The sequence below is a fragment of the Spermophilus citellus genome, assembly GCF_964194105.1.
Source record: "Spermophilus citellus genome assembly, chromosome: 5".
NCBI classification, from domain to species: Eukaryota; Metazoa; Chordata; class Mammalia; order Rodentia; family Sciuridae; genus Spermophilus; species Spermophilus citellus.
This window is the reverse complement of record NC_138186.1, coordinates 37,979,415-38,123,593: the sequence shown is the minus strand read 5'-3', so window position 1 is coordinate 38,123,593 and position 144,179 is coordinate 37,979,415. Positions and strand designations below refer to the sequence as shown.

At 42.9% G+C, this 144,179-nt stretch overlaps 1 protein-coding gene and 1 long non-coding RNA gene across 6 annotated transcripts; one reads left to right on the top strand and one right to left on the bottom strand.

Moving 5' to 3' along the window:
- Nucleotides 1-37,647: 37,647 nt before the first annotated feature.
- On the bottom strand, nt 37,648-70,207 carry ZKSCAN8 (zinc finger with KRAB and SCAN domains 8; the record flags this gene model as incomplete). Of its 4 annotated transcripts, XM_081295366.1 has the most annotated exons (7): nt 37,648-41,624; nt 42,266-42,389; nt 42,875-42,966; nt 45,213-45,336; nt 45,905-46,412; nt 49,633-49,675; nt 50,857-51,019. In XM_081295366.1, 5 exons carry the CDS (start codon nt 46,322-46,324, stop codon nt 40,666-40,668), a joined length of 1,719 nt encoding a protein of 572 aa, XP_081151492.1. In that variant the 3' UTR covers nt 37,648-40,665. The 4 variants fall into 4 exon arrangements, with proteins under 4 accessions (XP_081151492.1, XP_081151493.1, XP_081151495.1 ...); XM_081295367.1 differs by lacking the exons at nt 42,266-42,389; nt 42,875-42,966; nt 45,213-45,336; ... (1 more) ...; nt 49,633-49,675; nt 50,857-51,019 and adding exons at nt 61,993-62,364; nt 68,750-68,888; nt 69,824-70,207 and having other exon boundaries at nt 37,648-41,246; XM_081295369.1 differs by lacking the exons at nt 42,266-42,389; nt 42,875-42,966; nt 45,213-45,336; ... (1 more) ...; nt 49,633-49,675; nt 50,857-51,019 and adding exons at nt 62,097-62,364; nt 68,750-68,888; nt 69,824-70,207 and having other exon boundaries at nt 37,648-40,954.
- On the top strand, nt 51,096-99,148 carry LOC308649643. Of its 2 annotated transcripts, none has more exons than XR_014022134.1 (4): nt 51,096-51,156; nt 52,463-52,499; nt 55,756-55,911; nt 98,517-99,148. It is a non-coding gene; the product is annotated as an uncharacterized lncRNA (long non-coding RNA). The 2 variants fall into 2 exon arrangements; XR_014022135.1 differs by having other exon boundaries at nt 98,493-99,148.
- The last annotated feature ends 45,031 nt before the right edge of the window (nt 99,149-144,179 follow it).

Sequence of the window (144,179 nt, the reverse complement as noted above, 5' to 3'; positions counted from 1 at the left end):
ATTTTGTTGCATATGGATTTCCAGTTTTCCCAACACCATTTGTTGAAGATGCTATCCTTCCTCCATTGCATGCTTTTAGCCCCTTTATCAAATATAAGATAGTTGTAACTTTGTGGATTAGTCTCTGTGTCCTCTATTCTATACCATTGGTCCACCCGCCTGTTTTGGTACCAGTACCATGATGTTTTTGTCACTATTGCTCTGTAATATAGTTTGAAATCTGGTATCGCTATACCGTCTGATTCACACTTCCTGTTTAGAATTGCTTTTGCTATTCTGGGTCTTTTATTTTTCCATATGAATTTCATGATTGCTTTATCTATTTCTACAAGAAATGCCATTGGGATTTTGATTGGCATTGCATTAAACCTATAGAGAACTTTTGGTAATATCGCCATTTTGATGATGTTAGTTCTGCCTATCCATGAACAGGGTATATTTTTCCATCTTCTAAGATCTTCTTGTACTTCTCTCTTTAGGGTTCTGTAGTTTTCATTGTATAAATCTTTCACCTCTTTTGTTAGGTTGATTCCCAAGTAGTTTATTTTTTTTTGAGGATATTGTGAATGGAGTGTTTTTCCTCATTTCCGTTTCAGAAGTTTTGTCGCTGATATACAGAAATGCCTTTGATTTATGCGTGTTGATTTTATATCCTGCCACTTTGCTGAATTCATTTATTAGTTCTAGTAGTTTCTTTGTAGACCCTTTTGGGTCTTCTAGGTATAGAATCATGTCATCTGCAAATAGTGATAATTTAAGTTCTTTTCCAATTTTTATGCCTTTAATTTCTTTCGTCTGTCTAATTGCTCTGGTCAGTGTTTTGAGAACTATATTGAATAGAAGTGGTGATAGAGGGCATCCCTGTCTTGTTCCAGATTTTAGAGGGAATGCCTTTAACTTTTGTCCATTCAGAATGATGCTAGCCTGAGGCTTAGCATAGATAGCTTTTACAATGTCAAGGTAAGTTCCTGTTATCCCTAGTTTTTCTAATGTTTTGAACATAAAAGTATGCTGTACTTTGTCAAATGCTTTCTCTGCGTCTATCGAGATGATCATATGATTCTTATCTTTAAGTCTATTGATGTGGTGAATAACATTTATTGATTTCCGTATATTGAACCATCCTTGCATCCCAGGGATGAATCCTACTTGATCATGGTGCACAATTTTTTTGATGTGTTTTTGTATTCGATTCGCCAAAATTTTATTGAGGATTTTTCCTTGAGTTCTTTATATGACCATTTTTCTGATGACTCTAGATCCTCCTGAATATTTAGGCTGTCCTGCATTGTTTGTACTCCTTTTCTTCCTTGCTTTTTGAAGGTGCTCATGTTACTTCTTGTTCTGTTTGACTGATGAGTTACTGTTTACTCCTATAAATTTATTAGATGCTTGGGAGGAAAGGTATTAGAAGGGAAGGGAAGAAGTCACTAAAGAGAATGAGAGTAAGCAGGTAGAATTCAAGGAAGGTGGGATAAGATAATTGAAAAGAAATGAAAAGAGAAAAGAAGAAAAAAAGGAAATAAAATAATAAAAAAATAATTAAAAAAATTAAAATTAAAATTAGAAGAAAAAAAATTTTTAAAAAATTGTAAAAAAAATTTTAAAAAACAACAAGTAAGAAAAATGAAAATGAAAGAAAAACCCAAATCAAAAAAAAAAGAGAAAAGAAAAAAAAACTAATAAATGCAGTCTTAGAGTTTGATTAACTTCTCTTCCAGTAGGTGGCGCTGTGCCCACCAGGCCAAGTTTCTCCTGTCAATACGCGGGAACCAATCACTGTGCAGCAGCTCCTCCCAGACTGGGCGAGTCTCCAATCCTGAGTGCCTAGGGCCTCCTCTTGTGTCTAGTCACTTCCCACTTTTCCTCTAGCCAGGCCCCTCTCACGGGTGCCGCTCACCACAATACTGCCTACACGCCAGGTCTGCTGCTCCCGGGAGCCCTGTTTTCATGAACGACTGGGCACACTCTTCCAGTTTGCCATTCCCTCAGACCCTAAGTTTGTAGAGCTTGGGGCTGAGAATCCTCAGCGAATTTTACTTGCCCTCCGGTAGCCACTCCCCCGGTAGCTGGTGCAAGAGACCTCAGCTGTCAGCCCTGGTGGGAGCAGTAGTTCCGCGCCGCAGGTCCTGCACCACCTCTGATTCCCTGGGTCTGGCTATCGTGCTCACGGGAGAGCTAGGAGGGGCCCTTATGGGAGAGCTGGGAGGGGCCCTTAAGATTTCCCCAATGTGTGGAGAGGGAAGGCTAGGGAATTACATACCTGTAGCCGCAGGTTTCAATGAAATTATCTCCTCCGCCACAGTCTGATGACGTCAGTTCTCTGCCATTGTGGTATCTCTTGCAAATGGTGACAGTTCGTTTCCCTTTGCCAGACGACCAATGCAACGGGTGGGTCCTTACTGTCTCTCCCAAGCCCCGTTTCAAACCTGTGGCCACTACCTATGAAGGCTCGGTAGGCATTTACCTCCGTAGGATGAGAAGGGCTGACCAGTTGTTTCAGCTGGATGGATTAGTGCTGAGTCACAGCTGTTTGTCTGCGGGAAGCAGGCGAACGGGAGCTTGAATTCAGCCGATCCGGGCTCAGAGTGTGTTCTGAGAGGCCCAGACAGTTCGCCCCAGATCCACGTCAGCTCAGCATTGCCTAGTGATCCTGAGCAAACAGATTTAGGTTGTTTACGACTCCCTATGCCTGCACAGCTGAAGAGGTCAGAGACTTGATCTCTCTGCGCCCACCGCCATGTTGGAATCCCCCTTTTTTGCCCAGCTCAGAAACAGCTCCTCCTAGCTCCTGCCTCCAGCCACCTAATGAGGTAGCGAGGTTAACATGAGAGGCCAGCAAGAGAGAGTCAAGTGGTTTTTTAAAATTTAAAAATGAGACAATTTCACGTTCACTTGAAATGAGAGTAGAAAGTGATTTGCTTCTAAACAAATTTTATCAATTTAAAATTTAGAGTGATAGGTTTTCTTACTTAGAATTTCAGCACAGGCTGGAAGAGGGGGCCATTAAAAAAGCATGTATTTCCCAGAAGATAAATGTTAAAAACAGAAAAACGTATAAAACCCTAAGTTTTGTCTAGCATCATTTTTTTTGAGAAGGGTTTGTTTGATATATATAGATGCTTCATATATATCAATAGATATTTACAATTGTTATGTCTTGATGTATGATTCCCGTAAGTAGTGTGAAATGACCTTCTTTATCACTTCTGACTAACTTGGGTTTGAAATCCACTTTATCTGATATGAGGATGGAAACCCCTGCTTGTTTATGTGGTCCATATGAGTGATATTTTTTTCCAATCCTTTTACCTTTAGTCTGTGGATATCTTTTCCTATGAGATGAGTCTCCTGAATTCAGCACATTGCTGAATTCTTTTAATCCAATCTACCAGGCTATGTCTTTTTATTGATGAATTTAGGTCATTAATATTCAGGGTTATTATTCAGGGTATGGCTTATATTTCTGTTTTTGTTTGTTTGTTTTGTTTTTAACTAGACTTCGTTTCTCCTTTGATTGGCTTTTCCTTTAGTGTAGGAACTTCCTTTGCTGATTTTTATTGTTGTTTTTCATATCCTCCTCTTGGAATATTTTGCCATAAATGTTCTGTAGTGCAGGATTTCTAGTAAATCCTTTTATCTTTTGTTTATCATGGAAGATTTTTATTTTGTCATCAAATGTGAAGTTTAATTTTTTGAATATAAGATTTTTGGTTGGTTCCATTTTTTTTCAGAGCTTGGTATATATATATATATATATATATATATTTTTTCTTCTCCCGGATCTCCTAGCTTTCAGTGTTTGGGTTGAAAAATCTTCTGATGTATGGATTAGTTTCCTCCTATATGTAATCTGAAATTTTCTCTTGAGGCTTTTAAAATTCTATCCTTATTCTGTATGCTAGGCATTTTCATTATAATGTGGCTTGGTGTGGATCTGTTGTAATTTTGTACATTTGGTGTCCTACAAGCCTCTTGTATTTTATTTTCTAATACATTGTTCAGGTTTGAAAATTCTTCTGATATTATTTCATTGAAGAGATTGTGCATTCCTTTAGTTTGTAACTCTGCCCTCTTCTATTCTGATAATTCTTACATTGGGTCTTTTCTTGTTATCACATAATTCTTGGAGGTTCTGTTCATGGTTTATTACCATCTTCACTGTGTGGTCAACTTTCTTTTCCTTCTTTTTATTTTTTCAACTTTATTTTCAAGATTATATATTTTGTCTTCATTACCTGAGGTTCTGTATTCCAAGTGATCTAGTCTGTTGGTGATGCTTTCTATTGAATTTTTAAATTTGGTTTATTGTTTCCTTCATTTCAAGGATTTCTGTTTTTTGTCTTCCCATAATCTCTCTTTCATGAATTAATCTTTTGCTACTTGTATTTGCTCTCTTATGTCTTTGTTGGAGTGACCAATTATTGCCTGTATTTATTTTCTTATTCATTGCTTTGCAGATCATTTTAATTATGTACATTGAAAACTCCTTCTCTAACATTTCATCTATGGTGCTATCAATGAAGTCTATTATTGAAGCATCTTGGTTTGTTTGGGGCACTTTCTTCTTTTATTTTTTTTTTATGTTGTCCATATGTCTTCCTCTCTATCAGTGCAGATCCAAGGTATTACAGTTTCTACCCTATAATCTTGTAGTGTCCATTCAGGTTAATAATACCTTGCCTTTACGGGGAAGATCAACACAGCATCCACTGCAAAAAAAAAAATGCAGCCTTAAGCCAAATAGCTCCTATTTAAACAATTAGAGTTTTGTCACAATAAACAGAAATGATGTGCTCATTTAAGATCTACATCATAAATAGTAGGATTGCACAAGGGTCTACAGTTTCTAATGGTGAACAAAGAGAGCCAGGGAGGTGGGTGGGGTGTAGAATGTGGGGTTTATAAGGTAGGAGTTAAGGATATAAAGGTATATTAGATCACAGGAAGAGTGAAAGAGGAATCAAGAGAAGTATGTTAGCAGGGATACTTCCAATGTAAACAAACCTACAGGGATGTTGGTGGTGGCTGTTGTCTCTAAATGGAAGAAGGCATGGCCCTAGTTTTTGTTGATGGCAGCATCAGACCTGTAGGTACCTTGATGTTAGGTTTCCAGGCCCTAGCTGGTGTCTTAACATGGAATCTGCCTAAACCAAATATGGTGGTGGTAGCAGCAGAGGTAACACAAGATGTTGGTGGAGGCATTCCAAGATGGAAGTGGTGGCTTTCATAGATGGGGCTGAGAGGGCACGTTATGCAGTAAAATTGGGCCGTCTGTTTGGAGATGCAATGCTGTGGTGTGCAGTGCTGCTGCCTCCAGGCCCTGTCTATTGTCCTAATGTGGAAGCTGACACATGCTGTGGGTGGTGGGGAGCTATCTGGGTGGCTGCAATGTCACAAGATGGAACTAGACCAGAGGAGCCATGTGTTCATAGATGAGAGGCCATGGCACAGTCACTGTCCTCCTCCACTCATGTACCAGTCAGTCTCCTCCTCCTCCTCAATGTGAGCCAGGGTCACTTTGCTTCTCTTCCTCTGCAAGGAAGGCCCAGGTCCTGGGTGTTATTTCCTGACATTTTTATTTATCCCATATATTTAATTTGGTGTTAATTCTCATTTGTTTAACTTCTCTTCTAATGAGCCTCATCCATTCAGGAGCTCTGGGGTTTAAGTTATTTTTAGTATTTCTTTAAGTATTTTCTGTAATGCTGGCTTACTAGTCAGACTTTATTTAAAAATTTATCTTGGAAAGATTTTATTTCTTCTTCAATTCTGAAGGATAGCTTTGCTGGATATAAAATCTTGGTTAACAGTCCCCCTCACCCAGGTATTTTTATTTTTAAATTTATTTATTTATTCTATTTGTTATACATGACAACAGAAAGTATTTCAATTCACAGTACACATAAGGAGCACAATTTTTCATGTCTCTGGTTGTACAAAAAGTAGAGTCACACAATTTGCATCTTTGTACATTTACTTATGGTAATGATGTCCACCTCATTCCACCATCTTTCTTACCCTGATGCCCCCTCCCTTACCCTCCCTTCCCTTTGACCTATCTAAAGTTCCTCTATTCCTCCCATGCTCCCCCCCCACCCCCATTATGAATAAGCATTCACATATCAGAGAAAACAGTTGGCCTTTAGATTTTTGGGATTGGCTAAATTCACTTAGCATAATATTCTCCAACTCCATCCATTTACCTGCAAATGCCAAGATTTTATTCTCTTTTAATGCTGATTAATATTCCATTGTGTATATATACCAGTTTTTTTATCCATTAATCTATTGAAGGACATCTAGGTTGGTTCCACAATTTAGCTACTGGGAATTGTGCTGCTATAAATATTGATGTGGCTGCATGACTGCAGTAAGCATTTTAATATATATACATGACAGCAGAATGCATTACAATTCATATGATTTATATAGAGCACAATTTTTCATATCTCTGATCATACACAAAGTAGAGTCACACCATTTGTGTACTTAGGGTAATGATGTTCACCTCATTCCACCATCTCTCCTACCCCAATTCCCTCTCCCTTCCCCTTTGTTCTATCTAGAGTTTGTATAATCTTCCCATGTTCCCCCCAACCCCATTATGATTCACCACCATTATATAAGAGAAAACATTTGGCATTTTTTTTGGGGGGATTAGCTTACTTCACTTAACATTATATTCTCCAACTCCATTCATCTACCTGGCAAATGCCATGATTTTATTCTCTTTTAATGCTGAATAGTACTCCATTGTGTATATATACCACATTTTCTTCATCCATTCTTCAACTGATGGGCATCTATATTGCTTCCACAGTTTAGTTATTGTGAATTGGGCTGCTGTAAACATTGATGTGGCTGGGTCCTTGTGGTATGCTGTTTTTAAGTCCTCTGGGTATAGACTGAGGAGTGGGATAGCTGGGTCAAATTGAGGTTTCATTTCCAGTGTTCCGAGGAACATCCATGTTGATTGCACTAATCTGGAGTCCCACAAGCAGTGTATGAGTGTGCCTTTTCTCCCACATCCTCACCAACTTTTATTTTTTTCATATTCTTAATAACTGCCTTTCTGACTGGAGTGAGAAAATCAGAGTAGTTTTGATTTGCATTTCTCTAATTGCTAGAGATGTTGAATATTTTTTCATATATTTGTTGATTGATTGTATATCATCTTCTGTGAAGTATCTGTTCAGTTCCATGGCTCATTTATTGATTGGGTTATTTTTTGGTGTTAAGTTTTTTGAGTTCTTTATATATCCTAGAGATTAGTGCTCTATCTGATGTGGGTGGTGGTAAAAATTTGCTCCCATTTTGTAGGCTCTCTTTTCACCTCACTGATTATTTCTTTTGCTGAGAAGAAGCTTTTCAGTTTGAATCCATTCCGTTTATTGATTCTTGATTTAAGGAAGTTGGGGCCTAATCTGACATGATGAAGTTTTGGCCTACTTTTTCTTCTATTAGACTCAGTGTCTCTGTTCTAATTCCTAGGGCCATGATCCACTTTGAGTTGAGTTTCATGCATGGTAAGAGATAGGAGCTTAATTTCATTTTGTTGCATATGGATTTCCAGTTCTCCTAGCACCATTTCTTGAAGAGGTTATCTTTTCTCAAATATATATTTTTGGCACCTTTGTCTAGTTTGAGATAACTGTATTTATGTGAGTTTGTCTCTGTGTCCTCTATTCCATACCACTGGTCTACAAGTCTAGTTTGGTGCCAATACCATGCTGTTTTGTCACTATTGCTCTGTAGTATAGTTTAAGATCTGGTACAGTGATGCCAGGGATGCAGAATAAGGTGTTAAGGAGGTAGGAGGTGAGAATATAGTTATTAGATCTTAGGGAGCTTGAAAGAGGAATCTAAATAAGTTGGCTAGTAGCAGGAGAAAAGAGAGAAAGTGATTTTGGGGAGACATAAAAATAAGTGGGAAGACAATAGAGTATAAACCCCCCCCAAATTTAAGAAAACAAAAAATGTAAAAACAGGAGATAAAAGAATACACAACACAACTATAATATACTATTCCAACATCCCAGTCCTCAGTAGCCTCATTCATGAAAAGTACTTGGTTTCACAAATATTGGGGATGTGAGGGTTGCAGAAGAAAGAGAAAAGAAGAAAAGAAAAAAAGTTATTAATTCTCAGGAAAATACAAGAAATGATTTTGTTGGAGTTCAGTATCTTTTCTGCTTCCCTTCTCATCCAATAGGTGGGGTTGTCTGTTGTTGATGGTATCTCCACCCTCAGAATGGTGAAGATTATTAGGTTGGGAGGGTTGGTCTTTGGGAAAGAGCTCCTGGAGGTGGGGTATGCCATAGTCTGGCTGCAGCAAAATAACTGGAGCGTGACGAACAACTTGTGTATATTGATACAGCAGGAGTGGAAGCCATTTATTGTAGGACTGGAGGGATATTTATACATTCCACAGAGCTTATCTAATTAACATAAACTAGATACAGCAGTCAACCAAGAAGAAATCTCCACACTTAATGGTTCGCTGGCATTACTTCATAAATCATTCCCTCTGGCATTTTGCCAGGCGCCATCCAGACTTGTTTATAGACTCTAACATTTCCCCCTTTTGTTTAATTTAAATAACGACCATAGTGGTTTTTACACAAACACCATAAATAACCTGCTACAAACAGAAAGGGAGGATACAAAATGCCACAATACCAAGCCAATTGATGGCTCCATGCAAGAAGCGCTTGAAAAAATTATACCAGCAATGACACCGTTAGCAAAGATACCTTGTTACAATTTGTTGTAGATTACAGTTTGTTTTCTCAGTCCAGGCAGTGTCTCAATAGATTAACTCACAGTCCAGGTAAGTCACAGTCCAGGTAAGTTCTGCAGGCAGCTAGCTTAAATCACAGTCCAGGTAAGTTCTGCAGGCAGCTAGCTTGATCTGAAGTCTCCTCTGGTTCTCAGCAACACTGCAAATTCTTCCACCTTTGTCTTCATTGGCACTGGGACAAAGGCAGGAACTCCGGCAATGCTGGCTAAAGAAAATCCTGTAGTATTCCACTAAGAAAACAACCTTCTGAACAATTTAGTACATTATCTCAAGGTTTTTTACATTTGAAATAGGCCTTAATGGCTCTCATTACTCATTAGCTTCCAGGTGTGGGAGAACCATTGTAGTTACTGGCCTTGGAAATGATCAAACTTCAGGGACATGGGCCATCTTCCATTTGCAGCATCCAGGGCAGCCTCAGATGGCCCCAGAGAGAGTCCGGGGAGTGTTCTGGACTCAAACTGCTTCTGGGCACAGGGAGCAAGAGCCTGGGAGACTGTGCCTTTGGGTCAGGTTTAGATTTGGGCTGGTGGCAGTGGAAGAGCCAGCTGCCACAGCTCGGAAAGTCCTTGCTGCGCCATGACCGGCTGGTGCACGCATTTGGCAGCCACCATTGCGCCGATTCATGTACCCTCCGGTAACGAAAAGTATTTAGTAATAGCCTTTTGCTGCAACTTTTTTCCTGATAATCTTTCTTCTTCTGAATTAGAGTTCCTGGGCTTCCATCAACACATGACCTAACTGCTCTTGGTTCCATTAGGGTGCCTCTTTCCCTTATCAATTTACTTTTTACTCCTTCCATATTTTCATCACAAAGACAATACAACATTTCAAGACAAAACAAGACACAAACATACTGTGTCAATCTTCTCCATTTTCTCAAAATGGCCATTTTTCCTTTTGCCTTATCTGTCTAGGGATGAGCAGATTTGCTCCCGTCCTATCTACAGATGGGCAGCTTTTTTTTTCATCACTTACCCCAGAGTGTCCTGGGGCTCCCCTTATGGGCCACCATCTGCCGCAGTCTGGCTGCAGCAAAATAACCGGGGGGTGACGAACAACTTGTGTACGTTGATACAGCAGGAGTGGAAGCCATTTATTGTAGGACCGGAGGGATATTTATACATTCCACAGAGCTTATCTAATTAACATAAACTAGATACAGCAGTCAACCAATAAGAAATCTCCACACTTAATGGTTCGCTGGCATTACTTCATAAATCATTCCCTCTGGCATTTTGCCAAGTGCCATCCAGACTTGTTTATAGACTCTAACAGGGGTATAGCAATTGATGGTCCCCAATGGGAGACTGCACCCCAGGGATCTCCTTTGGGGCCTGCTCATGTGATGTGGGAGCCTGGTCTTATCTCCTTATATCACCTGTAGACCTCACAATTCCTGGTCTCTAATTTAGTCTCTAAATTGTATCTAACTCACCTTCTTGCTTTCTACTTCCCAACCAGGAACCTCTATCTCTGGAGATCTTTTGCTGCACTCTGGGGGCTGCACATCTGCTTCAGAGAGCTGTTTTATATTGGGCAGTTCAGGGTCAGACTTTGCAAGCTATGAACTGGCTGCATAGCTGCAAACACTGTGCTGGGTTAGTGGCTGCAGAGAAGGGGGAGTTGGAAGCCTTGATATTGCTTCTAGGCCCCAGCAGGTGTCCCAAACTGGGAGTTGCCCCAACTAAAGCTTGTGACAAAGGTGTCCCAAGATGGAGGTGGCTGCTTTCAGAGATGGGGTGTCAGGTTGATTTGGGCTGGATGGTAGCATTGGACAGCCTGTTCAGAGATGCAGCTCTGTGGTGTGAAGTGTTGTGACTGGCAGCTGTCCCCAGGCGCAGACTTATGAATGTAGGGGACTATGGCAGTGGTTCCAGAGTCCCAAGATGAGAGCCTCACATTGATAGATGGGGGTCCACACAGGTGTGATGGTCAGAGGTCCTGCATGTGGACAGTGACACTTAGGTCTGGAGACCTGCACAGGCACAGCAGCTAGAATTCCTGTGGGGGAGCAGCTGTAAGGGGTCCTCTAATAACTCACAGAGAAACAGTATTTTCACAACTAGAATCCAAGGTCACAGAGCGACACAGAATGCGTCCTCCCTCTAGCCATCATCTTGGATCTCCCTACACCCAGGTCTTCAAAAAACTCCTTCCAAGTCCTTCTGGATTTTTAATGTGTATGCTAAGAAATCATACATTATTCCTATTGGTTTATCTCTACACATGACCTGACATTTTTCTCCTGAGTGTTTTAAGATTCTATTCTGTTATTTATATTAGGCATTTTAAATATAATGTATCATGGAGATGTTTTCTTTTTTATGTTGTCTATTTGGGATTCTGTATGCATCCTGTATGGGAATGTGTCCATCTCATTGTTAGGGTTTGAAAAAATTTCTTCTATTATTTCTCTCAAAAAGTTATTAATGCCAGTAGCTTGTATCTCAGTTCCTCCTTTGATTCCAATAACCCTTATGTTTGGCCTCTTAATTTCCCAGAATTCTTACGTATTCTCATAATGATTTAAAAATTTTCTCTATTGCTGATAAGTGTTCAAATTCATATAACTTGTATTCAAGACCTGAAATCCTGTTTTCTACATAGTTTATTTTATTGGAGAGATTTTCAACTAAATTTTTTTTTTATTTTGTATCTTTCATTTCCAGGATTTCTGTGTTTTTTTTTTCAGAATCTCTCTTTATTGAAATACATTTTTTTACATCCTGTATTTTCTTTCTTACTTCATTGCCTAGATAATTAATCATTTTAACAATATTTTGTAGTCACTCTCTGAAATTTTATCTCCTTCAACATCTGCAGATTTAGTTATTAGAGGGTTGCAAATTTTTGGAGGTGTCCTGTTGATCTGTTTTCTCATGTCTTTAGAGATACTGTTGGCATGTTTCCTCATGTTTTCAGAGGTCCTATGTTTGCACATCTGTTGAGATGGATTCTTCTTCCTCATTTATATTGGGTTCTGTTGGTGACTAGTTATCTCTTTATGAGTCCTGTGTTGAAGTTGTATTTTAACTTCAACACTTCTGATCAGCAAAATTAAAACATTAATTTTAACCCCCAATATCTCTTTGAAAAGAGAGTACTGTAAGTCACAGTGGTGGTTTATGAGCAAACCATATATTAACAGATTCTATAAATGTGATTACTAGTGATCTCTACAACTCTACTAATCAAAGAAGAATATGAGTGAGAAGTAATATAGAAGAGGCTGAACAGATTACACATTAATAATTGTATACTAAATAGAATTTGGATATGAGGTAAAAATAAACAGGAAAAAAAAGAAAAGGACCAAGGGAGAGAAGACAGAGGTTAAAATGGAGAGAGTAAAATTGATGTAGGAGAGGAGGCTGAAATAAAGATGCAAAAGAAGAAAGAGATTGTGGATAGCAAATACTAAGTATTAGTGAATGTCAATCAGTTAATGCAATAATTATCATACAGAGTTTCAGATTACTTCTTCCTGAAGTTTTTGAAATAGTGAACCCAGGTTTGCTTATCCACTGAGCAACACTTCCAACACTTTTTATATATTTTGGTTTTGAGAAAGGGTCTTGTTAATTTGCTGAGTCTGGCTCTTTAAACTTGCAATCTTCCTGCCTCAGACTCCCAAGCTGCTGGAATTACAGGCATGTGTCACCATGCCTGGCAGTTTTGTATCCTGTTTTTCAATTTTAGAAACATCTAACTTGGAGGAAGTTTCTATGATGCAAACCTTCTACACTGCAGTTTCCAGTTCTGACCCCAAATGCCAAACTTGTTAGGTGAGGCTATGTCTCCTTACCTGGCAATCTCTGGTGGAGGAGTGTATAAGTATGGACATCTTTCTCTCTCAAAATGGTTTGTTGTGTCTGGTGTGTGTGTGTAGAGGAGTAAATCTAGTTGTGTTGGACAGCTTCTTTACCTACTCTGTCTGCAGTCTGATCATGGTTCAATTGTAATCCTAGTTCCAAGAGTCTCTGTGTGCTGGGGAAATGTATGTGGGAGCATCACTCTATCTTCCAGTCATTTCTGTGCTTGAGAGAGGTGGATCTTTCCATGTGACCTTGATTTGTCCCAGTTGCTTACCCCATAATCCACACTCCTTGTCCCAGAGTACAGCCTTCCAATTTCAAAATGGAAGTGCCCTTTTTCCACTCTGTAGATTGATCAACTGGTCAAATTTCTCTCCAGATTGAGTTCAAGTATTTCTTTTATGCTCAGATTGGCTCTCATATGGGCACCACCAATTCAGTTAAAAGTAGAGTCCTAAGTTGTTATTTGTTCTTGGATATTCAAAAGTAAGCATACCAAATACAGGACAAAAAATAGTGTTTTCTGAAAAACAATGATAAATTGTAATAATTCCTATTCTGCTGACTCAGAAAGTCCAAACAAGTCTCTTTCTCTTGCTCTATTAGAGCTTTATGGTTATTATGTATTTGGGTTCATCTTGACAAACTCATACATGCATGGCAATCAGTTCCAAACAACAAGTCTCATAAAGTTGTTAATGCTTCCCCTCTCCAACCACCTGTTCCAGGAGGCTCCAGTTATCTTTGCCAAGGAGTGCTGGTTCTCTCTCTGGTCACCCCAGCTTTTCTGCTTTGATTGTAAATATGGTGGTCAGCATCAGTTTTTCTTAAGCTTGGTGAAAGAACGTCTTTGGACTTGTTGGGGAAGTATTTCCTTTTCCACTGAGCCACACTATGCCCAACACTGGGCATATTTAAAATTTTATTTCTATTCTAGAAATCAGTATTTTTGTTTTTCTCCTGGTTGCTAGAGTTGTCCTCCAGCTTTGCCCTACCATTTTCTTACCTCAGTTTGCCTCTACAGAACTGCTGCTTTAATTCACTCTTGGGAAGTTAATATGGTGCTCTAGGTTCCTCTGATCCATTATTTCTAAAAATCTCTCAAATCTTCTAAATACACTCACTGTTTTGTAACAAAACTTTGTCTATTCTGTTGCCAAAAAAGGCATGCTACATTTTCCCTCCATGAACAATTTTTCTATTCTGCTTTGTATCCTTCTGCCAGTTGTATATTTAAATAAATTTAGGCCATTAAATTCTACATTATCTGATGGTGAAAGAGCTATATCAGCTCTTTTGATGTTTGCATGATACATCTTTTTATTTTCAACATTTTCACATTCTTATGGTTAAAATGTGCCTCTTATAAGCAAGGCTATTTAAGAAAAGTCATCTACACAATTGTGTTTTAAATGAAGAATTTAGTCCACATATATTTAATATTAGTTTAATTGTATAATTAACTAAATGGTATTTCATAGCAAGAATTGTTTTCTCTTTAGAATTGTTTCATTTTCAAATTTTCTTCTCCATGAATTAACTTGGCAAATATATACTCTTTGGCTATTCTTGTAGTGGTTACCTTAAGATTACAACCTGCATTCTTGACTTATTTATAGTAATTGTTTATGTCACAACCTCATAGATAATGTAAGAACCTTAGGGATATTTAAATCCATTTTTATTCTTCTAATATACAATATTTTCTTCTGGTATACCATGGACACAATACCTTTATTTTTATGTGGTGCTGAGGATTGAACACAGTGCCTCACATGTGCTAGGTGAGTGCTCTACTTTCACTCTTTATATTAGCAATCCAAACCCTTTATATTATAGACTTTTACACTCTACAAGATATATTTGTTTTATATATGATCAAGATTTGTCTATTTTTACCCATCTATTTATTATTTTCTTTGTTTATGACTTCTCATATTTCCAACCCTCCAAGTAGGAATATTTTCCTTTTGTCTGCTGAGTTCTCTTGAATGCTTTCTTTTTGAGAGCTTGTCTGCAATGATTTCTCTTGCTTTTGTTTCTGTCTTTATTCTTGGAAGGCAAATTTTTGCTAATTACAGAATTCTGTGTTGGCGTTAATTGCTTTTTGCACAATGAAGATATCTCAGTGTTTTTTTGGATTTGACTTTTTTTATTGGCTGTCAATCTAATTGTTATTTCTTTGAAGACCACTTTTCCCCCATTGCTTTAAAGATATTTCTGTGCTTGATATTTAGCAATTTTACCATGCTTTATCCTCATATGATTTTTATTTGTTATTTAATTTTAGAAAGCTCTCAGCTATGATTTCTTCAAATATTGTGTCTTCTCCAATCTCCTCTCATTTCTCCTATAACCTCAATTACAAATATTTTGGATCTGTTTTTTCTTTCATCCCTTTCCTATATAGTCCATCCTTTTTGTCCCTTTGTGCTCCATTCTAGATATTTTCTTCAACTATTAAGTTCACTAATTTTTTCTTTAGCTGGGTTTTATCTGCTGCAGTATCCACTGAATTACTTATTATGTTTCAATTTCAGATTTTCCATCTGGTTCTCATTGCTTCTTGTGTTAAAATTCTTAATCTTCTCTTCTATATATTTGAGTGTTATATGCATATTTAAATATCTTTATGGCAACTAATTCTGGATCCCATTGGATGGGTTTCTATTAGCTGTTGCTTTTGTTGGTTTTGTTACTTTTATTTTCATGTGCTTAGTTTTAAATTTTCTTTTTGCAAAAATTGTTTATAGAAGTAAGTTGAGAGCCCAAATAATTCCTCATAGAGCAGACTTCCAGATAATTGATGCTTTAGCACCATGGGATTACTTAAATGTAATTATAGGGACTGAGAAAATTCAAAGTTGCTTCAGCACCCTGGGAGAGCCTAAGTCTGGTTTACCCTTATAATGCTGACTATGGGACCCATATACCAAAATTAGCTTATCAGTCCTGACCTTCTTCTTAGTCCCCAGATTCCAATTTTGGTATTTTTTTTCCCTCTGTGAACCTACCCATACCAAGTCCCTCTCCCAGGTTTAAAAGATAACCTAGAAGAAAAAGGGCTCCAAAGCCAGAGGTCACCTTTTTTGAACTTCATGCCCTTGTAGCATAGTAATCTTTAATCCTCCAGTTAGTTCTCTAATGCCTTTAGGTAATTTTTATTGTTCTTGTTTTTTGTGTTGGGGATTGAATCAAGAGTTTTATACATGCTAAACATGCAATAGACCATGGAGCTACACCCCTGACTGAGGTAATGTTTAAAGGCATTTTGCCTAGCTTTTCCACTTCTCAGTGGGGGAGTTTATCCATATTAGCTTGTCTGACATTGCCAGAAACAGAATTCTAGTAGAGTGTGTAGTAGAAAAAAGTGATTTCAATTTTAACATTTTAACTTCAGGGAATATTTATATATAATTCATTGGATTAAATTTCTTTATAAGGGAAAATAAGAATATACTATGATTCATATTTCCTAAGAAAATATGAACATGGAAGCTAGAACCAGTGTGACCTAACCTTCTGAGGTTGGAGCAGCTGATATCACTTCATAAGTTTTGACCAGGTAATTTCAGGTTCTTCAGCTCTTTAAGTCTTGTTAAAAATTCAGGTGAGAAAATACTGCTTTCTTAAATCCTTGATTTTTGGCAGCTCCTAGAGTAGAAGGAGAAGGAAACTGCCTATCATAAAAAGCTTTCACCTGGGACTCAGCTAGGCGTTGCTGCAGAATACTTCAGGACTAAGGGGCAAAGGTCAATCCAAGACAGTCCCTTCCTTTTTTCTTAAACCAGAGACCAGTCTGTGAGATACTTATACCCCAAAGTTATGTTCAAAAACAAAACAAACTGCTGCAAATGCATCTCTCCCTCACTTTTTTTCTCTTCCAGTTGCTCAGTGTCAAAACACGTAAGAGTCCTTGCTTCTTTTTCTTTCGAACCCCTTATCAAATCCATTGGCAAAATCCTCTTGGCACTACATTCAATGTATGTCCAGAATCATATTACATTTCACACCTCTGCTGTCACCCCTTTCCAAGTTACCATCATTTCCTGCTTAGATTATTTCAACAAATCTTAACTGTTCTTCAAGCTTCTATTTTTGCCCTGTATGGTCTCTTCTTAACAAAGTAGCTGGAGGAATACTTTAAAAACTGAAGACATATCACATTTTTTGCTCAAAATCCCATAATAGCTTATTTCATTCAGAAAAGCTCAAAGTCAGTAAGTTGACTTATAAATTCATTTCTACATGCCCTCTCCTCTTACCTCTCTGACCTCATTTCCTGCTGTCACTGGCCTTGCTGTTTTTCCAGTGTCAGCAACTTTGCACTTGCTGGTCTCTTTTTCTGGGATGATGTTCTTAGAAAGAAGGGTAAAAAGATTGTATTTCTGCTTGACTCACAGCATGGCTTGATATATAGTTTTAAAATTATATTTTAATTTAAAAAGTCAATTTGCCTCACTAGATCCTGAAAAATCAGGCATTATTTTTGAAGTTGAGATTACTTCATTCTTACCTTGAAGATTCACCTCACCCCAGGCTGCCAGAAGGTGATAGTGTGCCTGGCTGATTTCATTGTCCATTGCTCTCAAGAACCCATGTAGAAAAGGTGATATCATGGTCTGGATAAGATGCAGGTTTTTGAGTTCACAAGGGACAAGAACATTATATGACAGTGAAATAAACATTGTGCATACCTAGAATTTCACTTGTGTGTGTGTTTCCCAGAAAAATATTCTTAAAGGTGTTGACAGCAAGACTATTTTTAATAAAGTATTGATTAAAAATAAAAAATGGCCTTCTTTAGAGATATGAATAAATGACAACATTGTAGTCATTAAAGTAAGGAATCAATTAGACCTGCACATAGTAACATGAATAGCTCCCCAAAAGCAGAATAACACAGAACACAAAGACTGGTTTATAAAGTAAATATTTAGTGATGGCTGGGTTTGGATGAGGAAATGGGATTAGAATGAGGGTAAAAAGGAAAAAGCAAAATAAAATACATAAATATGAAATTAAGGGTTCACACAAACCAATTATTATGATGTGCCATGAAATAAGTTTATAATCAATCCATTCTGAGCACCTAAGGTCATCAACTGATGAAGTCTTGGAAGAGGGCAGAAGCCTACAGAAAAACCCCCTTTAGAATGAATTGATATCAACCCATAAATAGAACCCTGTGAATAGTCATTCAACAAACATATCTTGAGAGCCTTCACTGTATCAGTCATTATTCCATATGTTGAGTCAAATATGAACAAGGAAAATATGGTATGTTTTCCAGCATCACAGGGTCTCACACAGCCTACCCACTATTCTACATCTTTTTGTTTGTTTGTTTGATTTTAACATAGGGATAGTAAATTTTGTGAACGACTTGCCAAAACATAGATATTAAAATTAATGGACCATAGAAAATAAAAGAGAATGAGTGACACACATTTTGAGTCCCAGGAATCAAAGTCAAAATTATTCTCAGAAAATCATTTTAATTATTAAATCCAAAAAAAGAAGCCCAATATAACTAATAATGTAACATCCAAGTTTTTTTTGTGATTAGCCACAGACTTTCCTTACTCTACCTCTATGACAGGAAACTAAATGCTATTACACACACACACACACACACACACACACACACACACACACACATACACACACACAATCTCCATAGAGATCTGTCACAAAAATTTCTCAACTCTGCCCACAAAGTGGATACGACAGTCTTCTTCTAGTAAGTCTTGTCTTTAGTTTCATAAAATAATGTCAGTTAAAGTAATTATATGCACTTCTCATGTATAAGATTGAGCTTTTACATGTATGGGTTTTCTGGTGATAAGTGCTGGCTTCCAACTGAGGGCCATTCCCTTCCACATACTACGTTCATATGGTATTCTTCAGTGGGTGTCCAGAGTTGAACCACAACAGCTCCTTTACTCTATTCTTCACACTCACAGGGTTTTTTTTCTCCAGTGTAGATTCTTTGATGTTTGATGAAGTTGTCACAGAGCTTCAAGGCTTACCCACACTCATGACACAGATTAAGCTCCTGTCAAAAATAAACTTGTTTATGTTTAATGATACACAAACTGATTTTGAAAAGATCTTTTCAGTATCTGAAGCTTTTGACACATTCTTCACTCTCCCAGGATCCCTTTCCAGGCTGAGGATATTCATAGGGTTTTCTTCCAGTTGGATGTGCTGATGTTTAAGTCAGGGTTGCTGATATGTGGTAGGATTTATGTTATTAGGGAGGGATACTCTAAAACCAATGTTTTTTCCACTCATTTTACATTGAGAAATTGCTTCTTTTAATTACAGCTGAAGGTAAAATTAAGTGCAAGCTGAATAGAGAGTTTCTACTCAAGAGCACTGGAAGGACTGAATTTCAAAGTGAATTCTCCCAGGTGTGTTGGTTAAAGCTATCAGCAATACTCTTCTTAGTTTGAGGCTATGTCTCATGTGCTAACTCAAAGGGTGTTCCCCTTCACTTGGGTAAATTATTCAAACTTATTTAGGGTGGGGCTCCTGAAGAATATTTCTGTTTAGTCTTCAGGGCATCAACCTCTGTATTGGACTTCTGGAAAACTCTGTCTGGAAACAAACTTTTTCTTTAAGGTCAGAGGTCACCACCTGAAAGGGCAGGCAGATCGTGTAATCAGCACCCTTTTCCTGAAGTCAGAAAGGAGGATTCAAATATGTATGAGAGTAGCCTACAGAGAATCTATCCAAACACAGCTCTTTTAAAAAAAATATTTATTTTTGGTTATAGGTGGACACAATATCTTTATTTTATTTTTATATGGTGCTGAGGATTGAATCCAGTGCCTCACGCATGACAGGCGAGTGCTCTATCTCTGAGCCACAACCCCAGCCCCAAACCCAGCTCTTTATATGTGAAAGCTTTAATTGCTTTTTCATTAATCTCTGCCCTTATCTTTAGTATTTTCTTTCTTCTGCTTTCTTGGGTTTATTTTCCTGTTTTTTCTTCTTCTTTGCCTTCTTCTCTTTCTCTTCTTCTCTTTCTCCTTTAACATTCTCAAAATGGATATTTAGAGCATTATTTTTTTCAGTTTTGCTTTTCTAAATAAAGCACATGCACTTTTAATTGAAATAATGTAAATAAACAGTCAGAAAAAGTACCTGGAACAGAGTAGGTATCAATAAATAGTTGCTACTATTATTAGTAGTATTAATAAAACAGAAGAAGTAAAATGGATGGCACTAGGGAGGAAATCTCAATACTTATTCAAGATCTGTGAATGTAATAACACACAAAACAGCAGATGAATAAAAAGGTCATCCCATCAATAAGGTGTTTTTCATATACTCAAAGAGATTATAAAAATATCAAAACTGGAAAAGTATCACAAAATATCTGGTCTGTGTCCCTTACTTTTTATTCAAATTGAGACCCAGCTAGATGATTTTGCCTTAATTACCAGACTTCAGTGCTCAATTATCTTAATCAACTAATCTCTGAAAGGAGAGAAATTCACCATCTGTAGTAAGTTGCATGGTGTTCCCCCAAAAAATTATGTCCATGTTTAAACCCCTAGAACTTACAAATGTGACCTTATTTGAAAAAAGTTTTTTTTCACAGATAATTAAATATATTAAATTATATTAAATATATTAAATTAAATATATAATATCAAAACAGATTAATTTATGACCTGACCTTGAGATCATCCCTGCATTATTCAGCTACTGACAAGGGGCCTTATAAAAGAAGACAGAGAGGAAGCAAAGGCCAGTGTGAAGACAAAGGCTGAAGCTTGGGCAATGTGGCTACAATCCAAGGAATTTTTGGAAGCAGAAATAGGCCAGAAAGTATTTCCCCTAGAATTTTCAGAGGGAGTACAGCCCTGCTTACATTCTGATTTTGGACCTTCAGAAAAGTGTAACAATAAATTTCTATCATTAGGTCATAAAGTTTGTGGCAATTTTTAACAATATCCCTAGGGAACTAAAATACCATCTGAAGATATTTAACAAGGCAATACTCTGCTTTCTTGTTTTAACTCTCATACTATAAATAAATGTCCTTTTGAGGCAAAACTAATACATGGTATTAGTTTTGGGGTGGGTAATACTGCGGTTTAAATTGATCCCCAAGTATAGTGCCTAAGTGCTGTCTAGTTTACATATGTGCAAGACAGTAACATGTCTTGCAGATAAAATGTGTGTGTTAGATAATCTTTATTCATATATAAGTTGTAGTTATGTGGTATGAATACAATATTAGTGAATTAACAGCTTGGTATATCTAGAAAAGGGAAGAGCAAATTTGTTACTCTGCATATCAGGCCTAGAAAGTGCAAGTAATATGTATAGTGTGTGACAAAGCTATAAAAAAGTGGTTAAATTTGTGAATTCATAAGCTACCAACTTTCTTATTTCTTTAACATTTTTAAAGAAATAATAATGGGTAGCATTGATTTGAGGGTGCAGACCTTATTTGAAAAAGCCAAGAAAATTCGTGGTTCTTCTAATAAGGGTCAGGAAAAAAATATTAAGACCTTCTCAGTTAGGGCTGGCAGGTACGCCCATCAATAGTGTGGAAAATATCAGATTTGCAGGTGAGGCAGGTTCTGCATATTAGGCAGCAGTGGAAGACTTTTTATTTTTTTATTTTATTTTTATTTTTTATTAGTTGTTCAAAACATGACAAAGTTCTTGACATATCATATTTCATACATTTGATTCAAGCGGATTATGAACTCCCATTTTTACCCTATATACATAATGCAGATTCACATTGGTTACACATCCACTTTTTTACCTACTGCCATACTAGTGTATGTTGTATTCTGCTGCCTTTCCTAACCTCTACTATCCCCCCTCCCCTCCCCTTCCCTCCCCTCCCTTCCTGTCTTCTCTCCCTACCCTATCTACTGTAATTCATTTCTCTCTCTTGTTTTTTTCCCCTTTCCACTCACTTGCTCTTATATGTAATTTTGTGTAACAATGAGGGTCTCCTTCCTTTACCATGCAATTTCCCTTCCCTCTCTCTTTCCCTTCCCCCTCTCATCCCTGTTTAGTGGTGATCTTCTCATGCTCTTCCTCTCTATTCTGTTCTTAGTTGCTCTCCTTATATCAAAGAAGACATTTGGCATTTATTTTTTAGGGATTGGCTAGCTTCACTTAGCATAATCTGCTCTAGTGCCATCCATTTCCCTGCAAATTCCATGATTTTATCATCTTTTAGTGCAGAGTAATACTCCATTGTGTATAAATGCCACATTTTTTATCCATTCATCTATTGAAGGGCATCTAGGTTGGTTCCACAGTCTAGCTATTGTGAATTATGCTGCTATGAACATTGTTGTAGCTGTGTCCCTATAGCACACTCTTTTAAGGTCTTTATGGAATAGTCCAAGAAGGGGAATAGCTGGGTCAAATGGTGGTTCCATTCCCAGATTTCCAAGGAATCTCCATACTGCTTTCCAAATTGGCCGCACCAATTTGCAGTCCCACCAGCAATGTACAAGTGTACCCTTTTCCCCACATCCTCGCCAGCACTTGTTGTTGTTTGACTTCATAATGGCTGCCAATCTCACTGGAGTGAGATGGTATCTTAGGGTGGTTTTGACTTGCATTTCTCTGACTGTTAGAGATGGTGAACATTTTTTCGTGTACTTGTTGATTGGTTGTATGTCCTCCTCTGAGAAGTGTCTGTTCAGGTCCTTGGCCCATTTGTTGATTGGGTTATTTGTTTTCTTATTGTTTAATTTTTTGAGTTCTTTGTATACTCTGGATATTAGGGCTCTATCTGAAATGTGAGGAGTAAAAATTTGTTCTCATGATGTAGGCTCCCTATTTACCTCTCTTATGGTTTCTCTTGCTGAGAAAAAACTTTTTAGTTTAAGTAAGTCCCATTTGTTGATTCTTGTTATTAACTCTTGTGCTATGGGTGTCCTATTAACAAATTTGGAGCCCGACCCCACAGTCTGTAGATCGGAGCCAACTTTTTCTTCTATCAGATGCAGAGTCTCTGATTTGATATCAAGCTCTTTGATCCATTTTGAGTTAACTTTTGTGCATGGCGAGAGAAAGGGATTCAGTTTCATTTTGTTGCATATGGATTTCCAGTTTTCCCAGCACCATTTGTTGAAGATGCTATCCTTCCTCCATTGCATGCTTTTAGCCCCTTTATCAAATATAAGATAGTTGTAACTTTGTGGATTAGTCTCTGTGTCCTCTATTCTGTACCATTGGTCTACCCGCCTGTTTTGGTACCAGTACCATGCTGTTTTTGTTACTATTGCTCTGTAGTATAATTTGAAATCTGGTATTGCTATGCCACCTGATTCACACTTCCTGCTTAGAGTTGCTTTTGCTATTCTGGGTCTTTTATTTTTCCATATGAATTTCATGATTGCTTTATCTATTTCTACAAGAAATGCCGTTGGGATTTTGATTGGCATTGCATTAAACCCATAGAGAACTTTTGGTAATATCGCCATTTTGATGATGTTAGTTCTGCCTATCCATGAACAGGGTATATTTTTCCATCTTCTAAGATCTTCTTCTATTTCTCTCTTTAGAGTTCTGTAGTTTTCATTGTATAAATCTTTCACCTCTTTTGTTAGGTTGATTCCCAAGTATTTTATTTTATTTTTTTGAGGATATTGTGAATGGGGTGTTTTTCCTCATTTCCATTTCAGAAGTTTTGTCGCTGATATACAGAAATGCCTTTGATTTATGCGTGTTGATTTTATATCCTGCCACTTTGCTGAATTCATTTATTAGTTCAAGTACTTTCTTTGTAGATCCTTTTGGATCTTCTAGGTATAGAATCATGTCGTCCACAAATAGTGATAATTTAAGTTCTTCTTTTCCTATTTTTATGCCTTTAATTTCTTTCATCTGTCTAATTGCTCTGGTCAGTGTTTCGAGAACTATATTGAATAGAATTGGTGATAGAGGGCATCCCTGTCTTGTTCCAGATTTTAGAGGGAATGCCTTCAATTTTTCTCCATTCAGAATGATGCTAGCCTGAGGCTTAGCATAGATAGCTTTTACAATGTTGAGGTAAGTTCCTATTATCCCTAGTTTTTCTAATGTTTTGAACATAAAGGGATGCTGTACTTTGTCGAATGCTTTTTCTGCATCTATCGAGATGATCATATGGTTCTTATCTTTAAGTCTATTGATGTGGTGAATAACATTTATTGATTTCTGTATATTGAACCAGCCTTGCATCCCAGGGATGAATCCTACTTGATCATGGTGCACAATATTTTTGATGTGTTTTTGTATCCAATTCGCCAAAATTTTATTGAGGATTTTTGCATCTAGGTTCATTAGAGATATTGGTCTGTAGTTTTCTTTCTTTGAGATTTCTTTGTCTTATTTCGGAATCAGGGTGATGTTGGCCTCATAGAATGAATTTGGAAGAGCTCCCTCTTTTTCTATTTCCTGAAATAACTTGAAAAGTATTGCTATTAATTCTTCTTTAAAGGTTTTGTAAAACTCCACTGTATACCCATCTGGTCCTGGGCTTTTCTTGGTTGGTAGTCTTTTGATTGCTTCTTCTATTTCATCCATTGATATTGGTCTGTTCAAATTGTGTGTATCCTCCTGACTCAGTCTGGGCAAATCATATGACTTAAGAAATTTATCGATGTCTTCACTATCTTCTATTTTATTGGAGTATAGGTTTTCAAAATAATTCCTAATTATCTTCTGTATTTCTGTAGCATCTGATGTGATATTGCCTTTTTCATCCTGTATGTTAGTAATTTGAGTTCTCTCTCTTCTTCTCTTCATTAGCATGGCTAAGGGTCTGTCGATCTTATTTATTTTTTAGAAGAACCAACTTTTAGTTTTGTCAATTTTTTCAATTGTTTCTTTTGTTTCAATTTCATTGATTTCGCCTCTGATTTGAATTATTTCTTGCCTTCTGCTACATTTGCTGTTGTTTTGCTCTTCCTTTTCTATGGCTTTGAGATGAAGTGTGAGCTCATTTATTTGTTGGTTTTTTCTTTTTTTGAGGAATGACCTCCAGGCGATGAATTTCCGTCTTAAAACTGCTTTCATTGTGTCCCATAGATTCCGATATGTTGTGTCTGTATTTTCATTTGTCTCTAAGAATTTTTTGATTTCCTCCTTTATGTCTTCTGTAACCCATTGATCATTCAGTAACATATTGTTCATTTTCCATGAGATGTATGATTTTTCCTTCCTTCTTATATCATTGATTTCCAATTTCATTCCATTATGATCAGATGAAATGCATGGTATTATCTCCACCCCTTTATATTTACTGAGGGTTGCCCTATGGCATAATTTATGGTCTATTTTTGAGAAGGATCCATGTGCTACTGAGAAAAAAGTATATCGACTTTATGATGGTTGATATATTCTATATATGTTAGTTAAGTCTAGGTTATTGATTGTGGTATTGAGTTCTATTGTTTCTTTATTCAACTTTTGTTTGGAGGGTCTGTCCAATGGTGAGAGAGGAGTGTTGAAGTCACCCATAATTATTGTGTTGTGGTCTATTTGATTCTTGAACTTGAGGAGAGTTTGTTTTATGAATTCACCGCACCATTATTTGGTGCATAAATATTGATAATTGTAATGTCTTGTTGTTGAATGGTTCCTTTTAACAGTATATAATGTCCTTCCTTATCCCTCTTGATTAACTTAATCTTGAAGTCGATTTTATTCGATATGAGGATGGCCACCCCTGCTTGTTTATGAGGACCTTGTGCGTGGTATGTTTTTTCCCAACCTTTCACCTTCAGCCTGTGTATGTCTTTTCCAATCAAATGTGTCTCCTGGAGGCAGCATATTGTTGGATTTGTTTTTTTAATCCATGTTACCAGCCTATGTCATTTTATTGGTGAGTTTAAGCCATTTATGTTTAGAGTTACTATTGATATATGATTTGTACTTCCAGCCATGTTTGATTATTTATCTTTTTTTTTTTTTAATTTGGTTTGTTTCTCCATGATTAGCTTTCTCCCTGCTTTCTGGCTTACTGAGGTAATTCCCACTGTTGGTTTTGGTTATTGTTTTTCATTTCTTCCTCGTGTAGTGTTTTGCTTAAGATGCTTTGCAATGCTGGTTTTCTGGCTGCAAATTCTTTTAACTTTTGTTTATCATGAGAGATTTTTATTTTGTTGTCGTACCTGAAGCTTAATTTTGCTGGGCACAAAATTCTTGGTTGGCATCCATTGTCTTTCAGAGTTTGAAATATGTTTTTCCAGTATCTTCTTGCTTTCAGCATCTGTGATGAAAAATCCGTTATTAACCTTATTGGTTTACCCCTGAATGTAATCTGCCTCCTTTCTCTTGAAGCTTTTAATATTTTCTCTTTGTTCTGTATATTGGATATCTTCATAACAATGTGTCTTGGCATTGGTCTACTGTGATTTTTGTATGCTCGGTGTCCTGTATGCATCTACAATTTGTACATCCATTTCCTTTTTTATGTCTGGAAAGTTTTCTATAATTATTTCATTCAACAAGTTGTCCATTCCCTTGGTTTGAACCTCTATGCCTTCCTCTATCCTGATGACTCTTAAGTTTGGTTTTTTATGTTATCCCATATCTCTTGGATGTTTTTCTCATGATTTTTTACCAGCCTTCCTGAGTTGGCTAGACTCTTTTCAAGATGATATATTTTGTCTTCATTATCTGACGTTCTGGCTTCTACTTGCTCCACTCTGTTGGTGATACTCTCAATTGAGTTTTTAATTTGGGTTATAGTTTCCTTCATTTCTAAAATTATTGTTTGATTTTTTTAATCTCTATCTCCTGATAAAGATGCTTATTTGCTTCTTTTATTTGCTTGTGTATTTCATTTTCAATGAGTTCTTTCATTGTTTGAATTAGCTGTCTCATATCCTCTCTAAGATTCCATTCCATCTGTCTAAGGGATTCTTTGAGTTCTTTATTTGGCCATTTTTCTGATGCCTCTAGGTCCTCCTGTATATTTAGGCTGTTCTGCATTGTTTGTACTCCTTTTCTTCCTTGCTTTTTCATGCTGCTTATGTTACTTCTTGCTCTGTTTGACTGCTAAGTTACTGTTTACTCCTATAAATTTATTTGGTTTTGTGTGTCTCTGGGGTCTCTCTTTTGTGATGGGAGACTATGACTAGAGATGATGAGTTTTGTTGCACTTTAGTGTAGATTCATTCGTTTCCTAAACTGTGTACAGATTCTGATGGCATATAGCGGTCTGCGGTTTGGTCTTGGGACTTATATTTAGGTCGAATGATGTGATGGTATTGAGGTTAGTATCTCTTGGCAACCTTGGAAGGTTGCTCTACTGACAAGGGATATTAACAGGAGAATGGTCTGGAGTATTTGGGGGAAGTTAAGGTCTTGGTAGCACTATATAACACCTCGGAACATTGACCTATACATATTTAGTAAATTACACATAAACAGCTTTGTATTGCTTGGGAGGAAAGGTATTAGAAGGGAAGGGAAGAAGTCACTAAAGAGAATGAGAGTAAACAAATAGAATTCAAGGAAAGGGGAATAAGGAAATTGAAAAGAAATGAAAGGACAAAAGAAAAAAAATAGAGAATAAAAAAAGAAAAAAGAAAAAATAATCAAAAAAAGTGATAGTAAAAAATAAAAAAATACAAAAAATATTTTTAAAAATTAAAAAAGAAAAAAATTAAAATTAAAAATTAAAAAAATTAAAAAATACAGTCTTAGAGTTCGATTAACTTCTCTTCCAGTAGGTGGAGCTGTGCCCTCTGGGCCAAGCTTTTCCTCTCAGTGCGGGGGAACTAATCACTGTGCAGCAGCTCCTCCTCCCCGACTGGGCTGGTCTCCACTCCTGAGTGTCTCAGGCCATTTCTTGTGTCTAGTCACCTTGCCACTCACTGGCCCCGTTCACAGGTGACACTCACCACAGTACTGGCTACACGCCAGGTCTGCTGCTCAAGGGAGCCCTATCTTCTTGAACAACTGCGCACACTATCCCTGCTTGCCAATCCCTCAGCCCCTAAGGTTGTGGAGCTTGGGGCTGAGAGCCCTCCGGTAGCCATGCACCCAGGAGCTGGTCCAAGAGACCTCAGTTGTCTGCGCTGGTGGGAGTGGTAGCCCGGTGCTCCCACGCCGCGAGTCCCTCGCCACTCCTGAATCCCTTGGTCTGACTATCGCGCTCACAGGAGAGCTAGGAGGGGTCCTTGAGGTTTCTCCGCTGTGTGGAGGGGGGGCTAGGGGATTACACACCTGTAGCCGCTGATATCAATGAAGTTATCTCCTCCGCTGCTTTCTGATGACGTCAGTTCTCTGCCATGTTGGTATCCCATGCGAATGGCAGCATTTTGTTCCCTTTGCCAGGTGACCAAAGCAACGGGTGGGTCCTGACCGGCCCTCTCAAGCCCCGTCTCAATCCTGTTGCCATTGCCTATGAAGGCTCGGTTGGTATTTACCTCCACAGTATTCAGCAGGACCCAGACGGAGAAGCAGTTTCCGCCGGGTTCTTTAGCACTGAGCCAGAGCAGTTTGTCTGCGAGACGCAGGCGAACGGGAGCCTGAATTCGGGCGCTCCAGGCTCTGTGTGTGTTCTGATGGGAGTAGGCTATTCGCCCCAGATTCACGTTAGCTCAGCAATGCCTAGTGATCTTGAGCAAACGGCATTTAGACGATTTAAGACTCCCTATGCCCGCGCAGCTGGAGAGGTCAGAGACTTGATACCTCCGTGCCCACCGCCATGTTGGATCTCCCACAGTAGAAATATTTAATTATTTTCCTGTCTTACATTCTTTCATAGCACCTTTATTAAGAACCTCAAGTACTCAGTGCGTGCTGGTGCAGAAGGAGAGGCTGCTGCAGGTCAGGGGCACAGTTGCCACTGGCTCCTTCAAGCTCAACCACAAAAAACTGCCGCCAGCTAGCAGGGCGCCCTGCGCCTGGGCCTGCAGCGCAGAAGCCCAAGAAGCCGGCAATGGTGCTGTGCCACGCGGATGCCTGAACCGTCAAAGGCACCGCAGCCGACAAGCAAGTGTCCCAAAGGCTGCCTCCACCAAAAATAAGGGCAGCAGTGGGCGGCAGCAGAAAGGCCAAGAAGGCAGCAAGCCCAGCATTCCCAAGGTGCCCAAGGGCCGCAAGTGAGTGCCCTGGCCCCTAAGACTTTTTAAAATACCTGTTTAGTGTTATATAGGAAAAGGGTTACAATGAAGAGCTGTTTTCCAAAACTTATGGTAATTTTACAAGGATGCTGGCAAACAGACATGTACAATACAAATGACATTTTGATTAGTGAAAATGTAAATAGAGTGTCACAGGATTCTAATCTTGTATTCCTTTAGGAACAATAGTTTGATGTTCATTAATTCAGTGTTTACAGAAACTTTATAGAATACCACTACCCTGAATAATAAGAACTGACTGTATCTTACTAAAACCAGATCCACTAGAAGGGCATAGGGACTGAGTGTAACAGATAGGAAAATGATTTACTTTAAGCATAAGAAACTAGTAGTTCTCAGAAACTATTTCTCCTCCACTAAATGTGTAGCCCAGGAAGTGAATGATTAGCATAGATTTGGAATCTCTAAGTCTCAAAAATGTTAGAGGTATGGGAGAAAGCTAATGTTAAGATGGGATACTGCCAAGGGGAACCTATAGCTGAGGTAACAGCATGCCTTTCAGACAAGGATGCCATCTATCACTTCTTTTTAATATAGTACTAGAAGTTATTCTCATATAATAAAGGAAGGGAAAAAAGTATCAAGATTGGATGGAAAATAATTACTGTCATTATTTGGAAGTGCCATATAAAAACCCCAAGAGTTTCTAAATATAAATTATTAGAATACTAGATAAGTAAATATAAAGAATTTTAAAAATGATTCCACTAACAGCTACATGGGAAAAGAATGAAATGCCTAGGAATAAATCCAAAAAAGTTATAGAAGACCTCTATATGGAAAACAATAAAATACTGTTGAGAAAAATTAAATAAGACTCTAAAAGAAATGAAACCATTTTCATGCATTGAAAGACATGTAAAAATATTGATTCTTCTAGGTAGATTCTTTATAATCCTAATAAACTACTCCTTATATTTTTTAGGATTGGGTAGAACTTGACAGTTCATTTAAAAAGTTATATGTAAATGCAAAGGACCAAGAACAGTTGAGATACTTCTGAAACAGGAGAGAAGCTAGTGTTAAGAGCTGATCTGATCTGGAGAGGGCTGAGCTGCTAGGAGTTGGGAGTGATTATGTAAAACAGACTAAAATGATAAAGTACTAGTCAAGTCTTTAACCCTTCTGAGAGCCATTAGCAAGAAGTTCAACAGAAGAAAGTGCTAGCTTTCATAATATTCCATTCGTGCCTATGGAAATGTGCTAACCAGAGTAAGATGCGGGGATCATCTCACTACCAAGAAAGCAGGTTGGTATTTTCAGATTCAATAAGTATACATGTTCCCTCTCTCATCAACCAACACTGCTTCTAATTTAAAACTAATGTTTCATCTATAAGACTCACAGCAATAAAATAACAAAAGACTTGTGCATAGAGAAACAAATATATTATTTGAATTACTAAAGTTTATTCTTACTAATTTATGGAATATGATTTCCCCTTTTTACTCATGTTTCAGTTATACATGATATATATAATCTCCTTTGATCCTGCAGGGAAAACATTAAAATTTTCCTCTCATATATAGGAAAACTGAGAAGCAAATAAATTTTCCAAGGTCAGACATTGTTAAGACAGACAGATGAGAATTGAACCTTGTTCTTTCCTGGCACTAGAGTCACCTTGTGGCTCTTTAGGGCTTAGCCCTAAGAGACTAATCTCAAAATCAGTTTGTAAATTTACCACCATTCTAATAGAAAACAAAACAAAACAAACAAACAAAAAACAATAACAACAACAAACTTTAGAAGTAGATTTTAACATTCACATAAAAAAAGCAAGATTAAGTAGGAAGAGTGAAAAGAGAAGGGGACTCCTGTCCTAAAGACTTTTAAATATGCTATCAAGGCTTAAGGCTTAAATAGTGTGATATTGGTAAGAGAAACAAATAGTACCCAATAAAAAGCCCAGAAATAAACACAACTGCAGGTAGAAATTTAGCATAGAGGTAGAAAACAAGAAAAAGATGATTCTTCAATAAATGTGTAAGAATTGCATAATCATCAGGAAAGACATTAAATTGGATTCTACCTCAATCTACACACCAGGAAATATTCCCAATAAATTAAAGTTGTAAATATTAAAAATAAAAACAAAAAATAAGAAAAATGTGGGAGGTATATTTTAAAGCAACAGATAGAAAAGCCTATTATGACCACAGATCCAGAGGTCATAAGTAAAAAGATTGATAAATATAAACCACATGTGGTTTGGATTCCCTCCTGTTCTAGCCTCACTCTGAATTCAGACTTTGTAAACATTAAGTAAACATTTGTAAACATCCTGACCCATTAATTAGTAGAATTTTTTTTTGTCTTTAAAGCTCTGACTGGGCATGTAGCTTAGTGGTAGACAGCTTGCCTAGCATATATGAGGCCCTGGCTCCATTCCCAGTACCACATGAGGAAAAAGAGAAAGTTTTCTCAGGTCCCTTACTTCCAGAACCTCCAGATCACAGAATGTCAAAGCTTAACAGAACTCTCATGTAGAGAACAAAATCTCTGATATTTCAATAGTGTATTTCTGAGTGACACTGGAAAAAAGTTATTTCCCCTCTGCTCCCATAGCTGGCATTTCTTGTCAGTTTATTTTCTGACTGTGTGCAATAGTTGGGACTAAAAAATGTTAAACACATGAATTTATGGATCACTGTAGAAACAAATCAGAGAGCAGAACAGATCATCTTAGGAAGTATAGATAATAAAAAAAGAAAAAAAGTAAGTATAGATAAGAAGAAATAGAGTGACTATCTGGATAGCACTTCTATGTACAAGGTATTTTCATGGAGTCTTCATAAGAGCTTAGTATGTGTGCTTTAATCACTTTTGATTATAGATGAGGAAATAGAGGTTAAAAAGAGATTAAATGAATTGGTCAAAACCCAGGTAGTCTGACTTCAGATTAACATGTCTACAAAGTAGGACAAAGAAAAAGAGAAAGGAATTCTTAAGATACTTATACAAGCTTTAAAATGACTTCATAAATACCTTTCCCTTCCCATCTGCTGTTTGGGTTCATCTAACTCCATTCACCTTAGCCACTTCCCCAAAGACAACAGGGCACACTCACCCTTCCAGCAGTGCTTCTCCTATTCCCAGAACTGGTGCTCCTTAGTGCCAACCATGCTGCTGGAGCCAGTTCATAGTTGCTGGCCTGGAGAGTTTTCTTGTTAATAGAATCCTTGGGGTCATTGAAACCAGCTAAAGATGCATCCAGGCATTTTCCTATAATTGAACAGTCTACAATCCACTAAATTCCCCCCCCCCCCCATAATTGAACAGTCTACAATTCACTGTTTTTTTTTTTTTTTAGGGCTCTTCTTCAGGAACACTTTTGTAAAGGAAATCTTATTTTATTCAAAGAAAAGACAAAAGGTTGCCATATTGCTTATACTAGGTATTATGGAGAAAAAAGTGCCATGTCAAATAAGAAGCTAAGTTGAAAAGGGCCATAAGATCACATGCTGGAGCATTACATCTGCTTTAACAAACTCTCAACCATCGCCTCTAAGTACTGCTGGGGGAGATGGTGTGTCCTCACAAGAAACATCAAAGTTGTTGGAAGGGGCCCTGGTGTGGAAGTGACTACTAAAGGAAAGGGTGACCATTTACTGACAGTTTGAAATAGAGAGGTCTATTCTACATTCAAAAAGAAAATGTCACTGGCATAAGTGGAGGTGGAAGCTGGTGGTGGTGGCACACGCTTGTATATCCCAGCTACCAGGGAGGCTGAGGTAGAAGGGATTGCAAATTCAAGGCCAGCCTCAACAACCTAGCCATCTTAAAAAACTAAAAAGGGGTGGGATGTAGCTAAGTGGAAGAGCGCCCCAGGGTGTAATCGCCATTATGGAGGGATGAGAGGAGATGAAGAAGCCTCTCCTAATACATATTTCCAATTATTTGCAGTTTCCCCTTTTGTTAGAAAAGTGAGTTGAGGCATGGTGGACAGTGGTACCAACTGTAGCCGGGATACACTTGTAGTTAATTAAGACAGTAGAAGGGATCAGGTTATAGTCCCAGAAGGGAAGCAGTCCTAACTAGTCACAACACTGAATCTCTAGGAAAAACTCTCTAGGGAAGTTGCACTAGGGGGTAATTCCCACCATCCCAGGAGGATTTGCTTTTCTAGGAATTTTCTACAAGTTCTAGCCTGGGCAATCTTGAATGTGATCTGAGAGGTACAGAAGAATGCCCACCCCAACCCCTCCCCTCGTTGCCTTCCCACACCGTATCTGAAGAAGAGCAGCAATGAGTTCCCAGGCTTCTCTGCTAGGTGGAAGACTCTCTGGCACCTCCAGGGAGGTGAAGGAGCCTGGAAATCTCTGGGTATGGCCTATATTCACCCAAGGATGTTGTGTCCTTTTCCTTGCAATGGCTCTAAGACTGGGTCCTGCCCAGGAGCGCCTCTGACCTAGGTCACTGGCAAGGCCTCTCAGGAAAGTAGTTTTTACTTTCTTGAGTTTTACCCTGAGTAGGACCACCCTTGATTTTTGGAATTTAAAGGCACTGCAGCTGGGAAATGTCTCTGGTGCAGCTCTGTAGGATCCCCTTAAATGGACAACTGGGACGACACAACATCTTGTCTTCATTATTAGTTATCTGATAGTCAACACTGTATATCCTGTGTTCTTTTTCCATACAATGGACTAAGCGTGAGTATAGAACTTTCAAAACATAACTCCATTACTGCAGAAATCTCTTGGGCTACTCATTTATTTATGAAGGAATTTAACTTGACACCACACTCAGTATGCCGGTTTGGGCATAGAAACTTCCTAAAATGAAATATTCAGGTGCAGTCACCAAGTTTTAATCCATCCTATGACAAAACTTGAAATCAAGAACATAATATAGGGACAACCTTGGGGTATAACCAGCCAAAAGTGAAATGGGGAAAAGCTTCAGGAAACCTGGATTCGAGTTCCACCTGTACTAACTTAATGGGTGTCTCAGGGTAAGTCAGGTGTCCTCTGTGGGCCTCCACTTTCAGAATAATGGGTTAGAACACTGAATGACACCTAAACTTACCATTCGTTAGACTATATTATTTAAATTCAATAAAGTAATAGTTATTTTTTGATGTATTACACAAACTCATTTCTAACCCCAGAGGTGATCCTTTCTAAACCCATTTGAAAGTACCACTGAACTGCAAAATGACTAGTTTTTAAAGTCTTGCTTACTATTTAGGGAATCACATTTCCTCCTACACTTGTGCCTTCTAAGTAGGATTAACAATGTATTAAAAACTTTATGAGAATGGGTTTTATGTAGCAAATGACATTCTGGTTTGTGATTTTCTTGGAGAGTCAGTAATTTTCCTGTTTAGTGGCTACCGGAGGGATTGTTGAGGATTGTATACTGTGACCAAAGATAAATCTTTGATAATTTACAGCATTCTCTCTCCTTACTGAAGATAGCCCCGACCTTTGATGCTATGGTAATGAGCCCATATGTGAAGGCTTAAATTAGATTTACTCCTGCAATGCTTATAATAGGGATGTTGGCAGATTTGATGTTGAAGTAACTTAAAATATCACAAGGGACACAGGGGTGCAATTGGATAGGAGTGCTTTTTTCTCTTCTCTTTGTTTTATGGTACTGGATATTGCAACTAGGGCCTTGTACATATGCTAGGCAAGTGCTCTACCCCTGAGTTCCATCTCCAGTCCTGAAACAACTTCTAGTTCTATAGCAGTAGAAAATACTACTGACATCAATAAATTGACTATTTCAAAATAGCTAATAGTATTTTGATTGTCTTCAACACAAAAAATTATAAATGCCTGAAGTGACAATATACCAATTACCCTGATATGATTATTACACACTGTATACATGTATTGAAATGACACCCCATAAATACAATTACTTTCAATGAAAAAAATGCATTAAATTTTTGTTATCAATACCTGACACATGTTGCTGTGAATTACAAACATTAAGTCTCTGTTTTCTTCAATAATCTTACCATAAAGTAAACATAAGATTCTTTTAAAGCTTGGTATAGCTAACTTTTCATTAGTTGTAATGCTAGTATTTCATATCTCTTCTTTCTCCCATTTCCCTAAATATAAATAAAGTGAGGCCTCTGAACCTTGGTATTAAACATTTTGAGGTTGATTTTTTTTTTTTTTTTTTTTGCTGCAGAGGCTGTCCTGGGAATGTATGTTTGACATCCCTGGCTTCTATTCACTAGATACCAGTAGCATCCCAGGTTTCTACCAATGATACAAACAAAAAGCATTAAATATCTCCCAATAACTGCTGAAGCTCTAACCTGAGATACAAAAGCCTATTCTCAAACAATTTTACAATTATAACTTTAACACAATAGTCTTTAGTGTTTCCTATTTTCTTTCTTTACCAATAAATAAGTCTTGCCAAGCAAATGGACAGCTTCAAACTTCAACTTTTCACCATACTCGCCTAGAATTGGATTTTTTGGCTTTACTCTTTAGTCAAGCAGATCTTCTTTTCTTCTTGAGCTCAAAAGCCAGTAAGATACATCCTTGAAAACTACTTAAAAATTCCTATAGTACCCAAAATAATCCACACAATAATTCAACAAGCCTTTATTAAACGCCTAAGTGCTCAGCACTGTACTAGGCACTAGGGGGTGCAGCAATACAAACATGAAAGTCACTGATTCCTGCCCTCAAGGAGCTTACAATGTAATTTTGAAAATAAATACAAGTGTGAAACTACAATACAGTATTCTAGAAAATAATTACAGAGCAATATATTAGTAAGTGCATGGATCACAGTACAAACTCAAAACATAAATGCTGAGGCAGCACAGAATAAGGGAGGTCTCAGTGTGAAGTGAAGTCAAATTAGGAAGAGCTCATTCAGAAGATATAAAGGAAGCCTTTGAAGGGACTGATGAACATGAGCAGGGGCCAAAGATTAATGTAAGCAAAAAGAACAGCATGAGAAAGGCACAAAGGCAAGGGTTTTAAGACAACAGTAGAAGGCTACAGGAAGTTTAAATGTGGTGAATCAAGATGAACATGCTAGGGAATAATGAAGACTGAAGGCATTTAAGTATGGAGGGCAAGGTAATGAAGAACACCATTATGGTGTTCTGGAACCATTCTATACCATTATGGTGTAATGGAACATCACTGTTCTGACAGGAATTATCTGCTGGGTACTGAATAAACAATAAATCATTATGAAAATGGAGTTTGGAGGATCATTTTAGAAGATTTATACAAGATGGGAATTCTGAGGACCAGGAAATTGAAAAGAAAGAATTACAGTACCTGGGCCTTACATTATGTGGATCTTCATGGAAAGCCATAAAGGGATGGCAGAAATGTAAAAGATCATGATTCAAAGAGAACATCAACTAAAAATTGAGTCAACAGCAAGACTTTGGATAAAGAGATTGGAGAGCAAAAAATGATGAAAAGGTAATTCCAAAGTTGGGATAAAAAATAGGAAAGGTAATGAGTCACTTCAGGGCAAAGCAGTTAAGCAATGATGCCCATTTGAAAAGAAAATGGAGACTGGTTCAGAAGAGTGATGAGTTTTATTTTCAAATATCAAGTTGTACAGGTAACTGGAAAATTCCAAAAATTGTGAGATGGCATTCAGGGTGGAAAACAGGAAGCCACTCAAATATGCAAAGAAAACAAAAGAGAAAAATAGGGATATAGAAAAAGCAGTAAGACATTATTTTCAGTAGAACGGAGGAAAAATGAAGAGACTAACAAAGAAAAGCCAGATATTGAATAAAAACAATCTAAAAGGATCCCACAAATCAAAGGAGAAGATTATCCCTGAGGTGCAGGAGAGATTCAATAATATTAAAGATAAAGGAGACTAAAAAGGACAAGAACTATAAGAAAAAAAGTTAAAAAAAGCCTTTCTATTTATCCACTGGAGAGTCTAAGGACATTTCAATATGGTGAGTATGAAAGCTAATAAGGAGAAATTTTACTAATAAATCAAGGAGAAAATGGGTTAAAAAATGAATGATATCTGGAAAACCAGGGTTGAGAAGAGAAACAAAATGGTTGTTGGAAATGGGCAAAGAAGTTGAAGGTTCTTTACATTTCATGCTTTTGATAAACTTACAATTGTCATCCTAGCAATCTATCTCCCCAGCCTGGAACACTGAAGGTTTCATTTCCCTCCATAATTCTACTTTCCCTTAGGCAATTTGGAGAAATGTGTTTGAATCTAAGTTATTATTGTTTTATTTTCCTAGTTACTCTTTTAAAGATTTTATTTATATAATTTAGCTTTCAAGAACTAAAAAGCATCAAAAAAACCAACATTTAAAGAAAGTATAAACCAAAATGGTATTTTTCAACCAATTTTCCAGTTATTATAATGAATTTGTATTATACCAGTACCTATGCTGGCATTTACTCAGTACCTCTTATTACCAGGGATACATGTCTTTTAATGTTCAGCTTTCTCTGCCTCCTTAATTATCTATAAAATGGAGCATATAACAATAACTATCATAAGCAGGAGAAATGCTTAACATAGGGTTTGGCATAAAGTAAGTACTCAATAAATGCCAGCTATTATATGGAGACTTAGAACCAAGAGTAAAGCTAAGCAGTTTTGTAAGTGAATCAACTATTCTAGCACTGCTACCTTGCCTCATGGGGAAAGTCTTTGAAACCTAAGATACCTCTCCTTGGACTATGTTGGATGGCGAAAGAGTTATGGAAGAACCACCTTATCATGCCAGTTCCTAAAACTAGAAACTGAGGATGAAAGAAAGCACTGATGAATAATAGTTCATTTCAGATTAAGAGCATAAAAACAGAATCTGCAGATAAAGGAGCATAATATATGTAATTCAGAGTTAAAAGTTCAAAATGATGTTGTAGCTCAATGGTTGAGTGCTCACCTCACATGTGGAAGGCACTGGGTTTAATCCTCAGCACCACATAAAAATAAAGGTATTCTGTCCATCTACAACTAAAAAAAAATTTTTTAAAAAAATATTTGGTAAGAGAACTTGAGACAAAGAATGACTTTTACTTATGTCTTCAAAGAATCTAATCTTAAATCACTTGGCTATTTCTATATAATATGCTGAATCAGCATTTTTGGGAGGCCATACTGAGAAGTAAACCCAGGGTGCTTTTCCACTGAACCATACCCCTAGTGCTTTTCATTTTTTGAAAACAGGGTCTAAGTTGCTGAGGCTGTCTTTGAATCTGTGATTCTCCTGCCTCAGTGGGATTACAGGCATGCACCATCACACCAGGATGAATCAGCTTTGATAATTCTTTCAAGTGACAATCTTTTCTCAAATTCACCCCAGTTTAACATTCCTAGTTGCACTATTTTTTTTTTTCTCTGAATTTCTGCCAGATGCTTAGTAATTTTGAGGTTTAAGTAATCTGGCTACACACTACTCTGGGTACTGATATCTAAAGAAACATTGGCTAGTATACTTATAAACATTTTATTATGTTGCTCGGTTAAAAGAGCTTTGTTTTAGAATTGAAGGCAAGTGTGTTCCTAAAATATGTAAGAGGAGTGTATGGGTACATACATATGTGTGCACAAATGTGTATTTTCCTTCTAACATACCCATCCTATGCACACAAGGTAGCACTGATGCCATGCAGAATTAGTATCTTACAAAGGGTAAGGCACAACTGAAACAGAAAGCAAGGATCTAGACACAATCAGACTTGTTTCTGGTTTGTTGAAATTTAAAGTACAGGAATTAGGAATGGTCATCTATATGTTAAAAAAAAAAAAAAAAAGGAAAGAAAAAGAGAATAAGAAAATAGAATAAGAAGAGCTGGGCGTGGTGGTGCACCTGTAATCCCAGTAGCTCACAAGGCTGAGGCAGATCAGGAGTTCAAAGCCAGTCTCAGAAACTTAGCAAGGCCCTAAATAACTCAGCGAAACCCTGTCTCTAAATAAAATATTAAAAAAGGCTGGGGATGTGGCTTAGTGGCTAAGTGCCCTTGGGTTCAATCTCTAGTACCAAAAGAGAAGAAAAGAAAGGATAACAAAATGAACTGTTCTGAAGAAGTTAACCAAGCAAACTAGGATGACTGGTGATATGAAGTTACTGATGGTTTAATGAAATAAATGCAGATAATAATCTTCATGTTGTAGATACTCAAGGTGGGCTATAGGGAGGTAGAGAGGAATGTTATAGAGAAGAAATTTCTGATTGTTCCAAAGTTGTACATCTATGAGGTAAGGTTTTATGATTGGCTTTTTAATGTATCAATCATAAACCAACATGATTATTATCCTCTTTCAGGATTGTTACAGTGTGAAACTGCATTATTTCTCTTGGAGTTTTCATCAGAACGCATGTAACTGTCTTCTGAATAGACTTAATGTAATTAATAATTTCAAGTTTGAAGGTTAATTTTGAAAATCAAGTTATTCAATTCAAAGTCTGGTGAATAAAAGAAATAAAAGACAAAGACTAATAGAGGGTTTTCTTGTATGGTTTATTAAATGAGAATTCTAAGAATGTTCCAAATATTTAGAGGAATAGAACTCTTGGAATATAGTACTTAGAATAAGTAAACTACCTAGTTTAAAGGACATCCTATGTAGAATGCATCAAATTTGGCACGTTATTTTGTATCAGTCTCTTTACTTTACACAGTATCCCTTGGTTTACCAAAAGCCTGAAAGATGAAATACAATGCCTGGTGATGATAAATTTAATAGTGTCTTTATTGGTAGATTACAGACACGATTACTGATGGACAACATCAGAACTCAGAAGAACGAGGAATTGTGAGGTAAGGTATTTAACAAATTACCATTGTGGATATATAAGTTATACAAACAAATGGGAATTAACAGATGAGAAATGATAAATGAGGTGCCGAGGTCATATAAGGAGGTAGGTCCAGAGTAATGATAAGAATGACAGACAATCTATTCAGGGAGTTGGTGAAGATTGATAGGAACCTACGAGAGTGGCACTGTAATGGGCCAGAAGGGATGATGCCTATTCTTTCTTCAAGCATCAGCTGTCTCCTCTTTATCCTATGTGATGTCATAACTAAGAGAGTGCAAATACTTTTTGTATCAGGGTAGAGTGGGGAGGTGGAAGGAGAATCAGAAGTCACCAAGGTGTAACTATCCAAGCTCAAGAAAAGCCAGGCCGAGCCTCCACTCACCTCTTTCTCTGCATCACTCTCACAACCATCTAATGCGTCCACTTCCTTTGCTGACACAGGTACTGGGACTGGGGGTGGTGAAGGATACGTACAGATGCTCAATGATTTAGTGGAGTCAGTAAAGGTGATAAATGAAGAAAAATGCTGGAGTGCTGTTAAAAATATAGCATTTTGAGTTTGCATGGGAATATAGATTTTCATCAACTAGAAGGAACATTAGAATAAAAAAAAGAAACACATTGTCTGTAAAATTTCCCTAGAACTAGGATCTCAGAAAGCTAAATATAAATATAAATCTCACAAAGAGGCTGTTTTGGATGCTGCAGCAGTTTCTTGGATCAGATTAGCAGTACAAGGGCACCTTGAGGGGAATAAATGAGAGAAGGGGATCACAGGCCATGGGAAGCAGAGGAATTAGGAGTAGCAGCCTCTCTCAAAACTATAGTTACTCACCCAAAAGACAAAGTTTAGTGCCTCAAGCCATGACAAATAAATTGCTCTAATGCTATTTTAAATTTCTAAGATAGTATTAGGCTGTTGGAAGCTCTACTCCATTAGATATCACCAAAAACAATCAAGCTAATCAACCTGGGTGTCAAGGCACTGGGCCCAAACTACTGAAGAGCTATTCTATCTTTGATATCACTATAAATTCTGCTACTAAATGATGATGACGAACTTTCTGCCTTTTTTACTAAATGAAAGACCTCTCCACCAGTGTGTGGTTTGTCTAATGTTGAAAAATGTTCAAACTGTGACCGAAGCTTTTCCTAAACTCCTAAGGATTCAGATTTTTCTCCACTGTGGATTCTCTGATGTCGTATGAGACTTGACCTCTGAATAAAGGCTTTCCCACACTCACTGCATTGGTAGGGCTTCTCCCCTGTGTGGATTCTCAGATGTTGAATGAGGCCAGTGTTCCCATTAAAAGCTTTCCCACATTCTTTACATTTATAGGGTCTTTCTCCAGTGTGGATTCTCTGATGTTCAATAAGGCCTGACTTTTGACTGAAGGCCCTCCCACACTCACTGCATTTGTAGGGCTTCTCCCCAGTATGGCTTCTCTGATGGCCAATAAGATGTGAGCTCCGCCTGAAGGTTTTCCCACACTCATCACACTCATAGGGCTTCTCCCCAGTGTGGATTCTCTGATGTCCAATGAGGTGTGAGCTATGACTGAAAGCTTTCCCACATTCATTACATTCATAGGGTCTCTCCCCACTGTGGATTCTTTGATGTAGAATAAGACCTGCACTCTGACTGAAAGCCTTCCCACACTGATTACACTGATACGGCTTCTCCCCAGTGTGGATTCTCTGGTGCAGGATCAGTCCTGTGTTTTGACTGAAGGCTTTACCACACTCCTTACAGTGATAACGTTTTACTTTGTTGTGGATATCCTGATGGGAAAGAAGGGCGGACCTATAACTGAAGGCTTTACCACACACGTTACACTGATAGGGTTTCTCCCCAGTGTGGATTCTCCAGTGGCGAACAAGGCCTGAGCTCTGAGCAAAGCTCTTCCCACATTCATCACACTTATGTCGTCTCTCTTGTGTGGGATTTCCCTGCTGCCTCTCTAATTTGCCCAGGTCTTGGGCTTCTCCATGCTCAAGACCCCTGATAACATCCCCGTTGTATTTGGCAGCTGTCTCTCCATGTGGTTGTACTCCAGTAGATATTACCTGTTTTGAAGCTAATTCCTTGTTCTCATTCCTGGTCTCAACACCTGAAATAAAAGTATAATAAACATTAAGCCAATGTTATTTCCTATTCTCTAAGCTGGAAGAAAGGAATTGAAGATAGGAGAAAAGGAAAATATATATGGAATAATACAAGTAAATACAAAACTTTAGTCTTCAAAATGGCTTATAACAGGGGGAAGATGTGCAGGATCACACAGAAGTACCATAGGCCATTTGGGAAGGGGTGCCATAAACAAAAAAAAGAGGATTACTGATGGGGGACAGGAGTTGGGAAGGAATCAAGTAAGAAGTGGGAAGGAACATGGAACTACTAAAAGGTTTAATGAATGGCACAGAAATGGGCAAATGCCTCATTCATGAAAAGGAAGGTTTATGTGAGAATCTATGTCAGGATCCTACGAGAATTGGGAGGAAAAAAATACATGAACTAAGAGAGCACTAGTGAGATGTCAATTTCCAACTGGACCAAGACCCAGGTACAAACTATGAGGAATTTCTGTATTAGAGAAGAAAGGTTTAAGTTTTAAACCTCAAGGAGGCTTAATGTTGTATCCCTTTCTGATGAATCCTGAGTTTCAACTCAACTATATTTCCCAGAAAGCTCATAGATATCATGTATATAACAAACAAAAAAACTTAAATGATATTCATAAGCTCTCCTTACCCAGGGAGAACATATTTCTGTAATTCTCAGGCCTATTATCTCTACTCAGATCCTTCTGTGATGGATCAAGAAGCCACTCCTCTCGAATAAGGGACACAGCCATATCTTCAATCTTCTCCAAAGTCTGAAACAAAACAAGATCTTCATTTGGGGCATACAACTGTTTTACAGCCCAAGTCTAGAATGTAAAAGAGACCTACCAATGTATTAAATAATGGAAATGTACCGTGAAAAGGGATGTGAACAGCTGGGAAAAGGGAAATATGCTATATTCATTGTTAAATTTATTTATCACTGTGCAAAAGAATTTGGGTAAGTTCTTTTTAAATTTTTTTTTTTTTTAGTTGTAAATGGACATAATGCCTTTATTTTTTATTTATTTATTTGTGTGTGTGTGTGTGTGTGTGTGTGTGTGTGTGAGAGAGAGAGAGAGGTGCTGAAAACAAACCCAGTGCCTCACATGTGCTAGGCAAACACTCTACCATTGAGCCACAACCACAACCCTAGCCCAGGTAAGTTCTTGAATAGGTACTACTACAGACAGTCCAAATTTAGGGCAGATGCTAACCAGAGCTATGGGGATTTAGTGAGAAGGAACATGCAACATACCTGGAACCCTGCTGTGAGAAGTGTAGCTGTTACTTCCTTGTCTCTGGAACTTCCTTTTTGGGAAGAGGTAGGATTCTGGGAAGCAGACAGGGCTGAGGAGAAAGGAGTTATAAATGAGACCAGTCTTGTCCTATGGGTCTGGGAGCTGGTATTTAACCATTCCAAATTATTTGTATTTCAGCATATATGCATGCTGAAGATTTTGCATGTAGAATACTGATATCTTAGACCCTGGGCTCATACCTACAGTTGCCCAAAAAACACCTGCACTTTGATGTCCTTAAATGCAGCCTAAAGTCATGCTCAAAAATATAAAGTGGATCTCAGGGTGGTGGTACACACCTATAATTCAAACTACTTAGGAGGCTAATGCAGGAGGATCATAAGCTTGAGGCCAGCCCCAGCTCAGCAAGATCCTATCTCAAATAAAAAATAAAAAGGACTGGAATGTAGCTCAGTGGTAAAATGCCCCTTATTTCAAACCCTACTTCCTCCCCTGCAATTAAAAAAAGGAAAAAGCATACTGGTTTCCTAATAGAAATTCCCTTTCAATTCTTTCTCTATCACCCAAACTAATATCTTTGTGCTTGTGAATAGTACTCCATTAAGTCCTAACCTCCTAGCAAACTAAAAATGAAAAACAATCTATCTCTATTAACTCAATTACCTTTCTGAAATGTGTACCCTAGTTGCCAGTCTCTACTTCCACTGGATATGAGACCACTTATTACCAAATTAAACATAGGATGTGTCTTGAGTAATAGGCTTTTATTCTTCAGGTAAGAATTATACTAGTATTCGAGTTTCTATGCTTCTTTTGAAATATTAAAATTCATTTACATAAAATAAACAACTATAAACCACACATATGCAAAAATGTGGGCTGGGATGTAGCTCAGTGGCAAAGCGTCTGCCTTGCATTCACAAAGCCCTGGGTTCGACCCCCCAGTTCCCCCCCCCAAAAAAAGAACCCGACCAAAAAAAAAAAAAAATTAAATAAATAATAATTTAAAAAAACACCCTTAATGTGGGCTGAGGATGTGGCTCAAGCGGTAGCACGCTTGCCTAGCATGTGTGAGGCACTGGGTCCGATTCTCAGCACCACATAAAAATAAAATAAAGATGTTGTGTCCACCTAAAACTAAAAAATAAATAAATAAAAAATGTAATGCAGGGGAAAATGAGATTGAAACATATTATTCTTCAAGAAAGTAAGGAAATTCTTAAAAAATGACAGTGAAATGTCAAAAGGCTATAGGAGTCAGAATCATGAGGCCTACTCTGGCCAAATCTGAGATGATGCAAGCATCAATTGAAAGACTATAACAGAATATTTATGGGATAAATAAAAATTTATGAGTCTATGCTGATAACAAAAAAAGAAAATGCTCTCTTAAAATAAACAACAAATAAACGTAGAAGGAGTGACAGTTAAAAAAAAATCATAATTTTTCTAACCAGCTTAGTAATCACTCAGTAAAGAAGCATCAATGAATACCAAAACTAGTATTTTTTAAGAAGCAAAAGTTTGATGAGGATTAGGATTACACAAACTCAAACATACCTCTCCACAAATTAGTTACTAATGCAAAGGGAAAATCAGTAACTTTACAATGATTAACCTTGCAAGAATAACTTTAATTAAGTCATCAAAGACAACATCACCAATAGGACAAATTTATGTTGTACCCCTGAAAAGAATACAACATCACTTTTGAAGTGTTCTGGCCAAATATATACAACCTGAACCTAAACATGAGAAAAATATTACAAGAATCCAAATTGCAGCTGTGCTACAAAACATCTTATTTGTATTCTTCATAACTGTCAAGAGCATGAACGAGAAAGAAAGAATGAGAAACTATGTCAAATTAAAGGGTACTAAAGAAAATTGTATTTTTTTGTTTTGGTCTAGACTGGACAAAAAAAATTATTGGGGCAATTGGCAAAATATGAACTATGGACAAGATTAATATTACATCATTTTTACATTCCTACTGTGTTTAATTTATTGTAGTTATCTACAAAATGCACATGTTTGAGGAAATGCATATTTCAATATTCACAAGTGATGTATTATGATATGAGCAAAATCTCAAAAATATTTATGTTGTAAATACACTGGGGTAATAGAAATGTGTGACTACTTAAAAATCTCTAAATCCTTTAATTTGTACATAAGTTTACCACTAGGACTAACAGCCTGCATTTGAAATCTAGATAAATTTAAATTCAGATATTGAGCTGGTCTGTAAATAGTAGTTCTAGCTTCTGATTTTCTAGGAACTAGACAGGTCCCAAATGTGTCTTTTCATTCCTATGAAATCTCACTCCTCACCTCTGTCCTGTGATTTACACTGGGTTATCACAGGTTGGAGCTGAGTACTTGGAGGTTCTGGTGCAGATTCTGAAGGAACCACTTCCTCCCAGAGTACCCTATGTCCATGTGCACGAGCTGGTACCTAGAAACGATGGGACAGTTGGATTATAAGAAATCCCTTTGAGAAATGAAGTGAACAACATAAGAGGACCAACAGCCTATCTTCAGGGATACACACTTTGGGAAGAAACAGTAGGATTTCTTTTTTTTCCCTAGGGGTAGCAAAGAATACAATCATGTGAACTAGACTGAAAGAAAGGCATTTCTTCTCAGTCCTTAGGGAAAAGATTTTGCCCTCACTACTACACAGAACACCAATATTTTATGCTCCCAGGCAAGGGGAAGGAAAAAAAATAAAATAAAAGACAAACTACTATCTAAAGTAGTGCCATAAAGTGGCAAAAATCATTTTTGATGAGGAACTAGGGACGCCAAGTTCTGACTTCAGATCCATCTTTTAATTATTTGGGTATTCCTAAAAAGATAATTTAAGCTTCCTATCTTAAAATTTTCAGGTTCCCACCTGGCAAACAGGGACAGTACAGTTGTAGGGATGTTGTAATAATAAAGTATGGATTATACTCTTTACAAAAACAAACTACCCAGTTTCCAGGACTCCCACAATCACAGCATGTACAACTTCAACTTACTGGCCGTCCTAGTATATCAATCTGTCTTTCCAAATCCTCCAATAAGGTCACCACTTCTTCTCCATTTTCTAACTGATGTTCCTTAACTAGAGTCTGCAGTTCCTCAGGCAGGATAGTCAGGAACTGCTCCAGCACCAGCAGCTCCAGAATCTGTTCCTTGGTGTTCAAATCTGGCCTTAGCCACTGATGGCAAAGTGCCCGGAGCTGGATCAGAGCCTCTCGGGGTCCTAGAGTCTCCTGGTAGCACAATTGTCTGAAGCGCAGGCGGAATAGTTCTTGGCCAGGAGGGTTATTTTCATGCAGGCTAGATTCTGGGTCCCAATCATGATCTTCCTCTACCTTGACGATTACAAGGTCCTCTTCAGGAGTCTGGTCAGGTGGAGATGGGGCTGAAGAAAGCTTTCTTGATTCCGTAGCCATTTAGGGCCAGAAAAACTTGGGAAACTTGTTTTTACTACCTTCTTTTCCTTCTTAAGATAAGAACCTTCTGAGGGCCTCAAGAATACTTCTTCAGAAAGAGAAAATAAAAAATAGTGTTAAAGCAAGTTATGAGTCATAATGACTAAGACAGCTTAATAAGCTCCACCCGCAAGACACAGACTTAATGGCTCAACTATGTACATGTTCCAGCAATAACTCCTTACATTTCCTTAAGCTTCTGTCATGCCAAACCCACCCTGGAAATATCCCTTCCTTCTGCTTTCTCTGTATGGTCTTGGAGGATGGTTAAACAAAGCAGGAAACCATAGAGACTTGGACTAACTGAAATTCTGTGCTTAACTTCAGCTGATCCTTTAACCCTTGTTAGCATTCTTTATTTCACCAGTTACACTAAACTGTTTCTACATACTTTTTCAACCTTTCTCTCATTGATAAGACTAATTTCCATATAGCTCAAGAGGAAGAACTTTCCTTTTTTCCACCAAACATTTAGCATCAATGCCCATGCCCACCCAACTTCCCTCCTATCTCAAGACTAATCTACTTTGGACCTCAAGTCTAGCTTCAGAATTCTTTTTGGAACAGTGAATCTCCTAGAAACCTGCATGCTCCAGGAACATCTATAATGCAAAAACTGAATCCCACACACCAATAACATTCTAAAATAAAAATAAAATACAGTAAATATTCTTTTTAGTCTTTCACTTAGCATAATACATTTGAAATTACTCAATGTTGTATGTACTGGTAGTTTATTCATTATACAAATCAATGTTTATCCACTCCCCAATGGAGAGATAATCTGAGTGGTTTCCAGCTTTTGATGATTATGAATAAAGCCACTATGCACATTTGCACATTAGTTTTTATGTGAATATAATGCTTTTCCACTTGGGTAAATTGTCCAAAACTAAAATTGTTGGTTCATAAAAACACATGTATAACTTTATAACCAAGTGTCAAACTGTTTTTCAAAGTGGCTGTAACATTTTGTATTGCACTAACAATAAATGAGAGATGCAGGTGCTCACCATATCCTTGCCAGTACCTGATAATTGTGTTTTTAAAATGAGATATTCTATATGTAGTAGTATCTCATTTAAATTTGCCCTTCCTTACCCACCTGTAGATGTTGAGCATCTTTTTATGTATTTTATGTGCTTTTTTGCCATGTTTATTCTCTTTGGTGAAGTATCTACTGGAAACTTTTGCCTACTTGGAGTTTTTTTTTTCTTTTCAAATTTTGAGAATTCTGTATTTATTCTGGATACAAGTTCTTTATGTGATATGCGACTTACAAATATGTTTTTCGTTTATTCTTTAAATAGTGGCCTTTGGAGAACACAAGTCTGTACTTTTTTTGAAGTCTAATTCCTCAATATATTTTTTTTCTTTTAAGGACTGTTTTTGATGTCCTATCTAAGAACTCTTTTGCTTAACCCCAAATAGCAAAGATTTTCTTCCAGAAGTTTTATGTTTTACATTTTTTCTCAGAGTTTGAGGTATGGATAGGGGTTCTTATTTTTTTCCCCTTGCACACTTCTATAAATTTGTTCTAGCACCATTTGCAGAAAGGGTTATCCTTTATCTACTGTCTTTATATCTCTTGTCAAAAGTCAATTGACTATAGGTATGTGGGCCCAATTCTAGATTCTATATTCTGTTCCCTTGATGTAAATTTAACAGATATAAAACTGTCTAGATTGTTGTGGATTTTCAAGTCTTAAAATCAAGCAGTCTGAGTCTTGCAACTTTGTTGTTTTTGAAACTGTTTTTGTCTTTTTCAATTCTGTTAAAAAATCCTAGAATCGATCTTTGTTGAATGTACAGCTTATTTTAAGAATATCTTTTCTTTCTCTTCCTTTCTTCTTTTTTTAGGGGCGGGTGGGGAGGTGGTGCTGAGAATCAAACCCTGGACTTCACATATGCTAGGCACGTGCTCCACCTCTGAGTCACAACCTCAACTAGGGATATCTTAATATTGACAACAATGTTAGAAATGACATTTTAACAACACTGAGTTTTCCATTTCATGAACTTCAATCTTGCTCTTCATTTTCATTTGTGCCCAAACGACCTCTTCCCACCTCCATCTTTGAGCACCTGCTTCTTAATAACTTCATGTCATTAAACATCAAGTTTCAGCACTGAGATTCACAACATAAACACTTCTCTCTTCAGGGCTTTGAGACAGACAGGAACTACATTTCCCTCCTGAGGTAAGTTAAAAGTTTGTCTTGCAAATCCAAATCCAGCCTCCTTTAAGGGACAGGAGGCCCAGCATAGCTAGTGCCCTTCTGTTATTACTCATTGCCCAACATACAAGCCCAGGATCTACTTCTCCTGATGGAGTTTGTGATCTTACCCTGGGAAGAAACTTTCTGGGCCAGATATCTAGCACTAACCTTCATCCGGGTGTGGGGGAAACCATGACTTTGTATAAACCTTTATCGGCACCTTTGTTTCAAACTTCCTTCTTTTGGCAGTGGAGAGGTGGAGACCAGGGGAACAGGGGGACGGGGAGGGGGGAGCTAGGGATTAAATTTAGGGGCACTCCACCACTGTGCCACATTAGAGGCAGTGTCTCACTGAGTTGTTTAGTGCCTTGCTTTTGCTAAGGCTGGCTTTGAACTCACAATCCTCCTGTCTCAGCCTCTCTGGAGCTGATGGGATAAGGGTAAGAGAAAACACTGTCACTTGAATTGGAAGTTATTTCTTTACTACTCTATCTCTCTCTATAAAAATGTATACTGCTTTCCCATTACTGAAGATTATTAGTTGCTAGGGAGTTTTTACTTCCTAACTTAAAATGTATATTCCTCATGGATTCAGATTTATCTTATTAATAGAATCAAAGAACATTACCTTATTTTATTTATAATACCTAACAGAGAATATGTCTAGGTTTGTTATAAAAGGGTTAGAAACAAAAATCTGAGGTCCAAAAAGAGTCTAATTTCATGGCCCTATGTATTTGTGGGACATATATCTCTGGTTTCTATCCTTGGTATAGGTATCATCTCTTGCCTAAGGTTGCTGTGGTTAACTGGTCTTCTTATCTTTCGTTATTCATTCTCTCATTAATGTTTCACATGCTACCTGTTGGGGGTTGAATGGTATTCCCAGAAAAGAGACATCCTAACCTCTGGGATGTGTAAATGTGACCTTCCTTGGAATTAGGGTCTTTGCAGATATAATCAAATTAAGATGAAGTTATACTGGAATATAACATGAGTCTTTAATCCAACATGACTAGTATATTTTTAAGGGAAGAGACTCATACTCACAGAGGGAGACAGTCATGTCTTAAGAGGCCTCCTTTTCAAAGACCTACAGATAAAAGAAAGCCATTTGATTACAGAGACAAGAGTTACACAGCTGCAAGCCAAGGAACTCCAACAATTACTAGTAAAAACCAGAAGCTTGAAAAGTACAGTCCCGATGACACCTTGATTTTGGATTTCTAGTTTCCCTATTTGTCAAAGAATAAACTTCTATATCATTAAGCCATCAACTTTGTGATACTGTTAGGACAGCCTCAGGAAACTAATATATTGCCAAGGAGCCTTTTAACAAATAAGTAATATAGCTTATCTCCTTTAGAATCTTTCTACAGGGAACCCAACTCTAGCATGGTATGCAAGATCAAGAAAAGTAGGTAAAGGAAACACTTTGTTTTGGTTATCTTAGATTGTGTTAGCTAAATGTTTTAACACCTACCACTTTCCACTTTTGACATTTATGCACAAAAAAATTAAAAACGTGTGCATTTGTGAAACAGACGCTTCCATAAATGTGCTCAAAAGAACTAATCAAACAACAAAATATGTTTTTAGAAATGGTGGTTCCACTCACAGTAGTGTGACAAAAATTATTCATTATTGACTCGAGTTTTGGAAATGAGACCCTCCCAAAGAGTTCTCAGGCATCTACTAAAGTTAGCTTTAATAAATTAAATAAACTATTCTGAATAAGATACCATACTATCCTGAAATTGTCGAAATGTTTCTTTTGTTCAATTATTCAGTCAACACACCATCAAAGAAAAGAATAACCTAACAGCAAAAATGGATAACTGGGGCTTCTACAACAAAACAGATGTTTAAAAACAAACAAACAAACAAACAAACAAAAAAAAGGAGATTTTATTGAGACCAAAAAGTAAAACTACTAAGTTAAAAAACTTCAGACCATGGAAATAGTCGGATAAAAGACAACGCGGGGCAATTCCCTATATTAAGATAAATAAGATCGATGGCAAGATTATACCACAAAACGATTAGCTTTGAAGAAGGCGAACCCCCATAACAGGTTACCTCGCAAAAAGTTTGGGGACTTGTATTCCGCCTGAGATAACAACTAAAGAGGACCCTCAGCGTGAGACTCAGCCCCAGTCGCCGACCACCGCACAGGCGCCCTCTCCGGACCCCTCAGGCCTGTCGTTAGCTGCGGCCTGCTCCGGCCACAAAGAGACCCCCCCTTCCTCCGGCCTGGAGCCCGACGGTACTCACCGCGAGTTCCAGAGGCTGCGCGGGGTGGGGTCAGGGGGCTGCAAAGGGTGGGCAAACACAAAGAAAAGGAGTGGAGAAAACAGTACGAAAAACACTCTTAGACCAGGCCTCTACAGCCACCAACTTCCAAACCTGTGGAGGTACAACACCGGCCAGCACGCATCTTGCCCCAAAGGCACTTCCGGGAGCTCTCTAGGAATCCAGGAGGTCTGACAGCTCTATGGTCAGACGACTGAGAGGACCAAAGCACCTTGTTTCTCCAGGGCGTTACACTGTGACTTGGGCTCCTCCTGCGTTCGCGTACGTGAAAGTCCTGGCTACTAACGGATTTGGATATCACTTGTGCCTTGCACCCTGGTCAGCTCAGGCGTTGACTGTCAAGGGTAACGGTCCCCAGGGGCAGATCCGAGGGCGTGCAAAGGCCGGCTTGTGCTGGCAATAGAAGGGAAGGGAGTACTTAAAAGATCTTCGCGATGCTAATAACTCATTTGAGTTTGACCCTCTTAGTTACTTTTTAAAAAAATATTTTTTAGTTATACATACACCCAATATCTTTATTTTGTTTATTTTTATGTGGTGCTGAGGATGGAACCCAGGGTCTTTCACGTGCGAGGCGAGCGCTCTACCACTGAGCCACAACCCCAGCCCGTTACTTTGTATTTTACTGTTTTCTCTTAAGTATATCGAGTCCTCCATAGACTGCAAATTTCTTGAGTAATTCCTGCTACTCATAGTTCGTATTTCTGTTATGGAAATCCCCTATGACAGCTATGAATAGTACCCTTTACATTCAATAACTAATTGCAATTGAACATAAATCCTTTTTGCATTTTTACATATTTTCCATCCTTCTTATTGCAAACTCTTGGAAAACCTTTTTTACCGCTTAGCTTTTTAAATGCTAAATCTGTCATATAAGATTTAGGAATAGACTCCGTTTTAAGACTACAAAATTCAGGGGACAAATCTGTGTTTGTTATTTATATACCTCTTTTTTTTTAACCTTTATTTTACTTGTTTTTATTTTTATGTGGTGCCGGGATCGAGCCCAGTGCCTCACACATGCTAGGCAAGCGTTCTACCACTGAGCCACAGCCCTGGCCCCTTATATACCTCTTGTACAAAAGCTTTTAACTTTCCAAACTAAATAGGACTTGTGGGTGGAGGTTTTATTTTTGTGTTTTGGTCCCACTTTTTAATTTTTTTATTCTTTCAGTACCTTTCCTAACTACCCATTTTTTATGCGTTCTCAGGTGCCCCTTCAAAACTTTACCTTAATCTCCATCTTAGTCAGCTTCTATTGGTAGCCACCTCCAATGTTTCTGACACTTCCTCATTTCTAACTCCTAAATATTTTGCTCCTCTTTCAGGATAAAATCTTAGTAGTAGTTTTCATTTGATTTATGGGTTTGTAATCTAATCATCACACAAATAACAATACACACCAAGAAGTTACAGTGTTTCTGGACTCTTTCAAAGCACTTATTTTTGCTCTTTATTTCACAGTTCTTGCCTCCAACTGGCATGGTACTAGAGATAGTTAGCAACAGACTAGAAGTCTACTCTCAGATTTCTACGTTTAATTTTTTTTTTTTTTTTTTTTTAGGTGCTGGGGATTGAACCTTTGGCCTCAGATGTGCTGGGTAAATGCTTACCACTAAGATCCTGTCTTGAAAAATAATTATCTTTAACAATAGCAAAGACATTATTGTTAATTATCTTTAACAATAGCAAAGACAAGTTGAATAGTATATTTTGTGAAAATTAATAATATTTTCCAAAACAAAACAATTTAGTGATAGGAGTAGAATTAATCTCTTTTAATGTCTTTTTAAATGGTGTATGGATTCTTATATCTGCTTCTTCACTCAATCTCTCACTTTTGCTCAGTGTCCCCTGCTCTAGAAGTGTACTTCCTACTGCTCTTCACTTTCACTTTAATCAGAAAGTTTTCTATAAGAATCCAAAAGTAAGGTGAATAAAAATGAGAAAATGGGAAAAAGGAGAAAAGAACATGGCTTATTTCAAGACCAGGTTGGAAGAGTGACATAGATATCGCTCCCTTCTAAGTCTGAAAAACTAAAAATACATTTTTAAACAGTGCTAGCAAACAGAAGAGTGCAATTAGTGGATCAGAAATTTAAGGAATTGCTGGAAAATAACGAATTAGGAAGACCAAGGCCTAAAAAAAGTATAGCAGAATTTAAGGTTATTCTTGTCCATTACAGTGAAACAAGGGGGGAGAAAAATAAAGACAGCACTGCTTAGGAATAAAGAATCATGAAATTCTTTACCCCAGAGAAAGTAGTTTTCATTTTTGGTAATTGTAGAGGTCCTCAGCTGGTCTGCAATCTCCCTGTTCATTTACTCCAAAGGAAGTGCTGCCTCTTATGCAACTATCATTGAGTGTTATTAATATTATCAGTTTCTAAATTATCTTGAGCCTTTTTTGATTTACTGAGATGAAATATGGAGATATAAGAGAAGCCATCAGATTTTTTTTCTTTGAAATACACTCTTCTTCATTAGCATAACAACATCCTTGATTCTAATTACTGCATACCTTCATGATTGCAACAACTATGAGATAGTCTTATTTATTCTAAATATGGTTATTATTAGATTCATGTCCTTAAATATCATTATCATTTCCCCAATCACTAATCGAGTGGCTCCTTATCTCCTATGAAAACAAATTTAAACTTCTCTGCTTGCCTTTTATTCTTGTTTTCCTTAAAAATTAATATAATAAGAGATGATAAAAATTTATAATCTAGACATATATGTAAAAAAACCTGACCCCCAAATGCTATTAAATTGTTGAGAGAAAATTTCCCAAATTCTATAATTTCTCCAAGTCTTGTGGCAGATTTTTGAGATTATCTCTTCAATGATGTTTTATCTACTTTCAGGGCAGGTTTGTTTCCCAAGCAGGACAATAACAATAAAGCCTTGCCAGGTGTGGTGACATGCCAGTAATCCCAGAGAGGGAGGCTGAGATAGAAGGATTGCAAGTTCAAGGCCTCAGCAACTTAGACATATCTCAAAATAAAAATAAAAAGGACTGGAGATGTGATTCAATGGCTAAGCACCCCTGGGTTCAATCTCTAGTCCAAAAAAAAAAAAAAAAAAAAGCCTCACCTTGGGGCGAGATTGAACAAAGACTGGGGTTTCCTAAGCTTGGAGTTCCTTTACTAGGATGCAAATGGACCTGTGTGAACAACATTTACTCAGCTCCCACCACACCACAGCTTTGGATGTGGGGAGGAAGAGAACAAGAAGTTCATGCTTGTCATTAAGTAATAAAGGCTTTTGTTTCTGATCTGGGAGTCTAGTTTTTTTTTTTTTTTTTTTTTTTTTTTTTTTTTTGCTAGTATCCATAAAACTGTGGCAAGTTAAACTGTTAGCTTGCAAGTAAGGGTAACATCTTCACAATTTTTCTACATAGGAAATCACTGTTAAACTTGGAGTGCATCCTTTTCATTTATATGTACAGATACCATACATAATTACTCCATCTTTGTATAGTTTCCCCCCCAAATGAGAAAAATATATATCCTCTTCTACACTTCTTTTTTCATTGATAAATTATCATTTTAATGGATGAATAGTAATTTACAATAGGACACAGTATATGTAATTATTCCTGTATTGACATTGAAATGTTTTTTTTTTCCTACTATCAGCAGTCCCATCTGCCTTTTATTGCTCTCCAGAATATCCATCTCCCTACTTAGTCATTTAGTTACATTTCCCCAGTATTCTGAAGTCAAAGTACTTGTCTTGTGATTCCCTACTCATTCTAAGCACTGGTCTATTATTCTACAACAGCTTGTTAACTCTCCCTCAGATTTTATCATTTCATTTTGTACTGATCATATTGTTGTAGATTTCTTGTTATTATCATATTTTCTGCCCAAAACAGTAAAGCTTCCTTGGTTTAGGTGTTTAATATTTGTTCTGAGATCTCCTCAATTCTGATAGTGGCAGCCCTTGAAATATGCAGATGTTTCATATAGTTCCTTCAGAAAAAGCGGTTTCACTTGTCACTTAGCTAAATTAATCCATCAGATTCTTCTCTTTACTGTTATAGTCTCAATTCCTTCTCCCTAGTTCTGTCTTCACTCATCCAAGTAAGTACTTATCAAGTGCTAAATGATATGAGAAGATTGGGGTGAGCACATATTAACTAGTCAATCTCTTGCAGTCTTATTAGTTTCTTCTTTATCCATGTCCTCAATTGTTTCATACATATTCCAGAAAAGTAGAAGGTGGCTAATTAGTCCCATTTGTCTAACATGAGTGTAATAGCAGAAATGTCCAGACTTTTTATGTGAAGTCATTCTATATGAAACAGACACCACGTTATTATCGTGATTTGGAAGGTTAAAAACAATTATCCTAGGCCCTAACTGAAGAGTGGTGGGATCAGAATTTGGAGAGGTTAAAAAAAATTGTTCTAGGCCCTAACTGAAGAGTGGTGGGATCAGAATTTGAACCTAGGTTTAAAGGATTCTATTGCTGGACCTCTTTGAAAGCAAATCAAAGAGAATACCAAAAAAATAAAAATAAAAAAATAAAAATAAATAAAAATAAATAAATAAATTAAAAAGCCTCAAACGGATCAGGGATGATTTTTATTAAGCAGTGAAGGGGCACATTATCAAGGGGAAAATGGCACATGGCTACAACAAGAGTCTGAGTTTTATAGGGGTTTAGCAGGGCCACATCGTAGGAGGAGTTTATCAGATACTTTTGGCAGGCAGGGGAACTTGGCAGATAAGGGAAATTGCTAAAGGTCAGAGTCCTCAGTTTCCTTCCCCCCCATTCTGCCCCAGGGATTATAAATTTCCACCTCCTTCATTCTTCACCCTTTCAATCTTGGTCTTTTTCCTTAAGGTTCAGAAAAACTCAAATCTCCACAAGTGTCAGCTTACAGTGGGCAGGGAATCAGCAAGTACTGATACTGCGCTTATCATGGGTGACAAGTTCTGCTGCCTCACATGTTGAAGTTTGAACATTAGGGAAACATGCTAAGGCAAGCATATAAATAAGGTAAGCATATAAATAAAGCATGGTTTATTTAAAAAGGGTAACAAAGACTTCTCCTGGGAGGGAGAAGGGGTCCATAGCTGGTATCCTGGTATTCCTAGAATTTGCTTTTTTATGTCTTAGGCTTCCTTTGTCCTCCTTCCCTCTTCCCCTTATCTTTCTTTCTTTTTTTTTTTTTAAAGAGAGAGTGAGAGAGGATAGTGAGAGAGAGAGAGAGAGAGAGAGAGAGAGAGAGAGAGAGAGAGAATTTTTAATATTTGTTTTTTAGTATCTTTCTCCTCCCTGAATAGGTGACTAGGCCCAAGAAAGCTCAGTGGAATGACCCAAAGGTGGAAAACTGATGGACCAAAGAGGGAAGGCAGAATGGTGCAGCCCAGGGCACATTAACAAATTTATAACTCCCTGTAGGGATGTTACCTTAGCAACAGGTTGGAGCAGGGGCAGGTTCTTGATAAGGGTGGAGGAAGGGCTCTGAAGGAATTAACATTTAAATCCCTCAGGGGATAGTCTCCAACTTCCCAGACTCACTCAAAATTGGCCTCCTGGATCTTACTTGACTTGATTTAACTGTCTATACTGACTGCCTGTCTAATTCTGGCTTCAGTACCATCTACAACAGCAAGATATTAAATAGGAACACTTCTCAGTGCCCCTCTCCCGTCTGATCAAAGTCGCAAACATCCCAGTTTGATCTTGTGGGAGTAAGGCGCTGGTCCACCTGGGTGGACTAAAGCAGTGGAACCCTCTCTTCTATGTGCTTAATAGGTTGCATCTCTCAGGAGGCAGGAGTTCTGTAAAACCACTCCTCTACCTAGAGACTCCCTCAGCTTAAAGCCAGCTGGGTGCTTGGGCCTGCTGGCCTCTAGTGTTGGGAAGTTGCCGGCTGGGAAGCCGAGTTCTGAGAGAGGGGGGGATAGGAAACCACCATTCATGGCAGATGTGAGATGCCCCAACCCTCACCCCACGTTTTTGAAGTATGGCCTGGCTGTGGGGAAGTGAGTTTCCAGTCTCCGGAAAATTATTCCCCTCTTTATTCGTGTGGGGTGCCTTGGATTTCTTTCCAAGCCGGAACCCCAATGTTTCCTTTCCGGAACCCCAATGTTTCGTTTCCGGAACTGGGAAAGGCCAATGCCCCTTTCTAGTTCTCTTGTGACCTTTATCCAATGCTGGTTGCTAATGGTTCCAGAGCTGCCCACTGAATTTAGGTGTGTAGTAGGCCTGCCTCCACAGTCTCAAAACCACAGGAAGAGGTCTGTCTGGTGAGTGTTGATATAAGAGAGAGGGCAAATGGTGTTCTCGGCCAGTGGATAGGCTGGACTGCCCGTTTTAGTGTTGGGGTTAGGTATTTAGGCAACAGTTTAAAATTATGGTATCTGGTAATATACAGGTTTTATCTAAAAACATAACAGCAGCCAGCGTGGTGGCACAGCCTATCCCTCCTGAATTCAAAGCCAGCCTTAGCAACAGTGAGTTGCTAAGCAACTCAGTGAGATCTTCTCTGAATAAAAATACAAAATAGGGCTGGGGATGTGGCTCAGTGGTTGAGTGCCCTTGAGTTCAATCCCTAGAATTCAAATCAAGACAGGACAGGAGAGGACAACAAAACACACAACACAACACCAAACAGAACCAACCAAACAAAAACCCATAACAGCATCAATGCAGTAAGTTCATGAAGGTCAAACACCAGTTAACTGTTTTAAGTAACTTTAAGGAGAATAAAATGACCTAACAGAGCTCAGGAGCTATTGTGTTCACCTTTGTATGACCTGTATCTGCCAATATATTAGAATTACCTGTCTCCCTGTTCTAGCTTTCCCTCTCTCTTCCTTATTTTTTCTTTTCTTATGTCCTTGTTTTTTTATTCCCCTTTTCTTCTGTTCCTTTTTACTCTACCTTGTTTTCTTTCTCTTTGTTAGTGTCCCCTTGTACCACCTACAGTCCTCTCCCCCAATACTCATCTATTTTATCTATCCATAACTATTGGCTCCTGCTGTGCTTTGCCCCTCAAAGATTCATGTTCTGGAACCTGAATCCCAGTGTGGCAGTGTTGAGGCGATAGGACCTTTAAGATGTGGGACCTACTGGAAGGTAATTAGGTCATGTGGGCTCTATCCTCTTGAATAGATTAATGCTATTTTTTTTTTTTTTTTTGTACTGGGGATTGAACATAGTGGCACTGAACCCTTTGAGACACATTCCCAGTCTTTTTAATTTTATTTTGAGACAGGATCTCACTAAATTGCTTAGGGCCCAGCCAAGTTGCTGAAGCTGGCTTTGAACTGTTGATCCTCCTGCCTCAACATCCCAAACTGCTAGGATTACAGACATACACCACAATGCCTGGATTAATGCTGTGTTTTGAGGGTGGGTCAGGCCCCTGAGATGGATGAGTTTTTGAGAAAGTGGATTGTTAAAAAGGAATGTTATGTGTTGGCTCCTTCTGCCTCCTCATGTTGTGATGTAGCAAGGAGGCCCTTACCAGGACCCAGGCATAATGCTATTAGGACCCATCAAAACTGTGAGCCTAATAAGCTTATCTGCTTTATAAATTACCTAGTTTCAGTTATTTAGTTATAGCAACACAAAATTGACTAAAACAGCTCACTGAATGCAGAATTACCAGTTTTCCACAAATGTCCTCTGGGTCTAATAAGAGAGCTTCCCCCCATATTTCCTACAGCTGCCTCTTATAGTCCTATTCCTGAAAACTACAAAATACCAATTCTTGCCTCTTCTCTCCCCGAAGATGGTAGAAACAACAACACAAATGCTTCTAACACAGCTCTTTGAGACTGCCCTTCATGTTCAAGTTTCTTTTAGTTTCTTTTAGTGCTGTTCATCTATTAGAACCTAGTGATTTATGATTACAGTTTCTGACATATATATATTCTTTTCCAATAACTATAGTAGTGACTGAACTCAGTGCTATTCTTTCCAATAGATTCTACCCTCACCAGTTTCTTCTGTGGGTTTCTACAAACTTCCTAGTAAATTGTTTCTCCAGATCTCCTTTGAGTTTATGCCTCCTTTGCATACAGTGTCCCAGATTCACTGACCTTTCTTCTGTTGCTTATATTACTCCAATGACTCTGGCCCCACAACTTTCTGCCCCTCCCTGACTTACCATTACCTATCTGGTCAACACTAGAACAAACCTGAAGGGGACACTATGGGTAATTTGGAATCCACAGCAAACCTAAAAAGGGTAGCATGGTTGTAATGCTCCAAACTGCTCTTCATTGGGCCTTTAAGGGTGTAAAAGACTAGAAAAATTCTTTTGTATATAACAGGTATTCAAAACTACTAGATGAATTCAATGTACTATCATATAGAAGATGATAAATAAAAATCAGTCTGTCATGTCTTTGGTAATTTTAGGAAACCTAATCTTGTAGTAGTCAAGAGCATCTTCTTATTGCAGAAGCCTCTCTAAATTTGAGGACAGCTAAGATCAGAAACATGAGTTTCCCCTATAAAGACTGTAAATAGCTTCCAGGAATTGTAGTGTATCTCAACAAGACTAAAGGTAAAAGGAAAGAGCTATTATTCAATAAACACCTTATAAGAATGTTTCTAATCCTAGAGATTTTGTAATAGTTTCCTTTAGGACTGTTGAGAAATACTTTTCTCAATTGTTTCAAATGCTTTAAAATTTTCTCAATTATAGTAAATCATAAAACAAGTATTAGTGTGAAACCGAACATTTTTTAAAAACTATCAGTTGATAATATGACATTGAAAGCAAACATATATATATATATATCCAAATACACAAAAACTCAGTTTATGGTCTTACAAGATATGCATAAAGATTCATCTTCCTATTGTACAAGGCATAAAAATGATTCTGGTGGTTTTCCTTTCTCAAATATAATGCAAGAATGAAAAGTGATTAATTAATATTGTTAACAAAGGATTTAAAGAGATAGATCACCTTTTTCTTGATATTTTTAGTGATGATGATTACTAGAAAGTCAAGAAACCATAGGTTTAGGCAGTTTGATGGTGGTATGAATTTGAATGTGCTGGGCCTGTCCTACTATGAAATTCTCAAATTAGGAATGGGAATTTATTGCAAGTCCATTCAGAAGTCTAAAGAAAAAAGTTTGGATTATTCATCATCTTCAAGCATTGGTATCCTGAGAGCCCTAGATTCTCATTAGTGTAAGGTATATTACAGGGGATCCTTTTCAGAGGTAGGGTAATAATTTAAACTTTCAATTTAGATCAGATTACTAGATTATATTTACTTTAATAATTATCTTACTCTAATTATAATACACTTTTTTAAGGCTGAAAAAAATTCTGTATATGATTATTACTGTTTATTTTTATTTTTGTTGTGCTGGGGATTGAACCCAGGGCCTTGTACATATGAGGCAAGCACTCTATCAATTGAGCTATATTGCCAGCCCCACTTTTTTATTTTTATAGAAAGGGTCTCAATAAGTTGCTCAGGCTGGCCTTGAGCTTGTAATCCCCCTGCTTCAGCCTCCTGAGTCACCAGGATTATAGCCACATATCATCATGCTGGCTACTATTATTTTCTCTAGGGATGACTCCTGTTGCTATTGCAGCCTCCATAGGTGTCTCTTTAGCTTCCTTAAATTCATAATCACACATTGTCAAGGCTGGAATATATCTTAATAGTGATTGATTTAGATAGCAATATCCTTTAGAACATTCTACAATGATAAAAATGATAATAAAAATGATTTAAAAATATATATTTGTGCTGTTGAGTATAGAGTAGCTATTACCACTGAGTATCCTGTATTTAAAATTCTTGGAACCAGATGGATTTTTTAAAAAAATATATTTGCATGTAGGTAATGTGCTATTTGGGGATGTGATTCAAGTCTAAGCATAACATAAAATTCAGTTACATTTCACATATACTTTATATACATAGCCTGAAGGTAACTTTATACAATATTTTAAATAATTTTGTGCAGAAAATAAAGTTTGTGTATAGCAATTAAAGGCCTGGAAGTGTCTTTTTCCCTTGGGGATGTTGAATAAACAATGTGTTTATGCCTGCATTTTCATTGCCATACCAACACATAAAATCAGGTGTGCAATTTTCTACTTGTGGGGTCATGCTGGTGTTCAAAAAGTTTTAGATTCTGGATATTCAACCTCAAATGTGGCTAATGTCATTGAGAAATGGCACTTTCCATTGTACTTGAGTTAAAGTTTAAATTTATATAGCCACATGTAGATACTATCTACCATATTGAATAATACAATTCTAGACTAACTTATTCCCATCTCTCTCAGTGAACAATGAACTGAGATCAAGAAATGATTTATTCAATCCTCTGTTCTGAAAAGGGGTGAGAAGTGATTTATCCATAGTTACAGGTCCCTAGCCCCACTTCCTAGTAGTTTCTGTCGATTACCTCCTGTTTTCCCCACACCTTGATGTTTCCCTTCAGCCTTCTGTATTTTTTGATGGCTTTCTATTTTTTATCACTTTCATAAAATGATCATACTTCCTACTTCAAAGTAAAGAAGGGATTATTATTTAGGCCATTATACCAGTTTTTATCTACTTTAACTTGTCAAAATATAGCTGGTGGGTCTCTGTTATTATCTAGGGGAAATGAATTCAGAGAAAAATGTGAATGAAAAATGAATTCAGAGAAAAATTGCCTAATGTCATACACTGAATGGGTAAGTAAAAGGGAACTAGAATAGAGAGGAATTCACTTTTAACTAGGAAATATCAGTCTTGGGCTACAAGTGCATAGTGTTGTCAGCAGGCAAGGCTTTGAAATAACTCAATTCCTCCCCTAAACTGAACTTAGAAATAAACGTATATTTTATACTGATATATTCTCTGGGTCCAGAGAAGCTTTTTAAATGATGATTGAAGCTTTGCCCACATTAAGGAAATTTATAAGGTATCTAAGGTAACATTCTCTGTAACTAATTATGCCTGAGCATCTAAATAACTTTTGTTACTTCCACCATATTATTAGAGCTTATTTGCTATATGAATTCTTTGATGTCTAATAAGAATTGAACTTTCATGGAAGGGCCTTCCACATTCATCACACTGAATAATACCACTAAAACCTTTCCCACAGTCTTTACATTTATAGGGTTTTACTCCAAGGTGTACTCTATGATGTCCCATAAGATGTGAGAGTTGAATGAAGGCTTTTCCACATTCATCACACTTATAGGGCTTCTCTCCAGTGCGAATTCTCCTGTATTTACTAAGAGCTGAGCTTTGACTAAAACTTTTTCCACATTCATCACATTTATATTGTCTTCTTTCCCTTTGTCGACAGTTTAACCTACCCTCATTTTCAATAGCATCTTTGGATTCAGGTTGCTGAGGAAGATCTTTGCTAAATCTGTCATTTATTTCCCCAAGGAATTCCATATCTTTGGGCATATCATCTTTCTGGGATAATTCTTCATTCTCAGTCTTGGTTTTGTCACCTGTAACAAATAGTACACAAACAGAACCTAGTCTAAGTTTGAAAGACAAAAGCCTATGGTAGAAAATATGTAAATATTATGAATGTATTACAAAATAATGAGAAGTCGTAACACATATAGCACATATTTAGTACCATTTTGGTTTTGGTACTATCATATTATATAGTTATAATCTAAGAAAGAATTAAAAGAAGCCAGTAAGGAAGACAGCAGCAGCATAAGTGATTTGAGAGTAGATTGAGAGAGAAAGGCATAAATGTTGATCAAAGGACTACTTGAAGATCCTTCCCAAAGGTAGAGTGGTAAATGTTTATGTGTGGGACTACAAATATGCCAAGGATAATGAAGGGAGACAGACTGGAGAATAGAGGTGGTGAGGGAGGTAAAATTTCCATTGAAACATGTAGGGCCTGAAACAGGTGGTAAGTGAGAGAAAAGGTGAGTAATAGTGACTGGAGAGGAAAATAAAATGTGGGGTATGAGAGGAATATAGTGAAAATATAAGAATATAATGAATCCTCCAAGAAAGAGCATGTATAGAGGATAATTAGTTGGAAACAGAGTGAAAAGCATGCAGGTCAGGGTATATAAAAGGAAAATAAGCAGGAAGTAGTGGCAGATGGTTTAAAGTATGTGCTGGGTTGACTTTTTTCCTGAAACTGATATCTTCACTATTGTCTTCTCCTGCCTAAATCCTAGCTTGATAGTTTCTAACTTTATTGTGTATCAGACTTACTTGAAGTGCTTATTAAAACGCAGACTACTGAGATTCTCCTACCCACTAGCTTCTGAATTGGTAGTCTAGATAGAACCCAAGAATTTGCATTTTTAGTAAGTTTCCTGCAAAGATGCATACTGATGCTCCAGGGATCACACTTTGAGAAACACTGCCCTTCCCGTTGTTCAAGGGCCATCACAAATACTGTCTCTTTTGGGAAGTCTTCCCTAATCTCCCCAAGTAGATGTGTTGTCTTTCTTTTCTTAATCCTCATGTTCTCAACCCCAGACTGTAGAACTTGACACACAGCAAATATCAAATAAATATTTGAGTTGAATTTTAAATAAAATAGTTGTGTTGATGATTTGGAGGGTAGTAGCACCTACTTTGTTATGCTGAACCACTATCTCCCCAACTCACAGCCAGGACCATCTTCCAGTGTTATTGTGGCACATGTAATAACAAGAGTCCTTATCAGATGATTCCAGATAGGTTCCAGCTTTGCTGGTCACTGAGATGAAGATAAGTCCACAAATATTAATTGATAACCATGTGAATTAGCTCTCTGACAGTCTATGGGGAAAAGAACAGGGTTGACACCCTGGTTGATACATTGTATCAGGGTTGATAAATTGCTGACTGCAAACTGGTGCAAACACCCTGTATGGAGATTCCTCAAAAAATTAGGAATGGAACTACCCAACTATCCAAATCCCTGCTTATCCAAAAAAATTAAAAATCAGCATATTACAGTGACACAACCACATCAATGTGTACAGTAGCTCAATTCACAACAGCTAAGCTATGGAACCAACCTAGATGCTCTTCAATAGGTGAATGGATAAAGAAATTGTGGTATATATATATACAATGGAATATTACTCAGCAACAAAGAAGAATGCCTTTATGACATTTGCAAATAAATGGATGGACCCAGAAACTATCATGCTAAGTGAAATAAGCAAGTCTCAAAAAACCAGTTTGAATGTTTTTGCTGGTTATGTGGAAGCTAACCGACAATAAGGGGGAAAAGGGAAAGAAAAGATATTCAGTAGATTAAACAAAGGGGCATAAAGGGAAGGGAGGAGGTAAAGAAAAAAAAAAGTGGAATAGATCCAAAATAATTATCCTACGTACTCATATGAATACACCACAGTGAATCCCATCATCCTGTACATCCATAAGAATGGAGTCCTAACTAGAATAAGATATATTACATGCTTATACAATTATATCAAAATGGATTCTACTGTCATGTATAACTAAAAAGAACCAATAAAAAGGACAATATTGAATTTTTAAAAATTTTTTAAACTATTTTTTAGTTGTAGTTGGACACAATACCTTTATTTTACTTATTTATTTTTATGTGGAGCTGAGGATGGAACCCAGGGTCTCGCACATGTGAGGTAAGCACTCTACCACTGAGCCACAACTCCAGCCACTAGTGTTGAATATTGAGTGATATAAAACTGGAACAGAGTTGAGTTTGACATATCTTTACACTAATAGAAAAAGTCAGTGTTACAGCATATTCAGAAAAGATCCCATTTATTTTTTGGTAGTGGGGATTGAATTGAGAGGTGCTTAGCCATTGAACTACATCCCTAACCCCTTTGATATTTTATTTAAAGACAGGGTCTCACTAAATTGCTTGTAAGTTGTTAAGGCTGGCTTTGAACTCTCAATCCTTGAAATACTTTAAAATGTGTTACAAAAAATTATTAAGATACTTAGGTATCCAAGTTCTCTGTCATTTATAAAGATCATTCTGTATAAAATGGCTATTATTGTAATTCTCAGTTATTTATACATGGAAATGACTTCTACTACCCTAGCCAACAGCCAGTAGTAATACTGTCTTGTTGATATGTATACAATAAATAAAGAAATAAAATAATACTGCATTAAAGCACTGTAGTATTCTTTCTATTCAACAGTAAATTTATTTTTAAAAGATACTGGCTTTTTGGTACAATATCATAATGGTTTTAAAAAACTGGTCTGGACTAGTAAGCATGAGACCCAGGTTCTGATTCTAATCTCAGTTCTTCCTGTAACTACTTATGGAAACTTGGACAAGCCACTATGGGTAAAAGCCATTGTAAAATGAGGACATGGCATAAAAAAGGATGAATTTATGTTATTATCAAGAAAGTGGTTGGTACTGGAGAACATCATACTAAGTGAAATAAGCCAGACTCAGAAAAAGTGTCATGTGTTTTCTCTTGTATGTGAAAGCTAGAGAGAAGGAGAGAAACAAGATCTTGTGAAAACAACAGGGAGAAATTAGGATCAGGAGGAGGGAAGACAGGAGGGAAAAGGGAGGTAATGGGGAATGATATATACCAAATTATGCTATGTGCAGGTATACTACAGTGAATATATTATAATTATAGTGTACCAGTAAAAGATTAACAAAGTGAGGTCTTGGACCAGACATTACATACTTTTAAAAAAGTTGAAAGGCACTTCTTGAAATATATGTGCCTTGATTTTTTGTAGGATTTTTTCTTTTGTTTTTTTGCTTGTCCTTTTTTTTTTGATGGAAAGTGTGGAACACAAAAATTGTGGAAGGTTACTGGTGGTATAACTTGGAAAAAAGTCACATGTGTAATGTTCAATATAGACAAAATGGACTTCCTTAAGAATTCTCAGGCTTCACATAAGACCTGGATTTCGTGAAGCCTCATATTTTAATTATATAGTATTCCCTTGAAAGGTGACTTTGGTAGCAGCATATGTGCAGGCTTCTTCAATTTTGTGTTTTTCTGGATTTATGCTAACAGAAAGCAGAATGAAAACAGCCCAGAAGTATTAATGGAAAAGCAGAAGGAAGGATCATCTAGAATTTGAAGTGTTGAATAGATGAGCAATACTGTGTTCTACATGGTAGAATTTAATATGTTGACATGTAACACCATTATAATGAACTCTGTTATGAACAAATCCTGTTTCCTCCAAAATTCTATGCCTCTTCAGAGAAAAGAGGCAAAGACTCAACATAGATAAGCTTTGTAAGATAGTCTGTACCTTTTAGCTTCTGTCCCCCTCCCTAACTACTCTTGCTAAGGGTATTAATGTCTAAATGCCAAATTCTAAGGAATATTTACTGGTCTTTATCTTGTGTCCTATTAGTAGCATTAGCTCCTTCTGATCTCTCCTCTTGCCTGAAACTCCACCTGTGGCTTCAAGTGATAACATTCTTTTCTGCTTCTTTTACCTCTGTTCTTTCTCTTTCACAGAATCCTTCCTCCACCTGAACTTTAAACAGTGGCATGCCTTAGGATTTTGTATGCAGTTCTCTTCTGTTTTTACATTATGCCTTCTTTCTCCTCTACACCCATTTACTGGGGAGTAACTGCCAAATCTCTTTCTATACCTTTGTGCTAAATTCAGAACCATATTTTAAGCTACATGGCTCACTGGATTTTATGTACATTAATGTTTAACAGGCCACAGTTCACATAAAAATTGAATTCACTACCTTTAACTTTTCTTCACACAAAATGGACATCTCTCTCTTAATTTTCCTCTCAACTACTGGCACTGTTTTTGACCCACAGGACCAAGTTACAAGCTTGGATAGTATTAAAACTATCCCCTCATATCTAATCAAATCTGTTCATTATACTTCATAAATATCTTTTGAATTTTTGGCTTCTTTTCCAGCCTTATTACTACTCTGGTCCATCATTATCTATATTTGAGAGTGGTTCTTCCCCCATCCACTTCATGTTTATGTTTTTTCTCCCTACTGTAGTTCTATGACACAATTACAGACTTGGAAGATAGGAAAAAAGAAAATAAGTCATCTATTATTTTATCAAAATAAAATAAAAACTTGATACAACCACTGCCTACATACTTCCAATCTTTTTCTGTTATACAGGAACTTTAAAAAAATCCTTACTTCTTAAAATAGATTCTTATCATCTATGTTACCTACTTTTGTATTTAAAAGCATAAAACAGACCTCCTCCATCTATAGAGAAAGGGTAAGAGGCACTGAAAAGGATAGGTCTTGGGTAACTGGGACTTAAAATTTACTTGTTTTTTAGTTTAGCCTGTGGATACACTAGACAACTGGCTTGTGTAAGGTTCCGGCGAAACGTCGGAGGAAGAGACCACAAAAGACTGTCTTATGCAACAGCAGAAGGGAGGGTTTATTTGGAGACCAGCATGCTAGGGCCCAGAGCTCTCTATAACAAAGAGAGATGGAGCCCTGAGAACAACTTGAGCAGAGCTTATATACTTTCCCTGGAGAGGGCAGGGAGAGAAGTTACATTTTGTAGTTTGGCAGTTGGGGACAGCACATTCTGGGAACAAGATTAGCAGACAGTCCACAGTTGGGGACAGCACATTCTGGGAACAAGATTAGCAAACAGTTCTTAAGATTTCAACAGTGTTTTGTTAAGCATATAGAAAAACGGAGTGACAAGTACCTATTTTATTAATCTTTCACTTGCAATTAGTGAGTTGGGATGGTGACTAAACCCGTTTAACTCACTAAGCCAATTTAAAACAACCCTATTGAACTAATAAATCCTTGTTCTCTTTTCCTTACATCTTTTAGCATGGTGTTATGTTGTAGACTGAGTTGTGTCCTCTCAAAAATTCATACATTGAAGCCCCAACCCTTAATGTGACTTCATTTGAGAAAGGGGCCTTTAATAAGGTAATTAAGGTTAAATGAAATCATCTGATAGGACTGTAACCCAACAGGACTGGTGTCCTTGTAAAAAGAAGAGATACCAGGAATGGTGTACAATAGAGAAAAGGCCAACTGAAGACACAGTGAGAAGTCCGCAAGTCAAAGAGAGAGGCATCATCAGAAATTAATGCTGATCTTGGACTTACAGCCTCCAAAACTATGAGACAATAAATTTCTGTCATTTAAACCACCCGGTCTATGGTATATATATATATATATTTTTAAACGGCAGCTCTAGCTGATTAATTAGAAGAACCATGAATTCTCTTGTCCCAAAATGAAAACTTAAGAGAATTTGGAATTAGAATTATTAGATAACAACAGATAGAAGTGTAAGCTATTATTAACTTGAATGAGTATTTAAACTCTATATTCTACCCATTGGGTCAACTAGCAGCTTTTATATATATAATGAAAAACTGAAATAATTCATTCTGTTTTGGGACGAGGGTAAAAGAGGATAAAATTCCCCATGGTGAGGTAGAAGACAAAAGGGAAATCTTTAAAAGGAAAGGATAAAAATGAGAAAGTTGCACTCTGCTATTGTTTGTCCTCTTTGGAATTCATGTTGGGGTTTAATCCCCATTATGAGGTATGCATAGTGTTTAGAGATGAAATCTTTGAAAGGTGATTAGGATTAAATGAGTTCATCAGAGTGGAGTCTTCATGATTGAATACCAGTAGCTTTATGAACAGAGGGAGAGAACCCAGATGATACACACATGTTCCTTGTCCATTGACATGTGATATCTTGTGTTACTTTGGGACTCTGCCAGTAAGAAGGCACTTACTAGGTGCAGCCCTAGACCCTGACCAGAACTGAGTGCAAAAATAAACTTCTTATGTTGATTACATATCTAGCCTATGGTATTGCTAGCAATCGAAAATGGACTAAGTTACCTCAAACCTAAGAATCCATCTCTTCTCTCATATACAAAAAACTGGCTCCTTACCATTCCTATGTAGCTTCCCAGGTTCGAGTTCTAGCTGGGTCTTCTTGGGATGAAGCTGGACAGTCTGCAATTCACTTGGCATTCCAAAGGGGGCCAACTTGTCCAAGAGTATGTCCTGTCTTTCTGAATTAGCTTGGACCTGGGAACAATGAAGTATGATTAGGCTTATCATAGATAGATTTTGTGACAACTGAAAAAACTTCAAATAAAGGGTCTTATAAAGCATCTGTAGGGGCTAGGGTCATAGAAAACTGGTCAAATTTTTATTATTGGGAAAAAGGGTAATCTCCATAGTCCAAGAAAAATAAAAAAAAAAAATCCTGTCTTCTCCCATTGATCACACAGAAGTCCAGGATCATAATTTCGGGATTTGGATGATGTCTAAAAAAATCACCTAGCCCAACTATAGCAATGGGGGCATTTCTTCTATAACCATGCTATTCAGTATAGTAGCCACTAGCAAAATGTGCTTGAGTAAAGTTGAGTATAAATGGAGATAGACTAAGTATAAAATACATACCAAATTTCAAAAACAATACTAAAAAATCTAAAATACCATGTCTTACATTGATTACATACTTTGAGTTAAATAAAACATTTAATTTTACCTGTTTTTATTTTTAAATAAAGTTATTATTAAATAATTCTGTGCCTACTAGGAAATTTTAAATTATATATCTGGCTCACATTAGAGTTGTTGGACAGTGCTGTTCTACAATGTCCTTAACATCTACTTGAATCTACTTCAATACTTCTGTGGAAAGGGAGTGTCTCTCCCAATTTAGTTATAGGTAGTTTTAAATGTTAGAAAAATCTTGTTTCTTTCAGATGCCTATTTGCCTTCCTATAACTTCTCACTGATCCTAGCCTTCTAAACTAAAACAGAATCCATCTAGTGTTGTCTTTTCTTTTTACTCAGTTATATTTTAGCTATATGACATAGTTATGTCCCTCACTAAGTCTTGTTCTTTTCTAGGGTACACATTTTGAATTATGTTCAGGTATTTCTTTCATATGACTTTTTTTTGACTTGGTCTGTATACACTGATCAGTCTAATGACTGTCTCATCACACCTGCTTTTGGGGCTCATCAAGCTCTCTTTCCAAATCCTCCAGCACAGTTACTGCCTCCTCTCCAGTCTCTGGATGGTGTGCCTGCACCCATTCTTGCAGGTCTGTAGGAAGAATGCTCAGGAACTGTTCTAGCACCAACAAGTCTAAAATCTGCTCCTTGGTGTGACATTCTGGCCTTAACCACTGGTGGCAGAGCCTCCAAAGCTGGGTAAGAGCTTCACAGAGTCCAGGTGCACCCTGATAGCAGAGCTTTCTGAAGTGCTGTCTGAAGAGTTCTCTCCTACAATGACTAAACTTCTGTGAGATGGAGTCCTGTTCCCAATAATGGTTCTCTGCTTTAATCATAGGTCCTTTTTGTTCTTTAGGTTCCAGGGCTAAAGCCATTTTGTACTTTATCAGGACATTAATACTTTATCTGGGATTGATTCAAGGACAATCTCTTAGGATTTTGCTTCAAAGACACTCCCAAGGCATAAAAAATTGTTACCATAGAGAAATGACAAAAGCTGTTGCAATGATAAATACACCAGAGCTGAGTCAGAAAAAAAAATGTCTTATAAGTGGCTATAAAAAAACAGAAAAACAGTGACAGGATTTGAATGTGTGCTCTACCATGTAATTTAGAGAAAATTAGTTACCTAGACTAGAGTTTAACTAGAGGTACATTTTACATGTATATAAAATGATGCTGCTCACTGAGTTAATGTATGGAGTAAACGACAAAGGTTTGCCCTGGCAGGGCAGCTTGTAATCATGGAAGTACACTAAGTATTAACAGTTTTGTTAAAAGGCTTTTCCATTCCACATCTAAGATTCATGGGTTTACTTGTGTCCCCAGGATTGGTTGTGGAGGTCATGTGCCAACCCAGGAATGGGGTCTAACGGATGTCTCCACGAGAGGAACCCGCAACCTGTGTCATTCCACCCCAGGACCGCCTGGAGGGTCGCCCTAAATCCTCAATTGTAGATCTTTTGGGGATGGGGGCAGGACAATGGCAGTGCATAGCGCCCACGACAGGGAGTTGTGGGAAGGGGAATGCTGCTGACTACAGCTGTGCTATTCCCTACACTTTTCTACCTGGGAGTCTGGAAATACTCACCTCGCGTGTGGACAGGAACAAGGGAAGCAGCTGACACCCCTAAACCGCCTGAACAAAGGCTACATTCAGACTAGTTAGGGACCCGTCGCGACAATCAGGTATTTCTGGATCGCTCTAGGAAGCTTTGCCTTGGTGGTAGCTTCACAGCTTCTCTCCTCTGCGCTAGCCTGTGGAGGACCTGTTTCAGTACCTCTATTGATGGGCCTGGGGGGCCACAGGCACGTCTGGTATTTAAAAGCAAAACAATACCCCAAACCAACTTTTTCTCCCTCTAGAAAATTTTTCGGTTTAGTTATTAAGTAATGTAAATAACTAGTGCATTCACATAAATTTATTAAAAAGAATAAATGTCCCTTGGCATATAGTTTTGACAACAAATATTTCTCAAGTCTTGTACATCTTTCCATAGACACATATTACACTCGCCATGTACCTGCTACACAAATTGTAACATATCTATACCTTGTTTATTTTTCCTCCTACCAGGTGACCTTGAATATGAAGGTACTCCTGAATCTTGCTTTAAAATTTTTTAAAAACTCTATAGTATTCAGTTGTTTATGTACCATAATTTATTAATAGCTACTTCATTGGTGGTTACATAGATTGCTTCTGATTTTTCTTTTTCAAATGCTGCTGCAATAAATTATTGTGAATATACATCATTTCCTGTGCATAAAAACATATTCACTTAGAGAATTACTAGATCATAGAGTAGGGATATACTTTGGTAAGTGCCAAGTCAGCAATCACAGAACCCACAAGTGATGTTGTTTTTCACCTAGACTTGTCAACATAATGTTATATTTTGATCTTTGCCTAACTGATGGGCAAAATATACTGTCTTCATTTTGTCCTCCTTTTCCCCCTTCTTTCCACAAATACTGATTATTCACCTTCTATGCCAGGCACTATTCCAGAAACTGGAACTATACTTTTGAGCAAAACATTGCCCTTGTTTTCATTGAATTTGTAGCCTGTTGGAGTCACAATGAGGCAAATTGCCAGAGTGACTCTATCTTGTGCAAACATTTTGTGGGAAGTAGCACATGGGGAGAAGTTTACATTAGGTTAAAGAAAGTTATGAATAGAGAGAGAGAATATATGCTGCACATAGCAAATAGTTTTCTGAATTCTGCAAACAAACATTCCGGGAAGTTAGAACAATGTCCCAGGGAGGAAGTCATTAGTTAAAAAATATTAACATATTGTACTGATAATAATAGAGGTTCTCCTTGCTAGAACTTACTTATGATAGTAAAGGGATGAGGAGCAAAACTCAAAGGAGATTGGCTCACTCATGGTTTAAATGACTACATAAGTTAGTTTTTCTTTTCTTAATTTGTTCTTTTTTTAAAATATACAACAGTAGAGAATATTTGGATATACTATACATACATGGAGTGTAAATTCCCATTCTTTTATAAATTAGTTTTTTTCATTGCCATGGCAATCCATGAGGTAGTTTATCTTTGTGTGAATACCATGACAATATTTGAATGTGTATGTGAGATGAGAGGTAAGAAAGAAACAAGAATAATGGTGTATTAGATGGTGGATGTTAGTTCTAAGAAGAAAATAAAGGAACTAGGGAATTTTAGGGTGAGATTGAAGTAATATAATCTAAACAAGATGCTCACAGATGACTTCATTTAGTAAAGACAGAAGGAGCTTATAGAACAGGCCATCATTTATAAAGATGTTTCATAGAGAAAGTTAGCAAACTCAAAAGCCTGGAGTGTATTTGAAGAATTTTAGGAAGAGAAAGATGACTTATGTGTCTGGAGCACATGAGTAAAAGGGTGTTGGGAGGAGTGAAAGACCATGGGAGAGTGAAAGAATATATATATATATATATATATATATATATATATATATATATATATATGATATATTTTTCTTCAGGATGGGAAGCATTTGGGCCTTCTGAGCAGAGAGATAACATGATCAAACTTAGGTACTAAATAATATTCTGGTTGCTGTATTAAAAGCAGACTTGTGCTGGGTGCAGTGTAGCATGCCTATAATCTCAGTTGCATGGGAGGCTGAGAAGGAGGATCACAAGTTCAAAGCTAGCGTCAGCAATTTAGCAAGGCTCTGTCTCAAAATAAAATATAAAAAAGGGCTGGGGATGTGGCTCAGTGGTTAAGTGCCCCTGGGTGTTTTCATTGGTACCCAAAACATAAAACAAAAACCAAACAACAACAAAAACCAAAACCCAGACTTGGATGTGAAGGGGTTTGAGCAAGGGCAGAAATAGGCAGACAAGTTGGAAAGCTATATTTTCTATAGAGTGGGGATGACCTTTGAAAAGTATAAGAACAAAGTATCCTAAAGAAAAATGTAAATGAAAGTCATTTTGAAAAAAAAGTTTTAAAATTTTGAATGAAAAAAGTCAAAATAGAAGTTAAAAATAAAAATATACCAGACACCTAAAAGACATGGGGCTGATTTTCCTAACATACAAACATAAAATACAAACATAAAATACAAACATGAAAAGACCAATAGAAAAACTTATAAGTGTCTGCTTGAGTCTTGACAAAAGACTCAAGCAGACACTTATAAGACACAAATAATAAGGACAATAATGAATAGGAAAAGGTTCCCTAACAAAGAATTTAAAATAAGAAATATTAATTTTTTTTCAGATTGCTAAAGACAAAATAATGGGCAATATTCAGTTTCGGAGCATGTGGAGATATGATTGTTTTGCACATTTGTAGAATAGCTAATGAAATTAATATACCCATACCCCTCAATCTTCTTGGAATCATCCATATAGAAATGCTTACTATACAAATCATGGACAAAGAAATGTTGTTTATTTAAATTGGGAAACCTAATACTCAACATTTGTGAATTTAAATTTCTATGTCCATTAAAATAGCACTCACTTTTAAAAACTTAAGATGCCAAAGGTATATGGGCAAAAAAATGTTACAAACTATGTTATGATCATTTTTTGTAACAATAATGTTAAATATTTTCACAGTGACTACCTTTCCTTTTTCTTTTTATAGTGCTTGGGATAGAACTCAGGGCTTCACACATGCTAGGCAAGTGCTCTGCCCCTGAACCACATCCGAGCCCCACAGTGATTATCATTTGGGATAAAGTTATAGAAAACTGCATTTAATATGTATTTCTGCAAAATATAAATTGTTATAAAAATTTGCTATTAGTATAAACAAGAAAAGAAAATGGTTGAGGGGGTATGGGAGCAGGAAAGATGGTGGAATGTAATGGACATTATTACCCTAGGTACATGTATGGCCACACATATGGTGCGATGCTATATCATATACAATAAGAGAAATGAAAAGTTGCAACTGCTGTAACTGTGCAACTGTGTACAATGAATCAAAATCATTCTTCTGAAATATATAAGTAATTAAAATAAATAAATAAATAAATAAATAAATAAATAAATAAATAAATATTTTAAAACTTAATTGTTTTAAGAACCCTATTTATTCTTCACAATCTCCAAAACGTTTTTCTGTGCGGGGAATATCATCAGTATCCACCCCCACCGACCTCATACACACCCAGATTCTCTGCCTGATAAGTCATCCTGTAAAAGGATGTTAACTTCTTTAAGAGGAAAATCAGATCATCTGTGATTTTGAAGGACAAATACAAATGATCAAATAGACATGGGTGGAACATTTTTAAAGTACAGAAAACAATAACTTCCAAATAAGTTTTATAATGTTGTAGGGCAGATAGACAAGGCACTGAAGATAGCAGGAAACAGTTTTATTTGGCTGCAGCCAGGTTCAGAGGGCACAGCTTTTGCTGTAATTAATTAATCCCTTGAACCCCGAGTTCAGGCAGTTTCAGGACTTTATACCCAGCATGTAAAGGGAGGGGATCAGAAGTTCACCATCTGCAGAAGTTTATATAAAAGCAGCTTTTTCTTTCACTGCTCTGGGCAAATTAGTGCTTCAAGGACAACACCTGAGAAGGGGAGAACTGTTACCACAGAGCCCAATTGGTAACTTCTCTTATCTTAAAAATGTAGACATCTCTGTGAGGCTCCAGCTCAAGGCCAGAGGCCTTGTTTACACATTTCTACAAACTACTATACTGGATACATGTTTGTGAAAAACTAGTAAGGGGGAGGGGTGTTCAGCATCTGTGGTGCTGATTTCTTCCAGGCTAGTGGCCAAGTAAAATAGGGCAACAGGAAAATAGGAAGTTTAATTACATTGAACTTTTTTGTAGAGACTCTTTTGCTTATAATCTTAAAGCTTTTGGAATGAGAGGCAGATATCTTTAAGCCTTTTCAAAGCCACTTGGTTTCACTTGGAGCAAGTTAGAAACTGATGTTTCTGTTCAGAGGAATAGCATGGATGAAAGTTGCAATGATCACTTTGGAGCTGCTTTACTCAGGATGTAGTAAGAACTGGTCCTCCAGGAAGGGGCAGTCCCAAAGCACAGTTGAACAATGGTGGACCAAGAGCACTCCTGGGTTTTGAAGCAGGTGACTCCAATTGACCAATAGGAAAACTATTATTTAGAAGTCTATACAACTCAGTCATAATTATCTGGGATTTCCCCAGGGCTACAATCTTCAAGAAAAGAGACATGATAATTCATAAGAAAGGTGGCAAAGTAAGAGGGTATCCCAGTATTCTTAGATTTCTGAAAGAATAATGAGTATGGATAAAAATAGAAGACTTGTTGGAGAGGAGTGATCATGAGCTATAGAAATGGGGTGCAAAAATCATAGAGAAAATCTGCAAAATCTCAGCATCTCCCAAGCAATATCTGGGCATGAGACATCATATGGAATTCCACTAAAAATGTATGTGAAAAGATCCTCATGAGATTTTCTTCTGAAGAAGATTGGTTGGAAGGTTCAAATGAGCTTAAAAATGGGAAAATCCCACCTGATGAGCAGGAGAGGCTGGAGAAATTTACCAGATGTGACATCTTCATAATATGTTCCTTCACTCTCTTCTTCCTATGAAAGAGTGTATGAGTACATTGTACAATTTTAAAAGAGTGTTCAGAGAACATAAATATATGTCTAAACTAGACTGGCCCAATGGCTAAATGTAAGCAATCTATTCATAATTCTCATTTCTCCACTGATTGTGAGTTTGAACTTCAGTAAATTCCCAATGCCTTTTGAACAAACTTGTATGGGTCTTTGTTAAGAAGACTAAGGCTAAAATGCTTTGGGTATAGAATCACATAGAGTTTATATCATAGATTTTGTGGGGGCAGCCACAATGTCTACCACATGCCTTCATCTGCTACATGTGTACCAGAGCTACATACCAACTTCATTTGTAATAACCAAAAATTGTTCTCCCAGGAAATCTTTGAATGAAAGGTACCCAGAAGTATCAGTTCTGTCTTTGTTGGTGGTTCTGAATGACAAACAGGTTTCCAGGTCTAAACTAATACAAATAAAATTATAATAAAAATTGAGGAGGATCTAGCTAAAAAGGAATATTTTGGTAATGAGAAATTTTAGCAAGAGTTATTTCAACTCCCAAAATTGCTTTGTGGATTAAATACTAGTGTATTTTGGTTATGGTTTATACATTATAATGCTGGCATCTACCATTCAAGAATCAATAAAGAAACCATGCTTTCAATAAATTCCCTAACACATGTTTATTGAAAACATAATATTTGTGCAACGTTCTGACAGTTACTAGAGATAACAATGAATTAAAATTAAGACTTGGTTACTACACACATTCAGAGAATATGTGTAACAAATAGTTCTAATAAATGAAAGCAAAGATGTTTAAAAACCAAGACTCTGCTTTTCTGTCTTTTGGTGTGATAGACCAAAAGACGACCACTTTCTTTTCATCTTTCTTTTGGCGTGATAGACCAAAACCTAAGGCCTCCTGCATGCTCTGGCCTCTCCCACATGTTCTAATCCATCCTATTTCACTCTTACTTCATCTTGACTTTGTGTCCCACCATCAGTCATTCTAGAATCCCAAACCAGCATCAGTACTTACTGACCTGAGTTTCCCAGTTTCCTGCCATCCCCAGTCAACTGACTGTCATGTTCCAAACTAAAGATCTGGGTGAATGCTATTTAGGTATGAAGGAATGGCACATCAGGATGTGGTGGTGATGAGAAGGGTCCTAGAATCAAATGTCTTCATTTTAAGACATTCTTCCCCTACTGAATAGCTGTGTAAACACTCTGACCTTCAGTATTCTCATCTGCCCAATAGAGAATAATTCTTATATAAATGTTTATTATAGTCATTCACATCCTAATACAGCTTGAGGAAACTACTCATCTTCCTTTAACGGTTTGAATGAGCCAGCTGTGCAGGAGATGTACTTGTCTTTCCTCTTTTCTGTGGTCATCAATTTGAAGTATACATTCTGGGGCAATTGCAGTCCCGATAGTATTTCTGTTAGCAGTGTGGTGATGTTATTTGTTTTGTAATATTGGTTCAGCTCACACACGTGTCTTTCATTTATCTCAGGGCCCAGCTTCTAGAATTTGGCTAATTATCAGCTGGGTCAGTGCAGGTGATGGATTCTTTGTATCTTACCATCCTGTAGGATAATGGTCTGAGCTTATTCCAAGAGAAGTTAGAATCCTTTCCTATTCTGTTAGAAGATATATGTTATACAACTTGACCAGAGACACTGAATAGGATATAATGGTCTCTTTCTCCTTTTGAGAGCAGCTGCAAGTCACAATTATGAGAGTGGAAATAAAGGAGAATACAGAAATGAAACTAGTTTGGAAAAAATCTGTGCCCATCCCTAATAGTTGTGAGATTCAATAACTAATCCCTAGAAATTTAACTAAATGCCTAGAATATCATTATCTCTCTTTACTGAGAATAATCTGCAAAGAATTTTGAGTAAGGAGACATAATTTTCATTTTACTTACATAATTTTATTTATTTTACATTTTGAGTATATATTACTATTTCTAAAACAACCTATTTTATGAGAATGCTTATAAAGTGTATCCCTGACTAAAGTTCTAGCTTCACTGAAGTTATAGAGTGTAGGGACGATACATTTCTCAGATATATTACATTATTTATTAGAAATTTTAGATTAAAATTATAGATTTTCAACTCTGACTTATTTTTGGTGCAATATATATATATATATATATATATATATATATATATATATATTAATGCAATGTATTTTTATGGTATTAATTATTGACTAGGAATGTTCCCGTTGTTAAATTAATTCAGAAATAGGTTATTTTTGGCTGGATTAACTAGGTCTTTTTTTTCCTTCTCTCTTTCTTTTTTTTCCCCCACATAGTCAGTATCCTTGATCAGATAGAAAAAGTTTCTTCTACATGATCTTTTTCAGCCCTATAGAATGGGAAGCATGTTAGAGCATCAACTACATATTGTAACTCTCTTTGATCTTATAAATTGAGTTCCCTTAAATCCTTCATTAATGCTTGCCCAAACAAGTGGGGACTGTCCAAGTTACTTGTTGGGCATTCCCTTCTGGCTCTCTCCATTCAAATGCAAACAGATATTGAGAGTCAGGATGTACAGGAATGTAGACTTTGCATGTTTTAAATCATGCACCAGTTTGTGTCTGGAGGAGTCCACCTTAAGATTATATAGGGATTAGGAGGCATTGGGTCAATGGGAAAGACTGCCTTATTAATTATTCTTAAGTCTTGAAGCAAAGGATAATCCCCATTAGTTCTTTTAACAGACAGAATTGGGGTGTTACAAGGCACCCAGAATCCATGATTTAAAAACTTAGTAATTAAGGGCTGATTGGCAGCAAGAGCCTCAGGTTATCAAGAATATTGCCTCTTGTCAAGTTTTGGAAATTGCTCAATAGAACAAGAACCACTCAAATGGTTTGAGAACTTGGGTTTATTTACAGTAGCATACCCATATAAGCTATTGCTCTAAATTCTGGGCCCCAAGCTGTGGTAACACAGAAATTTTACAGATAGTTTAACATCATTTATTAGCTATGTACCACTGTCAGATTTGAATTTTTGGCCTACATGACTAAGGACATGAGTGGTAATTCTTGTGGCAAGCCTGTTTACTGAAGCAGAGAGAAAGGTCCAAAGCAGGCCAGCACCTGCAGGTGATAAGGGAAATTGTGCCTTCCACAGGCAGCTGTTTCTCAGGATAATTGCAAGTAAACATACCTAAGAGCTATACTTCCAACCTAGCACAGAAAGGTTACAATTTAAACCAGTATTTAAACAACACTCTTACAAAGAACACAGCTATGAATATTTCCCCTCTTCAGTTAGAGAAATTAGTAGGCTCCTTAAATCTAATCATGATGAGTAGGTTTGTTTTGACCCTCCCCGGGATTCCAATGTTCCATATCTCAGGATCTGAAGGCATTGTGAAGATGTTCTCTGGGATTTGTGTTAAAGCCTTAAATATCATAGGTGATTCCTGTGAATTTTCAAAAAATGATCTGAGCTCCTTCTTTTTAAATATATCTTGACCTAACAGAGGGTCTCTGGATAGTCAGGCCTATAAGGAAGGAATGAGGAAATGTCCAGTCACCCCGTGTGCAAAAACCCTGGTTCATTAAAGTGTTGGGCCTGGGACTTTCTATCAATTCTTGTTAATCTGGCAAAATCTGCTAGGTAATTTGCCAAAGAAAGAAATAAGAACAGAATAAATGGCAACTGTATCACATAAGAATGACATGGGTTTATCTGCAATATCCAGTATTACCCTTGATTCCATCTATGAATTGTGATGGAATTGCCATAGGCCAATGGAGTCTCAAGGTCTTCTCATTTTTTAACCATTAGGACATCAGCAGAATCAGTTGTCCTGAAGTCCCTTTGATCTTCAGGGTAATGATATTTTCAGTGTCCTCATCACTCACACTGTGGCTATTGCATGGGAGCAAAGCCACCATTGGGCTGTTATACATCCAGTGGCTCGATTTTTTTTTTTCAGAAGAAACATTTCCTGGGTGGAGATATCTTTTGAGTGTATAGAAAACTAGATATGAGTAGTGCTGCCATCAAGATATGTACTTCCCATTCAATTACCTTATCATTTCTTCTCTGGGCCATTAATTCCTTTTCCTGTTCTTGGTTATAATATGTGGATGTAGCTATTTTTATTAGCTCATCAGAGGGAATTCCAAGACCCAAGCCTAGCCACTGTACTTTCTTTCTAATGTCTGGGATGACTGAATGATAAACTTACCTATTAAAATTAATGGTCCTTCTAGAGAACCTGAACTTATAGAAGTGTATTTAATGAGTATAACCTAAAGGTGTTTCATAAAAAAGCAGGACTTTCTTTATTGTCCTGCCCTATTGCTATTAATTTTGCATAGTTTAAAGGCTTTATTTCACTTTCTCTCAGACTTTAATTTAAGCAGAATAGGTAATGGTTCTGCTTTTTCCTATCTTCTTCCTCATTATAATTTCATTTAAGGTCTATAGTAGGAACTGCAGTAATTCATATAAGGTAACCCTGATCTATAAGATGCAGTGATCTCTAAAAGCTTAAGGAGATCCTGTCACTTTCTATCACTCTGTGCTTCCTAAAATCTGTCCAAATAGTATTATTTATATCCTTAAAAGTTAAGTCCAAATCTTTGATTAAGTGTTGAAAGTTCTCAGTGTATTGGTGTAGGTCATGTGTAAATTTTCCTAGATATAGTCTGTTCTGTTTTAGATCCTTAAATAAAAATAGGACTCGAACCCCTGTAATGCCAAAGTCTTCAGCTGCTTCTTGTGTTATAGAATTCACTCTCAGAAAGACACCAAGCACCACTCCAAGTTCTTGAAGTCTTGAAGAACTTGGGTTTCTTTACACTGATGGACCCAGATAAGCTAGAGCTCTGAAGTTCTGGACCCAAAGCTGAGGTTACAGGGGGCTCTTGATAGGAAAGTAGACATCATTTCTTAACCAATATAATATTGGAGGGTTTGATATCTTGGCCAATGTGACCAAAGAGCATGCACAGGGAATTTACAGTAAGTAGTTTATAGGTGCAGAACAAAGACAGTAAAGCACCTGTGAGTGCTGTCATGAAGTGGCCTTCACCATAGGCAGTAGTAATGCAGATAACTTGATTTTACTTCATGAAGAGGCTATAATTCTAAGAACAAAGCTTACAAGATCATTGTTTAGACAGCAATTAATTGATATAGCTACATTTATATAGAGTTCAGAAAGTTACAAAGTATAGGAAAATTAACTCTTTCCTCAGAGGAAGGTTCTTTATCTTAATGTTCTTATAATTTTATTTAGTAATCAGGTCTGGATCTTTGTCACATTCCCCCACTTAGAGGCATGCCTGTTTTTGTATTAGACACCAACCTTAGAGATTTCTCTTATGTGAGATTGGGTGTTTAGGGTCTTCTTGTCCCATTGCATGATAATTAGATCCAGAGGTCAAGACCATCTGTAACCTTATCACTTTAAGATGTGACATGACAAATCCAGTTAATCTCATGTTTTCACCATTTATATCCATTTGTCCACTAACATTTCCCCCTCAAGTATGGGATACCCTGAATCACACAGGGAATAAGGGTGATGAAGTTTAATCAGTAGCTACTTTCTGATGATTAGGGTTGTAGGTCTATAGTGTTGGCATTTTGAATCCTTGTTATCTGTCAGTGAAATGCTTCATATTATTTATAAGGTCTATCCTGGGGGCCAGGGTAATTATCTGGTTTGATAGAAACAGATTATAAAGCCGTCTGGGAGGTGGATGCCCTATGAATAAAACAAGAAGACATAAATATAGGACAAAAATTGATACAGCAACAGACATAGTAAGATCAAAATACAAAAATGATATGAAAATGACTATAGATAACAGCAATTTGTTCCACTAGGAAGTACCAGAAAACCAGCTAAAAGGTTGATTCCATGCCACAAAATGCAAGGACATAACATCACTTATTTGAAAATTAAAATCTTTAAGGATTTGAGTTACATTGTCAGAGTGCTCAGGAACACAAAAACAATATTCAGTCTAAATAATGGCACAAGTGCCAACCCAAGCTGTAGTGTGAAAATGCAAAGCCATCTAGTTTTGTAGGATTTTTTAAATGTAATCTCTGTGTTAAGAAAAAAATCTAAGAATTCTTCCTTCATATTTTCTGGTCTTACTTACTCTTCATGGAGATGACACAAGTGTACATCTTCAGTTTCATTTAAAAAATGTTTTTCTTTTTAAATGACCATGTAGAACTGTACTTAGGCTATACTCTCCTGCCAGGTAAGACCAAGTAGGTCAGAACTGACCTTGTTTTTATCTGTTGTTAAGAGTCAGCTGAGTTTTTTTAGGGGGTCACACTTGAGAACTTTGGAGAAGCTTCTTGGCTCCTTTAGCTTTCTCCCATCAGTTGTGCCATATTCAAGGATGGGTCAGGGTCTTGCCAACCACATGTGGCTTCTGTTAGAAGCTTTAGGGATATGTGTTTTTCCAATGACCCCCCACCCCTTTTTGCAGAATGCACACTGGTTGCCTTCCTGTTCTCTGTAGTTGCATTTATCCTCCTAATTGGGAGGTCATGTGGCTCAGAATTGCAAACTCCTTAGAGAAGCCCCTTTATTCATTTGGTTCAAGCCAACCTCAAAGAACAAGACTGACATTTAGGCTGTTTTTTCCCCCTCTTGGCCTTTTTACTTTCTTAATTTTAGTCTTCATGTTTTAAATATCTAGCAAGCCAGTTTCACCAGTCATAAAGTAGAAGTACTGGGTTTCACAGTAATTTACCCCTTCCATTTAATTGGGGTCAGTATTAGCATTGATAGTCACCTTTACATCCTGTCTGTCCTATAGGTGATGGCTTATTATCTTAAATTAATTTAGGTTGTTATATAAGACATTGGAGTTTGCAAGGCACTAACAGGCAATAGTTGTCAAGTTAACAAGAAAAGTGCAAAAAAATTAAGAATAAAAATATATTCAATTTGTGTAATAGTTGTGAACCAAGAAAAATAATTTTTATAATCTTAAACATTTATTAGTTATATATTATATCCCCTGCTTGAGATCACAGTGATTTTTACAACAAAAATTACTCTTTTGAACCCAATTTCAAATAAGCTCAAGGATATCCTATTTTGAAGCCATTTTAACATGGAATAAGTAGAGGAGCAAAGCTGAATCTCAGTTAAGGTAGGGCTTTTCACAAGGTCTATCCAGGGGGCCAAAGTATAAGAGAGCGTTTAACTTCCTTTTTCCTGGAAAAAATAGAAAAATGCTTCCATGTTTTACAATGTCACCTTTAAACAGATCACGCCCTCCTGATTACTTTTTTAAAAATTTTTTTATTTTTTTAAATTTTTATTATTGGTTGTTCAAAACATTACATAGTTCTTGACATATCATATTTCATACATTTGATTCAAGTGGGTTATGAACTCCCATTTTTACCCCATATACAGATTGCAGAATCACATCGGTTACACATCCACTTTTTTACATATTGCCATACTAGTGTCTGATGTGTTCTGCTGCCTTTCCTATCCTCTACTATCCCCCCTCCCCTCCCCTCCCCTCCCATCTTCTCTCTCTACCTCATCTACTGTAATTCATTTCTCCCCCTTGTTTTCTTCCCTTTCCTCTCATTCCTCTTATATGTAATTTTGTATAACAATGAGGGTCTCCTTCCATTTCCATGCAATTTCCCTTCTCTCTCCCTTTCCCTCCCACCTCTCATCCCTGTTTAATGTTAATCTTCTTCTCATGCTCTTCCTACCTGCTCTGTTCTTAGTTGTTCTCTTTATATCAAAGAAGACATTTGGCATTTGTTTTTTAGGGATTGGCTAGCTTCACTTAGCATAATCTGCTCTAATGCCATCCATTTTCCTGCAAATTCTATAATTTTGTCATTTTTTAGTGCAGAGTAATACTCCATTGTGTATAAATGCCACATTTTTTTAATCCATTCATCTATTGAAGGGCATCTAGGTTGGTTCCACAGTCTAGCTATTCTGAATTCTGCTGCTATGAACATCCACTTAGCAGTATCCCTGTAGTATGCTTTTTTTGGTCTTTAGGGAATAGACCGATGCTGAGGGCCATTACCAAGTAGGAATGACGCATCAAAATTTCCTTGCCAGCGTACCCCATGTTAAATGGACTTGCCTTGGAATTTCGCTGTTGACATTGCATGTGTGTTTGAGAAAGGTGACCCTACTCAAGGACGAGGGTGGATCCAGGATTAGGGTGTATCCTGCAGTTTGAGGAAGTATAGTATCCCGGTCCTTGGGTTTAGGGCATTCCCAGTTTAAGACAATAGGGATTTTAGGGAAGTTGGAGGTTGAAGATTATTGCTGCCAGGATTAGGGCGTTCCTGCTCCAGTTGAGCTCTCATGAGATTCTGAAAGTATATGGGAGAAAAAGGCTCGTGGAGTAGGTGATTTGGGTGGCAGCAGAACTGGGATTGCCCCAGAGCGTGTGTAGAGGCCGGTGTGAGTTCGGGAATAAAGAATTGCTGTTTGAATCTACAAAGCTGTGGTGGCTCATGATTCTGTGCCAAGCCAAGACTTTGGCATTTGGTGGTCCGTACGGAGAGCATCTGAAACTTGGAGGTAAGTGAAATTGCTCGCCCCTGAGGGAAGGCGAGAGAATGGGTGACCATTTCAAAAAACAATGTGTTCTTGTTTTGATTTATTTCGTTTTTGTTTCAAGCTGCCTGTCCCTAGAAATTTCTCAGGCAAATTGGGAAAAATCGATGGCTCAAAGTTTGAAGTTTGTCAGCCCGGAGAAAGAGAAAATTGATACAGCAAATTTTTATTCAGTTTTGTTTCATTCAGTTGTGGTTTTGTTTTGTGTTATCTTATTGGGTTGCGTTATCTTTATAGAAGATTAGAAATTAGTAAAAAAGAAACTGAAAAGGTGTTAAGTAAATTGTTAGAGATTCAGACCATGGAGAAAGACATTTTAGATCAAGCAAAAGAGAAGGTCTCTCGAGCTAGTCAGAGAGAGGAAGAAAATTTAAAGGAAAAGGGGTTATTAGGAAAAAGGCCACAACAAGAGGCTGTTACTAACTCCGTTTTATTACCAGAGGGCATAATTCAACCAACAGCCCCACCAATGGAAACAGCTGAGTGGCCCTCAAACCCCGTAGTTGATAAGTGGGATCCTGAGACAGGACCTCAAAGATTAGCATGCCCTGTACTTGAACAGGTAGGAGGGCAGCGAATTCACCATGCTTTAGATTTTAAAACAGTGAAGCAGTTAAAGGAGGCTGTAACAACCTACGGTCCCCAAGCTCCCTTCACGGTAAGCATGGTCGAATCCATTACTAACTTGGACATGACGCCAGCAGATTGGGCTAGCAAGTGTAAATCTGTGCTAAATGGAGGACAATATTTGTTATGGAAAGTTGCCAATGAGGAATTTTGCACGGAGACAGCTAGGCGAAATGCAGCAGCCGGTTACCCTCAAAGAAATCTAGATATGCTTTTAGGAAAAGGACCTTATGAGGGTCAACAGCAACAAATTGAATATGGTCCTGCTATATATGCACAAATTGCTGCAGACGCAGTTAGGGCATGGAAGACTTTACAAGGACATGGAGATTTACAAGGTCAGCTATCTAAGGTAATACAGAGACCTAATGAACCTTACACTGACTTTGTAGATAGGCTTATTCAAACAGCCGCCAAAATTTTTGGGGATACAGATCAAGCAATTCCATTAATAAAACAACTTGCTTATGACCAAGCAAATCGTTGCTGCAGAGAGGTTATTAGACCATGGAGACATGAAGACTTAAATACATATATTAAATTATGTAGAGATATTAATGAACAAGGGCAAGTCTTGGCAGCTGCAGTACAACAGGCTTTAGATGCCAGGCCAGAAACATGCTATAATTGTGAACAAACAGGACATTTTAAAAGGAGTTGCCCTATAAGAGGAGGTTTTAACAAAACTAGAAATCAAAGGAATAGAATACCGGGTATTTGCCCACAATGCCGTAGAGGGAGACATTGGGCTAATGAATGCCATTCTCAAACCATCATAGAAGGTACTCCATTATCAAAAAACGGACAAGGATCAGGTATTTACCCACGATATCGTGGAGAAAGGCATCAGGCTTCATTGTCAAAAAATGGACTGAGGGGCCCAATGCTCCGGGGCCCACAACCACAAATATACGGGGCAGTGGAGGAACCCAGCAACACCATCAGAGTGGTGCCCAGGACACATTGTCCATTAAATCCCTCATCAGACAAACCCAAGGGAGTGCAGGGTTGGACATCTGCACCTCTGCCAGAGCAGTATTAACTCCAGAGATGGGAATTCAAATTATTCCTACAGGAGTAAAAGGACCTCTTTCCCAAGGAACAGTAGGCTTATTATTGGGATGTAGTTCATCTACATTAAAAGGACTTATGATAAGTCCTGGGGTAATTGATCCCGATTATGTAGGTGAAATAAAAATTATAGCTAGTTCTCCAGGAGGTACATCAGTAATTTCACCTGGAGATAGAATAGCACAGTTGTTAATAATACCCAGCCTACATAATAAGTTCTCTAGTCATAATGTAGAAAGAGGTTCTAAGGGATTAGGCTCCACAAGTGTAGATTGGGCTATGTTGTCTTTAAATTTAGATTCTCGCCCGATGCTAAAACTAAATATTCAAGGTCACGAGTTTAATGGGCTACTGGACACAGGTGCTGACCTTAGCATCATATCTCATCGAGAATGGCCAAAACATTGGTCATTACAACAAGCCACTCAAACGCTTCGAGGCCTAGGAGTGGTGACTAATCCCCATAGAAATTCTATGGTATTAAATTGGAAGGATCCTGAAGGATGTGAAGGAACTATACAACCATATGTTTTGGATCACCTTCCTATTAATTTATGGGGACGAGATGTCCTGGATCAACTAGGTTTGATGTTAACAAATAACATCAATTCTAATGCGCCCACTACTAGGGCTAGACAAGGTGTTAAGAAAGAAAAAAGATTAGGAAAACAAGAACAAGGTTTAGCAGCACCAATTCAATTAGATCAAGGAACAGACAGACATGGGTCGGATTTTCAGAAAGGGCCACTGAGACAATCAAAATTACTTGGAAATCAGAAAGACCAGTGTGGGTTCCTCAGTGGCCCTTGACTAAAGAAAAGATACAAGTAGCCCATGATCTGGTCAAACAACAATTAGCGGAAGGACATTTACAACCTTCCGTATCTCCCCATAATACTCCCATATTTGTCATCAAAAAGAAATCAGGTAAATGGAGATTATTGCAAGATTTAAGAGCCATTAATAATGAGATGGTTATTATGGGACCTGCTCAATCAGGGATTCCTCAATTGTCTGCTTTACCAAAAACGTGGCATGTTTTAGCCATAGATATTAAAGATTGTTTTTTTTCGATTCTAATTCATCCCGAGGATAGTCCACATTTTGCATTTACTATCCCTGCATTAAATCATGAAGGTCCTGATGAGAGATATGAGTGGAAAGTACTCCCTCAAGGAATGGCTAACAGTCCAACTATGTGTCAAATCTATGTTAATAAAGCAATCCAGCCACTTAGAAATCAAAATCCTGAACTAAAAATATTTCACTATATGGATGATGTATTATTAGCACATAAAGATAAAAACATATTGCTGGAATGTTATGCCACACTTACGAACTTATTAAAAAATTATAATCTAGAGATAGGAATAGATAAAGTACAATTAAATTTTCCAATTAATTATTTAGGAGTTCTATTATCCTCAACCATGGTCCGTCGACTGAAAATTCAAATATGAGTAGATCAACTCAAATCACTCAACGATTTTCAAAAGTTATTGGGAGACATAAATTGGATAAGGCCTTATCTAGGCATACCAACAAGAGAGTTGGGACCTTTATTTGATATTCTAAAGGGTCCGTCAGATCCAAATTCACCCCGAATGTTAACTCCTAAAGCTAGAAAGGCATTAAAAATTATTGAAACATATATGGAAAATATGCATCTAGATAGAATTGATATAAGTTTGCCTTTTTTATTTATTGTACTACCAACAAAAAATATTCCTACAGGAGTATTTTGGCAAGAAGGTCCATTATTGTGGATACATTTATCTTATTCTCCTAACACTATTCTTACTAGGTATCCTGAGGCTGTAGGACAATTAATACTCAAAGGAATAAGAGCAGCAAAGGGAGTGTTTGGAATTTCTCCCAATAAAATTATTACTCCAGATACTATGGATCAAATTGATGAGTTAGCTAATGAGTTAAATACTTGGGCAATAATCATGTGTAAATCTAATGTTTCATTTGATAATCATTTGCCATCGAATCCTTTGTTGTCTTTTTGGTCTAAGCATCCTGTAGTTTTTCCTAAAATGATAAGGAAAACACCTATCATGAATGCTCCAAATATATTCACTCATGGGTCTAATAATGGTACAGCAGCCGTAGTTACCCCTGATCAAACTTTTACATTTTTAGTACCCAAACAATCAGCTCAAGAGGTAGAGATTAATGCAGTTTTACAAGCTTTTGTGATGTTCAAAGATTCTGTATTTAATTTATTTTCTGATAGTCAATATATAGTTAATGCTATTATATCCCTTGAAGATGCTGGTAGGATTTCCCCTTCCTCTACTGTTTTTTCTTTGTTTTCCACTATACAAAGTCTAATATGGGACAGAAAAGATCCATTCTTTATAGGACATATTAGGGCACATACAGGATTGCCTGGAGCCCTTAGTTTGGGCAATGATTTAGCAGATAAAACTACACATGACGTACATATTTTCTCTACATTAGAAGAAGCTACAAATTTTCATAAAAGGTTTCATGTTAATGCTAATACTTTACAAAAGCGTTTTAAAATAACTAAGGAACAAGCCAGGCATATAATAAAACAATGTCAAAATTGTGTGACCTTTTTACCACAAGTTAATCTTGGAGTCAATCCTAGAGGACTGATACCTAACCATATTTGGCAGATGGACGTCACACACTTGCCAGAATTTGGAAAATTAAAATATTTACATGTTACAGTTGATACTTCTTCTGGATTTTTGATGGGCTCACTTCATGCCAGAGAAAAAACTAAAGATGTTATAGCTCATTGCTTAAAAAAATTTGCCACTGTGGGTGTTCCTAAGCAGTTAAAAACTAATAATGGTCTTGGTTATACTTCTGCCTCTTTTAAACAATTTTGCTCATCATTTGGTATTACTCATATAACAGGAATCCCATACAATCCACAGGGACAAGGCATAGTTGAAAGAGCTCATCAAACTATTAAAACGTACCTATTAAAGCAAAAAGAGGGAATTGGAAAGGGGTATATATCCCCCAAAGATAAACTTAAAATAACCCTTTTTACTCTAAACTTTTTAAATTTGGATTCATCAGGACTTAGTGCTGCGGAAAGACATATGTATCCGAAAAATGTACATAAGCCTAAGGTACTTTGGAAAGATATTCTAACAGGAAAATGGAAAGGTCCTGATCCAGTTATTGTCTGGAATCGGGGTTCCGTTTGTGTTTTTCCACAGGGAGAACAGCAGCCGATTTGGATTCCAGAGTGATTAACTAAAGCAATTTCTACAGAAAAAGAAGATGATTTGACTCAAATCCATAACAGCTGATATCCAGAGCTCCAGCTTGGCTATTCTTACATCTGCGACAGTGATTAACCAAGGTGTTTTTTTCAATATCTATTTTATTATTGCATTTTTCCCACATCATAAAGTTCTATTTTATTTTTGAGCTCATACAAACCTAGGTTAATGTTTTTCTGATCAGTTTTATTTTTTGACTGTGTTTTATTTTTTGACTGTGGAGTTTTTAAACATTGCAATGGAGATTTCACCTAGGTAAAACTACAAGGCCTTTATTGTCTTATGTGTTGTATGTTATGTGTGCACTGTTTTGTGTTGTATGTCTGTATGTGTGTATGTCCATATTTCATATATGAGGAGCGCTCATGAAAAAATGGATCCGAATTTTTTTTTTTATTCACGTGATTTTAATGGTTTAATTTAAATTAGGTAAACAGCTGTTAAGGATTGTTTTTAAAGGTGGTTAACAGATCTGTTTGCTTACTAATTTAAATTAGGTAAACAGCTGTTAAGGATTGTTTCAAAGCTGGTTAACAGATCTGTTTGTTTACTTTCACCTTTCCTTTTCATTATATTTAATAATTCTGTTCAGGATAATGTCTCTTTAGCGTTATTGCCAGAATTCCCATCTCCATCCCAGTGCCGGTGAAGACTAAGATAAAACCAAACTACAGCTTCTACGATAGCTATCACAGTAAACTGTATAAACTGATGCATCAATGAATATAACTCAACAAGTAATGCTCAATCAAGGACTCGATTTACTTTGGGAAGAAATGGACATATTGATAGACTCCTCCGATTTGAACTGCCTGCAGAACTTGCCTGGACTATATATCAGTTGCATGCATTGTGAAATATCGTCTGATGCAGCGAATTATGGTACTGCTGGCATATCTTTGCTGATGGTGTCACCAGTGATGCAATTTCCTTGCCAACACACCCCATGTTAATTGTGGTAATGCTGGCATATCTTTGCTGATGGTGTCACCAGTGACGCAATTTTTCCAAAAGAGCCGTCAATTGGCTTGGTGTCGTGGCATTTCTGTATCCTCCTCCCTCCTACTAGTAATGGTCTAAAATTTGGGGGCCAACAGAGGTGAGGCAAAGAACCTCACCCCCCCCCACTGGCACCAAGGCTAAATGTGGGGGCCAACAGAGGTGAGGCAAGAACCTCACCCCCCACTGGTGCATAGGCCTATCCACAAGCATGGCTGAATGCTGGACAGGTAATCAGTGACGGGTTGATCTGATTGCAATGGATTCAACCTAAGACAGGAGGCTGATGCCTAAAGGTCAGTTTTCCCATGACAGGTAAGAACCATATGTTGAATTGGACAACCTACCAGGCACGGTCCTTAAGCCACATTGCTTGTTGTTTAATTAATCAGAAGGGGGGAGATGCTGAGGGCTATTACCAAGTAGGAATGACGCATCAAAATTTCCTTGCCAGCGTACCCCATGTTAAATGGACTTGCCTTGGAATTTCGCTGTTGACATTGCATGTGTGTTTGAGAAAGGTGACCCTACTCAAGGATGAGGGTGGATCCAGGATTAGGGTGTATCCTGCAGCTTGAGGAAGTATAGTATCCCGGTCCTTGGGTTTAGGGCGTTCCCAGTTTAAGACAATAGGGATTTTAGGGAAGTTGGAGGTTGAAGATTATTGCTGCCAGGATTAGGGCGTTCCTGCTCCAGTTGAGCTCTCATGAGATTCTGAAAGTATATGGGAGAAAAAGGCTCGTGGAGTAGGTGATTTGGGCGGCAGCAGAACTGGGATTGCCCCAGAGCGAGTGTAGAGGCCGGTGTGAGTTCGGGAATAAAGAATTGCTGTTTGAATCTACAAAGCTGTGGTGGCTCGTGATTCTGTGCCAAGCCAAGACTTTGGCAGACCGAGAAGGGGAATAGCTGGGTCAAATGGTGGTTCCATTCCCAGCTTTCCAAGGAATCTCCATACTGCTTTCCAAATTGGCCACACCAATTTGCAGTCCCACCAGCAATGTACAAGTGTACCCTTTTCCCCCCATTCTCGCCAGCACTTGTTGTTTTTTGACTTCATAATGGCTGCCAATCTTACTGGAGTGAGATGGTATCTTAGGGTGGTTTTGATTTGCATTTCTCTGACTGCTAGAAATGGTGAGCATTTTTTCATGTACTTGTTGATTGATTGTATGCTCCTCTGAGAAGTGACTGTTCAGGTCCTTGGCCCATTTGTTGATTGGGTTATTTGTTATCTTATTGTCTAATTTTTTGAGTTCTTTGTATACTCTGGATATTAGGGCTCTATCTGAAGTGTGAGGAGTAAAAATTTGTTCCCAGGATGTAGGCTCCCTATTTACCTCTCTTATTGTTTCTCTTGCTGGGAAAAAAAAAAGCTTTTTAGTTTGAGTAAGTCCCATTTTTTGATCCTTTTTATAACTCTTGTGCTAAGGGTGTCCTATTAAGGAATTTGGAGCCTGACCCCACAATATGTAGATTGGAGCCAACTTTTTCTTCTATCAGATGTAGAGTCTCTGATTTGATATCAAGCTCTTTGATCCATTTTTAGTTAACTTTTGTGCATGACGAGAGAAAGGGATTCAGTTTCTTTTTGTTGCATATGAATTTCCAGTTTTCCCAGCACCACTTGTTGAAGATGCTATCCTTCCTCCATTGCATGCTTTTAGCCCCTTTTTTTCTAGCTGCAAATTCTTTTAACTTTTGTTTATCGTGGAAGGTTTTAATTTCATCTTCCATCCTGAAGCTTAATTTCGCTGGATACACAATTCTTGGTTGGAACCCATTTTCTTTCAGTGTTTGAAATATTTTATTCCAGGATCTTCTAGCTTTCAGAGTCTGTGTTGAAAGATCAGCTGTGATCCTGATTGGTTTACCCCTAAATGTAATCTGCTTCCTTTCTCTTGTAGCTTTTAAAATTCTCTCCTTATTCTGTATGTTGGGCATCTTCATTATAATGTGTCTAGGTGTGGATCTCTTATGATTTTGCACATTCGGCATCCTGTAGGCTTCTAGGATTTGGGATTCTGTTTCATTCTTCAAGTCTGGGAAGTTTTCTCATATTATTTCATTGAACAGATTGCTTATTCCTTTGGTTTGGACCTCTATACCTTCCTGTATCCCAATAACTCTTAAGTTTGGTCTCTTTACGTCATCCCATATTTTTTGGATGTTCTGCTCATGGTTTCTTAACAGTCTCGCTGAGCTGTCTATGTTCTTTTCAAGTTGAAATACTTTGTCTTCATTGTCTTATGTTCTATCTTCTAAGTGTTCTACTCTGTTGGTAGTACTCTCATTTGAGTTTTAAATTTGGTTTATTCCTTCCTGCATTTCTAGGGTTTCTGTTTGTTTGTTTTTTTATAACCTCTGTCTCCCTGTATAGTTGATCTTTTGCTTCTTGGATTTGTTTATGTAATTCATTGTCAAAGTGATCTTTCATTGTCTGATTTTACTTTCTAATGTCTTCCTTGAGACTCCAGATCATCTGAAGCTTGTATATCCTGAATTCTTTATCTGACATTCCATCTGCTGCAGATATTACCTCTTCTAAAGTTGAGTTGACCTGCATTGATTGTGTTTTTTTCTTTCCTTGTCTTTTCATACTGCTCATGTTTCTTTCTGCTTTGTGAAACTGTTGTGTTATTGAATTTTCCCCCTATATATTTATATTGCTCTTGTATAGTTGCAAAGTCTCCCTTTTGTGGAGAAAGACAATGTTAACAGTTCTCAATATCAATAGTACATCATCTAAGCACACGTTTTCCTTATTACTACATTTATAGCTAGACTCTATGTCTACAAATGTTGGTTTCGATTATAGTTTACAAATATAGTCATTAGTTTCATGAAAGGCATACTGTTTCTGGTAGCTTGAAGAAAACTGAGTTTCAGGTGTAGGATGCTATGTTTAGGGGGAAAGGAGTGAGGGTATGGGGTTAATCTAACTTAGTAACTTTGGAAAGCTCTAACCAATAGATGGATAATTTATGGAAGAATATACAGATTCAAATTCCTATCTGTATTTATAAGATTACCCTACTTATGAATAGTCAAATTTAGGGGGTTGCAAGTGGGATAGAGGGAGTAAGAGGGAGGAAAACAAATAACAACGAAAGTAAGAGAAAAAAGAGAGCGGGAAAAAGAAAATAAGAGAAAAAATAAAAGAAATAAAAAAGGGGGAGGGAGGTGGGGCATATGCAATTCCTCTATAGTATATTATTCTGGTGATTCAGTTGTTAAAGACCTTTTTCATCCACAATTTTTGTTTTCACATATGTTGAGGTTGCGAGGACCAGAAGGGGAAGGGTAGAGGAGACTGGATGAATGGATAAAAAGAGAGAGAGAAGAGGAAAAAAGAAAGAAAAAAAAGTCTGTCAGAACTCTGTTTTAATTTCTTCCAGTTGGTGGTGTTGTCTATTTCTAGCTTGAGTCTCTGGGTTCAGGATGGTGGTGGTAGTCAGTGTGAGAGGACTTGAGCTTCCACCTGTGGCCTCTCTACTCTTATTCTCTGAGATGTAAACCAGGTGCCTGATCCACTGCAGAACCACGCTGGTAGCCATGCCAACCGTTTGGTGGGTTTTAAGGGTTGGTGGGATTTTCCAAGATGAGTTTCATCAGTTTTTCTCATAAGGTGTTTGATGAGGTGGGGGTGTTGGGGAAACCTTATGTTTGTCAAGAGCTCAGTCAGGTGACTGCACTGGTGGGTGGCAGGGCCCCTCCTCCAGTTGGGGTGGTCTGTATACCACACAGGAAGGAGGCTGGGCTCCTCCAACTGGGGAGGTCTGTCTACCGTGCAGGCGGGAGGCGGGAGGCTGGGCTCCTCCTCCAGCTGGGGTGGTCTGTTTACCGTGCCAGTGGGTGCTGGGCCCCTTCTCTGGGTTGCGTGGTCTGCCTCCCTCCTGATTACTTTCTAAAATACATTTAAATTCTTATTCCACTGTGAAGAGAAACACAAAATTGTATATAACACTTATTGATAACAGGTTTTATTACCCAGCTATAAAACATCAAAAAACTTGAATAAATACCAATCCAATTGGTACTTTTTTTGTTTTTTGACCAGGGATTGAACCCAGGGTCACTTTTTTTTTGTATTTTAGAGACAGGGTCTCGATGACCCAAATTTGTCATTTGCATACCAAAGACTATTGCTACAGATAATTTTAGTTTGGAGAATACTAACTTGGCAGTTCTCTCTTAAGCTTTATATTTAACCAAATTTCACTTTAAAGTACAATTTAGAACCCATAATGTAAAGAAACAATGATCATAAGTGTGCATTGGCTAGCAAAAGTCAAAGGATAGCCTTAAACCTTTTATATATTTAGGAACAGTCTTAATGATCAGAAATTGACTTAGTCAAAGCAAACATATATGACAGGTCTTCACATGACAGTATTTCCCAAAGTTTCATTGAAATAGAAATGACAATTTTTTTCCAGAAAATACCCCTGAAATGCCAGATCTCACTGACATTGTTTCAAGGGTGTTTCAATGGCACACACCCTTGAAAAGTGACACCTTGCTTTTAAGTACTGAGAAGTGGTAATTATTCATGCTAGTTTAACCAGGGAGAAAACACAATGTGCTAACTGAGATGTGAGTTTCTACAAGTTGAAGCTACTTGCACATACTGCTTTAGTTCTATTCTTCCAAGCTCTCCTCAGTCACCACATTCAGACCACATCTCAGAACCCATAACCATATTCTCCTAGGAAGAATTGCAATGTGCTGTTGAAGGCTGAGTGCATTCTTGAAAAATCCTCTCTCTGGGAACTTTGGAAATGCTTCTGCCAAATGAGTTTAGCAGGTGTATTTCTATGTGCTGATTTTTTTTTAGTTTTATTGATTTTATTTTTTTAAATACATGACAGCAATTCTTATGACACATAGAGAGCACAATTTTTCATATCTTTGTATTCAGAGTATGTCACAAATTCATGCCTTTATACATGTACTTTATTTTTTTGCATTACAATTCTTATCACACATATATACCACAATTTTTTATGTCTCTGTTTATATATAAAGTATGTTGACACAAAATTTGATTCTTCATACATGTACTTTGTATAATGATGTCCATCACATTCCACCAACCTTGCCAATATTCTGCCCTCTCCTATTCCATCCCACCCTTCTGCCCTATTTAGAATTCATATATTCCTCCCATGCTCCCCGATCCCTACCCCACTATGAGTCAGCCTCCTTATATCAGAGAAAACATTCAGCATTTATTTTTTTGGGGGGTTGGCTTATTTCACTTAGCTTTATCTTCTAGGATTTGGATTTCTGTTTCATTCTTCATGTCTGGGAAGGTTTCTAATATTATTTCATTGAACAGATTGCTCATTCCTTTGGTTTGGACCTCTATATCTTCCTGTATCCCAATAACTCTTAAATTTGGTCTCTTTATTCTATCCCATATTTCTTGAATGTTCTCTTGTTTTTTTTTTATCAGTCTCACTGTGCTGTCTACACTCTTTTCGAGATGATATACTTTGTCTTCGTTGTCTGATCTTCTATCTTCTAAGTGTTCTACTCTGCTGCTGATACTCTCATTAGAGTTTTTAGTTTGGTTTATTATTTTCTTCAATTCCAGGATTTCTGTTTGGTTTTTGTATAACCTCTATCTCCCTGTAGAGCTGATCTTTTGCTTCTTGGATTTGTTTAGTAATTCATTGTCAAAGTGATCTCTTAATGTCTGCATTTGGTGTCTAGTGTCTTCCTTGAGAATCCAGATCATATGTCCATGTATATCCTGAAATCTTTATCTGACTTTTCTTCTGCTGCAGATGTTACCTCTTCTAATGTTGAATTGTCCTGCATTGCTTGTGGTCCATTCTTTCCTTGTCTTTTCATATTTCTGATGTTTCTTTCTAGCTCTGTGAAACTGTTGTGTTAATATTTTCCCCCTATATATTTATATTGCACTTGTATAGTTCCAAAATCTTTCTTTTGTGGAGAGAGAGAATGTTATCAGTTCCAATATCAATAGTACATCATCTTTGAGAAAGTTTTTATTATTAATATATTTATAGTTAGACTTTATGTCTACAGATGTTGGCTTCAATGATTATTTAGAATATAGTCACTGTGTCATAAAAGTCATACCATTTCTGTTGGTATATAGAGAATTGAGGGTCAGGCATAATACATTATGTAAAGGGGAAAAGGAGTGAGGGTATGGGGTTAATCTAACTTAGCAAATTTGGAGAACTCTAATGAATAGAGAGGGGTAATTTATGGAAGAATGTATAAATTCAAACTCCCATCTGTATTAGGAAAATTACCCTACTTTTACATAGTAAAAGTTAGGAGGTTGAATGTGAGATAGAGGGAGGAAGAAGAAAAATAATAATAAGGAAAGAAATAAAAAAAAGAGAGGAAGAAAGAAAATTTAAAAAGGGGGGGGAGGTAGGGTATATGCAATTCCTATATATTATATTATTCTGGGGATTCAGTTCTTAAAGTCCTATTTCATGCAAAGTTCTTGGTTTCACATATGTTGAGGTTGTGAGGACCAGAGGGGGAGGGTAGAGGAGAATGGATGAGAGACAAGAAAAGAAAGAAAGAAAAAAAGAGTCTCTCAGAACTCTGTTTTTTTTTCTTCCAGTAGGTGGAGTTGTCTATTCCTAGCTTGAGTCTCTGTGTTCAGTGTGGTGGAGGCATCCAGTGTGAGAAGGCTTGAGCTTCTACCTGGAGCCTCCCTACTATTAGACTCTGAGTTGGGAAAAAGTTGCCTGTAGAGTTGCTGTTCCACATTGATAGCTATTTCCCCCAAAAGCTTGTGAGAAAAATTTTGAGTTATCACAGCTGAAGGTGGGTGAATTGGAAACTGAGTACCTGATCAGCTGGCAGAACTGTGTTGGTAGCCCACTGATGGATGGTGAGTAAGGTTTTCCAAGATGGAGTCTGTCTGTTTCCAGAACAGTGGCCTCATTGAGAATTCATTCAGTGAGTGAAGTTCAAGCAACTAGCAGAAACAGTGTTTGTTTTCCAGGTCACACTCAATTCATCCCTAGAGGGCAAAATGAAGTGATACCTGAAAATTCCAACTTTTCCTGCAAACGAATGGAAGCACCTAGGACCACGAAACTTGGGGAGCCCAGTGGAGCATGTAAAAGGCTCCCTCCTGCCCAGTATCAAACCAATCCGAGGAAGGATTGTTCAGCACCTTTCAGCAAATTGGTATTTCTCTGATAGGGCTGAAAGTCCAAGTGTTCCTACGTGCTTGTACTTAGGGCTACTTCAGGTAGGAAGAAAGCACGGAGCTCTCACTGAAAACTCCTTCAGTGAGTGAAATTTCAAACAACTAGCAGAACCCATATTTGATTTTATGGTCAAACTCCATTCATCCCTAGAGAGCAAGTGAAGTGAAACCTTAAAATTCCAACTTTTCCTGAAATTGAAAGGAAATACCTAGGACAAGCAAACTTTGGGAGCCCAGTGCCATTTGCAAAAGACTCCCTCCTTCCTATTATCAAAGCAATCTGAGGAAGGATTGTTCAGCAACCTTTTCAGCAAATTGGTATTTCTCTGATAGGGCTGAAAGTCAAAGTGTTTCTGTGTGCTTGTGCTTAGGGCTACTTCAAGTAGGAAGAAAGCACAGTGCCCTCACTGAGAACTCATTCAGGAAGTGAAGTTTCAAGCAACTAGCAGAACCCAAGTTTGATTTTTGGGTTGCACTCCATTCATCCCTAGAGGTCAAAATGAAGTGAAACCTGAAAATTCCAATTTTTCTTGCAAACGTATGAAAGAACCTAGGACAACAAAACTTGGGGAGTCCAGTGTGGTTGGTGAAAGGCTCCCTAGTGCCCAGTATCAAAGCAGTGTGAGAAAAAAATTTTCAGCACATTTTCAGGAAATTGGTATTTCTCTGATAGGGCTGAAAGTCCAAGTGTTCCTGTGTGCTTGTGCTTAGGGCGACTTCAAGTAGGAGCAAAGCACAGTACCCTTACTAAGAAACTCATTCAGAGGGTGAAGTTCAAACCACTAGTAGAAACAGTGTTTGTTTTTCAGGTCGCACTCCATTCATCCTTACAGGGCAAAAAATGGTGAAAACTGAAAATTCCAACTTTTCCTGAAAACAAATGGAAGAACCTAGTGTGGTAGTAGGAGCAAATGTGACTCCATTTTGTTTTATGACTTCATCCTGTAAAACAACCATGCCAAGTAGAAGAGTCATGACTGGAGCAAGATGTTCTTTTCCTTTTGCTATAGAAACCTTTAAGAACACGGAACTACCTATTGGGGCATTGTTTCTGTAACTAGGGTAACGGGGCTCTGTTTCTGTAACTGGGGTGACTTGGCTAACTGTGATTGGTTAGGCTTCCCTCTGCTTGACTGCACTGTCCCGCTTCTGTAACCTGGCTTGCTTGCATTGGCTAGACCCCCTGAACATCCCTTTTGTGGTTTTCAGGCTTATAAGGAGTGCCCTTGCAATTGTTCGGGGCTGATAGGGGAACAGCTTTATGTTCTGGTCAGCTGACACCGGTGTGCTTCAATAAAGGCTTGATTTGATGATACGTGAGTGGTCTGGAAGTCAGTTTATGAAACCCTGGGACAAAGCTTTAACTATAACACTAGGACCCCAAATTTGGGAAGCCCAGTGCGGCAGGTGAAAGGCTTTCTCCTGCCCAGTATCAAAACAATCAGAGGCAAGATGGTTCAGCGCCTTGTCAGCAAATTGGTATTTCTCTGATTGGGTTGAATGTCAAAGTGTTCCTGCATACTTTTGCTTAGGGCTCCTTCAAATAGGAAGAAAGCACTGTGTCCTCACTGAGAACTTATTCAGTGAGTGAAGTTTCAAGCAACTAGCATAAACTGTATTTGATTTCTGGGTCACACTCCATTTATTCCTAGAGGGCAAAATGAAGTGAAACCTAACTTTTCATGGCAGAACCTAGGATAACCAAACTTGAGGAGCCAGTGCAGTTGCTGAAAGGCTCTGCAGCATATTTTGGATCTTGTTTTTTCATCCAGTCTACTAGCCTATGTCTTTTGATGGGTGAATTTAAGCCATTATCATTTAGGGTTACTATTGAGATATGGTTTGTATTTCCAGCCATATTTGTTTATTTTTCTTATTTAACTTGATTTGTTTTTCCTCTTTGATTAGTTTTTCCTTTACTGTACTACCTCCCACTGTTGGTTTTCATTGTTATTTTTCATTTTCTCTTCATGTAACGTTTTGCCAAGGATGTTTTGAAGCGCGGTTTTCTAGCTGCAAATTCTTTTAACTTTTGTTTATCGGGGAGGGTTTTTATTTCATCTTTAAACCTGAAGCTTAATTTTGCTGGATACAAGATTCTTGGTTGGAACCCATTATCTTTCAGCCTTTGAAATATATTGTTCAAAATATTTCTACCCTTGCTATTTCAACAATGGAGGGGCTAGTCCCCTCAACCTTGGCTAAGGCGGTATAGAAGTTACCCCCCATTTCCAGGTGGCAGGTGTCTCTTGCCTGGAGATGCCAGTGGCCTCTACCCTGGCTGCTTGTATACCACCAGCGGGCTCCTCTAGGTGCCCCTTGGCTTCTCCTGGTCCTCACACAGCCCCTACCTCCACTTCCCATCTCAACTTTTTTTTCTGGAGCTTGCAGGTCTCCTGCTCCTTTGGTCCCCTATCACCATTGATCGGGTGGGTCCCTTGCCTGGGCTCCTGGCTTGGGTCCTGGGTCTCGCCGTATGCACACCCACCCCTGACCCTTCTGTGCCCTCCTGTCGCCATCTTCTGGCCCCCTTCCTTTTCCTGGCCTCCTTTACCAGGACCCTGTCCGTAGATTCTCATCTGATCCAGGGTGCATTATGGGAAAAAATGCCCTGCCCCTTGCCTGAGCCACTTGCTCTCCCTGGGTGCTTGCTCCAGCACCAGGAACACTGAAACTTGGAGGTGGCCCTGGGTCTGGAGCCTGACTGCCCCCTGCTGGATCCCCTGACTTCCTTCTCAAAACTTGTCCACTGTCCTGAGCCCCCTACCCAAGCCCTGGCCCTTGGTTCTCAGTTCCCTGGCCTGGCTCCCTGGAGCCTCTGGTAGCCCTTTTTGCTCACTGCTTTTCTAGACATTGTTTGAGTTACCCTCCCTGGGGCTGCTTCCCTGCTCCCCTTGGCTTTCCTGTACTGCAGTACCCTAGTGCAGCCCTGCCTTCCAGTCCAGTGTTACCTGCGCTCCCCTGGCCTGGGCCCTTTTCTGGGTCCCTTGCCTGGGCTCCTTGCTGGGGTCCTGGCCCCTACCCCACCCACACACATCCTGTGACCCTTCAGGCTGTGCCCTGCTTTGGCTATCCTGTCCTTTCAGTCTCTGCCATGCCCAATTTCCTGATCCCCTTCCCAGGATGTTCACCTGGGCCAGGTAACTTGACCTGGCTTCTTGGCCCTGGAGCCACACTTTGGAAAATGTAGCCCTGCCCCTTGCCTGGGCCCTTTGGCCTCTCTCAGCTGGGGCTCTACCCCTGACAACCTGCAGTGAATCTGGGCCTTGAGCCCTTCTCCCCCTGTGCCACCCACTTCACTGTCTTCCCTCCCGCTGATCCCTCTCCATGTTTCTTTTTATTCACCCAGGCCCAGGTGCTAGCACTTGGCTCTCTATTACTGGGCCCAGCCCCATGCTTGAGACCCTGGCTACTCTGATTGAGGACCCTTTCCCTGTCCCTTGGCATCAGGCCCCTGTTGCTGGCCCCCTACTGCCTCTCCTCTGATCCTCTCATGCTGTGGTATCCTGGCACTGCCCGGACCCTTCGCTCCCCCTGCTTCTCCCTAGCCTATGGGTCCTGGCCGCACAACTCTCCCCCAGTTCCACACACCATATATCCCCTCACAGTACCACCCACTTTCTCCCCTTCTCCCCTTCAGCTGCTTCCCCTCCATGTTCCTTTTCATTCACTCAGGCCCAGGTGGTAGCACTTGCCTCTCCATTACTGGGCCCGGCTTCTTGCTTGAGCCCGTGGCCACCCTTCTCAAGGACCCTGTCCCTGTCCTTAGATTTCAGGCCCCTTTTGCCAGCACCCTCCTGTGCCTCTTCTCTGATCCCCTCATGCTGTGGTATCCTGGCACTGCCCGGACACTCTGCTACCCCTGCTTCCCTCTAGCTTAGGCTCCTCAAATGAGTCTGCAGCCTATCAACCTCCCTCAACCTCCACACACCAGGTATTCCCTCACAGTACCCTCTTTTGCCCCTCATTGGTCCAGGATCCTCTCTGAGGATCTACTCACCTTGAGCAGAGGAGCGGAATTGGCTGGTCTCTGCACCCTGAATGCTCCTTATGGGAAACACAGTCCTCCAGTCACCTGAGTCCTCTTTACCTCCTGTACCTTGAGGCCTGGCAGTTAACATGGGACTTGCTCCAACCCAGCCCTGAGTGATCTCCTCCCTTTCCTACCCTGCCCTCTGGCCTTGCATGCTGCCCCTACCACAACTGAGCCCTTCCTAACCCTGACCCTTTTTGTTCCAGTCTCTGGGCCTGGGCACTCGCCTGAGCTCCTGTCCACATTCCTCATGTCCCTTGGCATAGCATGGAGTCTCTTCGTGTTGGGTCTGACCTGGGAGCCCCTTACTTGGGCCCCTAGCGGGCTCACCTAGGTGCCCCTTGTGCTTCCCTCTCTCTCCTGGTCCTCACTCAGCCCCTATCTCCCTTCTCCTTGTGTTTTTTCTCGGCACTTGCAAGTCTCCTGCTCCTTGGGTCTCTCATCAAAATCGGTTGGGTGGGTCCCTTGCCTGGGGGCCTGTCTTGGGTCATGTCTCTCACCCTACATTGCACCCACCTCAACCCCCCGACGTACTCTCCCTTTGCTCTCCTCCTGGCCCCCTTCACTTGCCTGGCCTCCTTTGCCAGGTCTCTGGCCCTGGATTCAAATCTGAGCCAGGGAGCCTTATGGAAAACAGAGCTCTGTCCCTTGCCTGGGCTCCTTGCTCTCCCTGAGTGCTTTGTCCTGCACCAGGAACCCTGAAACCTGGAGGTGGGCCTAGGCCTGGAGCTGACTGCCTTCTCCTGGATCCCCTGCCTTCCCTCCCAAATCTTGTCCAGTGTCCTGAGCTCCCTGCCCAAGCCCTGGCCCTTGGCTCTCCGTTCCCTGGCCTGGCTCCTTGCTTAAGCCTCTGGAGGCCCTTCTTTCTCACTGATTTTCTGGGTAATGTCTGAGGGCCCCTTGCTGGGTCCGCTTCCCTGCTCCCCTTGGCTTTCCTGTACTGCAGTACCTTAGTGCAGCCCTGCCTTCCAGGCCCAGTGTGCCCTGCTCTCCACTGTCCTGGGCCTCCTCTATGTCCCTTGCCTGGGCTCTTTGCTGGGGTCCTGGCCCCCACCCTACCCACACCCTTCCTGCCACCCTTCAGTCTGTGCCCTTCTTCGGCCCTCCGGTCCTTTCTGTCTCTGCCACGCCCGTTCTCCTGATCCCCGACCCAGGATGCTCACCCAGGCCAAGCGACTTGACCCCCTCTTGGCCCTGGGGCTCCCTTTGGGAACACATAGCCCTGCCTCTTCCTGGGCCCTTTGGCCTCCCTCAGCCCAGGCCCTGCTGCCGACCCCTGACAACCTGCAGTGAACCTGGGCCTTGAGCCCTTCTCCTCCTGTGCCACCCATTCCACTTTCTTCCCTCTTGCTGCTCCCACTCCATGTTTCTTTTCATTCACCCAGGCCCAGGTGCTAGCACTTGGCTCTCCATTACTGGGACCGGCTCTTTACTTGAGACACTGGCTACCCTTCTTGAGGACCATTTCTCTGTCTCTTGGTTTTAGTCCCCTTTTGCAAGCACCCTCCTGTGCCTCCCTTCTGATCCCCTCATGCTGTGGTATCCTGGAACTGCCCAGACCCTCCACTACCCCTGCTTCTCCCTAGCCTATGCTGCTCCTGGCAGCCAGACTCCTTTCCCACTTCTGCACACCATATATCCCCTCACAGTACCCTCTTTGACTCCTCCTTTGGTCCAGGTCCCTCTCTGAGGATCTACCCACCTGAGGCAGAGGAGCGGAATTGGCTCGCCTCTGCACCCTGAATGCTCCCTATGGGAAACACAGCCCTGCCACTCGCCTGAGTCCCCTTCACTGCCTAAACCTTGAGGCCTGGCAGTTATCATGGACTTGCTCCAACCCAGCCCTGAGTGATCCCCTCTCTTCTCTCTTCCCTCCCCTGCCCTCTGGCCTTGCGTGTTGCCCCTACCCCAACCCAGCCCTCCCTAACCCTGACCTTTTGCACTTCAGTCCTCAGTCCTGGTGTTCATATGAGTCCCTGACAGTGTTCCTCATGTCACTTGGCGTAGCATGGAGTCTCTTCCTGTTTGGTCTGACCTGAGACCCCTTGCTTGGGACTGCCGAGTGCTCCCTTAGGTTCTCGTTGCGCTTGTTTCTGTCTCCTCATCCTTGTGCAGCCCTTCCTCCCCTTCCCCTTGTGCTTTCCCCTGGTGCTTGAAAGTCTCCTGCTCGTTGGGTCACTCATCCACGGTCGGTCAGGTGGGACCTTTGCCTGGGCACCTGGCTTGGGTACTGTATCTTGCCCCCCACACCCACCAAGAACCCCCGCTGTGCCCTCCCATTGCCCTCCTCCTGGCTGCCTAAGCCTCTTTGCCAGGTCCCTGTACCTGGATTCTCATCTGAGCCAGAGCACCTAATGGGAAACTGAGTCCTGCCCCTTGCCTGGGCCTCTTGATCTCTCTGGGCCTTTGGTACTGTACCCAGAACCCTGACACCTGGCAGTCACCCTGGGCCAGGAACCTGCCTTCCCCCTGCCTGATCCCATGCCATTGCTCCAAAATGTTGTCCAATGTCCTGAGCCCCTTGCCCAAACCCTGGCCCTTGGATGCCCATTCCCTGGCCTGCCTCCTCGCTTGAGCCTCTGGGGGGCCCTTCTTGCTCTGAGCATCCCTGGGCTTGGACTGCGGGCCTCGCTAGGCCCATTATCCTACTCCCCTTGGCTTCCCTGAACCTCAGAACCCTACTGTCACCCACATGCCCAGTCCCACCCTTCCCTGCCCTTTCCTGGCCTGGGCACTCCTGTTGGTCCCTAGCATGGGCTCCTTTCTGGAGTCATGGCCTGCACCCCATCAACACCCTTCCTCTGGCTTTTCACGCTGTACCTTTCTTCATCCCTCCTGTGGTCCCTGTCCCTGCTGGGCCCCTTTCAATATCCCTTTCCCAGGATACTCACCAGGTCCAGGGGACTGCAACTGGGCATTTGGCCCTGTGGGCTCCCTTTGGGAAAATGTAGCTGTGCCCCTTGCCAGGGACTTTGGATTCTCTCTGCCCAGGCCCTGCTCCTTGATCCTGACACCCAGCAGTGAACCTGGGCCTTAAGCCCTCCTCTCCCTGTGCCACCCCCTACCCTTGCTCCTCTTTCTCCCCTCCCCAGCCCTGTCTGATTTCATAGGACCTAGGACCGGGTCCTAGCACTTGGCTCCCCATTCTTGGGCCTGGCTCCTTGCTGGAGCCCCCGTTGTCCTTCTTGAAGGCCCTGTCCCTGTTCATTGATTTCAGGCCCCTTGCTTGCCCCTCCTCCTGTTCCTCCCCTCTGTTCCCCTTGTACTGTGGTATTTTGTCATTGCCAGGACAATGTTTCTCCCTAGCCTGGTCTCCTCCAATGGTTGCTGGCTTCCCACCGACACCCCCCCCCAATCCTGGAACAAAGATATCCCTCACATTGCCCTCCTTTGGTCCTGGTCTCTCTCTGAGGATCTACTCACTTTGGGCAGAGGAGTGAAATTGGCTGGCCTCTGGGTCCTGAAGGATCCCTATGGGCAACACAGCCCTGCCCCTCACTTGGGCCCCCTTTGCTGTCCAAACATGAAAACTGGCAGTGGACTTGGGCCTAGTGATGACCTTGCCCTGTGCGGTCCCCTCCCTTCCCTCTCCTGCCCTCCAGCCTTGCAGCTGCCCCCAAGGCAACCCAGCCCTTTCTTACCCTGACTCTTCAACCTACAATTCCGTGGCCTGGATGCCAGCTTGAGCTCCTTACTGCATTACTTGGGTTGCTTTCCTTTCTCTGGTGTCTCTTCCTGTTGTGTCTGACCTAGGTGCCCCTTGATTTGGCTCCCAAGCTCGCTCCCCTCTGTGCCCTTTGTGCAGCCCTCTATCTCCTCATCCTAGAGCCAATCCTACCTCTCCTTCCCCTAGTGCTTTTTCCTGGAGCAGGGGCCTCCTGCCCATTGGGTCCCTAATACCTTTTGGTGGGGTCGGTCCCTTACCTGAGCTCCTTAATTGGGTCCTGGCTCTTGCCCCTCTCTGCACCCACTGCAACCCCCCACTGTGCCCTCACATTGCACTCCTCCTGGCCCCTGTTCTTTGCCAGGCCCTTTGGCCAGGTCCCTGGCCCTTGATCCTCATCTGGGACAGGCCACCTTCTGGGAAACCGAACCCTGACCCTCGCCTGGTTACTTGCTCTCCCTAGGCCCTTGGGACAGCACCAGGAACCCTGATACCTGGCAGTGGTGCTGGGCCTCGAGACTCCCTCCCCCCTGCTGGATCCCCTGCCTTCCCTCCCCAGCCCTGTCCACTGTTCTGAGCCCCTGACCCAGCGCTGGCCCTTGGCTCTCTATTCCCTGGACTGGCTCCTCTCTTGAGCCTCTGGGGGTTCTTCTTGCTCCATGCTTCCCTGGGCTTGAACTGTGGGCCTCGCTGGGGCAGCTTCCCCACTCCCCTTGGCTTCCCTGCATCTCAAAACCTTAGTGCAGTGCCTGCCTGCCTGGCCCCACCCTTCCCTGCTCTTCCCTAGCCTGGGCTCCTTTCTGCCACCCTGACCCAAACCCGACAAACCCCCTTCTTCCAGCACTTAACGCTGTGCCTTGCTTCGGCCCTCCTATTGTCCTTGTCCCTGCTGGGCTCCTTTTCCCAGGATGCTCACCAGAGCCAGGGGATGGAAATGGGGTGTATTGCCCTGCGGGTCTTCCTTTGTGAAAAGGTAGCAGTGCCCTTTGCCTGGGGGCTTTGGCCTCCTTCAGCCTGGGCCCTCCTTCAGCCTGCTCCTCAATCCTGACACCCTGCAGTGAATCTAGGCCAGGAGCCATCCTCTCCCTGCACCACCCATTCCTCTTACTCCCCTTTTCCCCATATACTGCCGCAGACTTGTGAGAGGGGACTCACCCTTCCAGTGGAAGACCATTACTACCTGGGTTTCAGGGGAGCTCTTATATCCCAACAGCCAGGGTAGAGAGACTCCCTCCTCTATGTGGGAGACCCCTCCCACCTGTTGGGGGGAGCTCCTATACTTTTGCAGTCAGGTAGAGGGCACTCGTCCCTATAGGCGGGAGACCCCTCACACATGGATGTTTGAGGAACTCAAAACAGCCACAGCCAGGGTAGAGTTGACTCGCCCCTCTGGGGGTTGAAGCCTCACCCACCTGGGTTTCAGGGGGGAGCTCATATACCATCACAGCCAGGGTAGAGGGGATTCACACCTCTAGTCCCCTCTACCCTGGCTAACTTGGTATACAAGCTCCTTGCAACACCTAGGTGGGAAAGGTCTCCTTCTTGGAGGGGCGAGTCTGCTCTACCCTGGCTAGGGCTGTTTAGGAGCCCCCCACATCAGACATCTAGGTGGGAGGGGTCTTCCGCCTGGAGGGGCAATTCCCCTCTACCCTGGCTGCTGTGCTGTAAGAGCTCTCCCTGACACCCTGGAGGGAGGGGTTTCCTGTCTGGAGGGGCAAGTCCCCACTACCCTGGCTGCAGTGGTATAGGAGCTCCCCCACCCTGACACCCAGGTGGGAGGTGTCTCCAGCCTGGAGGGGCGAGTCCCCACTACCCTGGATGCAGTAGTATAGGAGCTCCCCGACCCTGACACCCAGGTGGGAGGTGTCTCCAGCCTGGAGGGGCGAGTTCCCTCTACCCTGACTGCAGAGGTATACTAGCTCCTTCCAACACCCAGGAGGGAGGTGTCTCCAGCTTGGAGGGGCAAGTTCCTGTACCCTGGCTGCAGCTGTATAAGAGCTCTCTTTAACACCCAGGTGAGATGGATCTCCTGCTTGGAGTGGCATATAACCTATACCCTGGCTTTGATGATACCAGAACTTCCTCCTCCTGGTGGGAGGGGTCTCCCTCCTGCAGTGGCGAGTCCTCTCTACCCTGGCTAAGGTGGTATACAAACTCTCTAGGACACCCAGGTGAGAGGGGTTTTCTTTATGGAGGAGCAAGTCCCCACTACCCTGGCTGTAGTGTTGTGAGAGTTCTCCCCCACCACCACACACAAGTTTGAGGGTCCTCCTACCTTGAGTGGGGAGTCTCCTTTTCCCTGCCTCTGCCTGTATATGAGCTTCCCTGACATCCAGGGTTTAGGGGTCTCCTGCCTAGTGGAACAAGTCCCCTCTCTCCTGGCTGCAGTGGTATACTAGACACCCCCCCCCCCACGGCAACATGGGAGGGGTCTCTTGCCTGGAGAAGCTAGTACCCTCCACCCTGGCTAATGCAGTATACAAGCTCCAGGACACCCAGGAGGGAGGGATCTCCAGCCTGGAGGTGCAAACTCACCTCTACCTTGGCTAAGGTGGTCTACAAGCTCCCTGTGACATGAAGGTGGGAGGGGTCTCCTGACTGAAGGGGTGAGTCCCCTTTACCCTGGCTGAAGTGGTATACTAGCTTTCCCTGACAGCAGGGGAGAGGGGTCTCCTGCCTGAGGCATGAATTCCCTCTACACTGGCTGTGGCAGTAAAGGAGCTCCCCCTACATCCAGGTGGGAGGGTCTCTGGCCTGGAGGGGCGAGTCCCCTCTACCCTGGCTGCTAGGTATACGAGAACCCCAAACTGACACCTAGATGGAAGGGGTCTCCAGTCTGGAGGGGCAAGTCCCCTCTATCCTGGCTTTGGCAAGATACAAGCTCCTCCCTGACACCCAGGTGAAAGTTTTCTCTCGCCTGGAGGGGCCAGTCCCTGCTACCTGGCTGCAGTTGTATACTAGCTCCGCACCCCCCCCCCCCCAGGTGGGAGGGGTCTCCCGCCTGGAGAGGTGAGTCCCCTATACCTTGGCTAAGGCCAAATACAAACTCACCCTGACACCCTGGTGGGAGGGGTCTCCTGCCTGGAGGGGCGAGTCTCGGCTTCCATGGCTGCGGCAGTAATAGAGCTCCCCCGACACCCATGTAAGAAGGGTCTTTCGCCTGGTGCGGGGAGTCCCCTCTACCCTGGCTGCAGTGGTCTAGGAGCTCCCCCTGACACCCAGGTGGAAGGGGTCTCCCGCCTGGAGGGGCGAGTCTCCTCTACTCTGGCTGCGGCGGAACACATGCTCCCCCAGACACCAATATGGGAGGGGTCCCCAGCCTAGAGGGGAGAGCTTCTTCTAACCTGACTAAGGTGGTATACATGCTCCCCACTACATCCAGGAGGGAGGAGTCTCGTGCATGGAGGGGCGAGTTCCCACTATCCTGGCTGCAGCGGTATACCCCCCACCAGGTGCAAGGGGTCTCCCTCCTGAAGGGGCCAGTCCCCTCTACCCTAGCTATGGGAGTGTAGGAGCCCCTTAGGAAACCCAGGGGGGAGGAGTCTCCTGCCCGGAGAGGCGAGTCCCCTCTATCCTGGCTGCTGCGCTATATGAGCTCCCCATGACACCTGGTGGGAGGGGTCTCCTGCCTGGTGGGGCAAGTACCCTGTACCCTAGTTTTGGTGGTATAAGAGCTCCCCCTGATAATCTGCCACCTGGAGGGGTGATTCCCTGCTACCATGGCTGCAGCAGTATGTGAGCCCCCCACACACCCACACCTATGTTGGAGGGGTCTCCTGCCTGGAGGAACGAGTTGCCTCTACCATGGCTGCTGGGGTATACCAGCTCCCATGACACCCAGATGGGAGGGGTCCCCCTCCTGGAGGGGCGAGTTCACTCTACCTTGGCTGTGGTGGAATTGGAGCTTCACCTGACACCCACGTGGGAGGGGTCTTCCGCCTGGAGGGATGAGTCCACTCTAGCCTATCTGCAGCGGTATACATGCTCACCCAAACACCCATGTGGGAGGGGTCTCCCGCCTAGAGTGGTGAGTCCCCTCTACCCTGGCTGCTGCAGTGTATGAGCTCCCCCAGACACCCAGGTGGGAGGGTCTTCAGCATGGAGGGGCAAGTTCCCCTCTATTCTGGCTGAGGCGGTATAGGAGCACCCCAGACACTCAAGTTAGAGGGGTCTCTTGACTGGAGGGGAAAGTCCCCAGTCCCCTGGCTGCAGCAGTATATGAGCTCCACCAACAACCAAGTGGAAGGGCCTCTGGCCTGGTGTTAGGAGTCTCCTCCTCACTAGCTGCGGTGATATACAAGCTCCCTCAGACATCCATGTAAGAGGGGTCTCCCGCATGGAGGGGCAAGTCTCATCTACCCTGGCTAAGGCAGTATTCAAACTCCCCCGGAAACCCAGGTTGGAGGGGCCTCCTGCCTGGACTGGCGAGCCCCTTTACATTGGCTGGTGCCCTATCAAAGCTCCCTGGACACCCAGGTGGGAGGGGTCTCCTGCCTGCAGAGATGAAACCCTCTGCTCTGACTGTGGTGGTATATGAGCTCCCCCGACATCCAGGTGAAGGGGTATCTCCCCTGGAGGGGCGAGTCCCTGCTACCCTGGCTGCTGAGGTATATGAGCCTCCTCCCCTCCAACATCCAGGTGGGAGGGGTCTCCCCTCTCGAGTGGAGATTCTACCCTAGATATTGCAGTATAGGAGCTCCCCTGACACCCAGGTAAAAGTGGTCTCTTGACTGGAGGGGCGAGTCCCTACCACACTGGCTGCGAGGTAAAGGAGCTCCACCTGAAAACCCAGGGAGGAGGGGTTTCCTGCCTGGAAAGATGATTCCCCTCAACCCTAGCTGCATGGTATAGGAGCTCCCCAGCCCTGCAACACCTAGGTGGGAGAGGTCTCCCGCCTGGAGCAGCAAGTCCCCTGTACCATGGATGAGAATGTATACAAGCTCACCCAGACACCCAGGTGAGAGGGGTCTCCCGCCTGGTGGAGGATTCTTCTCTATTTTGGTGGTGCCATATAAGAGCTCCCAGGACACCCAGGTGGGAGGGGGTCTCCCACCTGCATGGGAAAGTCCCCTCACCCTGGCTGTGGCAGTATGTGAGCTCCCCCTGGACACCCAGGTGGGTAGGGTCTCCTGCCTTTATGAGCGAGTCTCCTCTACTTTGGATGGTGGCATATGAAAGCTCCCTGGACATCCTGGTGGGAGGGGTCTCCCGCCTGGAGCAACAAGTCCCCTGTATCCTGGCTTAAGCGGTATACAAGCTCCCCCAGACACCCAGGTGGGAAGGGTCTCCCGCCTGGAGGGGCTAGTCCCCTCTACCCTGGCTGCTGTGGTATACAGGTTCCTGCTGATTCCCGGTGGGATAAGTCTTATGCCAAGAGGGGCGAGTCACCTCTACCATGGCTGCTGGGATATATGAACTCCCATGACACCCAGGTGGGAGGGGTTCCCCCCTGGAGGGGCAAGTCCCCTCTACTGTGGCTGCAGAGGTATAAGAGCTCCACCCAACACCCACGTAAAAGGGGTCTTCCACCTAGTGGAGTTAGTACGCTCCACCCTGGCTGCAGCATTTGAAAGTTTCCCCTGACACCCAGGTGGGAGGGTCACCGCATGTTTGAGCTCCCCCAAACACCCAGGTGGGAGGGTTCTCCAGCATGGAGGGGCGAGTCCCCTCTATTCTGGCTGAGGTGGTATAGGACCTCCCCCCAACACCCAGGTTAGAGGGGTCTCTTGACTGGAGGGGCGAGTACCCTCTACTCTGGCTGTGGCAGTATTCAAGCTTTCCCCGACACCCAGGTGGGAGGGGTCTCCCACCTAGAGGGGCCAGTCCCCTCTCCCCTGGCTGTGGCAGGATACAAGCTCCCCTGATACCCAGGTGAGATGGGTCTCCAGCCTGGAGCAACAAGTCCCCTCTACCCTGGCTGCATTGGTATACAAGCTCCCCCAGACACCCTGGTGGGAGGGGTCTCCCGCATGGAGGGGCAAGTCCCCTCTACCCTGTCTAAGGCTGTATACAGGTTTGCCCCACCCCAAAGCACAGGTGGGAAGGGTCTTTCGCCTGCATGGGCGAGTCCCCTCTACCCTGGCTGCAGCGGTATAGGAGCTTCCCCCACACCTAGGTTAGAGGGTTCTCTTGACTGGAAGGGCAAGTCCCCTTTACCCTTGTAGGAGGCCATCCTCTCACATGATTTGAGTTACCTCCCTGGCTGGGTGAGAGGCGCTTAGACACAGCTGTTAGAGCTTTCCTCACCCTTTCCCAGGTCTGAGGGCTTGTCCGTGCAGAGGCATGCCTGGCCACCACCCGGAAGACCCAATCGTCGCCACTGACTTTGGGATGCTGCCCTCCTTAACCTTAATTGGATGGGATTTTCCCTGGAATTTTTTGTTTCCCAATAAAAGTCCACTCCCTGGCGTGTTCTCTCTCTCTCTCTCTCTCTCTCTCTCTCTCTCTCCCTCCCTCCCCCCCCTCTCCCTCTCCCTCTCTCTCCCTCCCTCCCCCCCTCTCCCTCTCCCTCTCTCTCCCTCCCTCCCCCCCTCTCCCTCTCCCTCTCTCCCTCCCTCCCTCCCCCTCTCCCTCTCCCTCTCCCTCTCTCCCTCTCTCGTCTCTTCTGTAAACATCGCCACTGCATTAGGTGGCTGGAGGCGGGAACTAGGAGAAGCCGTCCTGGAGCTGGTATTAAAGGTAATAAGAGTCTTGTCTTTTTAATTTAAAACTCCCTAGCATGAATGGAACCTTCTTTCATGAAGCCAGCACCGGTCACGTGGCAGATACCCTGGCTGCAGCAGGATTGGAGCTTCCCCTGACACCCAGGTGGGAGGGGTCTCCCACCTGGAAGGATGAGTTCTCTCTACTTTGGCTGGTGCCCTATAAGGGCTGCCTGGACACGCAGGTGGGAGGGGTCTTCCGCCTGCAGGGGCAAACCCCTCTACCCTGGTTGTTGCAGTATAAGAAGAGCTCTCCTGACACCCTGGTGGGAGGGGTTTCCTGCCTATAGGGGCGAGTTTCCTCTATTCTTGCTAAGGAGGTATTGGAGCTCCCCTTGTTAATCAGGTAGGAGGGGTCTCCTGACTGGAGGGGCACGTCCCCTCTACCCTGGCTGTAGAGGTACAGAAGTTCCCCCAACACCCAGGTGGGAGGGGTCTCGTGCCTGGAGGGGCAAGTCCCTGCTACCCTGGTTGCAGCAGTATAGGAGTCCCCCCCCCACGCAGGTGGGAGGGGTCTCCCGCTTGGAGAGGTGAGTTGCCTCTATCATGGCTGTTGAGGTATATGAGCTCCCATGACTCCCAGGTGGGAGAGGTCCCCCGCCCTGAGGGGCAAGTTCCCTCTATCGTGGCTTCTTTGGTATATAAGCGACACATGACACCCATGTGAAAGGGGTCTTCCACCTGGAGGGGCGAGTATACTCTACCCTGGCTGCAGCAGTATACAAGCTTCCCCTGACACACAGGTGGGAGGCATCTCCTGCCTTCTGAGGTGAATCCGCTATACCCTGGATGCGGCAGTGTATGAGCTTCCCCAGACACCCAGGAGGGTAAGAGTCTCTCCTCTTGGGGGGAGAGTCCCTGCTATCCTGTCAGCCGTGGTATACAAGCCCCTTCTGACACCCAGGTGGGAGGGGTCTCCTGCCTAGATTGGTGAGTCCTCTCTACCCTGGCTGGGGCAGTATAGGAGCTCCCTATAACACCCAGGCTGGTGTCTCGACTGGAGGTGTGAGTCCCTTCTACCTTGGCTGCAGTTGTATAGGAGCTCCCCACAGTACCCAGGTGGGAGGGTATCCCGCCTGGAAGGGCTAGTCCCCTCTACTCTGGCTTTGGTGATATAAGAACTCCCCCGCCCGACTCTCAGGTGGGAGTGGTCTCCCACCTGGAAGGGTGTGTTCCCTGTACCCTGGCTTAAGCAGTATAGGAGCTCCCCAGGACACCCAGGTGGAAGGGGTCTCCTGTCTGGATGGGAGAATCCCCTCTATCATGGCTTTGTCAGTATAAGAGCTCCCCCTGACACGCAGGTGGGAAGGGTCTCCCGCCTTGAGGGGCAAGTCCGCTCTACTTTGGCTGCAGTAGGGTACAAGCTCCTACTGGACTCCCAGGTAGGAGGGGCAAGGCCCCTCTACCCTGGCTGTGGGGGTATATGAGCTCCCTCTGACACCCAGGTGGGAGGGGTTTCTTGAATAGAGTGGCACGTCCCCTCTACCCTGGTTTGGCGGAAAAGCTTTCCCCAACACCCATGTGGGAGGAGTCTCCCACATGGAGGGGCAGGTCCCCTCTACCCTGGCTGTGGTAGTATACAAGCTCCCCCTGACACCCAGGTGGGAGTGTGTTGAGAGTCACAGCTGGTCAGAATGAAGCCTGGCATTTGCCAGAGGGAATGTTTGAAAGGTGATGCCAGGGAACCATTGAGATGATGATTTGAGTTAAGCTATATATAATTGCTGTGATGCTGGATTGATTGTATTGTATATTTGACCTTTACTGTCAGGCAATGGGGCACCCTCTACTTTAGAGTTCGGCCCTGAGGAAGAGATAGAGATAGACCACGAATATACATTTCAAAAAAATAGGAAAATTGATACAACGATTTTTTGTTCCACTTTTGTTTTGTTCTGCTTTGGTTTTGTTTTGAGTTATCTGTTTGAGTTGCGTTATCCTTGTAAGCAGAAATATGGGGTCAGAAATTAGCAAAAAACAAACTGAAAGAATGTTAATTGTTAGAGGAAGGAGGCACCCCAGTAAAACCAAAAAGAGTCAGGGCATACGTTGATACAATACAAAAATGTAGCCCATGGCTTTTTAAGGAGGAGTTGTTGAATATATCACAATGGGACCATCATGGTGAAGATTTAAGGGACAGGGAAAAGAAACACCCAGGAACTCTGCCAGTTGGCACATTGCCATTGTGGATGAGGATACGATTTTGTTTGCCTAGTCCAAACTTTTCAGTTTAGATTATGGTAGAAGACATATTAGATCAGGAAAAAGAAGAGGCCTCTTGAGATAGTCAGAAAGGGAAAGAAAGTTTAGAGCGGAAAAAGCCATCAGGGGAAAAGTTATAACAGGAGGTTGCTACTAACACCTTTCTATCACCAGAGGGCGTAAGTGTCCAACCAACAGCTCTGCCTATAGAGACAACATATGCTGAGTGGCCCTCAACCCCCATAATTGATAGATGGGATCCTGAGACAGGACCTCAAAGATTAGCATGCCCTGTATTTGAGGCAGCAGGAGGGTAGCAAAATCACCATGTTTTAGATTTCAAAACAGTGAAGCGGCTAAAAGAGGCTGTAACAACCTATAGTCCCCAAGTACCCTTCACTATAAGCTTGGTCGAATCTATTACCAACTTGAACATGGCGCCAGCAGATTGGACTAGTATGGGTAAAGCTGTGCTAAATGGAGGACAATACCTGTTATGGAAGTTTGGCAATGAGGAATTTTGCATGGAGACGGCCAGGTGAAATGCAGCAGCTAGTTATCCTCAGAGAAATCTAGATATGTTGTTAGGAAAAGGACCTTATGAGGGTCAGTTGCAACAAATTGCATATGATCCTGCTATATATTCACAAATTGCTGCAGATGCAGTTAGGTATATCAGTAATTTCATGGAAGATTTTACAAGGACATGGAGATTTACAAGGTCAATTATCTAAGGTAATACAAGGAGCTAATGAACCTTACACTGAATTTGTAGATAGGCTTATTCAAACAGCTACCAGAGTTTTTGGGAATCAGAACAAGCAATGATGTTAATTAAACAGCTAGCCTTTGAACAAGCAAACAGATGGTGTAAGGAGGCCATTAGACCATGGAAACATGGATATTTAACATATATATCAAATTATGTAGAGACATTAATGAACAAGGACAAGTCCTGGCAGCTTCAGTATAACAGGCTTTAGATGCCAGTCTGAAAACATGCTACAATTGTGAACAAACAGGACATTTTAAAAGGAGTTTCCCCATAGGAGGAGGCTTTAATAAACCTAGGTATCAAAGGAGTAGAATACCGGGTATTTGCCCACAATGCCATAAAGGGAGACATTGGGCTAATGAATGCCATTCTCCAACCACCAAAGAGGGTACTCTGTTATCAAAAAACAGACAAGGTCCAGGTGTTTACCCACAATGTCATGGAGAAAAGCATTGGGCTCCATTGCCAAAAAACGGACAGGGGGGCCCAATGCTCCGGGGCCCACAACCACAAATATACAGGGCAATGGAGGAACCCAGCAACACCATCAGGGTAGTGCCCAGGACACATTGTCCATTAGATCCCTCATCAGACAAACCAGAGGGAGTGCAGGGTTGTACATCTGCACCTCCGCCAGAGCAGTACTAACTCCAGAGATGGTAGTTCAAATCATTCCCACAGGAGTAAAAGGACCTTTTCCCCAAGGAACAGTAGGCTTATTATTGGGATGCAGTTCTTCTACACTAAAAGGACTTATGATAAGTCTGGGGTATTGATCTCGATTATGAAGGTGAAATTAAAATTATGGCTAGTTCTCCAAGAGGTATATCAGTAATTTCATCAGGAGATAGAATAGCACAATTACTAATAATACCCAGCCTGCAGATAAATTTTCCAGTCGTACTGTAGAAAGAGGTTGCAGGGGATTAGGCTCCACAGGTGTAGATTGGACTATGCTGTATTTAAATTTATATTCTCGCCCAATGCTAAAACTAAATATTCAAGGACATGAATTTAATGGGCTACTTGATACAGGTGCAGATCTTAGCATCATATCTCAGCAAGAATGGCCAAAACATTGGCTGTTACAACAAGCAACTCAAATGCTTCGAGGTCTAGGAGTGGCGAATAATCCTCATAGAAGTGCAATGGTATTAGATTGGAAGGATCCTGAAGGATGTGAAGGAACTATACAACCATATGTATTGGATCATCTTCCTATAAATTTATGGGGACGAGATGTCCTAGATCAATTAGGTTTGACATTAACAAATAACATCAATCCAAATGTGCCCACTATTAGGGCTAGACAAGGTTTTAGGAAAGAAAAAAGATTAGGAGAACAAGAACAAGGTATAGCAGCACCAATTCAAATAGATCAAGGAATAAATAGATATGGATTGGGTTTTCAGAAGGGGTCACTGAGACAATAAAAATTTCTTGGAAATCAGAAAGACCAGTATGGGTTCCTCAGTGGACCCTGACTAAAGAAAAGATACAAGTAGCCCATGACCTGGTCAAATAACAATTAGCGTAGGGACATATACAACCTTCCATATCTCCCCATAATACTCCCATTTTTGTCATCAAAAAGAAATCTGGCAATGGAGATTATTGCAAGATTTAAGAGCCATTAATAATGAGATGGTTATTATGGGATCTGCTCAATAGGGGATTCCCAAATTTTCTGCTTTGCCAAAAACCTGGTATGTTTTAGCTATAGATATTAAAGATTGTTTTTTTTCAATTCCAATTCATTCTGAGGATAGTCCATGTTTTGCATTTACTATCCCTGCACTGAATCATGAAGGTCCTGATCAGAGATATGAATGGAAAGTACTCCCTTAAGGGATGCCTAACAGCCCAACTATCTGTCAAATTTATGTTAACAAAGCAATCCAGCCACTTAGAAATCAAAATCCTGAACTACAAATATTTCACTTTATGGATAATGTAAAAACACATTGCTAGAATGTTATGCCACACTTACAAATTTATTAAAAAATTATAATCTAGAGATAGCAATAGATGAAGTACAATTAAATTTTCCAATTAATTATTTAGGAGTTCTATTATCCTCAACCATGGTCCGTCCACCAAAAATTCAAATACAAGTAGATCAACTCAAATCACTTAACGACTTTCAAAAGTTATTAGGAGACATAAATTGGATAAGGCCTTGTCTAGGCATACCATCAGGAGAGTTGGGCCCTTTATTTGATATCCTAAAAGGTCCATCAGATCCAAATTCACCCTGCATGTTAATGCCTGAAGCAAGAAAGCCATTAAAAATTATTGAAACATATATGGAAAATATGCATTTGGATAGAATTGATATAAGTTTGCCTTTATTATTTATTGTAATACCAACAAAAATATTCCTACAGGAGTATTTTGGCAAGAAGGTCCATTATTGTGGATGCATTTATCTTATTCTCCTAACACTATTCTTACTAGGTATCCTGAGGCTGTAGGACAATTGATACTCAAAGGAATAAAAGCAGCAAAGGGAGTGTTTGGAATTTCTCCCAATAAAATTATTACTCCATATACTATGGATCAAATTGATGAGTTAGCTAATGAGTTAAATACTTGGGCAATAATCATGTGTAAATCTAAAGTTTCATTTGATTATCACTTACCATCTAATCCTTTGTTGTCTTTTTGGTCTTCGCATCCTGTAGTTTTTCCAAAAATGACAAGAAAAACACCTATCATGAGTGCTCCAAATATATTCACTGATGGGTTAAATAATGGTACAGCAGCAGTAGTTATCCCTGATCAAACATTTACATTTTTAGTACCCAAACAATCAGCTCAAAAGGTAGAGCTTAATGCAATATTACAAGCTTTGGTGATGTTTAAAGATTCTGTATTTAATTTATTTTCAGATAGTCAGTATATAGTTAATGCTATAGTATCCCTTGAAGATGCTCGTAGGATTTCCCCTTCCTCTACTGTTTTCTCTTTGTTTTCCACTATATGAAGTCTAATCTGGGACAGAAAAGATCCATTCTTTATAGGACATATCAGAGCACATACAGGATTGCCTGGAGCCCTTAGTTTGGGCTGATTTAGCAGATAAAACTACACATGACATACATATTTTCTCTACAATAAAAGAAGCTATAAATTTTCATAAAAGATTCCATGTCAATGCTAATACTTTACAAAAGCATTTTAAAATAACTAAGGAACAAGCTAGACAAATAATAAAACAATGTCAAAATTGTGTGACCTTTTTACCACAAGTTAATCTTGGAGTCAATCCTAGAGGATTGATACCTAACCATATTTGGCAGATGGACGTCACACACTTGCCAGAATTTGGAAAATTAAAATATTTGCATGTTACAGTTGATACTTCTTCCAGATTTTTGATGGGCTCCCTTCATTCCAGAGAAAAAAATAAAGTTATTATAGGTCATTGCTTACAAAATTTTGCCACTGTGGGCATTCCAAAACAGTTAAAAACAGATAATGCCCCTGGTTATACTTCTGCTTCTTTTAAACAATTTTTCTCATCATTTGGCATTACTCATATAACAGGAATCCCTTACAATCCACAGGGACAAGGCATAGTTGAAAGAGCTCATCAAACTATTAAAATGTACTTATTAAAGCAAAAAGAGGGAATTGGAAAGGGGTATATATCCCCCAAAGATAAACTTAAAATAACCCTTTTTACTCTGAACGTTTTAAATGTGGATTCATCAGGGCTTAGTGCTGCAGAAAGGCATATGTGTCCAAAAAATGTACATAAGCCTAAGGTACTTTGGAAGGCTATTTTAACAGGATAATGAAAGGTCCTGACCTGTTAGAGTCTGTAAACAAGTCAGGATGGTGCCTGACATTTTGCCAGAGAAATATTAGAGTCTGTAAACAAGTCTGGATGGCGCCTGGCATTTTGCCAGAGGGAGTGGTTTGTGAAGTAACGCCAGCAAGCCATTAAGTGTGGAGATTCCTTATTGGTTGACTGCTGTATCTAGTTTATGCTAATTAAGATAAGCTGTGTGAAATGTATAAATACCTCTGTTGTCTTACAATAAAGGGCTTCCACTCCTGCTGTATCAATCTACACAAGTTGTTAGTCACACCCCACCCCCACCCCCCCCCCCCGTTTGCCTAGCCAGCTGGGCTGCAGCAGATGGTTTTTTACAGGGAGCCCTGGGACACTCGGGTGTAAATGACGAAAAGAAAAGCTGCCCGTCCATAGATAGGATGGGAGCAAATCTGCTCATCCCTAGGCAGATAGGGCGAGAGGAAAAATGGCTATTTTGAGAAAATGGAGAAGATTGATACAGTATGTTGTGTCTTGTTTTGTCTTGAAATGTTGAATTGTCTTTGTGACGAAAATATGGAAGGGGTGTTAAGTAAATTACTAAGGGAAGAAGGCACCCCAGTGGAACCAAGAATAGTTAGGGCATGTGTTGATAAAAGCCCAGGAACTCTAATCAGAAAGAAGAAAGTTCAGAGGAGGAAGGATTATCAAGAAAGGACTTGCAAAAGGCTACTATTAAATATTTTTTGTTACCGGAGGGTGCATGAATTGGTGCAGTGGCTGCCACATGGTGCAGCAAGGATTTTCCAAGCCGCGGCAGCCAGCTCTTCCACTGCTGCGAGCCCAAATCCAAACTTGACCCAGAGGCATGGTCTTACAGGCTCTTGCTCCCTGTGCCCAGTGGCAGTTTGAGTCTGGAACACTCCTGGGACTCTCCCCGGGGCCATCTGGGGCTGCCCAGACGCTACAGCCGGCAGAAGACACTACCTGCGTCTCTGAAGTTTGATCATTTCCAAGGCCAGTAATGAGCACCATTAAGGCTTATTTCAAATGTAAAAAACCTTGAGATAATGTACTAAATTGTTCAGAAGGTTGTTTTCTTCGTGGAATACTACAGGATTTTCTTTAGCCATCCGGAGTTCCTGCCTTCATCCCAGTGCCAGTGAGGACGAGGGTGGAAGAATTTCCAGTGTTGCTGAGAACCGGACGAGACTTCTGTTCAAGCTTCTTCGATAGCTATCACAGTAAACTGTATAAACTGATGCATCAATGAATAATAACTCTACAAGTAATGCTCAATCAAGGAGTTAATTTACTTTGGGAGGAAATGGACATATTGATGAATTCCTCTGCTTTGAACTGCTTGCAGAACTTGCCTGGACTATGTATCACTTGTATGCATTGTGTACTATGTTGGTGCAGCAAATTGTGGTAGTGCTGGGGCATCTTTGCTGATGGTGTCATCGGTGGTACAATTTCTCCAAAAAGAGCTGTCATTTGGTTTGGTGTCATGGCATTTTGCATCCTCTTCATTTCTGCTGGCACCAAGGCCAAATTTTGGGGCCAACAGAGGTGAGGCAAAGAACCTCACCCCCCCACTGGCACCAAGGCAAAATTTGGGGGCCAACAGAGGTGAGGCAAAGAACCTTACCCCCCCACACACACACACACTGGTGCAAAGGCCTAAAGTATGGCTGTATGCTGGACCAGTAGTCAGTGACGGGTAAGATCCAATTGCAGTGGTACCAACCTAAGACAGGAGGCTGACGCCTTGAGGTCAGCTCATCCAATGATGGGTAAGGACCATATGTAGTATTGGACAACCTAACAGGCATGGTCCCTAAGCCACATTGCTTGTTGTTTAATCAAACAGAAGGGGGGAGATGTTGAGAGCCACTGTGGGTCAGAATGACGCCTGGCATTTGCCAGAGGGAATGTTTGAAAGGTGACCCAGCGAACCATTGAGATGATGATTTGAGTTAAGCTATATATAATTGCTGTGATGCTGGATTGATTGTATTGTATATTTGACCTTTACTGTCGGGCAATGGGGCACTCTTGCTGCCTAGGGTGCCCGCTACTTTGGAGTTCTAGCGGGGATTCCTGGAGAGTTCCCATTGGTTGGGAAAGTGTTGGTGGAGGGATTTTCGTTGGGAAAGTGCTGGTGGAGGGATTTTCGGTGTGGGGGTTTCTGGAAGGGCCATGTGGGTGGCCTTGGTGAAAAGCACATTGTGCAGTGCCAGTGAGAGTTGAAATAAAGTAGTTGCTGTTTGAACCTACAAGGCTTTGTGGCAGCTTGGTTACTCATGCCCAGCCAGACTGCGGCAGGATTGTTCTCCTGCCTGGAGGGGGGAGTCCCCTCTACTTGGCTGGTGCCCTATAAGAGCTCCCTGAACACCCAGGTGGGAGATGTCTCCCACCTGCTGCAGTGAACACCTCTACCCTGGCTCTGGTAGTAAAGGAGCTTCCCCCAACACCCTGGTGAGAGGGGTCTCTGGCCTGAAGGGGTGATTCCCTTCTACCCTGGCTGCAAAGGTATAGGAGCTCCCCCAACCCAGGTGGGAGGGCCTGTCCCCTGGAGGGAGGAATCCCTGCTACACTGGCTGGAGTGGTATAGGAGCCCCCACCCTAGGACACCCAGGTGGGAGGGGTCTCCCATCTGGAAGGGCGAGTACCTTCTACCCTGTTCCCTCGTTTTCCCAGGTGGGAGGGGTCTTCCGCCTAGATATGTGATTCGCCTCTACCATGGCTGGTGGGGTATATGAGCTCCCTTGACACCCAGGTGGGAGGTGTCCCTTGCCTGGAAGGTCGTGTACCCTCTACCATGGCTCAAGCTGTACATAATCTCCAAAAGACACCCACGTGGGAGGGGTCTTCCCACTGGAGGAGCGAGTCCACTCTACCCTGGCAGCAGCAGTATAGGAGCTCCCCCTTACACCCAGGTGGGAGGGGTCTCCCATCTAGAGTGGTAAGTCTCCTCTACCCTGGCTTTGGCGGTGTATAAGCTCTCCCAGACACCCAGGTGCGAGGGTTCTCCAGCATGAAGGGGCGAGTACCCTCTATTCTGGCTGAGGTGGTATAGGAGCTCCTCCTGACATCCAGGTTAGAGGGGTCTCTTGATTGGAAGGGCGAGTCCCTTATTCCCTGTCTGCTGCAGTATTCGAGTTCCTCTGGACACACAGGTGGGAGGGGTCTCCCCTGTGGAGGGGTGAGTCACCTCTCCCTGGCTGCAGTGATATAGGAGCCCCCCCAACACACAGGTGGGAACTGTCCTCCATCTGGAGTGATGAGTCCCCTCTATACTGGCTAAGGGTGTGTACCAGCTACCTGAGCAACCCAGGTGGGAGGGGTCTCCTGCCTGAAGGGGTGAGTCCCTGTTACCCTGGAGTTACCCCCATTATCAGGTAGAAGGTGTCTGTTGCCTGGAGGTGCGAGTTGCCTCTACCCTGGCTGCTGGGGTATATGAGCTCCACCTAACACTCAGGTGGGAGAGGTGTTCCGCCTGGAGGGGCAAGTCCCCTCTACCCTGGCTAAGGCGGTATAGGAGTTTTCCCCATTCCCAGGTGGAAGGTGTCTCTTGCCTGCTGTGCAAGTCGCCTCTAATCTGGCTGCTGGGGTATATGAGCTCCACTTGACACCCTCTGGGAGGGGTATCTTGCCTGGATGGGCGAGTCCCCTCTACTTTAGCTCTTGCCATATAAGAACTCCCAGTACACCCAGAGGGGAGAGGCTTCCACCTGGAGGGGCGTGTTCCCTCTACCTTGCTGTGGCAGTATAGGAGATGCCCCCCACACCCAGGTGTCGCCTGTAGGGGCGAGTCCCCTCTACCATGGCTGCTGCACTAATCAAGCTCCCCCAGACACCCAGTTGGGAGGGGTCTCCCAATTGAAGGGGCGAGTTCCCTCTACCCTGGCTGTGGAGGTATAGGAGCTCACCCAGAAACCCAGGTGGGATGGGTCTCCCCTTGGAAGGGCAAGTCAATTCTACCCTTGCTGCAGCGGTAGAAGAACTTCTGACACACAGATGGGATGGGTCTCCTGCCTAGTTGTGGGAGTCCCCTCTACCCTGGCTGCTTTGGTATAGGAACTCCCCTGACACCCCATTGCGACAAGTCTCCTGCAAGGAGGCTAGAGTCCTCTCTACCTTGCTACAGCGGTTTAGGAGCTCCCCAGGACACCCAAGTGGAAGGGGTCTCTCATCTGGAGGGTAGAGTTCCCTCAACACCACCTGTGGCGGTATAGGAGCTCCCCTAACACCCAGGTAGGAGGGGTCACCAACCTGGAATGGGGAGTCCACTCTTCCATGGCTGCTGCCATATATGAGCTCCCCCCCACACCCAGGTGAGGGGGTCTCCAGCCTGAAGGGGAAAGTACCCTCTACCATGGCTGCTGTGGTATAAGAGCTCCCTCTTATACCCAGGTGGGAGGGGGTCTCCTGCCTGGAGGGTCGAGTACCCAATACTCTGGCTGCAGGGTTATACGAGCTCCACTCCTCACATCCAGGTAGGAGGGGTCTTCCCCCTGGAGGGGCGAGTCCACTTTACCCTAACTGCAGTGGGGGGATAGGAAGGGGATAGGAAGGGTAGCAGAATACAACAGACACTTGTTTGGCAGTATGTATAAACGTGGCTGTATAATCAACGTGATTCTGCAATCTGTACACGGGGGAGAATAATAAGAATTCATACCCCATTTGAAACAAATGTATGATATATGATATATCAAGATCAATGTAATGTTTTGAGCAACCAATAAATTTCTGATGCCTAAAAAAAAAAAAAAAGAAAAGAAAAGAAATATAGGAGCTTCCCCTCCACACACTGAGGTGGGAGGGTCTCCACCTGTAGGGGCAAGTCCCCTCAACCCTGGCTGCAGGGATATAAGAGCCTCCTCCTACCCTCAGGAGGGAGGGGTCTCCTGCCTGGAAGGGGGAGTTGCTGCTACCCCAGCTGCAGCTGTATATGAACCATCCCTCGCCAGATGTCCCTGTGGAAAGGGTCTTCAGCCCGGAGGGGCAAATCTTCTCTAACCTGGCTAAGGCTCTATACAAGCGCCTGCCTACACACAGGTGGGAGTGGTCTTCCGCATGGACAGGCGTGTCCCCTCTACCCTGGCTAAGGTGGTATACAAGCTCCCTGCGTAACCCAGGTGGAAGGAGTCTCCTGCCTGGAGGGGCAAGTCCCCAGTAACCTGGCTGCAGCGGTATACAAGCTCCACCTCCCACACCCATATGGGAGGTGTCTCCCTCCTGGAGTTGCTAGTCCCCTTTACCTTGGCTGCAGGTGTATAAGAGCCGCCTCTGACACCCAGGTGGAAGGGGTCTCTTGCCAGGAGGAGCCAGTCCCTTCTACTCTGGCTGCTGCAGTTTAGGAGTTCCCATGACAATCAGCTTTGAGGAGTCTCCTGCCTGGTGGGTAGAGTCTCCTCTACACTGCCTGTGGTTGTATTAGGAGCTCCCTGGGAAATCCAGGTGGAAGGGGTCTCCTGCCTGGAGCGGCTGAGTCCCCTCTATCCTGGCTGCAGCGCCATAAGAGCTGCCCCTGAAACCCAAGTGTGTGTGGGGGCCTCCCGCCTTGAGGGGCGAGTCCCCTCTACCCTGGTTGTGGCGGTTTAGTATCTCCCCCACACACCAAGGTGGGAGGGGTCTCCTGCCTAGAGGGGCAAGTTTCCTCTACCTTGTCTGTGGCATTATGAGATCCCCCTGACACACAGGTGGGAAGGGTCTCCCGACTGGAGCAGTGAGTCCCCTCTACCCTGGCTGTGGAGGTATACAAGCTCCTTCAGACAAGCTCCTTCTCCCTCATGGAGGGGTGAGTCCCCTCTATCCTATCTGTGGCGTTATATGAGTTCCCCCTGACACCCTGGTGGGAGGGGTCTTTCACCAAGAGGTGCAAGTACTGTGGCTTTGGTGGTATATGAGCTCCCGCAGACAGCCAGGTTGGAGGGGTCTCCAGCCTGGATGTTTGAGTCTCCTCTATCCTGGCTAAGGTGATATACAAGTTCCCCGCGACACCCAGGTAGGAGGGGTCTCGTGCCTGGAGGGGCAAGTCCCTACTACCATGGCTGCAGCGGTATATGAGCTTTCCACCAACCCAGGTGTGAGGGTCTTACTCTCCAGCGAGTCCCCTCAACCCTGGCTGTGGGGGTATAAATGCCCCCTCCTTCCCCCAGGATGGAGGGATCTGCCTGGAGGGGTGAGTCGCTGCTACCCCAGCTGCAGTTTTATATGAACCCCCCTTGCCAGACACCCATGTGGGAGGGGTCTTTGGCCTGGAGGGGCCAGTTTCCTCTACCGTGGCTAAGATGGTATAGTAGTTATCCCCATTCCCAGTGGGAGGTGTCTCCAGCCTGGAGGTGCAAGTCGCCTCTACCCTGGCAGCTGGGGTATATAAGCTCCACCCAGGTAGGAAAGGTCTTTCGCCCAGAGAGGTGAGTCACCTTTAACCTGGCTGCAGCGGTATACAGTTCCCCCAGGGACCCAAGTTGGAGGGGTCTCCCGCATAAAGGGGCAAGTCCCTTCTATCCTGGCTGCTGTGGTATAGGAGCTCCCTGACACTGAGGTGGGAGGAGTCTCCCGCCTGGAGGGGAGAGTCCCTTATACCCTTCCTGCAGCCATATAGGAGCTCACCAGGACATCCAGATGGAAGGGGTCTCCCATCTGGAGGGGAGAGTCCCCTCTACCCTGGCTGTGGTGATGTATGAGCTTCCACAGACACCCAGGTGAGACGGGTCCCCTGCCTGGAGGGGCGAGTTCCATTATCCTGGCTGTGGCAGCATATGAGCTTCCTCTGACACCCAGGTGGGAGGGGTCTCCTGCCTAGAGGGGTGAGTCCCCACTACCCTGGCTGCAACGGTATATTAGCTCCCCTCCCCAACCCAGATGGGAGGGTTCTCCCGCCTGAACAGGTGAATACCCTCTATCCTAGCTTCGGTGGTATACTAGCTTTCCCTGACACCCAGGTGGGAGGGTTCTTCTGCCTGGATAGCAGAGTCCCTTCCACACTGGCTGTGGCAGTATACAACCTCCTCCTGACATCCTGGTGGGAGGGATCTTTTGCCTGGTGCAGCAAGTACCCTCTATCCTGGCTGCAGTGATATATGAGCTCCCCAGATACCCAATTGGGAGGGGTCTCCCATATGGAGGGGTAAGTAGCCTCTACCCTGGCTAAGGTGGTATACAAGCTCTCTGAGACACCCAGGTGGAAAGAGTTTCCCGCCTGGAGGGGCGAGTCTTCTCAACCCTGGCGGCTGCAGTGTAGGAGCTCTGCTGACACCCAGGTGGAAGGAGTCTTCCGCCTGGAGGGTAGAGTCCCCTGGATCCTGCTGTGGCGGTATAGGAGCTCCCACTGATACCCAGGTGGGAGGTGTCTCCCGACTGGAGGGGCGAGTCTCCTCCACCCTGGCTCTGGAGATATAGGAGCTCGCCCCCAACCCAGGGGGGAAGGGTCTCTTGCCTTGAGGGGCGAGTCCCCTCTACAATGGTTGCAGCTGGATAAGAGCTCCCCCTGACAACCATCTGAAAGAGGTCTCTTGCCTGGAGGGGCTAGTCCCTGCTACCCTGGTTAAGGCGGAATACAAGATCTCCCTGGCACCAAGATGGGAGGGGGTCTTTTGGTCTCTTGCTTGGAGGAGCATGTCCATTCTACCTGGCTGCTGCAGTATATGAATTTCCCCTGATACCCAGGTGGGAGGAGTCTTTGGCCTGGAGGGGAGAGTTCCCTGTTCTCTGGCTAAGATATTATACAAACTCCCTGTGACACCCAGGTGGAAGGGGTCTCCTCCCTGGATGGGCGAGCCCCACTACCCTGGCTACAGAGGTATATGAGCTCCCACGCAGACACCCATTGGGCGGGGTCTCCTGCCTGGAGGGGAGAGTCCCCTCTACCCTGGCTGTGGCAGTATACTAGCTCCCCCTGATACCCAGGCAGGAGGGGTCTCCCACCTGGAGTGGTGAGTTTCCCCTACCTTTCCTGTGGCGGTATAGGAGTTCCCCTGGATACCCAGGTGGAAGGGGTCTCCTGCCAGGAGGGGCGTGTCCCCTATACCCTGGCTCTGGCAGTATAAGAGCCCCCTCGGACACCCAGGTAAGTAGGGTCCCCCTCCTAGTGCAGCGAATCCCCTCTACCCTAGCTGTGGAGGTATACAAGCTTCCCCAGACACCCAGGTGGGAGGGGACTCCCACCTGAAGGGGCAAGTCCCCTCTACCCTGGCTTTGGCGGTATACAAGCTCACCCCAGCAGCCAGGTGGGAGGGTTCTCCGACCTGAAGGGGCGAGTCCCCTCTACTTTAGCTAGTGCCATATAAAAGCTGTCAGGACACCCACGTGGGAGGTGTCTCCCGACTTGAGGAGCGAGTCCCATCTACCCTGGCTTGGAGGTATAGGAGTTCCCACAGACACCCAGGTCGGAGAGGTTTCCTGACTGGAGGAACAAGTCCCCTCTAACCTGGCTGCAGTGATATAAGAGCTCCCCTAATACCAGGTGGGAGGGGTCTCTCACCTGGAGGGGCGAGTCCCTGGAACTCTGGCTGCGGCAGTATAGGAGCCCCCCACGACACCCAGGTTGGAGGGGTCTCCAGCCTGGTGGTGGGGCTAGTCCCCTCTACCCTGGCTGCGGTGGTATACAAGTTCCCCCAGACACTCAGGTGGGAAGGGTCTCTCGCCTGGTGGCGCCAGTACCCTCTACCCTGGTTAGGGCGGTGTACTACCTCCTCTGACACCCACTTGGGAGGCGTCTCCTAGCTGGAGGGCAGAGTCCTCTCTACCCTCCCTGTGGAGGTATAGGAGTTCCCCCAGACACCCAGGAAGGAGGAGTCTCCCGCATGGAGGGGCGAGTCCCCTCCACCCTGCATGTGGAGGTATATAAATTACCTCCAACATCAAGGTGAAAGGGGTCTCTCACCTGGAGGGGCGAGTCCCTGTTACCCTGGCTGCAGCTGTATAGGAGACCCCCTACAAACCCAGATGGGAGGGGATTCTTGCCTGGAGGGGCAAGTCCACTCTACATGTGCTGAGGCAGAATACAAGCTAGCCTGGACACCAAATGGGAGGGGTCTCTCGTCTGGAGGAGCCAGTCAGCTCTACCCAGGCTGCAGAGGTATAAGAGTTCCTACAGACAACCATGTCCTTTTTCATTCACCCAGGCCCAGGTGCTAGCCCTTGGCTCTTCATTACTGGGCCCAGCTCCTTGCCTGAGCCCCTGGCTGCATTCTCGAGGACCTGTCCAGGGTAGAGGGGACTCACCCCTCCAGGCAGAAGACCGCTCCCAAATGGGTGTCTGCAAGGGGGGGTTCCTATACAGCTTCAGCTGAGATAGCAGCGACTTGACCCTCCAGGGGGGAGACCCCTCCCACCTCCGTGTCAGGGCGAGCTTGTATTCCGCCTTAGCCAGGGTAGAGGGGACTCGCCCATCCAAGCGGGAGACCCCTCCCACCTGGGTGTGGGGGGGGCTTGTATACAACTGCAGCCAGGTAGCAGGGACTGCCCCCTTCAGGAGGGGAACACTTTCACCTGGGTGTCTGGGGGAGCAGGTATCCCATAGCAGCCAGGTTAGAGGGGACTCGCCCCTTCATTCGGGAGACCTTTCTCATCTGGGTATGGGGTGGGGCAGCTCTTGTATCGCCACAGCCAGGGTAGACAAGACTCACCTGTTAGGGTCTGTAAACAAGTCAGGATGGCGCCTAGCATTTTGCCAGAGGGAGTAGTTTGTGAAGTAAGGCCAGGGAGCCATTAAGTGTGGAGATTCCTTATTGGTTGACTGCTGTATCTAGTTTATGTTAATTAAGATAAGCTGTGTGGAATGTATATATACCCATCCTGTCCTACAATAAAGGGCTCCCACTCCTGCTGTATCAATTTACACAAGTTGCTTGTCACCACCTGGTTATTTTGCTGGAGCCGGACTGCGGCACTCACCCCTGCACACAGGCCACCCCTTCCACCTGGGTGTCCCGGGAACTCTTATAAGGCACCAGCCAAAGTAGAGGAGACTCACCCCTCCAGGTGGGAGACCCATCCCACCTGGATGTCATAGGGAGGTTGTATTCCTCTGAATCCTAGGGAGAGGGGACTTGCACCTCCAGTAGGAAGACCCCTCCCACCTGTGTTTTGGAGGAGCTTGTATACCACCTTAGCCAGGGTGGAGGGGAATCCCCCTCCGGGCATGAGACCCTCCCATCTGGGTATTGAGGGAGGAGCTCGTGTGCTTCCACAGCCAGGGGAGAGGGTTTTGCCCCAGCAGACGGGAGACCCCTCCCACCTGGGTGTCCAGGGTGTTTTGATAGGGCACCAGCCAAAATAAAGGGGATTCGCCCTTCCAGATGGGAGACCCCTCCAACCTGGGTTTCTGGGGGAGCTTATATACTACCTTAGCCAGGGAAGAAAGGACTTGCTCCTTCATGCGGGAGACCCTTCTTACCTGGGTGTCTGGGGGAGCTTGTATACCGCTGCAGCCAGTGTAGAGAGGACTCCTAACACCAGGCCGGAGACTGCCCCCCCCCCTCACTTGGTTGTTGATGGAGCTCATATACTGCTGCAGACAGGGGAGAGGGGACTTGCCTCTCCAGGCAGGAGACCCCTCCCACCAGAGTGCTGAGGGCCATTGCTAAGTAGGAATGACGCATCGAAATTTCCTTGCCAGTGTACCCCATGTTAAATGGACTTGCCTTGGAATTTCGCTGTTGACATTGCATGTAAGGTGACCCTGCTCAAGGACGAGGGTGGATCCAGATTTAGGGTGTATCCTGCAGTTTGAGGAAGTACCCCGCTCCTTGGGTTTAAGGTGTTCCCGGTTTAAGACAAGTTTAGGGCGTTCCTGGTTTAAGACAATATGGGTTTTAGGGAAGTTCCAGGTTTAAGTTTATTGCTGGTGGGAATAGGGCATTCCTGCTGCCTGAGTTCCCGTTGAGTTCTCATGGAATTTCAGAAAGTATTTGGGACGTGAATTGTGCGGCAGAACTGGGATTTCCCCAGAACGTGTGTGTAGAGGCCGGTGTGAGTTCGGGAATAAAGAATTGCTGTTTGAATCGACAAAGCTGTGTGGTGGCTCGTGATCTTGTGCCCAGCCAAGACATTGGCACCAGAGTATCAGGGGGAGCTCCTATACCGCTGCCGCCAGAGTAGAGGGGACTCGCCTCTCCAGGCAAGAGACCCCTCTAACCTGGGTGTGTGGGGAGCACCTATATCACCACAGCCTGGGTAGTAGGGACTCACCCATCCAGGCAGGAGACCTTCCCACCTGGGTGTCATGGGGAGCTCATATACAACCTTAGACAGTGTAGAGAGGCTGACGCCTCTCACCTGGTTGTTGGGGGAATTCTAATATACTAGAATAGAGAGTACTTGCCCCACCAGAGTGTCCAAAGGGGCTCCTACAACCCCACAGTTAGGGTAGAGGGGACTCGCCCCTCCAGAGGGAGACTCCTCGCACCTGGGTGTTGGGGGGGCAGCTCATACACCGCTGCAGCCTGGGTAGTGGGGACTCGCCCCTCCATGCAGGAGACCCCTCCCACCTGGGTATGTGAGGGGAGATCCTATACCGCCACAGCCAGGGTAGAAGGGACTCGCCCATCCAGGCGGGAGACCCCTCGCACCTGGGTGTGTGTGGGTGGGCTCATATACCACTGCAGCCAGGGTAGTGGAGACTCTCCCCTACATGCAGGAGACCCCTCCCACCTTGGTGTCACGGGGAGCATGTATACCACCTTAGCCAGGTTAGAAGGGACTCACTCCTCTAGGCAGGAGATCCCTCCCTCCTGGGAGTCAAGGGGAGCTCATATACCACCACAGCCAGGAGAGTGGAAACTCGCCCTTACAGGCGGGTGACCCTTCCCACCTGGGTGTCAGGCCGAGCTCCTATACCTCCGCAGCCAGGGTACAGGGGACTCGCCCCTCCACTTGGGTGACCTATCCCACCTGGGTGTTGGGGGGAGTCGAATAACTCCTCAGTCAGGGTACAAGGGACTTGCCCCTCCCTCCTGGGGAGCTTGTATACCACGTTACCCTTGGAAGAGAGAACTTGCCACTCTAGGCGAGAACCCTTCCCAGCAGGGTGTCAAGGGGGAGCTCCTATACAATTAAAGCCAGGGTATAGGGTATATGCCACTCCAGGTGGGAGATCCATCCCACCTGGTTATTGAAGGGAGCTCTTATACAGCTGCAGCCAGGGTACTGAGACTGGCCCCTCCAGGCTGGAGATGTCTCCCACCTGGGTGTTGGAGGGGGCTAGTATACACCCGCAGCCAGGGTAGAGGGGTCTCACCCCTCCAGACAGGAAACCCCTCTCACCTGGGTCTTGTGGAGAGCCTGTATACCACCTTAGCAGAAGACTTGCCCCTCCAGGCTGGAGACCCCTCCCTCCAGGGTGTCAGGGGGAGTTCTTATACCACAGCAACCAGGGTAGAGGGGAATCGCAGCTCCAGGCAGAAGACACTCCCATCTAGGTGTCCGGTGGGGGGCTTGTATACCACCCTAGCCAGGGTAGAGGGGACTCACCCCTCCAGGAAGGAGACCCCTCCCACCTGGGTGTTGCAGGGAGCTTCTATACCAAGTATCCAGGGTAGAGGGGATTGGAGGTGAGAATACCCTCTACCCTGGCTGTGGTGGTATATGAGCTCCCCCCAAAACCCAGGTGGATGGGGTCTCCCACCTGGAGGGGTGAGTCACCTCTACCCTGATTGTGGCTGTTTTGAGTCCTCCCCAACACCCAGGTGTGAGAGATCTCCCGCCTATAGGGGTAAGTGCCCTCTACCCTGGCTGCAACAATATAGGAGCTCCCCAACACCCAGGTGGAAGAGGTCTTCCATGTGGAAGAGGAAGTTCTTCTACCATGGCTGCTGGGCTATAGGAGCTCCCCTGAAATCCAGGTGGGAGTGGCCTTCCATGTGGAAGGGCGAGTCCCCACTCTCCTGGCTGCAGGGGAATATGGGGAGAAAGGGGATTAAGGGGAATGGGTGATGCAGGGAGAGGAGGGATCTTGGCCCAGATTAACTGCAGGGTTTCAGGATTGAGGAGGCCAAAGCCCCCAGGCAAGAGGCACTGCTACCTTTTCCCAAAGGAAGACTGCAGGGACAAACATCCCGATTCCATCCCAAGGCTCTGGTGAGCATCCTGGGAAAGATATCTCAAAAAGGAGCCCAGCAGGGACAATGACAACAGGAGAGATGAAGGAGGGCACATCCTGAAGAAGAGTGTTTGTGGGGTGCAGGTCAGGACCACAGAAAGGAGCCCAAGCTAGAAACCTAGAGGAGGGCCCAGGCTAGGAGAGAGCAGGGAAGGATGGGGCCAGGCAGGCAGGGGCTGCACTAGGGTTGTGAGATGCATGGAAGCCAAGGGGAGTGGGGAAGCGGCCCCAGCGAGGACCACAGTTCAAGCCCAGGAAAGCACAGAGCAAGAAGGACCCCCAGAGGCTCAAGAGAGAAGCCAGTCCAGGGAATGCAGAGCCAAGGGCCTGAACTGGGGCAGGGGACTCAGGACAAGAGATAGGGCTGGGAGAGAAGGCAGGGGATCCAGCAGGGGGGAGGCAGGCTCCAGGCCCAGCGCCACTGCCAAGTGTCAAGGTTCCAGGTGCTGCCCCAAGGGCCTAGGGAAGGCAAGTTGCCCAGGCGAGGGTCAGGGTTCTTTTTCCCATAAGACACCCTGGCCCAGATGAGGATCAAGGGCCAGGGACCAGGCCAAAGGGCCTGGCAAGGGACAGGGGCCAGGAGGAGTGTGATGTGAGGGTACAGTGGGGGATCGTGGTGGATGCAGAGAGAGGAAAGAGCCAGGACCCAAACAAGAAGCCCAGGAAAGGGACTGACCCAACCAAATGGTATTAGGGACCCAATGAGCAGAAGGCCCCTGCGAGGAAAAAGCAGTAGGGGAAGGAGAGTTAGGATCGGCACTAGGATGAGGAGGCAGAGGGTAAGCAAAGGGCAAAGAGGAGAGCAAGCTTATCAGCCAAATCAAGGGGCTCCCAGGTCAGACATGACAGGAAGAGACACCACAGAAAGCAACATAACCAAAGCAATGGATAAGGAGCTCAGGCTGGCAACCAGGCCAGGGGAATATAGGGCAAAGGGTCAGGATGAGGAAGGGCTGTGTTGCCTTAGGGGCAGCTTGCAAGGCTAGAGGGCAGGAGAGGGAAGGGAGGGGATTGCCCAGGGCAAGGTCATCACTAGGTCCAAGTCCACTGCCAGTTGTCACATTTGGGTGGTAGAGGGGGCCCAGGCATGGGGCAGGGCTGTGTTGCCCATAGGGATCATTTAGGGCCCAGAGGCCAGCCAATTCCACTCCTCTTCCCCAGGTGAGTAGATCCTCAGAGAGGGACCAGGACCAAAGGAAGGCAATGTAAGGGATACCTTTGATCTGGGATTGGGGGGTATCAGTGAGGAACCAGCAACCATTGGAGGAGACCAGGCTAGGGAGAAGCAGGAGGATAGCATGGTCCTGGCAATGACAAAATACCACAGTACAAGGGGAACTGAGGAGAGGAACAGGAGGGCTGCCAAACAAGGGGCCTGAAATCAAGGAACAGAGACAGGGTCCTCAAGAAGGGCGACTGGGTGCTCCAGCAAGGAGCTAGGCCCAAGAATGGGAAGCTAAGTGCCAGAACCTGGTCCTGGGTCCTATGAAAACAGACAGGGCTGGGGAGGGGGAAAGGGGAGCAAGGGTAGTGGATGGCACAGCGAGAGGAGGGCTCAGGGTCCAGGTTGATGCTGGGTGTCAGGATCAAGGAGTAGGACCTGGGCAAAGAGAGTCCAAAGTCTCAGGCAAGGGGAACAGATACATTTTCCCAAAGGGAGCCCACAGGGCCAAATGCCCAGTTCCAGTCCCCTGGACCTGGTGAGCATCCTAGGAAAGGGAACTTGGAAAGGGGCCCAGCAGGGACAGGGACAACAGGAGGGATGAAGGAAAGTACAGCGTGAAAGGCCAGAGGAAGGGTGTTGATGGGGTGCAGGCCAGGACTCCAGAAAGGAGCCCAAGCTAGTGACCAACAGGAAGGCCCAGGACAGGAAAGGGCAGGGAAGGTGAGGCTGGGCAGGCTGGTGACAGTAGGGTTCTGAGGTTCAGGGAAGCCAAGGGGATTAGGGTACTGGTCCCAGCGAGGCCCGCAGTCCAAGCCCAGGGAAGCACAGAACAAGAAGGGATCCCAGAGGCTCAAGTGAGGAGGCAGGCCAGGGAATAGAGAGCCAAAGGCCAGGGCTTGGGCAGGGGGCTCAGGACAGTGGACAAGACTTGGAGGGATGGCAGGTGATCCGGCAGAGGTCAGGCAGGCTCCTGGCCCAGGGCGACTGCCAGGTGTCAGGATTCCGGGTGCAGGACCAAAGGACCAGAGAGAGCAAGGAGCCCAGGCAAGGGGCCCAGGCAAGGGGCAGGACTCAGTTTCCCTAAGGCACCCTGGCTCAGATGAGAATCCAGGGACAGGGACCTGGCATAGGAGGCCTGGCAAATGAAGGTGGCCATGAGGAGGGCAATGGGAGGGCATTGTGGGGGGGTCTGGGTGCGGTGCATGGTGGGGCAAGGTCCAGGACCCAAGCCCAGTGCCCAGGCAAAGGACTCACCTGACCAGCCATGTATGAGGGATCCAAGGAAGCAGGAGACCTGAAAGCGCCAGGGGAAAGCACAAGGGGAAGAGGAGGAAGGGCTGTGGAAGAATGAGGAGACAGAAAAGTTCTTCGGGCACCTAAGGGAGCACGCTGGCAGTCCCAAGCAAGGGGCCTCCAGGTCAGATCCAACAGGAAGAGACTCCATGCTACACCAAGTGACATGAGGGACACTGTCAGGGGCTCATGTGAGCACCAGGCCCAGGGACTGAAGCACAAAGGGTCAAGGTTAGGGAGTGCTGGGTTGGGGTAGGGAAAGCATGCAAGGCCATAGGGCAGGGGAGGGAAGGGAGTGGATCTCTCAGGGCTGGGTTGGAGCAAGTTGCATGTTAACTACCAAACCTCAAGGTTCAGGCAGCAAAGTGGACTCAGGCAAGAGGCAAGGCTGTGTTTCCCACAGTGAGCCTAATGGCACAGAAGCCAGCCAATTTGGCTCCTCTGCCCAGGTGAGTAGATCCTCAGAGAGGAATCTGGACAAAACAGGGTCAAAAGAGGGCACTGTGAGGGGATACCTGGCATTCGGAGTTTGTGGAGGTGGTCGGATGGAAGCCTGGACCCATTTGAGGAGCCCAGGCTAGGGAGAAACAGGGAAAGTGAAGGGTTCCGGCAGTACTAGGATATATCCTAGTACTAGGATACCATAGCACCAGTGGAACAGAGGGGAGGCACAGGATGGGATCTATAAAAAGAGGCCTGAAACCAAGGGAAGGTTAAGGGTCCTCGAGAAGGGCAGCCAGGGGCTCAGCAAGGATTCGTGCACAGTAATGGAGAGCCAAGTGCTAGCACCTGGGATAGGGTGAATGAAAACTGATATGGATGGGGAGGGGAGGAATGGGAGAAATCTGAGCAGGTGGCACAGCAGGAGGAAGGCTGAAGGCCCAGGTCCAATGCAGGGAGTCAGGATTGGGTAGCAGGGCACCGGCTGAGGGAGGCAAAAGGGCCCAGACAAGGGGCAGGTCTACATTTTCCCATAGAGAGCCCACAGAGCCACAAGGCCAGGTCAAGTACCTGGCCTGGTGAGCATCCTGGGAAGGGGATCATGAAAGTGGGCCTGGGAGAGACAGAAACAACAAGAGGGCCAAAGGAGGGCACAGGCTCAAAGGCTTCAGGACAGGTCTGGGTGGGGTGGGGGCCAGGACTCCATCAAGGAGCTCAGACAAGGGGCCTAGAGGAGGGCCAAGGCCAGGGGAGAGCAGGGAAGGGTGGGGCCAGTAAGGCATGGCTGCACTAGGGTACTGCAGTACAGGGAAGCCAAGGAGAGGAGAGAAGTGGCCCCAGTGAGGGTCTCTCAGACAAAGCCCAGAACAGAAAGGAACAAGAAGGGCCACCAGAGGTTCAGGCAAGGAGCCAGGCAAGGGAATGGAGTGCCAAGGGCCAGGGCTTGGGCAGGGGGCTTAGGACAGTGAACACAACTTGGGAGGGAAGGCAGGGGTCCAGCAGGGGATAGTTAGGCTCCAGGCCCAGGGCCACAACCAGGTGTCAGGATTCCTGGTGCAGGATCAAGCACCCAGAAAGAGTAAGTGGCCCAGACGAGGGGGAGGGCTCTGTTTCTCATAAGGCACCCTGGCCCAGATGAGAATCCATGGGCAGGGACCTGGCAAAAGAGGCCTGGCAATGGAAGGGGGCCAGAAGTAGGGCTATGGGTGGTCATGGTGGGTACGTAGTGGTAGGAGACCCAGGACCATAGCCAGGTGCTCAGATAAGTACCCACCCGACCAACCTATGACGAGGGACCCAAGGAATAGGAGACTCATGAATACCAGGGGAATTTGTGAGGGGTTGGGGAGGATGGGCTCCACGAGGACCATGATACAGAGGGAAGACCAAGGGGCACATAGGGGAGCACTCTGGGGGATCCAAGCAAGGCAGCCCCAGTTCTGACCCAACAAGAAGAGACTCCACACTATTCGAAGGGACATGAGGAAAGCGGTAAGGGGATCAAGGGAGCACACAAGCCTGGGGACAGAAGTGTCAAGGATCTGGGTTCAGAAGACTGTGATAGGGTAGAGGCAGCATTCAAGGCCAAAGGGCAAGGGAGGGAAGGGAGGGGATCTCTCAGGGCTGGGTTGGAGGAAGTCGCATAGTAACTGCCAGGCCTCAAGTTTCAGGCAGTGAAAAGGATGCAGGCAAGGTCAGGGCAGTGTTTCCATAGGGAACATTCAGGGAGCAGAGGCCAGCCAATTCCACTTCTCTACCCCAGGTGAGTAGATCCTCAGAGAGGAACCTGGCCAAACAAGGGGCAAAAGAGGGCATGGTGAGGGGATACATGGCGTGTGGATGTTGGAGTTGGGGTCGGTGAACAGACAGGACCCATTCAAGGAGCCCAGGCTAGAAAAAGCAGGGGTAACATAGGGTCCGGGCAGTGCCAGGATACCACAACATGAGGGGATCAGAGGGGAGGCACAGGAGGGGGTTGGCAAAAGGGGCCTGAAACCAAGGTACAGGATCAGGGTCCTTGAAAAGTGTGGGCAGCGGCTCAATCAAGGAGCTGGGTTCAGTAATGGAGAGCCAAGTGCTAGCACCTGGGCCTGGATGAATGAAAAGAAACATGGTTGGGGATGGAGTAGGAGGGTAGAAAGTGGAATGGGTGACAAAGTGAGACAAGGTCCAGGTCCAATGCAGGGTATCAGGGTCAGGAGCAGATCCCTGGATGAGAGAGGACAAAGGGCCCAGGCAAGGGGCAGGGCTATGTTTTCCCAAAAGGAGCCCACAGAGCCAAAGTCAAGTCACCGGGCCCTGGTGATCATCCTGAGAAGGGGATCAGGAAAGCAGGACTGGGAGAGACAGAAATGACAGGAGGGCCAAAGGAGGGCACAGCATGAAGGGCCACAGGATGGGTGGGGGTGGGCGTGGGCCCAGGACCCCAGCAAGGAGCCCAGGCAAGGGATCTAGATGAGGGCCCAGGCCAGGGGAGACAAGAGAAGGCCAGGGCCAGGAAGGCGGGGCTGAACTAGGGTACTGCACTACAGGGAAGACAAGGGGAGCAGGGAAGCAGCCCCAGAATAGCACAGAACAAGAAGGGCCACCAGAGGCTCAAGCAAGGAGCCAGACCAGAGAACGGAGAGCCAAGGGCCAGGGTTTGGGCAGGGGGCTCAGGACAGTAAACAATATTTGGGAGTAAATACAGGGGATCCAGTAGGGGGCAATCTGGCTGCAGACCCAGGGCCACCTCCAGGTTTCAGGGTACCTGGTGTAGGACCAAGCTCCCAGAGAAAGCAAGGGGCCCAGGCGAGGGGCAGAGCATTGTTTCCCATGATGCGCCCTGGATCAGATGAGAATCCAGGGCCAGGGTCCTGTCAAAGGAGGCCAGGAAAGGGGGTGGGGCCAGAAGGAGGGCAATGGGAGGGCAAGGCGGGGGGTTGTGGTGGGTACACTGAGGGGCAAAAGCCAGGACCTAAGCCAGGGGCCAGGCAAGTGACCCACCCGATCAATCTTGATGAGGGACCCAAGGAACAGGACACCCACTAGCACCAGAAAAAAGCACGACAGAAAGGACAGGAAGGGGCTGCATGAGGACCAGGAGAAGCCAAGGGGCACCTAGTGGAGCCCACTGAAGGGCCCAAGCAAGGGACACCCAGGTCAGACCCAAGATGAAGAGACTCCATGCTATGCCAAGGCATGAGGAATGCAGTCAGGGGCTCAGGCGAAGGCCCAGGCCCAGGGACTGGAGCACAAAGGGTCAGGGTTAGGGAGGGCTGGGTTGTCATAGGGTGCCGCAGTCTTGGCTGGGCACAGAATCACGAGCCACCACAGCTTTGTAGATTCAAACAGCAATTCTTTATTCCCGAACTCACACCGGCCTCCACACACGCTCTGGGGCAATCCCAGTTCTTCTGCCACCCAAATCACCTACTCCATGAGGCTTTTTTCTCCCAAAATGCTCTCTGAATCTCACGAGAACTCAACGGGAGCTCAGGCAGCAGGAACGCCCTAATTCCAGCAGCAATAATCCTCAACATCGAACTTCCCTAAAATCCAAGGTCTTAAACTGGGAACGCCCTTAACCCAAGGAGCGGGATACTTCCTCAAACTGCAGGACACACCCTAATCCTGGATCCTCCCTGGTCGTTGAGCAGGGTCACCTTTCTCAAACACACATGCAAGGTCAACAGCGAATTTAACATGGGGTACACTGGCAAGGAAATTTCCTACTTCGTAATGGCCCTCAGCAATAGGGACAGCATGTCAGGCCAGAGGGCAGGGGAGAGAAGGGAGGAGATCTCTCAGGGCTGGGTTGGAGCATGTCCATGTTAAATGACAGGTCTCAAGGTTCAGGCAGTGATGAGGACTCAGGCAAGTGGCAGGGCTGTATTTCCCATAGGGAGCATTCAGGGCACAGAGACCAGCCAATTCCACTCCTCTGCCCCAGGTGAGTAGACCTTCAGAGAGGGACTTGGACTAAAAAAGGGGCCAAAGAGGGTACTATGAGGGGATACCTGGTGTGCGGAAGTGGAGGTGGGTCAGGTTGCCAGGACCCATTCGAGCAGCATAGGCTAGGAAGAAGCAGGGGAAGTGGAGGGTCTGGGCAGTGCCAGGATACCACAGCATGAGGGGATCAGAGGGGAGGCACAAGAGGGGGCTGACAAAAGGGGCCTGAAACCAAGGGAAAGCGAAAGTTTTCTCGAGGGCAGGGCACTGTTTCCCACAAGGTGCCCTGGATCAAATGAGGCCAGGGTCCTGAAAAATGACTCTAGGAAAAAAAAGGGGGGGGGAGAAGGAGGGGAATGGGAGGGCAAGGCAGGGGGTCAAGGTGGGTGTGCATAGGAGTGAGTTCCAGGACGCAAGTCAGGTGCCCAGTCAAGTGACCCACAAAATCAATGGTATTGGGGGACCCAAGGATCAGGAACTTGCAAGCTCTAGAAAAAAACCCAAGGGGAAAGGGAGGTAGGGTCTGCATGAGGACCGGGAGAAGCCAAGGGACAGCTAAGAGAGCCCACTGACAGGCCCAAGCAAGGGGCCCCCAGGTCAGACCTAACACAACCGACTCTTTTCTATGCCAAGGGCCATGAGGAACAAGGTCAGCGGCTCAGGCGAATGCCCATGCCCAGGGACTGGAACACAAAGGGTCAGGGTTAGGGAGGGTGGGGTTGCAGTAGGGGCGGCATGCAAGGCCAGAGGGCAGGGGAGGGGAGGGAGGGGATTGCTCAGGGCTGGGTTGGAGCAAGTCCATGTTAACTGCCAGGCCTCAAGGTTCAGGCAGTGAAGGGGACTCAGGCAAATGGCAGTTGTTTCCCATAGGGAACACTCAGGGTGCAGAGGCCAGCCAATTCCACTCCTCTGCCCAAGGTGAGTAGATCCTCAGAGAGGGACCTTGAAAAAGGAGTGGCCAAAGAGGATTCTGTGAGGGGATACCTGGTGTACAGAAGTGGGAGGTGACCCGGCTGCCAGGACCCATTTGAGCAGCATAGGCTAGGGAGAAGCAGGGGGAGCAGAGGGTCAGGACAGTACCGGATTCCACAGCATGAAGGGATCAGAGGGGAGGCTCAGGAGGGTGCCAGCAAAAGGGGCCTGAAACCAAGGAACAGGGAAAAGGTCCTTGAGAAGGGTAGCCAGAGTCTCAAGCAAGGAGCCGGCCCATTAATGGAGAGTTAAATGCTAGCACCTGGGCCTGGGTGAATGAAAAGGAACATGGAGGGGGAGTAGAGGGAAGGGAGACAGTGGAATGGGTGGCACAGGGAAGGTCTCAAGGCCAAGGTCCACTGCAGGGTGTAAGGGTTCGGGAGCAGGGCCCGGGCTGAGGGAGGACAAAGGGCCCAGGTAAGGTGCAGGGCTGTTTTCCCAAAGGGAGACCCCAGGGCCAAGAGACCAGGTCAGGTCACCTGTCCCGGGTGAGCATCCTGGGAAGGGAATCAGGAAAGCGGGCATGGCAGAGAAAGAAAGGACAAGAGGGCCAAAGAAGGGCACAGGCTGAAGGGCTTCAGGATGGGTGTGGGTGGGGTGAGGGCCAGGACCCCAGCAAGGGGCCCAGGCAAAGGACGTAGAGGAGGGCCCAGGCCAGGGGAGAGCAGGGAATGCTAGGTTGGGGAGGCAGAGCTTCACAGGGTACTGCAGTTCAGGGAAGCCAAGGGTAGCAGGGAAGCGGGCCCAGCGAGGGGCCCTCAGACAATGTCCAGAAAAGCAGTGAGCAAGAAGGGCCACCAGAAGCTCAAGCAAGGAGCCAGGCCGGGGAACAGAGAGCTAAGGGCCAGGGCTTGGATAGAGGGTTCAGGACAGTGAACAAGATTTGGGAAGGACGGTGGGGTATCCAGCAGGGGCAGTCAGGTTCAAGGCCCAGGGCCACCTCCAGATTTCAGAGTTTTTGGTGCAGGACCAAGCACCCAGGGAGACCAAGGGGCCCACGTGAGGGGTAGGGCATTGTTTCCCATGAGATTCCCTGGATCAGAGGAGAATCCAGGGCCAGGGTCGTGGCAAAGGAGGCCAGGTAAAGGAAGGGTGCCAGAAGGAGGGTGACAAGAAGGCATGGCAGGGGTCATGGTGGGTGCACATAGGGGCAAGAGCCAGGACCCAGCCAGGCACCCAGACAAGGGACCCACCTGATTTATGTTGATGGAGGATGCAAGGAGCAGGAGACCCACGAGTGCCAGATAAAGCTCAAAGGGAAGGGCAATAAGGGGCTGCGTGAGGACCAGGAGAAGCCAAGGGGGCACTTAAGGGAGTCTGCTGACTGGATCAAGCAAGGGGACCCCCAAGTCAGACCCAACACAAAGGAACTCCTTGCTATGCCGAGGGCCACGAGGAGTGCAATCAGGGGCTCAGCGAACACCCAGTCCCAGGGACTGGTGGGTAAAGGGTCAGGGTTAGGGAGGGCTGGGTTGCAGTAGGGGCAGCATGCAAGGCCAGAGGGCAAGGAATTGAAGGGAGGGCATCGCTCAGGGCTGGGTTGGAGCAAGACCCATGTTAACTATCAGGCCTCAAGGTTCAGGGAGTGAAGAGGACTCAAGTGAGTGGCAGGGCTGTGTTTCCCATAGGGAGCATTCATGGTGCAGAGGCCAACTCCGCACCTCGGCTCCAGGTGGGTAGATCATCAGAAAGAACCTATATTAAAGGAGGGGCCAAAGAGGATACTGTGAGGGGATACCTGGTGTGCGGAAGTGGAGGGGGGTTAGGCTGCAGCATAAGGTAGGGATAAGCAGGGAGAGTGTAGGGTCCGGGCAGTGTCAGGATACCATAGCATGAGGGGATCAGAGGGGAGGCGCAGGAGGGGGCCAGCAAAAGGGGCCTGAAACCAAGGGACAGGGAAAGGGTCCTTGAGAAGGGTAGCCAGGCCTCAAGCAAGGAGCTAACCTAGTAATGGAGAGGCAAGTGCTAGCACCTAGGCCTGGGTGAATGAAAAGGACCATGAAGGGGTATCAGTGGAAGGGGAGACAGTGGAGTGGGTGGCAAAGGGGGAGAAGTTCTCAAGGCCCAGGTCCACTGCAGGTGTCAGGGGTTTGGAACAGGGCCCAGGCTGAGGGAGGCCAAAGGGCCCAGGCAAGGGGCAGGGCTACATTTTCCCAAAGGGAACACCCAGGGCCAAGAGGCCAGGCCAAGTCACCTGGCCTGGGCGAGCATCCTAGGAAGAGGATCAGGAAAGCAGGCGTGGCAGAGATAGAAAGGACAGGAGGGCTGAAGAAGGGCACAGCCTGAAGTGTCAAAGGATGGGTGTGGGTGGGGTGGGGGCCAGGACCCCAGCAAGGGGCCCAGGCAAAGGACTTAGAGGAGGACCCAGCCCAGGGGAGAGCAGGGAATGCCTGGAAGGCAGGGCTGCACAGGGTACTGCAGTACAGGGAAGCCAAGAGAAGTAGGGAAGCAGCCCCAGCGAGGGGCCCTCAGACAATGCCCAGAAAAGCAGAGAGCAAGAAGTGCCACAAGAGACACAAACGAGGAGCCAGGCCAGGGAACTGAGAGCCAAGGGCCAGGGCTTGGGCGGCGGGGGGGGGGGGGGGTGTTCAAGACAGTGGACAAGATTTGGGAGGGAAGGCAGGGTATCCAGCAGGGGGCAGTCAGGCTCCAGGCCCAGGGCCACCTCCAAGTGTCATGGTTCCTGGTGGAGGACCAAGCACCCAGGGAGAGCAAGGAGCCCAGGCAAGGGAAAGAGCTCTTTTTCCCATAAGGTGCCCTGGCTCAGATTTGAATCCAGGTCCAGGGACCTGGCAAAGGAGGCCAGACATGGGAAGGGGGCCTGGAGGAGGGCAAAGGGAGGGCACATCTGGGGGGTCATCATGGGTGCACTGTAGGACGAGAGCCATGATCCAAGACAAGCCCCAGGCAAAAGACCCACCCAACCAATTGTGATGAGTGACCCAATGAGCAGGAGACCTGAAAGTGCCAGGAAAAAGTGTGAGGAGAAGGGAGGTAGGGGCCAAGAGGACCAGGAGACAGAAGTGCAAGGGGCACCTAGGTGAGTCCCCTGGGGGGCCGAAGTAAGGGGCCCCCAGGTCAGACCCAACATGAAGAGACTCCATGCTATGCCAAGGTGTTAGGTGCCTGACAGGCTGAATAAGTTGTCTGCCGGGCATGCAAAACAAAGTTAGCTGCAGGGTGACCTGGCCACTCAAACCCTCTGTCTGATTCTTTATCACCTGTTTGCTTCAAGCCCAAACACCCAATCCCTGGCTCAAGGCTGAACACTTTGTCCCCCTGCTCAAGGCTGAACACTCAACCTGCCACTAAAGGCTGAACACTTAACCCCCTTTGTGCCAACAGAGCAGCTTGCAAACCCAGAGACCCTGTTAGATTTAGGCAGCACAGCAGAGGACTATAAAAGCCTTCCCCTGCCCTGCCCCCTTCTCTTTCTCTCTTTTCTCCTCTGTAACATTGCTGCAATAAAGATCTCTTGGTCACTCCAAGTGTTGTGGTCACTTTCCTTTCACAAGGGACATGAGGACTCAGGGGCTCAGGCAAGGGTTAGGGAGGGCTGGGTTGGCAGCATTCAAGGCCAGAGGGCATGGGAGGGAAGGGAGGAGATCACTCAGGGATGGGTTGGAGCAAGTTCCATGTTAACTGCCAGGCCTCAAAGGTACAGGCAGTGAAGGGGACTCAGACAGGGCTGTTTCCCATAGGGAGTATTCAGGGTGCAGAGACCAGGGAAATTCGCTCCACTGCCCCAGGTGAGTAGATCCTCAGAGAGGGACCTGGACCAACGAGGTGCAAAAGAGGGTACTGTGAGGGGATACCTGGTGTCCACAGGTTGGGGGGTGTCAGTGGGCTGCAGGCCCCATTTGAGGAGCCTTAGCTAGGGGTAACGGAAGGTCTGGGCAGTGCCAGTATACCACAGTATGAGGGGAAAAAAGGGGAGGCACAGGAGGAGGCTGGCAAAAAGGGCCTAAAACCAAGGGACAGGGACAGGGTCCTCGATAAGGGCAGTCAGGGGTTCAAGCAAGGAGCCAGGCCCAGTAATGGAGAGCCAAGTGCTAGCAACTGGGCCTGGGTGAATGAAAAGAAACATTGATAGGGAGGGGCGGGAGAGAAAGGGGAGTGGCTGGCACAGGGGAAGGAGGGCTCAAGGCCTAGGTCCACTACAGGGTGTCAGGGTTCAGGAGTAGGGCCTGGACTGAGGGAGGCGAAATTGCCCAGGCAAGGGGCAGTGCTACGTTTTCCCAAAGGTGAGTATCCTGGGAAGGGGATCAGGAAAGCGGGCTTGGCAGAAACAGAAAGGATAGGAGGGCCAAAAGAGGGCAGAGCCTGAAGGGCTGCAGGACAGGTGTGGGTGGGGTGAGGGCCAGGACCCCAGTAAGGAGCCCAGGTAAGGGACTTAGAGGAGGGCCCAAGCCACGGGAG